Below are 121074 nucleotides of genomic sequence, written 5' to 3' on the forward strand. Positions count from 1 at the left end.
TTCCAGATTTTGCTCTTACCTTAAGATAAGAATAATATCTTCTAGCATGAAAATATTTACTCACATGATACCTTCAACTTTTCTTTCTCCTAAGTTATCCGAGTTTGATACTTTTAGTGTCAAGATTCATGAAATTTCTAAAATTATAATGTTTAAGTCTTGTTGAGTTGAAAAGCACTACATATAAGCCAAAAAAACTATTGAAAAGATCTGGTGCGAAACTTTGAACTATTTTTAAAAATAGATTATCATTTATGGCATGAAATCCTAAAAATGTGTCCTAAACAATTATAAGTTTATAAGTTTTTAGATTATAATGAAGAAAGGAAAGTTATAATTGAAGGAAGAGAAAGGAGATAGAGATTAAAATGGCACACATGGTGGTGGTGATAACGAAAATGTGAGATAAGAGATTAGAATGGGGAAACAAAAACAGGTTCTACAGAATGATGCACACGTTCATTCATACTTCAAATCAGTTCTTGAAACCCAGCTAAGATAGTGTCTGTCAAGATTTTAGGTTGTCGGCCAATCTGTCTCACATGCAACAATGCAAGATCTACGATACTCATCACACTACACTTACAAAACCTATCATACAGTTTTTTTTTTTTTCTTTTAACCATCTTCAAGCAACCTAAAATACCTTTCGCTGCTCTTAAAGTAACATCTATATCAACTCTAGAGAATAAATGTATCCTTTAACTCTTTTATGCTTTGTTAGAAAGGGAGGAGGTGGAAAGAGAAGGAAATGATGAAAAAGAAAGTGGAAAATGAAATTGTTTGAAGGTAAAAAAGGTAAGTTTGTGTTTGTTTCTAACTATTTAATGTAGCATATGATGATGAAAATGTAAATGAATGTTGTGTTTGTATCGATTTATTTACAAGAATTTGTAAAGATGAATTTGGAAAAATGAACTAGAAAAGTCAAAAGTTAAAAATTCAAGTCTCCCACGTTCATTATAAATGAAAAAGTGGAGCACTATATAATGATAAAAACCCATAAATCTATAATTTTAAGTTTTGGGTCGAAAGTGATATCAATTCTATGCAATTATTTTGTCTTTATATTTATTTATTTCTTTACTATTTCACAGTATTTTTTTTGCCTTGTTCATTATGTTTGTCGTACTTTTCAATTTAAAATAATTTAACAACGTCAAGTTATTACTTAATTTTATTTAAATTAATTTTCAAAATCTTATTTCATCTTAATTTTTAAAAATCGTATTTTAATTTAATATAATTTTATCAATATTGATTTTTTCAGTTTAAACAATAAGTTACTTTATTATAACATAATTTATACTATTTACATGTTAAATTAATTTATATATAAGAGTAAAATGTTAATATTACCTTTTTTATTAATTAAATTATTATTTTTAATCTATCAAATCCATTATATAACTCATTGATTTTGATAAAAAAAAATCATTTTTCTTGAAATCTCAGCATCTTTCCTTTAGTCCAAATAAATCTACTTTTGCTTAAAAAATTAAACAATTTTCAACGAATAAAAAAAAGGCAATATTTATAGTAATTAATACTTTATAAATAAAATATTATTTTTTGAATATTTATGGTACTAAATACTCCAATAGATTATAATTGGTCAGACAAGGCTAATTAATGAAAACAACAATTGATTGATAATTAGGAGACAAAGGCACGATAATGACTAACGAGACAAATTAAATGACCAGTTTTTAAGAGAAAGAATCCCTAAATTTGTCCAAAGTTAGCTCAAAACTTATTTTTGAAAATTTAATTTATGATAAATTTTTAATAATTAATTATAATTTTAACGTCTCTTAAGGATTTTAGTAATGTTTTCTTAATGAGTTGAAAGAAAGGAAAGTAGGGGGGATTTTTTTTTAACTTACTTATTTAATTCAAAGTTTGAAAGGGATAGAAGAGAGAGTGATACTTGTTTTAAAGCCCCTCCCACTTATATTTCTGTCTCCCTTCTAACAATTTTTTAATTTTTAAAATATATGAATTAAACTATTTTAAAATTATTTGAACTTTTATTCATTTTCACTAATATTATAAATTTTCTTTCGCATATCTACGAACATTTGTTTTAATATGGATCTTTATATATTGATATCTTCTAAAAGAATGTGTATCTCTTAATTTTTTTCTTTCTACAATCAAATATTCTTCTGTCTTCTCTTTAATGTTCATTCTTTACTTAAAACACTTTGTAACTGATTTTAATCGGTGAAATCTGACACAATAACTAAATTAAACCCTTGACTTTATATTAAAAAAATAACATCTACCAAAAAAATGTTATTCCTTATTTTATAAGTTGAATTTATAAGTTAAATCCATGTGAGACTCACTGATTCTTTAGAGCTTTGGGATGCAACATTGCTTGAATTCTTATGTAGTTATATATACTACAACACCACAATGAAATTTCGTCAAGAGTTTCATGGAATTACGTCTAGCTCATACCACATCCATATTTCTCACACCAAATCCACATGTCATCTCAAAGCATCATAATTCCATGTCAATACTCAATCAACCACTCAATTCATGATTTATTTCATACCAAGCACATCAATATCACATAAAACATACATAGTCACAAGTCCATACTTTTAAGAATAATTAAATCAATCCACATGTAAAATCACAAAGATAAAACAAATCTGCCTCATTCTCGCTCAAATTAGAAGCCATAGCTCAAGCGACAGAGTGTTCTCGTTTAAACTAGGCATTCTCGCTTGAGCGAGAGCTCAAATAGTGAGCACTGCAGGTTCTGCAAGTTCTCGCTTGAGTGAGATTACTCCTCACTCAAAACAAAAGCTCACCGCCTGAGCGATAACTCGAGTATAAACTATAAGTGAGTTTTTGCTACTCTCGCATAGGCGCGAGAGTTACTCGCTTAGGCGACAATAGCAGGTTTCCCCACTGTTCACACATGCAAGCCAGATCCAAACAATACCATGTTAAATTATATATTAATTTAATATTTGGTTCATGTAATTTAAAGAATAACTTTAATGTAAAGATTCTAATGTGATGATTATTAGAATATAAGTTATTAAAGTTATGGGGATTATTTTAGACTTATTAAATTAATTCCCTCACTTCTCACTTCATAGGGGTATTATAGTATTTTATTAAAGTTTTAAAATACTAGAAGAAAAGAATGATAGTTGCTCCTGAAAAGCGGTAGAGTTTTGACGTTTCAAGAGAATGTAAAGAAATGTGACTTTGACAGGAGAAGACTCTGTACTTGGTAATTCTATATCATCAACAAGCCATTAAAGAGAAGTAAGAGAAGGGAAAACATTGATTAAGAGAACTTTGCAATGGATCTAGGTAAGTTCTTAAGCTCTTCTAATAATATAATTGTGAGAATCATAATTCCTAAACGTTCCTCTTCTATAATAGAGTAGTTTCTTATATTGATTAGAAAATGGAAACTACATAGATTATATATTTTTACATACCAAGCAACATCCAGTTTATTTTCCATACAAACACATACCTCAAACATACATCTCAATCATGAAAGGGAACCAAAACACACAATATACTTTAAAAACATGAACAAATCTAGCTTCCCTTACCTCGAAACTGAAAACTGACTCAAGGAACCGTTAGTGGAGGAGCACCAGGACCTAAAGCAGTTTAAGGAGTTGAAAACAGACACAGGAAGACGAAAAAAAAAATGAGACCTTGACAATGGTCACGTTAAACTAGAGTTTAGGAACATAAACAAACATAAAAAGATAAAGATTTAGTTTAACTTACATGAAGGAAAAACATTCTGCTAGTTCGAAAGAGGAAGAAGCGTATGTCCCAATAGAGATTTTTGTTTGAGTAGGGAGAGAAAGGAAATGAACTGCTTTGAAAAAGTGAGACAAGAAAGGAAGTAAGTGGTTGGAAGGGGGTTTAGGAGGTAACAAGTGGGTGACCCTGGAAGAAGGCTAGGTCCATAACGTTTAACACAGAAAGTGGATCTTAAATTTAGAGATAATATATCTTGGTAATTAATCTAACAATAATATTGTAATTTTTGTCAAAATAAAATTGTAATTAAACTATTTTGGCTACATGTAATATTCATTTATATTGTATACTTTTACAATGAAACCACACATGGCATATATACACTGATAGATACAGTGTCATTCTGAGGTTATTTATTCAACAACTACTACCAGATATAAAAGGGTCGGTGTTCACTTCAGTCATATGATAGTAAGATAAGATAATATATGATACCACAAAAATAAACAAAAACGTGAACATGAAACTTTATCTCACTTGGTAATAATCTTTCATTGATCATATATCTAGTTGCTCCATGCATCAAATTAATTTTATCCACACATATTCTAATTAGCAATTACTAACCTGTGTATTTGGTGTAAATGCCCACTGCAATAAATACTTTTCAATTGTTTGTTTGTGCTATTCTGGTTGCCCTTTATTACTCTAGTTGAATTTGCATTAATTAATTATGTTCTTTTGGTGACAACTAAATACTAGTAACTATATTGCGACATATCCACTGATTTGCTTCTATGTTTAAAATCTACTTTTTAAATATGATACTAGATTTATATATTAAAGTTATTTTAGCAAAATTTATTCTTAATTAATCTTGTCTTATCACTTGTTATCAGACTATTATCAAATTATTTATTAATATTTAATTTTATATTCAATATATATATTTCTTAATGTGAAGGAGATGTATTAAAATTTCACATCGACTAAAAATAAAATGATTTCGTATTTATAAATGTAAATTTCAACTCATGGAATTGAACTGATCTCTCTTAACACAAAATTTGTCTTTAATTTGACAATGCTTATCCTACAATTTTGGGTAACATGGGGTTCTCTTGTGGGACCAGAGTTTATGTGAGGTTTTTTTTTGTTTCTTTTTCTAGTTTTTACCCTTGTTTGTGTTCTGTCTCCTGGTAATGTAAAGGAATATTCTTGAAGAAGCTTCCATTAGATAATGTTTTGGTTTTTACAGAATGCAAATTAACCCCTCTTGGCCTCTAATAATCCAAGTCAAGGCATCTTTTGTAAGCAATAATTAAAAGTAAAAGGTTTAAACATTGATGATGGCTTGGCGTATGTCATTTGCAAAGTTTGCTTTGATCTCCATGGTCCTTTTAATAGTCACCGTTCCCTTTTTAGCCTTTCACACGCATCTCATCCCCACCTTTGGTTATTGGCATTATTGCTATTGTTACCTTTATCATAGTTGTTCTTTTATCATTCAAATATTTTAAATAAAGATTGTTATTCTGGTAGCCACACTCATAAATCACACTGCACCTGGAATCTTCAATCTTATCTTCCAACTATTCCATCTGTTGTGTAACTTTTTTTTTAATCATTTTTATGTTAAAATTTAATATGCTCTAAACTGTTACTTTTACTCTGAGACAAAGTCTTATGATTGTTATCTTATCTTCTGTTCCAGTCAAATTACTCAACTATGTTTCCTTCATGTGGAATTTCTCAGTCAAGTTTAATTTTGCCTTAGCTTAGGGGATTCCGTGAACATTATGTAACCACTGAGAACAGTGAATAAACTGAATCAACTGTTTAAATAAATGCTAAAAAAAAAGTTTTGCATTGCTATAATTCTTTTACTATTCTCAAACATGATTGAAAGGTGTTTGTAGAAAGGAAAACTTCTGTTATTCTTTTGTATTCTTTTTTCTTTGGAGTCAAAGTGGATGGGAACGGTAAGTGAATTTAGTGAGGGAAACCAACTTGGAAGTTAGCGTCTTAGTCTTACAGCTGCTGATACCTTCCCTCATAATGTGACTTTCCCATGTTAGGTGCCTTCTAGATATTCTTGGAAGTACAAAAGAGCCTCACTCAATTCACGTTCTAGGCTTTTATGTGTTGCATTTTGTTAAATGCTGAGCCTTCAAGAGGGTTCCATCGAATCTAGGGCAGTGTTTTACATGAGTTTCCAGATCTGAGTCTTTTCTCTTTAGTCTTTACAATGGTGTGTGCTAGAAAATATTGATGAGGTTGGTGTCTTGAGTCCTTGCTCTGAGTGTATCTACACACACACACACACACATACTAGCATACTTGTGGTGTTCAGTGTGTGAAGTGTGAATCTGTGTCCAATTCACCATTGTGTGAAAATGGCTCCGAGGCTGGATTTTTCCAATTGGTGGACGAAGGATACACAGAAGGGAACACCGGTAGTGGTGAAAATGGAGAACCCCGCTTTCTCTGTTGTGGAGATCAATGGTGCAGATGCTGCATTCAGGCCAGTTGAGAAAAGCCGTGGCAAGAATGCTAAGCAAGTCACATGGGTCTTGCTTCTCAGGGCTCACCGTGCTGTTGGCTGTGTCACATGGTTTGCCACCGTGCTTTGGGCGTTGCTGGGGGCCATTAAGAAGAGGTTGATTCATGGACAGGGTGTGGCTATGGAGAGTGAGAGTGACAAGTTGGAAAAAGGCAAGTTGCTGTTTCGAGTCATTAGAGTGTTCCTAGTGACATCCTTGGCAGTTCTGGCCTTTGAGGTTGTTGCTTACCTTCAAGGTTGGCATTTTGGGAACCCCACTTTGCACATTCCTCGTACTTCTGATTTCGAAGGATTGCTCCACTTGGCTTATGTTGCTTGGTTGACGTTTCGTGCTGAGTACATTGCTCCTCCTATACAGGCACTTTCCAAATTTTGTGTTGTTTTGTTTCTTATACAGTCTGTGGACCGCATGGTCCTTTGCCTGGGGTGCTTTTGGATCAAATACAGGAAGGTCAAGCCAAAGATTAATGGGGATCCGTTCAAGAGTGATGATGTTGAAGGATCTGCAAGCAATTATCCCATGGTTCTGGTTCAAATTCCAATGTGCAATGAGAGGGAGGTAGGAATTGCAACAAATTTCGGCATTCCCTTTGTGCCAACTCAAGTTATTTTTTCAGTAATAAGCTTGCACCGAATTCAATATATTCGTTTCAGCTTGTATTTATCTAAGCGAAGAATAGATTTCGCAAATGTCATAATAAAATAGAACCTAGTAATAGAATGTTCGGATTACCTTTTTTTGCAATGCTTATGAATTGTATGAATGCACCTTAAAAAAAGAAAGGAAAGTAGGAGGGAAGTAAATTTATAATCTGGGATCCAGACATCTTGTTCCATCTAGGTTGATACTTAACATTGTAATCATTATTTTTGGTTTCTGAAATAGACACCACCTTAGTAATTAAGAAGGGAGAAGCAGTTTTCTCATGATGTTGTGTTGTGTTTAGTAATTTTTTAACTCCCATAATGAATGGCAACGTATAAGTACACTTGATAGACAGATAATTTTCTTACTTTGCATGTACTGATTTGATGCAGGTGTATGATCAATCCATTTCTGCAGTCTGTGGCATTGATTGGCCAAGGGATCGTTTACTGATTCAAGTACTTGACGATTCTGATGATGAGAGCATACAGTGGTTAATCAAGGAAGAGGTTTCTAAATGGAGCCAGAAGGGGATCAATATAATCTATAGGCATCGCTTAATAAGGACTGGATACAAAGCTGGAAATCTTAACTCTGCAATGAGCTGTGACTATGTGAAAGACTACGAGTTTGTTGCTATTTTTGATGCAGACTTTCAACCAAATCCTGATTTTCTTAAGCGAACTGTGCCACATTTCAAGGTTGAGTGAAGAACTTCTAACATATTCAGAAAAATTATTGGGAAGCATGTTTAACGTATTTTTATATCTTGCAAATGCTTTTTTATTACAGGACAATCCCGAACTAGGTTTGGTCCAAGCTAGATGGTCTTTTGTGAACAAGGATGAGAATTTATTGACGCGCCTCCAAAACATAAACTTATGCTTTCATTTTGAGGTAGAACAGCAGGTGAATGGGGTATTTCTCAGTTTTTTTGGTTTCAATGGAACTGCTGGTGTTTGGAGAATCAAGGCACTAGAAGAGTCCGGGGGCTGGCTAGAGAGGACAACTGTAGAAGATATGGACATTGCTGTCCGAGCTCATCTCAATGGTTGGAAATTTATCTTCCTAAATGATGTAAAGGTGATCATAGATGACAACCTTTTCCATCCATATCTCCTTTCTTTTGGAAGTGGATAACGCACTTGTAGAGTAGTATTCTTGTATATGCATGATATGATTAGTTATGTCACCTTTCTGAATTGTAAGTAACTTGAATGTTCACCAGAAGTTCCTGGAGTACTATAGTGAATTTCTTAAATCTGTAAATTTTCAGGTATCATGTGAAGTTCCAGAGTCATATGAAGCTTACAGGAAGCAGCAACACCGCTGGCATTCAGGTCCTATGCAACTTTTTAGGTTGTGTCTTCCGGCAATTTTGAAATCTAAGGTATATCTGATACTCATGTTGAAGTAATAATTAGAGTAGTGATGAAGAAAAGCATATTCTGATAACTTAGAACTCTGGCTTATAATATGCACTGCCTAAAAAACTTAAAAATGCTCTATAACTGCAGGTGTCTGCATGGAAGAAAGCAAACTTAATCCTGCTATTTTTTCTGTTGAGGAAACTGATCCTTCCCTTTTACTCCTTCACCTTATTTTGCATAATTCTTCCTCTAACCATGTTTGTACCAGAGGCAGAGCTTCCTTTGTGGGTGATCTGCTATGTGCCTGTGTTTATGTCACTTCTTAACATTCTTCCTGCTCCAAAATCTTTTCCTTTCATTGTTCCCTACCTCCTTTTCGAAAACACCATGTCCGTCACCAAATTCAATGCAATGGTATCTGGGCTCTTCCAATTAGGAAGCTCTTACGAATGGGTTGTGACAAAGAAAGCTGGCAGGTCCTCAGAGTCCGATTTACTAGCGGCTGCAGAAAGGGAAGCCAAGTCAATAGAACAACAAAAGATTCATAGAGGAGCTTCCGACAGTGACCTTATGGAGTCACAAAAGCTTTTGGAGCACAAAGAAGCAGCTCCAACAACTGTTAAGAAAACTAATAAGATATATAAGAAAGAGCTGACTTTGGCATTCCTCCTTCTCACAGCTTCTATCAGGAGTCTGTTATCTGCACAAGGAGTTCACTTCTACTTCCTGCTTTTCCAAGGGGTGACCTTCCTCCTTGTGGGGCTTGATTTGATTGGAGAGCAGATGAGCTAGTTTTCATTCGAAACAGCATAAACGATGAATGAAAAACACCTTTTACTGGTTTATCAGCCAAGTTGCAGTCCAGCAAAAAAAATGAACAAAGAAGTATAGTTAAATCCTTTCTTTCGTTTCTTTCCAAAAATTCACAGTACAGGTGTACGTATATCGAAGGCATAATTGATTGCAAGTACCAAAGCAAGGTTCCTCAGTTATCCAACTCTATATCCATTTTGCATTCACACGATTCATCACAAGTATTCCTTATATGGCACTACTCACATTGTACTCTTACAGGTATTGAATTCTTGTTTACTGGTATAGGAAGTGTATAAAATCTTCAGTTTTCTTCATTGTGTTATTGGGAATGGGAGTTCTCATTCCAAATGTCTGGATGTAGTGCATCTAGCTTGACATATGTCGAATCATAGGTGCCTTCATGGTAAATAGAGTGTGTAAAACAGGACATCTTTCTGTACATTCATTGTTATCTAATTTAAACAATATATTTTATTCTTCCAACTCTTCCCTCCTCCCTATGCTCTCTGTTCCTTGGCAATTTTCTTGTGTTATAATTGCATGGCTATAATCGAGTAAATGAAATTGTGTCGGCAGGCAAATAGTGGAAACAAAGCTTAAGTGGTTTAATCATTTTCTGCTGTGGTCCCTCCAATAGATTCGTGTTCTTAAAACTGATTTCTAAAATGTGAGATTAACATCACTGGGCCAAAATGTTGATGGCACTGAATCTGTTGACACCACAGCCTATCCACCTGCCATTAGCAAGCAAGTACAAAATAGGCCCATTTCTTTGGATGGATATGTCGGTCATAATATTCAACACCCCATATAATTTTTTGTCTTGCCTATCTCAACTGTGAAATTCTTTTAATCTGAATATAACATGAAGAAACTTAATGACACAATACTTTAAGCCTTCACAGTAGTAAAAAGACATTGTATGTTTAAATTACAATGACCAGAACAAGTAAAAAAATATACAAGCAAGAACAATGGTGCAGTGCAATACAAGTGATATGTCAGGTAACTGTAATATACAAGATAAAAATCGTTTTTTGTGAACATGTACCAAACTTCAAACACACAAGAGCATCTTCTTGCTAGAAGTTGATGCGTATGGACATCAACTATGTTGACTGCGTTAGGATCACTCATCATAAAGCAAGTTCGACATCAAAAGTTCAGGCTAATAGAAAACCTGAAAGCTTCTCCATCAACAAACAAATAATGCACACGTATTGTAGGTTTGGACCCGAATCATTTGTGTGAGAAACAGTGACTTCAACTCTTGAAGATGGTCATGGAACTGTAGATTGCAGTGCTGATCTAATCATCATCAGGCTCTACTGAAAAGTCTGGTTCTTCAGGCTTTTGCAACTTGGGCAGCTCTACATCCTTCATCTTCTGAACTCCTCTCCTTGTGTTTGCAGCAAACCTTGAAGCCAGAATAGTGACACCTAGGTTTTGTTTTACTTGTGCAGTGTTTGAAGTCACTGCACTGTGCTCTTCTTCATTATGTTGATCGTGATTGAAGGACTCGCATTCCCTCAAGCTAAGGCTCTTCGCAAACATTCTCTTCTTGAACCGGCGCCAAGCAGCCTGAATGAAGCATGTTGCCCATGTCCTCCAATGGTGAGAGTAGAAACGGAAAGTGTGCTGTAACTTCTTGCTGTGGAGACGTCTGAACTGATTGGCCACGAATTTAAGATCTTCCGCTCTTAGTGCAAATGCTTCAACTTCTACAAGGGCTTTAACAGTTCTTGTAGAAGAAGGCAAGTTGAGAGTGGATTTTGGAAGCAACGCCCAAGCAAGTAGCTCTTCTCCACAGAAATCACCAGGCCTCAAGGTAATGGAGTTGAAGAAACCAGTTCTGCCTCCATTTGTGGTTGAACTTTCAAGTCTTCCTCTGATGATAAAGAGCATCTCTGTAACCGGATCTCCTTCTCTGACTATGTACGTGCCTTGAGTACTCAAGGATGATACCAATCTCTCGCATATTGCATCAAGTAGCTGAGCATCCATTTGTGAGAAAAAAGGAACCTGAAATTGGTGAAAAAGAAGCCATTACATTACGTATATATATACATAGCATGATTTTACGTGAGTCCTTATGCATGGACGAGTTAAACTATTGAACATTTCTACATGCTGAAAGAAAACTTACACGTCGAACAAGGTCCAAGCAAAGGTGGCGTTGGATATCTCTACGTAGGTCAATAGGGAGGCCACGTAGGATTGTTTCTTCATCAACCCCGCGAGTTGCAAGCCACTTGTATTGAACAAATCTTCGGACACGCTCTCTCAGATTTTGTGGGAGCTGACGGTGGCTCATCCACTCTTCAGTGTCACGTCGCTTGAGCCTCCATTCTTCAAGCCTCACAGTAATAGATTGCAAATAGGTCTGCACTGAATTCAGCATTCTTTGGTGTTCATATAAATTTAGGATGCTTAGGCTATAGGAAACAGTTTTCTTTAATCTAACTTGTTTGATGATGATATTAACTCTTTCTGAAATGAGAATGAAAAAGATGACAAACCATTGCAAACTGTTTCAGAGTTTTTGTTGAAGACAAAAAGAATTCATATGTAATGGTTTAAGTAAAAGGGTAAAAAGTGTGCTGGGTGGTACTTAATTTTGAAAGTAGAGCTTCATGGATCTGAAGATTCTAATTACCTGCATGTTACCAATTAAGTGGGCAAACAAAACCAGACCCAGAATAGCCATGAGTATTGCAAATGCAGTTTCCCCAATGAATGTGCTTGTGGTCAAACCCTGGCCATAGGAGCTGAAAAAACAGAAAGGAAGAGATTAATCATATGTGAACAGTGAAGACAGACATGTGATGTGCAGTTTAATTTATGTCAAATATTGATCTATAGCTTGGAACCAAACCTTAAGTTCTGCAAGCCCCACCAGAGACAATAGAGATACTTCTCTATAAACACGGAGGAGATAACATTATTTTCCACTGCACTTGCAAAAATTCCATAGTTGAAATTGGTGGTATTTTCAGGATTGCAGTTACCAAACACAGAAGTACTGTTTACCCACTTCATGCGATCATCCTGGTTTAAAGTACTGCAATCTAAGTACTTAAGAGCACATTTTACAGGGAGGCTTTCATTTCTGCATTCAGATTTCCAGCAAGTAGCATGCCTTTCAATTGATAACAGATACCATGATGCCCCCAACACCTACAAAAAGGGAGTTATAATTAGTTTTTTGGTAACAATTAACTTGTAGTAATTATGAAAGACAATTTGTGATTGAAGAAAACATAACATACATGACTAGCAAGCATGTAAAGTAAAAGATTGTAAGCAGCCCCAGCCCATGCTGTCTTTGTAACTACACCAGTGGCTTTAATAATCTGAGAACTCAATGGGAAAATCAAATATAATCTGGGGACATATTGAAGCAGAACAATGAGTACAAGTGCATTGTTGGTGTGATCAGCATGGGAGCTTCTGATTGCTGGCATGATAAACCAAATCACAATCTACCAACAAAGAAAAGACATGCCATTTAACATCACTTCCAGGGACAAATATACAAATCCAGAGAAACAAAACAATACCAAAGGAGAACGAAGAAAAAGGTTGAATTCAGGTTAATACAAAAACTTACTTGATGTCTATTCGATGTGGGACTATTCACTAACTATTTCTGCTGTTTTATGCATTAAACACAACATGAGAGTACTAAAGCAGAAGCATATGTGATACCTGGGGAAGAGGTAGTGTAGCAACCAGATCTAGGAAGAACTCTGATCTCAAATATCGCCTTGCAATAAGCCTAGGATCCATAACAAGCTCACCCCTTCCAAACACCCTAGAACTCGGTGATACATAGGCTGTTCTGAACTTGATGGCCATGTTGAGCAGATAGAAAACATCAGCAAATGTTCGGAAACATGTCACAACAATTCCTATATTCAAATCAGTAGCCATACACGAAGATTTCCCATCATTTGCCACTGAGGGAAGGTAGAAAAATAGTGGATCAACAAACAGTGCCAGAATGCAGGAAAACAGGAATGCCCGGTTCCACTCCAAAATTACATCACTCCCTGGATCAAGAATTTTCTTCTTCCATGGCTCATGGTTTTCTGGGAAAACCTTGAACTTTGCAAGCGAGGGAATTTTGATGCTCATTCTGTTCTTGTCACCAATACTCATTTTGCATTCTGGATAGACTGTGAATGCCTTCTCATGGTGTTTGTGAGAGTCTAGCTTTTCCCAAGGAAGTTCAAGACTCTGTTTACCATCATCACTGGAGAACCTGTGAGTTTTCAAAACCACTAATCAAAGTTGTAACAAAGGATATGAACTGAATGAAAAAGAATAATAGAAAAGGACCACGGTTTTGAACTCACCTCACTAGCTTCTCATATCTCTGCTCCATTGTTATGCTTATGATTAAATTTTACAGTCAAAAGCACACAGAGATACTGTTTCTACTGAGGAATTCATTGCTTTGAATTGCAAGTTGCAACATGGCAATGAAGAAAAACACACTGCATGCTTCTTCTCTGATCAATGAAACAAGTCTCGTTCTTCATATGCAAATGCAACCAAAATAAGATTTTGAAGAAAAAAGACAAGTTGGGTAAAGGAGGGGATCAATGACAAGCTCTGATTCAATCCAAAGCTTAAAGATACGGTTTTGGATTTGGACAAAAAGGGTTTGACTTGAATGCTTCCGTGGACAACGGAAGAGTAACCACCAAAACGGCCTGCCATTAACACAGCTCACAATGGACAAGCGTAAACGTGGGAAGTGGGAACCATGACAAAACTATATATATACATATACCAAATATACACCAACTTGCATTTTCACGTTTTAATATTGATATTGTGAACTGATTTATGTGTTTAATATAATTTTTAAGAGATGAACATGTTTTTTTATGAAGTTTAATGGTTCTTTTCTGAGTAAAGAAGAAATAGGAAGAAGCAGGCCAAAATAATGTATATGAACTTGTGGCCTGCACTCATGAGGTGGACGTTGACGTTTTATAAGAAGCAACCATTAAATAGTTGACAAAATTAGCATATATAATTAACAAATATAACATTTTTTAAAGATTGATGTGATTCAGATATAACTAACATATGTAGTAAAATAATCAAATATTGATGAGAAGGTTATGAATATTAAAGATTTTTCATTAGCTTTAGCTAAACCTCAATCAACGGCACCAGTGTGATGAGCACAAATATAATATCAAAGCTTGATTAACACTATAGAATGAATCCTGCAGAAACTTGTTATAGAAACAGAGGAAAACCCAACGAGTTGACTCCAAGTCTTTGATTTGTAGTTTCTGTTTTTTGGGAGTTCTTATTTCAATTTTGCACCTCTTAACATGTGCAGTGATTGGTGTGGTGATGTAGAAAGTTCTTCACTTTTTGGATCTATAGAGTCAAGCCATCATTATCTAAATGGAAAGAGAAAATATCTTTTGTTGATGCGTTTTATCCTCAACACTTTTATCAGTAATTGTGGATCTTATTGGAGAAGTGTTTAATTGTGACAAAATGAATGTAGATGTCATGTTACACATTGATAATGGGAGCTGATGCATATTCACAAGCAGATGTATTGAATTGTCAGAAATACAGATATAAAGAAATGAAAAACAATGTAAACTACAAAACTGGTAATTTAAAAAAAAAAATCTATTTTTTTTAAATTTAATATAAAACAATTTAAAACAAATAGAAAATACTCTCAATTCATCAATAATAACTAGTACACTTACATGTGAAACATTATTAACATCAATAATAATCAGTGGCACAAGTCAATGCAGGAATGGAGGAAAAGGAGAATATGGCAGCTTATGTAGGCTTATGAAATCCTTAGAGAAAGAACACTAAAACAGAAAGGTGAGAAAAATCTCTTCAACAAATAAACTCTATGTTTTTCCTCTTCTATTAAGATACTTTTGCACAGATATGCAATACATTCTTTCTATCTTTTTCTCTCTATGGTTCTTCCTTTTTCACAAGTTCAGTTCAGTTAAACTGTGGTCTAGGTTAGATTGAGATATTGAAGAAAGTTAAAGGAAAGGCAGAAAAATTATTTTAAAGATGAAGTATTCCAGTATACAAATGACCAAGTTGAAGCAGTGTGTTTATGACAGAGTGTTTTTCTAAGAAAGCCCAAATCAGAAACGTTTGAAGTTGAACTTAAATTTTATGCTATAAAATGGAACAAAATGCTATGTTGAAATCACGGAGCTGTGTGATAAGTACATAGCGAACTATTCTTTCGCCTTTTACTAAAGAATACCGTGTACTTGTCACAATAAGCGGCATACGCCAATTTTTGGGAGAGGGACCTCACTAGAGGGCCCTGCTATTTAGTGAATAATTTTATTGTTATTGTTTAAAGGTTTTTGTTTGTCTCCTTAGTTTCATAATGTTAATAAATGACTCATCTAAATCATTGTTTGTTTATTGTTAGCAGTAATAATTTATAAAATTTCAAATTGTTTTAAGGTTTTTGTTTGTCTTCTTAGTTTCATAATGTTAATAAATGACTGATCTAAATCATTGTTTGTTTATTGTTAACAGTAATAATTTATAAAATTTCAACAAAATTTGAATAACAGAAAACTGTGCAATATGGCCCATACCAGTTAGAGGCATCAAATGGGAACCATAAATGCAAACCCTAAACAGTAATAAGGCACAAACTAGTTATCTGAATTAATGAGTGATTAAAGGAAAACTTTTATTTATGTTATGGACAAAAATATCACATAATTTTTATTTTTTGGTGTATCTCTCTGGTAACTCCTGAGTCCAGGTAATGCAAATTATAATAAAAGATATTGCAAAAAGATGCAGGAGCAAATCTCCTTGTGTGTGAAGTTCAGTTAAACTCCGGTCTAGGTTCTTCTATCTCTACTTTGAGATTTTGAGATATTAAAGAAATTAAAAGCGAAGACAGTGAAATTACTTTAAAGATGAAGTATTCCTGTGTATACAAATCACGAAATTGAAGAATTGTGGTTATGACTAAGTGTTGCCTAGCAAAGCCCACATCACAGAATTTTGAAGTTGAACTTAACTTTTATGCTATAAATTGGAGCTACATTCTTCTGACTAGGTACGGAGCCGTGTGTTAAGTACATAGCGAACTAATTTCTCTGTATCAAATGCATCAGAGTCATTCCACGAAGTTAATATAAATTCATTAACAATAGTGTACTTACTTCCATCATACATCATATATATGAAACGAAATGGTTATACTTCAGAGAAAAAACATGCATTATGTGTATTGTAGATAAACAGGTTGAGAAATGTTCAAAAAATTTCAGGTTCTTTCTTTTTTTATTTGTAAATATTAAATTTTAGAAAAGGAAGGCAAAATTATCAAGGAATTTTTAACCTTCTTCTTATGACTTCCAAAAAAGAGAAAGGAATTTATTTCCAATATCTCTCCCAATAATACCTGAACACAGGTTACAAACATGGATTCGATTAACGGCTTTTGTAGCCTTTCACACCACGAGAGGGGAGGGTGGAGTACCAGTTATTGGGATGAATGTAGAACAGCAAAAAGAGACTCTGAAAACAAAAGGAAAATGACATTTTAAATGACTTTGGGTTGAAGAGAAGAAACCTAAAATAAAAGATAATCAGACAAAGAAGTAGAGAGAAGAAAGCAGGAACAATTGCTGAAAGAGTGAGTCTGGACTTAGACACATGACAGATACTGTTGTGGTGTTCGCTACTTGTTGAAAGCCCACACCGTTCAATACCGAAAACGAAAATCAATTATATGTTATATAAATAGAAAAAGCTTGGAATGTCGAGGGCATGGAGCCGTGTGATAAATTGCCTTTTACTAAAGAATACTGCTAGTCTAAAGTTTTGAAGTATTCCTGTTTACAAATTGTTTTAAGGAAAATTAATTTTGACAAACAAAATTTTAACAAGGTTTCTAATTTTTTATTTTTAAATTAAAATAAAATAATAAAATAATATTTTTTTACCTAAATAGGAAAGTATGTCAAAACTTTGTCAAAAATATTTGTTAACATATCATAGCCCTTGTTTTAATGTAGTTGGTTATACTGTTATACTGTTTCATGTATCTTTGGTATTTGTGTATATGAAGATCATGATTTATATGAAATAATAATAGTAACTTGTATTTTTATCTGTTTTAAAATGATTTAGTTCAAGTTATGAATTCAAATTTAATTTTAAACAAAATAGTTAATATATAAAAATATATATAATGAACTTTTTAGTAAAAGAAATACAAAAATAAAAATATGAAGAGTAGAAATTATATAAAACTAGACAGCAGAAAAATGTAAATAGAATATTTTATAAAAATACAAAGTTAAACAAAAGATAAAAATATAAAGGTTAAACAATTCAAAAGTTAAACAAAAGATAAAAATATAAATGTTAAACAATACAAAAGTGTAAATAGAAAATCTAGATAGAATATATCTAATGAAAATATAAAGGTTAAATAATAAACCTAAAAATATAAAAGGTTATGTTTAGTGGAATTGTCATATTTTAACCGTAAATCTAAACGAAGAATATATGTTATAAAAATATAAAGGTTAAATAATAAATCTAAAACTACAAAAGGTTATGTTTAGTGAAATTGTCATATTTTAACTTCATTTTTTATTTCAAATTCTTATTATCAGCGTCGAGGTATAGTTAATGATAGTTAATTTTATTATATTTATGTTAAAATATAACATAATTAGTTTATTAATTAGAATAATATAAATTCATATAATATTTATTTAAAGACAAAAATATTTTTTTTTGTCTTTTATGCTTAAATGTTTCTTTAAAGAAAATGTTCATCATGCAAAATTTGTGAAGATCCAAGTATAAATATAATATTTCTCTTAAAAGTTTAGATTCATTCATCAGTTATTAAACTAATTTTTTTATATTACTTGTGTTTATAATCAATTATTTTAGATATTAAAATAATGTTCATTTGTTTATTTAATACATGAGATTTTGTTAAATTAATAGAAATATTGTAACAGATTCTTAAGAAGTTAGAGAGAAAAAATTTAATTAAATTATAAATTAAATTTTAGATATTTAACACTTTATTAATGATAGTTGATATAACCAGTTATTTACTTTTGTTATTCTCGTTTGTTGTTCTTTATGTTAATTTAAGATTTTTTTACGTGTAATTATTTTTTAATATTTTAACAACATAAAAATAGAAGAGAAACGATTGAAAAGGAAGTAAATGGTTATCACAACATTAAAATTATGTAAATATTTAATTTCTTTTACACCAAATAAATTATCAATTAATCTTTGTATAATATTTATCGACATTTTTTATTCTTTAAATAAAGTAGAACTGTATTAATAATTATTTGAGATCAAAATTTAAAATTCATTTAATGTGTCACACTAATCTATGGACGTTTGTAAAATTCAATATTTATTAATTATTTTTAATCAATATTCTTATTTCAAGGGTTAGATAGACACTTTTAAATATACATATTATGTGTTGGAGAAGGTTTCAAAATATTTAATGTTTCAAAAGTATTTAATCATTTAATCTATAACTTTATTTATAAAAGTACTAATAATGTTTCTAAAATCAACGGGGAATGGCCCACTACCTATTCACATTTAAAAATTTTCAAAATTTCATATGCATTTAGTTCTTACAGTGCAAAATATTAAAATCACCCTGATATCCAACACCTTTTACATTATTCTTTAACACTTTGAATTAAAAAAAATAAACTAACATAACAAAAACATTCCACGAATTAAAATATAGTGTAAAATAATGAAAACTACCATATTAAATTAAAATATAATAGAAAATATAAAAAAAACACTTAAATATAAAAATTGTTTGTCGTTGTAACATCCCGATTTCAGCAGCTTAAAACTAATAAAAATAGGAAGTTTCATCATAGTTCCAAAACAGATAATCCAGTGTACACAATATTTAATACAGTCTTACAAAAGGTATGATTATAAAAATATATCACTTATACACTTAAACTAAACTAATAAACTATGTACTACTGACCACTGCTAAAGCTCCCACTGAAAACCTCCTCTTCAACACTAACACGATGGTTCTTCATCCTCTAGAAGTGTCTTTGACACTGCAACCACATCTGCTCCCACCGAATAGGTGATCATCGCAAAAGAAAACATACAACACAAGACAGGAACACAAAAAGCAAGGGTAAGCTAATCTGATTAAGGAATCATGCAGTTCAATTATAAACAGAAACCATGCAATCTTTCTCATTATCACCAAAATCATATAGACCACCACAACATATATACATGACTCTAGACTCAATATCCGGATTATGTAAGCGACATCGGATCTCTTGGTGGCTTGCACCTGTGACGGTTTCCAAACTCTGCAGAGTCTGGACACATGGAGTATTCACCTGACCGTTCCCAGGTGGGTAAGTCCCCTCCACGTCTAGACTAGATCAAGTCCAACGACGAGGACCTCCTGGTACTCCTCACGACATAATCCATTCTGCTCTATTTGAGCTTGAATGATTATTGGAGTTTCAGGATACCAACCATTATAGATTCCTTACATCCTTACACACACTACAATTCCACTTGGATTTCCCTTGAAATTCTATTTCAACCTCATCTTCTCATAATTTGTATTCATCCAATTAATCATACAATACATCAATGGTAGACATGTCAAAGTATATGGTTGGCCTACCACGAGCCGGATTGAAAATGAGTGAACCCAATCCGACTCACTTTATGGTGAACTAAAAATTTTGTAACTCAGTTCAACCCACCACGAATTGATGGATTAAGTGGGTTGACTCCTCAATCTACATAAAAAGAATTATTTATTTATTTATTAATATTCAAATAAGATGTGTTTCGGTAACAGAAAAGAATTTAAGCAAAGAAGAAAAAAGAAAAATCAGATCTTACCAATTTCAAACAGTATTTTATAATAAAAAGCTTTAGGTTCATCACTGGAGAAAGCATTGCAGAAAAAAAAAATGACATTTTAAATGACTTTGGGTTGAAAGAGGAAAAACCTAAAATAAAAGATACTCTGGACTTAGCCGCATGACAGGTACTGTTTGTGTTTGTGGTGTTCGCTACTTGTTGAAAGCCCACACAGCTCAATACAGAAATTGGAAATCAATTATATGTTATAAAATGAAAAAGCTTGGAATGTCAGAAGCACGGAGCCGTGTGATAAATACAAAGCGAACTATTCTTTCGTCTTTTACTAAAGAATACCGTGTATTTGTCACATTAAGCGGCATACGCTTATTTTTGTAAAGGGATCTTTATTAGATCCTGCAATTATAGTCTAAGGTTAGATGTTATTTTGTATTGGGAAGCCCAATGTCTATATTCGTATATTTGTGATTATAAATTTAAGATACATAAATTTTAATTTTATTAAATATTAATGATAATTTTTTTATTTTTCCTTTTCTATTTTTTTATTAAACATTTATTTTTCTATTTTTCTTTTTTACTTTAATATTTTCTTTATGATTTATTGAAAAATAATTTTATAATAACAAAAAGATAGATCTTTAATATAAATAATATAAATATAATTTTAAAATATATAAAAATATATAAAAATATATAAAAAAATAAAAAACAAAAATTCTGGTTACGATTTTTAGAAATCTGTGTTATTGAGAAACCGGTGTTATAAAATTGGAATATGGAATTTCATTTTTGGAGGTGCAGGCTTCGAAGATTTTAATTTATAACTTACTTTTATTTTTTGAAGGATATAATAGTCTTTACGGTTAAACTTGAAGGTGTAGGAAGAAAAATCATGGATGCAGGAAGAAAAACTCTTCAGTTCAATATGTAAGCCCAGTATTTTATCTCTGTACCTTTTGTGCTTAAACAAGCCCAATTAAAGTTCTTCATATTTGTGTGGGGTGTCTTTCTTCATGTTATACTTACCCCTTTGTTTGGATAAAAAATTGGTATCTGCAGTTGTCTTACTTTAGTGACTTTAATGTTAGACTTAGATCCATTTTTTCTTACTAATGAAACAATATTTGGATTACCATATATATAAAATGTTAAAACATTATTATCAAAATGATCTATATTTTAGTAAAAATAATTAAATATAATATATTTCATCCAATAATCTATCTTTTACCAAATAAAAGTTTCCATGTGAAACAATTAGGGGTTAAATTATGATGTGTGTTTAAATTCATGGAAACAAAATCTGTGTATTGAAAATTTTGTGCAAAATATTGTTGGTAGATTATGTGAATGAGAAAAGAAGTGGGTGAGAGTGATGTCTCATTTGGTACAACTAGTGCTATATTCATGATTGTAAGTGTGGTTGAATTGTGGTCCTTCTTCCCTTTTCTATTATCGTTCCTCTTCAAATTGGTTAAGTCTCAGCGGTTGAGGCATGAAACAAGTTGTGCATAAATGGACCATTCAAATTTACTCAGTTTAAAGACACTTTTTTTTTTATATAAATAAAATATAATTCTTTATTCTTTATTAAGTGGTTTAATACTCACATTCTTTGAATTACTTTCTTCTTATTAACTTTTTTTTTTTTTAACTTTTAGCTGTCTGAAATCTGAGACCAAATGAACCATTACTATATGAGCAAAAAATTGGAGAAGGAGCAAACGACAAATTTTTGAGTCGTTTTACGAAACAAAACAATTGACTTCAAAAAACATGGACATGTGTGCGTGGATCCGAGTAGATCTCACGTCAGACACATGTGTTTCTATTCTCAGATATAATTTTTTATTATCAGAAAGTACTAATATATTAAATAATAAATTATATTAGATTATAGTCTGATTTTTAAAAACACAATAATAATATTAATATACCAGCTATTTTTTTTGTATTTATAAGTTAAAAAGATAATTAAAATAAGTATGAGAAGGTGAATATTTACATCTGAGGTAAGCTAAAATTTCTTCATAGAATTAATTCTTAAAAAACACATTACAAAATTAAAAAATAAATGCATATTTTAATTATATTTTTCTTTAACTTTTATTGACTTTGAATTTTAAATAACTTGACACTATTGCACTGAAACTGTAACTGATATTTAAAATAAAGATTTCAATAATAATAAAAGTTTATAAACAAAAGTTGAATAATATAATTTTATTAACACACATAAGAAAACAAATTTAAGTTTAATTCATTCTTATAAATTTTAAAATAAAGATTATTAAAAAATAAATTTGATTTTGCTTTATTTTCACACAAAAATTGATTTATAATATAAAAATTATCCCACTATAAATTAACTTATCGCTATTGGATATAGATTCTCCGTCGACAAATTCACATAAAAGTCATTACATTAAAATTTTGGTCTTATTTTAGTGTTTTTTTTTCTTTGACAAAATTTTATATAAAATAAAACAAATATATCTTTGATCTTAGTATTTATTTGACTAATCTATCGAGTCATTATCAAATCAATTGGGACGGTGCAAATATCGTAACTATAATTTTGTTTCTAAATTAATACATGTATATTAATATTAATATTGATCTCACACTAGTATGTGATAAGTTATAATAAATATTTAATGCACAAACTTATATTAATCATATTTAAATGGTTATATATATATATATATATATATATATATATATATATATATATATATATATATATATATATTTCGGTCTCGAATTTTAGGAGGATGAAAATTAAGAATAAATTATTTTTTTGACTCTTACACGGGTAGATATGTGTTTTTCTTTTTTGAAGTTTAGTAGTTCTTAGTTTTAAAAACAGTTTTCTATTTTTTCCTCTTTTCTTCTTTATATAGGTCTCCTACTTACCTGATTTGTAAAATGATGTGTTAGTGTGACAAAATATCAACAACCGATTTTTATTTTTTCGCTCGATATTAAATTCATTCCTTTTAGGAACGAACTACCCACGTCATTATCCAATTGACATATTTTTAATGAATCCTAATGAGCTCCACTAATAAATTACGTCATGGGCCTGACTCTTCAATGATGATGGGCCTATTTGTATTGGGTCCACATGAGGTCGGAATCCGATCACTAGCATTCCATCTACGTTCCATACAAAGTCAGAATCTGAGCACGGTCCAAATCTTGCTCATCACCTCGGCCTATGACTGAAACTCGTCGTTTTATGATAAATATTTATTGAGTCGGAATTAAAATGAGTATGTTGAAGTCGATCATTCTCTAGACGATAATATATATATATATATATATATATATATATATATATATATATATATATATATATATATATATATATATATATATATATATATGCATTTCAAATTAAGAATTTTTTTTATGTAAATATCACTATTGTTTAACTTAAAAAAAAGGTTATATATGTTTTTGGTCCCTCAAGTTTCAATGAAATTTGGAATTAGTCTCTCTTCGAAACTTTATATTAATTTAGTCATTCATCTTTAAAAATGCATGAATTTAGTCCCTTTTAACCATGTTTTGTTAAGTTTATCTAACGTTTCAAGTGAATTTCATGATATTATTTGAATTGTTTATACCGTTTAACACATTTTTGCTTAATTGTTAACTCAAATATTATCATAAAATATGTTTAAAATGTCAAATAAACTTAATAAAAATTAGTAAGAAGGACTAAATTAATGCATTTCTAAATATAAATGACTAAATTGGTATAAAGTTTCGAAAAGGGACTAATTCCAAAATTCACTGAAACTTGAGGGAGCAAAAACATATTTAACCCAAAATGAAATTTAAAGGCATGGAGGTTTTCTTTTTCATTATGGCAAATAAAAACACATTTTTTAGCCATAAATTAATAATAGCTATGTTAAAAAATATTTTGTAAGTTAAAAATGGTCAAGAAGTTTTGAAGATTCTTAAATTTAACGGTATAAAATATTTTGCCACGGTTTAAAAAATTCAAAAAAATGCAAAACTATAAAGTTATAATGGGGTGAAAAAGAACATTATGTTGAATATTTATTGAATAAAAAGACTACTGAACGCAAATCTAATATTAAATATGAATGGAATGATACTAAATATAATAAATATTATTATTGTGTGATAAATACATACGTCAAGTAAATACGCATATGTAATATTAACTAATAGTGTAATTTTAAGTACATGTTAAATTTAATATATAAATAATAATATTATTTAATATTTATATGAATATTGTACTAATAAGGTTTGTTTTTATTGTATTTAAAAGGTTAAAATATCTTTTTGGTCCCAATTTTTGTCAAATTTTTTCAAATAAGTCCTAATTTTGGTTTTGTGTTCAAATAGGTCCCAATTTTCGTCAAGTTTGTTCAATTGGGTCTTTTTTCGCTAATACCGTTTAAATCATTAACGGTTATGAACAGTGACTGCCACGTGTCACTTCGTGGTTTTTTTGACATGTGGCACGTGACAGTCACTATTCATGATCTCTAATGATTTAAACGGTGTTAGCAAAAAAGGACTCAATTGAACAAAATTGAGGAAAATTGAGATCTATTTGAACACAAAACCAAAATTAGAACTTATTTGAAAAAACTTATGAAAATTGGGACCAAAAACGTATTTTAACCTATTTAAAAAGTATATATAATGTATTATTTAATATTTATATAAAATCTACATTAATAAAGTGTAACTATATTAATTATATATTATGTTTAATGAATATAATAAATAATATTAGTTAATGATTATATCAATATTACGCTCATAGCATTTATTAAATACAACATTAAATATTTTCATGTTGTAAATTAGATTTATTATTCTCAAAATAACGTATAATGCGAAAGACCCACGATTAAGGGTAGACAAAAAATTCAATTTTTATGATCCAATCCATTTTTTTTATGATCTAATCCATTCTATTAAAAATTCAATCCATTTAAAATCCATTTTATTGAATCTGGATATCAATCTAATCTACAGTTTATATATTTTATGGATTGAATATCCATTCTCGAAATCTAAATTTTCAAAATGGATAATCCAAAATATTCAATCCAAATTTTCACTTTATATTTTTAGTTAAGTTAGGCTAAAGGTTGAGACGGACTAGTCCAAATTTAGTCGTATTTGATTGAGTTGGCGTGACCCTGTACAAAATTTGGCCGAATTAGGCCAAATTTTGTCAAGTCGGTCTCGATCGAGATTTCACCCAATTGGTCCTGGACAAAATTTGGAAGTATTCGGCCAAATTTATCAAATTCTTTGGTGTCAGCCCTATGAACATAAATTTGGATCCACATCCATTATTTGGATCCAAAATGGATGTGGATTAGATTTTCAATAGGGCTGACACCATAGAATTTGGCAGATTTTTTGTCGAGGCCATCAAGGCCAAATTTTAGCATGGGATGAACTTGGATGACTTTCAAACAAATTTCAGTCGGAAATTTCAATCGAGGACGACTTGACCAAATTTGGGCTAAGGTCGACTCGACAAAATTCGGCCAAATTTTGATCGAGACCAAATTCGGCCAAATTCTGTCAAGTCGATCCCGATCAAAATTTGGCCCAGCTAGTCTTGGACAAAATTTGGAAGTATTCGGTTGAGTTCACCCCTACCCAAATTTGACTGCATTGGGCTAAGTTGACCTAGAAAAAAATTGACCGTATTCGGCTGAGAAAAACGCAACCAAAATTTGCTTGTATTTTAGCCTAGTTGGCTCCAGTCAAAATTCGGTCGAATTCAAATGAGTTGGCCCCGATTGAGATTTGGCCGAGTTGGCCCTGGCCCAAATTGGTCGTATTCGGCTGAGACGGCATAGGATGAAATTTGGCCGTATTCAAATGAGTCAGTCATGATCGAAATTTGGCCGTATTCAACTGAGTCGGCCACGGCCAAAATTCGGCCGAATTCAGTCGACTCGGCTCTGGTCAAAATTCGGTTGTGTTGGCCTCGACCAAAATTTGATCGAGTTGGTCGTGGCCTGAATTTGGTCGTATTCGACAGAGTCGATCGTGACCGAAATTTGGTCATATTTAGGCGAGTCGGTCCTGGCCTAAATTTGGCCAAATTCAATCGAGTTGGTCATGACCAAAATTTGGTCAAGTCGGCACTTGCCCAAATTTAGCCGTATTCGGTCGAGTAAGTCCTGAACGAAATTTGACTATATTCAACTTAGTCGGCTGTGATAAAAAATTGGCCATGTTCAGTCAAGTCGGTCCCGGCTGACGAATTTAATGGAGTCAACCCTGACCGAAATTTGATTGATCAGGCCCTGGCCCAAATGTGACCATATTTGGTCAAGTCAGCTCTGGCCAAAATTTGGTCGTATTAGGCAAAATCGGCCCTGACTGAAATTCAGTCGAATCCAATCAAGTCGATCTCGACTGAAATTTTGTCAAGTCGACCTTGGTCCAAATTTGGTCACGTCGTCCCCGACCGAAATTCGTTTGAAAATCATCCAAGTTCATCCCATGCTGAAATTTAGCCTCGTTGGCCTCGACAAAAAATCTGTAAAATTCTATGGTGTCAACCCTATGGACACAAGTTTTAAAAAATTTAATTTGAATTTATTTTGTGAAAAATGGATTTTGGATTTTGAATTTAATCCAAATATTTAGATCTTGATTTAAACTTGATCTAAATATTTAGATCTGGATTTTTAAAAAATTCAATCTATTTTTTTTGAAAAAATGAATTTGGATAAAAAATCTAATCTAATTATTTGGATCCAAAATGAATGTGGATTGGATCATTAAAAATTCAATCCATAATCACCCTAACCACGATGGCTATCTAACAACTAAGACAACGAAAAAATATTGTTATTACATACCTTAATCTCTCTCTTGTTTTTACATTTAACATATTTATACTATCTTCATCCAGAAAATCAGATTACTCATACCACATTTATTTGAAAAAATAAAAATAAATATAATATATGATGAATATTTTTCTATTATACTAATTATGAAATTTGTATTAATTATGTGCAACGACGAGATGTTGAATTAATGGTCAGTTGATTTTTTTTAAATAATGATATATATATATATATATATATATATATATATATTAATAATTAAATAATATTATCTCCTCTTAACAATTTTAAATAATATAATTAATTAAATAAAACAAAAAAATTATTAAATGTATATTTAATGTGTCATTCCTTAAGTTATTGTAATCTAATTATGTAAAATTATCACCCTCTCTTCTTATACTCCTATTTCATTTATTTTTAATAAATACTTAAGGTCCACTCACTTTTTTCATTTGACATTTTTTTATCACATTACTAATTACATTCGTCTTTTTTATGTTTATTAAATCAATGTTTGTGATTCTTCTTTTATTTTTACTTCTAGGAAACAAAAAAGGATATTGTACTCATCCAAATAAAAACATAAGCCATTGCATGGCAGAAAAGTGTTAATAATCATGATACATTTCTTTGGATGCATAGATGAAATTAAAAAGTAGACGGTGACAAAAAGAAGAAAAAACAAAAACAAATTGACAATACGCAATAGAATGATAAAAATAATATATGTACGAACAAAAAAAGTGAGAGCAAATTCTGACAAAATTAAGAAAGAAACAAGTCTAATGAGTAGAAACACTGTAAGGCTTTGTTTGATTAAGGTGGAAATAGATAAAAACAAATAATGGTTTTGTTCCTTGATTTAATAAATTAAGCTATTTTCACTTTCATCAATTTTAAGTGTGTACGAGATTGAGCTTTTTTGTGTTATTTCTCTGTGATTTTAAAATATATTTTTTAACAAAGTTTTGTCGACGAATCTTTTAATAATGGACACCCTCAAAAGAGAGGAAAATAGGTGGCAGGGGAAAACAGAAGAATCTACCCTCTATATATTAAGGTATCCACACTCAGTAGCTTCGCATTTTGCAGTGAGTGGGAAGAGAGAGAGGGAGTATCAGACATGGAAGATTCCCAGTTTGACGTCATAATTGTCGGAGCTGGCGTCATGGGCAGCGCCACCGCCTACTACGCCGCCAAACGCGGTCTCAGGACCCTTCTCCTCGAACAATTCGACTTCCTCCACCACTGCGGTTCCTCCCATGGCGAATCCCGCACAATCCGCGTCACCTACATCCAAAAACACTACTACCCTTTCGTCATCGAGTCTTACAAACTCTGGCAAGAGCTCGAGGCCCAAGTGGGCTACCAGGTCTACTTCAAAGCCCAACACTTCGACATGGCCCACTCTCACGACCCCACAATCCGCTCCGTCGTCGACTACTGCCAGGCCCACGCCATCCCCTTCCAACTCCTCCGCCGCCGCCAGGTCGCGGAGAAATTCGCCGGCCGCATCGACATCCCGGAGGATTGGGTGGGCGTCTCCAACGAGTATGGCGGCGTCATCAAGCCGACCAAAGCCGTCGCCATGTTCCAGACACTCGCCTACAAAAACGGCGCCGTCTTGGTGGACAAAGCCAAGGTGGTGGACATCAAGAAAAACAAAGAGGGAGAGGGCGTGGAAGTTTTCACCGCAAGCGGCAAGAGATTCCGCGGTAAAAAGTGCGTGGTGACTGTGGGCGCGTGGGCGCAGAGGTTAGTTAAAACGGTTAGCGGGGTCGAACTCCCGATAGTGCCCGTGGAGACGAACGTTTGTTACTGGAGAATAAAGGAGGGGCAGGAAGGGAAATTCGCGTTAGGAACCGGGTTCCCTACGTTTGCGTCGTTTGGGGACACTTACATTTACGGAACACCAACGTTGGAGTTTCCGGGGTTGATTAAGGTGGGGGTGCACGGAGGGAACCCGTGCGACCCCGACAAGAGGCCGTGGGGCCCGGCGGTGATGATGGAGAAGTTGAAAAAGTGGGTGGAAGAAAGGTTTTCGGGCATGGTTGATTCCAGTGAGCCTGTGATAAAACAGTCTTGCATGTACTCCATGACACCGGACGAGGATTTCGTCATTGATTTCTTGGGCGGTGAGTTCGGAAAGGACGTGGTAATCGGAGGCGGGTTTTCGGGTCACGGCTTCAAGATGGCTCCGGTTATTGGGAGGATCTTGACGGAGCTTGCGGCGGACGGGGAAGCCAAAGGGTTTGATCTGAAACATTTTAGGATCGGAAGGTTTAGGATAACCTCCAAGATTTAGTATCTTCATTTATTTATCTGTCACATCACATCACATATCGTTTTTATCAACTTGCATTTATTTGTTTGTTTCCTTCAATGTTTATGTCGTGTGAGTCCAGGTTTGGTGATGTTTTACTACATCAAATTACATTAAACCTGCTCCGTTGTATTTAAATAAAAATTTAGTGAAAGTGCAAGCTACAAAATGAAACTCACAGATCGCGTAACAGCATTTATGGTGAATAGAATAAAATAAACATGTCCGTATTATAATACTCTACGGCTTGTACTATAAATGTGTTTTCATAACGTGAGAAATATTACAAAAGGTTCATTAATTATATTAACGATGCCATTATAGTAGGAAGGACTACAGAAAAGAAAATACAGCAACGGGGAATCTTGTGTGGCTAAAGGTATGCAGAGAAAATAATTTTTGCAGGAAAAAATTGATTTTATTTTTGTAATTTTTGAACATGACTATTTAGTGTGAGAAATGCGTGCAGAGGTGTACTGTGGAAAATATACTAAAATCCAAACACGAGACAGGCTGTCTATCACATGAAAGCGCTCCAATCACAGTAAGCCATGTTTTTTTAATTACATATATATATCAGTCACATCGGTTTCAAGCAATAATTTGTAATGCGGATTTGTGAAACACATGTTTATTTACATTTTTATAACTTGATTAGTATTTTTCAAACACTAGACCTTCAAGTACACACACACACCTATCGATGCATCTTCATCGGTTATGTTAAACTTACAGTAGTTAATAGGTTTTCTATCTTTAAGAAGCATGTGTTTTGAAGTAAATATATATCAAGGGGGTGTATTCAATTGAAATTTCAAAAAACTTTTTTTTGACGTAAAAGGTCTTCCAGATTTTAAAAAATATGGTAAGACAAATGTTTGTGGTTATGATTTTGTAATTTAGGTTTTCATTGATCTATGAAATATAAAATAATAAGATTTGACAATAGTTTAGGTAGTTGCAAAAATTTTAAAGATTCTTGCACTTCAAAAGTAAAATAATAAAGATGTGACGTCCCATTTTAATAGATTACTCTACCAAATAAAGCATCACAAAATTTTGATAACGAGAACTAATCAGATCAACATGAGACGTACGAAAAGTAACTATTACAGTCATCCATAGGAGTACTTAGAGGAAAACCTGGACATACAACCATGCCATAAGAAAACACAAATCTAAAAGTTTAACAGTCTTGCAAAAGGGTTGCCCTCAAGGCAACTAATACAAAAAGGCCTCATGGCCACGAACTACTCCTAAGACATCCAAGCAAGGAAATCTAGGCCGCACCGCTGCGTCTCCCGGATCCATCTCGAACCTCCCTCTCATCTACTCCCACCAGAAGGTGATCATCGCAAAAGAGAAAACATAACAGAAACAACACAAAATGCAAGGGTAAGCTAGTGCAATTTAATCTTATCATGGTATAAAAGAACCAGTGCGTAAACATTCCCAGACATACAACACAGAGGCACATAATTCATGCTATGACAAGCAAGCAAAACACTATGACTCGATTATCCGGATACATATATTAAGATCGGATTCACTGGACGCTTGCACTTGTGGTGGCCTCTACTGCTCTGCAGAGCCATTGCCAATGGGTTTCACCCTACCACGCACAAGGTTAACCTTCAAGCATCTAAGGCCATTATCCTGCCAAAGACTAAGGTCTCCCGCCACTCTCACCACTTGGGTCAGATTGCTCTACCTGAGACTCACTGACCCTTTAGAGTTTCGGGATGCGATCCTTACTTGAATCCATATCTTAATATATACACTACACGCCACCATGAGGTCTCCCCACGAGACTCGTGGAATTACGCCTATCACACCAAATTCATATTTCATACCATGTCCACCACCTTTGGCTTGAAACATCCAATTCTCATGCAAATTCTCAACCAACCAACCAAACAAAATCCATGTGTTATTCATGCCAACATACAAATTTTTAGTTCATAAGATTCAAACAACCACATAAACATATTCACATGCTTTAGGTTTTTAAAGGAAGGGGTAAATAAATAAATCACAAAACTCATCCATCAAACAGAGAGAGAAAACAGAATTGGAACCACCCGTTGTAGCAGCCTCGCTCAAGCTAGGAGTAGTCGCCCAGGCGAGAGGAGCTGTCTCGCTCAGGCGACTGGCTCTCGCTTAGGCGAGCCTACAACATTGGGTCCTGGAAGGTTTCACGATTTCTCGCTCAGGCGATGCTGTCTCGCCTGAGCGAGCTGGCTTGTCGCCCAAAAATGCAGCCCCTCGCCTGGGCGAGTGCTCGAGGCAGAACCAGGGTGAGCATTCTGATACTCTCGCCTAGGCGAGACGAGCTCGCTTGGGCGAGAATAGCAGAGTTCACCACTGTCAACCCACATGCAATGGCGGAAACAGCTCAGATCCACTCCCAAATTCACATGCAACTCCATTTCATTCAACAAAAGCACACCACACACGCATAAAAACATACAACGACCAAAAACAGCCAATAGTGATTTAAAACCAATGAATCTAGCTTCCCTTACCTTCGTTTGAGCTCCAAAAACAACCAGACCCTAACTAGGTAGCACAACAGCTCTAAGAACTATGACAGTGAGCTGAAACTGGAAAAAGAAGACAACACGAAGTTAAGAGTCTTAACCCTAACTTGACCCACGCGTTTTAAACAGAGTAAAGAGGAGAAGGAACGAACCCTGAGCTCTAAAGGTCAGCTTACCTGGAAAAAGGGGAGAGTTTTGCTAGCTCAAAGACGTGAGGATGGAGAGCCCTAGCAGAGAACTTGGCTTGAGGTGAAGAGAGGGAACAGAAGCTGGTTTCTGAAAAATGAAACAGAAAGGAAGGGGTTAGGGTAGGGGTCCTACTGAAGGGCTGGCCTTGGACCTCCGAAAAGGCCCGGCCCAAAACTTTATAGCACTGAAAAGGGGCTTACAAAAGATATTGTCCGCTTGAATGTATTAGAACATGTATCCATCAAGATAAGATAATTGTTGTCGATTAACATATATTCAAGATATTGTATGTTTTCAGATATTTATTTTCTTATGATTTTATCATAAGACACATCAGATGTTGGAAAGATAAAAAGACATTTAAATCACCTTAGAGTTTGATTAATTCTAAACGATGAGAGAGTATCGGCGTGATAAGAACATTTTGTTTATTATGAAATTTATTTTTATCTATTATTTTATTCTACAAACTTGCATGAGTTAAAATTACATTTTAGTGATATGCTTAGCAAAGTTACTTTGATATAAAAATAAATCGAAGCAAATGAAATACGATTTCTTCATGCTTTTTATGTTTATCTTTCTTAATATTTTTATTTGACCTAAGTGAAATTAATCGAATATGGATTATCTTACATCTTATATTGGTGTGAGGGAAATTGAGAAATGTTATGATATTGATAATTAATAATTGGAGCAGTATTAGTAAGATACATACATTAAATAAAATTTAAAGTGGTTAGAAATCTAGTATTAATTAAAAATAAAATCTATTTAATAATCTTTATCTTAAAAATTAATTTTATGAAGAAGAACTAAACTTAAACTCGTTTGTTATTAAATCAATATTTAGTTTTAGACCCTAGATATACATGAGTACATCTACTTCTAGTTGACATATTTACATGTGCATCTACTTCTTGGGCTTGTACCTAAGTTGGTATCAAATACTTCAAATTTATGGGCTTTATTTTTTCTGTGTCGTTTAAGGTTGTGCTTCTTCATTTTCAGAGGCCCATATTTTCTCTCTTTTTCCCTTATTTTTATCACTGTGGCCTGTTATGTTTAGGCTTTGATACATTGTTCGAACGGGTCTTTCATGTTTTTCAAATTTTGCAAGATTTGATATAGTTTGCAGAGCTACTAACATTTTGAACTCATAATTTTACCGTATCTATACAAATAGAATTGAAGTTAAAGATTTGATTATATATATATATATATATATATATATATATATATATATATATATATATATATATATATATATTTAAGTTATTTAATAGAACTTCAACTAATAAGAGAAATGGAAAAATAATAACCTAATATATAATAAAAATCGTTGAAAATCCTAAATATGATGGTTTCTTAAGGGATACAATATTAACAAGATTCATCAGAAAAATACAACACCAACAAACATCAGTTTAACTCATAAATTTTAAGATAGCGAGTATCATACTTGAATTTCCAATAAAATTAGTATTGAAATATTTTCAATTAATTTTGTTGAACAATTTGAAGCTTCAAGATATGATGATAAACAAATAATTTAAGCACTATTAACCAAGTTCCATTTGTTTAACCTAAAAGTTGTATTTTTGACGCAAGAGCTCACCAAATTGATTTTAAAAGAATGGATATGGGAATCTTTATTATGGAGTTACAACTTGCAAATTGCAGAAAGTCCAATAATTATTTCCTTAGTGCACAACAGATCGTGTTGGTTGTTATTTAAGAATGATTTAGGTCAAAATCTGAATAAGATATAGTTTTATGTTGACGGTGGACAAAACACTTGCACAATGGGATGCTCCATTGATTAGTAAAATATATGAACAACAACTATGAGTTAGACTTTGTGCTTCAGATTCTGATAAGGATTTTAATAATGTTTAAAACATCATAGGATAACTAAAATATGGCATTAAAAATAAGGGGTCCTATCCAACACTACATAGAATTATGATAATTGTTTTATTAGCAAGATTATATGGAACAAGGAATCAAATCCTCCAACATATCCTTCTAGAATGTATTTTATAGCGTCGTGAATTGATTGAATAACCTATCAAAACCCTATCTCATTGTATAAAAATAAATTATCATATTTTTAACAGTTTTTTCAGCGTATAAAATATCTGTTTACTTTGATAATTAGAATTATAAGAAAGAAAACATTTTCTTTTTGTCGACGAATCTCCGATTAACGCGTGGTGTATTTGATACCGATTAATCGCAGTGAAGTATTTAAATTTAAAATAAGTGGCACCGTTAAAATAAAATACTAAAATGCACTTTGTGAGATACAGATCATAAGGGCTTTTGTGAAAGAGATTTCTTCTATCTATAAGATGCCAATCTCACACTCCACTATTACAAAATTTATGCTTAAAGTTTGTACTAATATATTTTTTCATTTTTTAAGATTTTACTATTTATATACTAGTATATATTCTTATATCAGAATAAAAGAACTCATCAACAATGTCATAAATATTATAAAAGCTAAAATATTGTCAATATAAAATGTTAGAACCACCCCGATACATTGTACGTTTATCACATTATGTTTTCTAAAAGACTCATATATATGTTTCACCAAGCACAAACATATATGGTATATAACTAAACCTAGAAAAAACTCAAATGAAAAAATAATAAAGGTTTATCCACAATTTATAAACTGTTTTATTTTTTTTATTCATTTAAAGTTTATTTTTAAATAAAACTTAGAGGACAAAAAATTCTATCGAACTAAGTATGGCAAAATAGACCGGGTCTAACAGCCAGCCCGTCAAGCCATATTAAAAAGGATAGATTAGGTTGAAGATTTCAACTCGTGAGTCCATTCTAATCCATCCTGCCAATTTGACAGGACAAAATACGATTCGGCCTATCTCGACCCATTGGTCCATTTTAAAAAAATACAATAAAATAAAAATAATTAAAAAGATTAACTTTTTATGTTATATTTTTTAAATATGTTAATATATAATAATATTGTAATTTAAATCATTAATACCTACAAGTTAAGTCTCAATTATTAGCTAAAATAGAGTATTTTAATATGTAAGTATAATGATTATTTTATTTTATCTAAGTAAAAATATTAATTAATCAATTAAAAGTATAAAAAATATTTTATTTCATTAAATATAATTTTAATATTAATTTATATGTATATATAAAGAAATTTAAAAAATTAAAAAGTTTAAAAAACTTGAAAAAATTTGAAAACAAATTAAAAAAGTATATATAATTGACTGGTCAACCCGATCAGTCCGTTAGTCCGTCTCATACATGACGAGTTATGATTATTGATCCATTTCTGTTTATGGGTTAGTCCAAACCTTTATATTTTGGACAAGCTAAGGACAGACCGGGTCAAATAGGTAAGATCTATTTTGCACCCTTATATTAAACCCATACATTTGATTTGTTATTTAAAATGAGAGGATCATAGTTTAAATAATAATAAATAATAAACTACGGTTTTAGTTATTTTCTGCGTACAGGCTTTTTTTTCTCATTGAGGGATCATCAAGAGTATATTTGTTTTAAACTACAGTGACTATTTGTTGTAACAACAAGTAAGCAAAAGACATAAAATAATGAATAGATTAATTGCCAAAAACTAGACAAAAATAATTTATAAATAAATCATAACCAAAAATGTATGTCAATTTTGTATTAATAATTATTTTCGTAGATAAAAAATAAAAAAATATTAAAGTAATAAATAAAATAAAAGTAATTAATTTAAATTTTAAAGAATTTAAAGCAATTTATTTCAATTTACTAATATTTAAAATATATTTTATATTTACTATATTGTATACCGTTTTTTTAGTTTAATTTAAAATTATTTTAGCCAAAATTTCTACTTTTTAAAATTTTATTTTATTAATTATTTCCTAAATTATTAATATTTTTTTTACTTTATCTCATCTATTAAACCACCTATTATCATTTTATTATTTCTCTTTTGTTATCTAAACAATTTTTTCTCTCTCTTTTTCTTCTTTCCTTCTTTCTCACTCCTTCTCCGATTTAACGCCTGTATCTATCAAAAAGTCTTGTACTCTCATTAGAAAAAGAAAAACTATAATTAAGATGGAAGAATAACATGCAGCCATGCATTATAATTTAAAATTATACGTTCTTTTTTGGTTGGCTTTTCTTTATTGGTTTTCATCTAAAGCCTCTATTAAGAAATTATTAGGTAATGGAAAATTTCTTTTTTGTACGATTTCATATTATTTCATAAACCAGTTATTCATTTTTATTTTTTTTTACTATTTGTACAACTTGTTAAAGCCGTTCAACCTAGATATTCTAGTTCTATAATTTCAGATTATTCTTATTCTGATTTTCAATATGCGAACAAAAGATTAGTCTTTCACCCAAATTTTTAATTCAAAACATTCTTATCCTGTCGTATTACAATTTTCTTACTTTTTTTTTTCTTTCTTTCAACCACGTGGATCAAGGAATAAAGGGTGACCATTTTTTCAACTTTTTTTTTCTGCTGTGTTAAATTAATACATTACAGTGGTTGTGTACAAGTTCTATTCAACCTCTATCACCCATTCATATTATATATACATTAACGCTTAATCAGTCAGAAAGAATCTACATTATGTATTTAAAAATATTCATTTAAGTAATATATTATATATTATTAATTACAGTAAATATTTTTAATACAAATGGGTTTACGATCTAGTTTAACAACAAGTAAACACATAAGTAACCTTTGCGAAAGAATCTATAAGTTGACATTTACCTATTTGGTGGATTGAATATTCTAAGATTTCTCGTTTTCATAAATAAAAAAAAATTATAAATATATTTAAAAAAAAAAGATTTATATTTTGTGACATAAGGTTGTCCCCATTATATCTTGCTGTGTCCCCCCACTCTTTCCTCTTCCTCTTCTCAACAAAACAAAACTAAACCTTCCTCTCTTCTTCCTTCCATTTCCATGGCGTTCTGAGTGAGACCCAGAGAGAAGAGAAAAGCGAAAATGGCGATGGAGTTGATGAGCTTGCCGAAAATGGAGGAACAGAAGGCAATTCAAGAAGCAGCCATGGAGGGTCTCAAGGGAATGGAAAACTTCATTCATCTTCTCTCCAACCAACCCTCTCATCTCAACACTCACCTCACCCAAGCAACCGTTTCAAACTTCAAAAAGCTCATCTCTTTGCTCAACCGAACCGGCCACGCCCGTTTCCGTCGCGCGCCTCTCCCTTCAAATAACCAACCCACTCCACCGGCTAACCCGGTCACCGTCCACCAACCTCCCACCACCTTCGCCCCCACCCACTCGCACACTCTCACTCTCGATTTCACCAAACCTAACATCTTCGCCGCCACCAACAATAAGTCCTTGGATCTCGAATTCTCCAAAGAAACCTTCAGCGTCTCCTCCAACTCCTCCTCCTTCATCTCCTCCGCCATCACCGCCGACGGCAGCGTCTCCAACGGCAACCAAGCCTCCTCTCTCTTCCTCACCTCGCCTCCGCCGCCTTCTTCCTCCGGGAAACCGCCTCTCGTCAAGAAGCGGTGCCACGACCACTCCGACGACGTCTCCGGCTCCACCAAGTGCCACTGCATTAAGAGAAGGTACACCCTCGTCGCACCTCAGCGTTTGACTCGGGGCATGACTCGGCCCGAGTCTACGTTCTAGAGTCAACGATTTCGGTAGTAGTGCAGTTAAAGGCATTCAATGGAAAGAGTCACAAGCCACGCGTGACACTGACACCAAAGTGTTTTTTTTTTCTCTGACTTTTTTGTCCTGTGCCGCGTTTGTCAATCCACGTTTCTTTCAGAAATTATGTCTCACAATAAAAACAACAAAATAGAATTTACCAAACACGACTCTAGTATCTCTACCTTCATTATTATTGTTAGCTTTGAATGTTGACCTAAGCGTCTTATTGTTTTCTATTTTTAATTTTTATTAAATTATTTTTTTCTTTCAGGAAGAATCGGGTGAAGAAGACGGTGAGAGTGCCGGCGATAAGTACGAAAATCGCCGATATTCCGTCGGACGAGTTCTCGTGGAGGAAGTACGGGCAGAAGCCGATCAAGGGATCACCGTATCCGAGGTGAGTGATGATGAGTGATTTTGCGTTGACTTTAGTCAACACTTTGTTAACTGACGTTGATTTGTTATGTTTTTGTCAGGGGTTATTACAAGTGCAGTACGGTGAGAGGATGTCCGGCGAGGAAACACGTGGAACGTGCTTCGGACGATCCGACGATGTTGGTTGTGACGTACGAGGGGGAGCACCGTCACTCCATTCAGACAGCGTTGCAGGAGAACATTTCCGGCGCCGTGGGTTTGGTTTTTCAGTCAACATAGTAGGGTGGTGGAATTAAAAGTTTCTTTTTTTAGTTGAATAGGAATTGAATTAGGTGGTGGGTGGAATGTAAATGTAAATCTGTCATCCTTCAAAATATTAATATTTTCCTCTGCTATATTTATTAATTTCGCATCTATCTTTTAAAAACGAGAGTTTGGTTCATTTAATATTCTTAATTATTTCAGTATTGTAAGTAATTAAAATACTTGGGTAACAATTTTTATATTAAAACGGTGAAAGGAACTGATTGTGTTCTCTTGATCGACACTTACAGTCATGGCAAACCTAAATATTTGAGTAATTAATTTGAAATTGAAATGTCAAATAATATTCCATGTTTCTTTTTCTTTATACTGGTCCAATTCTTCATTTGATAATTTATTACTCTTTGGGTTTGTTTTCCATCCAACTTGATTTAACATTCACGGAATAATCTCTTACAAAAACATTTATTCAATAATTATTTATCTATCACTTACAACAACATTTATTAATTCGGTTTATAAAAATAAAATAAACTTACATTTGCCTAAAAGTGATTGTTATATCGTTAGTCTCGTTAAGAATCGGATTTTAAGTATATTCATGTCTTTTTTTAGTCGTTATAAGGTTTCTAATATACTTCTTTGATGTTGAACTATCATGTGTAGAACAAAACATTAATGAAGAGTTTCATAGTAATCTAATAGGGATGAAATGATATATATCCAATAAAAACGAAATTTATAATTCTAAGTGATAGTTTTTATATTTATTAAGAAATGAACTTCAAATCTAATTCAGTTTTATAAAATTAACTTATAAAATATTCACATGCTCTAAATTAACCTTATATTTATTCAACTTGAAATTTTGAACGATATTTTTTCTCCCTCACACTAACAATATTCGTGAAGGTTACACTTGTGAAATCTCCGGTGATAATTTCCTCTCATTTGTTTTTTCTCCGATGAACGAACGTGAAGAAAATTTTTCTCCTTTTGGTTCACGCAATTGAATCTGTGGTAAACTGAAGTTGATGTCGTTGACACGAAGAGTTGAATTATTGATTATCCTCATCGAATTTCCCAGATGGAAGATGATAATAGAAACAAAGCGTGTAATGTGAATGTTGAAACCCTATAAACACTGTATATAGATTAAGCAAATAAAGAAAAGACAGGTATGAGTCCATTTTCAAAAGTGGTTGACAAAGGTTGCTAGCACGAAATTCCACGAGCACTACTAAGAAAAAAGATGACTTAAACGTGGCCTCAACGTTGTAAAATTCCACCCCATATTCTTGACCTAATTAAACATAAACAAGCGTGTCAAAATTCCAAAATGGATTTTAGTTTTTCTGAGTCAATCTATGGCTATTATGTTTCCACCATATTCATATTCCGGAACCAACCATACATTCATAATATCTTCACTATTTATTCAATTATCGTCTTCTCACCATTATTCTTAAACATGTCCACGGTTAGTATGTAAAAAAAAATGTTATTTTCATAGATTAAAATTGATTTTGTTGATATTTGTTTGTTTATCACTCAAAATACTCCATTAGATTGTTTTTGTAAAGTTTTCCTATTCGAGCTATAATTGATTATCCTTAAATAGTTTATTAGACCGATTCGTATAATAGGTTTTCTGCAAAAAAACTTTGAAGCTAATAATTTTTTTTTTTTTCCAAACATTCATTTAGTTTCCAAGAATTCTACAGGAACCCAAAAACTAATTTTATTTATAGATTTTTTAAGAGAGTTTATACTTAAAATTATCGGGTAATATTGTGTAAACTTAGGTTTGATATATTCATGTAATATATTTTTACATGGTGGGGTTGTTTTATTGATTAGTTTTTAATAAATTTGTACATCTTGTGTAATAGTATTTCACTGCATGTAGGTTGCGGTTGTAATTAGATTTAAAAATAATAATAATAATAATAATAATAATAATAATAATAATAATAATAATAATAATAATAATGAAACGACTTAATTAAAATTAGGGCAATTTTAACTATATGTAGTTCCAGATAAACATGAACCAGTATAAAGGTTTTTATATCTTTATTTGTTAGAATTTCTTTATTTTGAGTTCTTTATACGTTTTTTTATGTGCTCGTAATATCATTTAATATATTCTTATATGTATATATCTTCAATCAATTATTACTAGAAATTTGTTCCAGTTTCTTTACTCAATAATATTTTTAAAACATCACTTTACTCATTTTTCTTAGTGTATAACCTGTTTTTTTTTTTTACAAATTTATCCGCAAATATGAATTAATTCAGAGAAATTTACTTTCTAAAATCAATTTATTAACTAATCTATACAAATCACGTCATATAACTTATCTAAAATCTGATCTTGACAAGTTGAATTTTATTTGAAAAAATATATATTTTATCCTTTTCTCGTAAAAGTAGAAAATTTCATTTAAATACATCATCTTGCAAAAAAATATTTACTTTAAAACAAAATTTTAAAAATGTATTCACTTTCCCCTCCCCTTGTGGTCGATTAACTTTCTGAATTCTGATGTGAACCTCTAACATGGGTTTAGGCCTTAGATATAGTTCAAGGCCTTTTCTTCCTGCACGCCCATAATTTTTAACTGCACACCTCAATACTGGGCCCGTTTACCCTAACAAAATCAATAATATCCCATAAATTTTGGGGTGTTTCTTCTTGCCTATTATGCAACTTTTGGGCACTTCTCATTTGTTTTAGAATGAGCTTTTTCTTGCAATATATTATTTCATTTTAAAAAGTCTATTTTAAAATAAATTTCGGAATGGCCTTTTTTTGTAATGTATTAAACAAACAATTAACTGGGTATATGTATTTAAATGGGCATGCAAATTTCATTTTTAGGCATATTGAATACTGGGTCTTTCAATACAAAACCAAACTCTTTTTTTTTTTTTTTTTTTTTTTATCTTGCTTTGTATTCAAACTGAGTATATCAATTGCATGAGGCAAGGTAATAAGGAGTGAATAGATGAAACCCTAAGATTGAATTAATAAAGTGACTTTTGAGTCAACAATATGAAACCTAAACAATGGCTCTCCTAATGCAAAACATTATCCTAAGCTAAAGTTTGTGCTACACTTCCCCTTCAGCTCAATGCTTTGTCCTCATCATGCTTGTGCTACTCCAACTCACTACTTTTTTTTTTTCTTCTTTTGGGTAGTGGAGGTCCTACCATTGGCCCTAGCTCAACAAAGGAACACCATATCTCATTAGGGAGACTTCATTGTGATGTGTTGGACAATTTTTGGTAGGTAATTATAAAATAGTAATAATAATAAATACAATAATAATTTTTTTAACTAAAATAGTTTTTTAATTTATTAAATTTATCATATCACTCGTTAACTTTCACATCCTCTCAAATCCATTTAAATAAACTAAATTACACAATTTTTCCTGTGGTGCAAACAACTTCACATTCATCTCTAAAACCTACTCAAATTCACTTAAATCCACTCGTTCAAATCCATCCCTGTTTAAACAAAGCCTTAAGACTCTTGGATTTTTGTTAGGATTAGAAAATTTCGGTACTAATTAGTCGTAGAATTTCTTGTAAGAAAGTGAAAGATACTGTATTTTAATATACAATCACAAAATAATGTCTACGTGAGTCTTCTTTATATACTATTTTTTAGATTCATTCTTATTTAATATGACATCAAACTCACACTTAAAATCTTAATACTGAGATATTAAAATCTTTAAGTCACTTTCTCGTAATAATGTTATGAAAATACTTGATATTGTGCTCCTAGACCCTAGTTCATGTTATTGACAATTATTATTTTTTATTTCCTTTTATTTTATCAATAATTTTGGCAATTAATTTCTCTTTCTACCTTTTTTTTTTCATGGCCTTTATGCACCTAGTGGATGTTGAAGCTCGTATATGTGTGATGAATAAAGTTTGTTTGAAGGTTATTGATCATGTAAGTTTGTGAGAAAATTAGGTGTAGGCCTCCATTTGAATGATTGTTTTTCCTAGTCCAACCAAACCCTCTTATGTAACATTTCCATCCTTCATTTGGGTGCTACCATGTTGCATTTCGACGTTGATGGCCACTTTCTAAAATAAAGAGAGACAAAAACAAAGTAATATGATTTATCACTGTCTTCTCTGTCATAAAACATGTTACATTAGTATTTTCCATAAATTTCTTCCATTTTTATACATAATTTTTTGTTATTTATGTTTCCTATTTTGTCTTTTCTTTCAATTGGAAAAAAAGTCATACAAAATAATGCATTCTCCAATTATATTTTTAGTAATTAAATGATAATTCATAATTAAAAATAAACTTTAAACTTAATTCAAATTTATAACATTGATTGTATGATAAGGTTTGCATAGGTACTTATAAACACATCTTTTATATTTTGATTATGTGATTATATATTGATGGATGACTAGATAACGGATGATATAATAGACCTGCTTGATATTATATCAAGAAGTTCAATTTAAGTCTAATTTAATACAACAAAATTAATTTGTAGATGAAATTCAAATTCACCTACATATTATAAAGTAATTTGGTCAGTTGATATGTGAGATCTGTATTTATTAATGTTAGAATTTGTTAAAAAACTCAAGTATGAATCTAAGTTTCACATTAAATAAAAATGAAAAAAGTTGAACGTCATACAAAAATAATAAACATATTATTTAATTGGTCTTATATATGTCCTTTTAATTCTCTCTCAAAAAACTAATTAGAGTTGAAGATTTTTACCAATAAAGAACCGCTATGATGAGTAATAAACAATTGTGAATTATTTTTACTAATTAGAGTTGAACGTGATACAAAGGTAATAAACCCATGACTTGAAGAATATTTTTTGTGGATTATTTTTCAGAATAAAAATTGTAATAAACATTACAAATAATTATAGAAAAATTTACATCTATTTTTTATTTTTTTTAATATTGGAAGAACCACTTATATTTTTCTTAAACTTCATACTCTTTGGCCAATGGCTTGAGTGACAGGTTCTTGCAAAAGTTTCATTTTAAAGTTAATATGTAGGGTATTTGGGTTAAAATAAACTATGGTAAGTGTTCTTGGTTTATGCCAAAGATACATTATTTACAAGTTTTTTTTTTTTTTTTTGTCTTACTTGATTGTTAACCTTGTTGGGTTTCTAGATTAGAAAGTTGCTTATCTCTTTACGATGAAAAAATATAATTATTTTTATTGACTAAGTATCAACATTTTATGATATTTTTTTATTGCATGCACTTTTAACTTTGTAAACTCAATTGGCTAATAAAATAACGAGATTTGATAACAACAAAGAGACAAATATAAATGTATTAATAAACAATAAAATATAAAAATAGGAAGTTCCAAGTCCTTATCCTTTCTAGTTTCCTTACTTTGATTATAGGATTGAGAATCCTAGATTTAATTTTAAAAATATTTTAATAACATTGTATAACATCTTTTAATTTTCAACATAAAAAAAATTATAAATTAGTTTGAACCTTGTGATTTGGGTTTATCTCATTATTTGAGTGGATTCCAAAAACCCTTTATTAAGATTTTAGCAAACCCTTATCAATTTGCATGTATTAATATCGTATTGAAAGAGATAAGGTATTCAACCCATTCTTGCAATAGTTTTGATCTCGTTGCAGTGTTTGTTTCTAACTTTTTTTTATTATAAAATTCCCTTTCCACCAAAATGAAACTCAGATATTTTCTTCAGACTTTGCAGCATTCTCTTTAATTAAATCAAAGACCTAACTATGTTTATCTCATTCTCTGTTTCTCCGCCACACCACACTCATTCCCATAAAAAAAAAAAAAAATCATTGAATATTGGCATAGTTGGCAAGTAGTAGGGACATCAACAACTGCAAAATTCATATTAAAGACATGCACGTAGCTTCTTATTAGGTGTGTGTTAACGCAGTTTACTTGGGTTAACAGGTTACTCAAGCACGGTTAGAGATAATAATAAATTAATTCGATCTAACTTATTTTTTCTGTGAGTCAGAAAATTTATAATCCATCACAGATAGATAGATTAGAGGATTAATTGACTTAAGAATATTTTGTTTTTCAAAATTATTTTACATATCTATTGCGGGACAATCTAAATGGATTGATTGGTTCAAATTTTTATAGAAGTACGATCGAAATAAATTTACCAAATTCCTTATTTTTGATAGGTATAATTACTGATTTGGTCTCTTAATTTTTTTGTTTAGTTCAATTTAGTCTCCACATTTTTTGTTGGTTCAATTTAATACCCTCAATTATTTAAAATACTTCAATTTATTCATTTTTTTTAAGTTAGAGTTTACACAGTATTCGTACAAGACACGTTTTAAGCCGCGAAATTTTTAAATTTTTCTTTTAATTTTTTTAATTTTTAAATTTTTTTAAAATTATAATTTGTCACGTGTTGTGTCATGTGGCAACTTACAGTCATGAAACATGGCAGTGGTAAAATTTGTTTTCAATTTAGTCTTCTATTAAAATTTTTGGTTCAATTTAGTACCCCGATTATTTAAAAAGATAAAATTTTGTTCTTTTCAAGTTGAGATCAAGTTAGTAAATAAGTTTAATTATAACTTTTATATATATATATATATATATATTAAAATAATTATTTTTAATTTATACATCAAATCACTACAGCTAAATATTCAAATTATTTTCTTTTTTTCAAGTGTCAACAAATTCAAGTGTAAAAAATTATAAAGGTAAAAATATAAAGGGTTAAATATGTTTTTGGTCCCTCAAGTTTTAGCGAAATTTGGAATTAGTCCCTCATCAAAACTTTTGACCAATTTAGTCTTTCATCTTTCAAAATGCGTGAATTTAGTCCTTTTAACCAAATTTTGTTAAGTTTATCTGACGTTTCAAGCGCATTTCATGATAGTATTTAAGTTAATATTGAAGCAAAAATGTGTTAAACAGTGTAAATAATTTAAATACTATCATGAAATACGCTTGAAACGTCAGATAAACTTAACAAAATTTGGTTAAAAGGACTAAATTCACGCATTTTGAAAGATGAAGGACTAAATTGGTCAAAAGTTTTGATGAGGGACTAAATCCAAATTTCGCTGAAACTTGAGGGACCAAAAACATATTTAACCCAAATATAAAAAATAAAATGATTTGAGTATTTAGGTATAGTGATTTAATGTATATATTAAAAAATTACTGTAACATGTATATATATATATATATATATATATATATATATATATATATATATATATATATATATATATATATATATATATATATATAAGTTGTAATTAAGCTTATTTATTAATTTGGTCTCAAATTAGAAAGAACAAAATTGGATCGTTTAAAAAAATATGGGTATTAAATTGAACAAAAAATTTAAAATAGAGGACTAAATTGAAAACAAGTTTTACCACTAGCACATGTCATAACTGTAAACATTGCCACGTAGCACGACAATAATCTAACATGTAGCAGATTATAATTTTTTTAAAAAAAAATTATAAAAAAATTAAAAATTTTCACTTTTGACATGTGTCTTGTACAAACACGGGATTAACTCCAATTTAACGGGAAGAAGATAACTAAATTGAACAATTTTAAATAATTTGGGTACTAAATTGAACTAACAAAAAGTATTGAGACCAAATTGAACTAAACCAAAACATTAGGAGACCTAATTAGTAATTATATATTTTTTATACAAGTTCAATTAAAATGTTCACCTATTTTAACAAACTGTTATACGGATAGAAATCAAAAATTAAAATAATATTATTAAATAATGTTTTAGTATTTAAAAACATTAAATTGTTAATCTACATAATTGGATTACCGACTAATTCAACCAACTCAAATTTGTTTAACTCACTAATTAAGTAAATCACGTTATATTTAAAAAAATTAAAATTCTTTGATTCAATCTGAATCAACCCGATAACGAACCAACAAGATAATTTATGGATTAAAATCATATGTTACTTTTTTGTCATCATCATCGCACTTCAATGATAATATGGATCACATCCACATTTTAATAAGTTTATTATCTTGAAACTGGTTAATTAATATTACTAGAATAAATCCTTAGTTTATGTGGTCAAATTCGTACTAAATGCGTGTTAGACTTTAAGCCCAACTTGAATGTGATATCATCTAAATAACTCTTTAACTTACAGTTTTAATCTACCCATCGTTAATTTGCAAATCATCACATCATGTGTCCACCAACCTACTCTTTCAACATCACCTTTTTCAATCATTTAAGTTTTTTTTTTCCCCGGTATATACTATGAAAAAAAATTCGTAATTAAAATAATCATATATTTTTTATCTACACTGTTTATACTATTATATAATGAGAATTTCTTTTGATTACTCATATTTATTTTCTTTTTTTTTTAATTTTTTTAATTTTTTTAATTTTTAAATTAAAGTAATTATTTATTTAATTTTACTCTTGACCATCTTTTAAAATTAATATTTTCTATTTTAATTTGTTTTAAATTAAAATAATTATCTATAATGTAAAACATTTATATTATGACCAATTTTATAAATGTGTTTAATTTACGGATTTATCATTTTTATGTGAATGGTAATTAAGAATTCAAACAATTTTTTTTTCCATAAAAGTTGCTTTAAATCATGTGAATTTAAATCTTGAATATGATGATGAAGTAAAGAAAACAAGAAAACAAACAAACTAAAAAGGTAAAAGGTATGCAAAAAAATAAAGGGTTAATTATGTTTTTAGTCCCTCAACTATTATCATTTTTTGGAAATGGTCCCTCCCGCAAACGTTAAACCATTTTGGTCCTCATGAATTTGAAACTACTGATTTTAGTCCCTAATTTGTGAACGGCGTTAAGTCTGTGAGTGCGTGGCAAACGGCGTTCCAAGTAGACTCCTCATGTTGCAACACGTGGTTGTTCAGATTGAGACACGTGTTGACACGTGTTAAATGGCATTTTTTTCTGTTAAAAATTAATTAAATTAATATTATATAACATATTAGATGCAAGATTTTAACATGTGCGTTATGTCTTCCATCAGCACTAAAAAGTTAGGTCATGAGTGTTAAGTGAATTCGGTGGAAGTTCATCTTTTTGTCGCGGTGAAAGTTGAAAACGAAAGGTGTGCGAGTAATTGTGGAGGGTGTGTGAGTAATAGTGGAGGGTGTGTGCGTGGTGCGTCATTGAGTTTGTCGGTGACGTTGTTCGACCATCATCAGCTGGAAATAGAGGTAAGTGTTTTTGCTTTCGTTTCTTATTCTTCATTTAGGGTTTTGGTGGTTTTGATTTGGGGGAAAATTTTTTGGGTGTTTCCATTTTCGTGCGGGTCTGTCATTGTAGTTTCTGGTTTTCATTCTGATGGGTTTAGGGTTCTGTATTTGGTTGTTGCACAGATGGGTTTTTCAGTCGTCTTCCATCACATGGGGAAGTTTGAAGGATTCAGGGGAAGGATGTTGCGTTACGAAGGTGGAGAGGAACATGTAGTGCGTGGACTGGATCCAGACATGTGGTCCTACTTCGAAGCGTTGGGTATTCTGAAGAAGGATTTTAAGTACGATGGAGAACTTTATATGTGGTGGAAGCCTAAGAAAGGGAGAATGGATAGAGATCTAAGGCCATTATGTGAAGATAGGCATGCTTTGGAGTTGGCCGAATACGCAGAGAAGAGAAACGAGGAGGTTGAGATCTATGTGGATCATGTGGTAAGTTCTGCTCAAGTTATTGAACTTGTTGAAGGAGTGAATGGTGATGGGGTAAATGAAGAACCTTCAAATGTTGTTGTTAATGGAGTTGGGGTAAAGGAATCAGAAGGAACTGTTGTTGTTAATGGTGGGTGGGTAAATGATGAAGAGGAAAATGTTGCTGTCAATGTGGATATGGAAACTGAAGAACAGGCAAAGGGTGATGCTGCGAATGTGGATATGGAAAATGAAGAAGAGGCAAAGGGTGATGTTGACGCTGTGAATGCAGGTGGGGTAAATGAAACAGGGGGGATGGTGATGGTTTTGAAGAGGTGGAAAATACAGCAGACATGGGTAATGCTGATCCTGAATCTGGTGATGAATCTGGTGTTCTTTCAGGGGATGAGGAACGTCATGAATTGGACGAGAGTGAGGATGAGAGACACAGAGATGATGATGATTGTTTTGGGATGCAAAGTACTCCACGGAGGAATTTTACTCAGGTTTTGGACAGGTGGAAAAAATTCAAACAAGACTGGAAAAATAAAAAGAAGCCAAGGAAGGAAACAATTGGTACTGCTGAGGCAAATCAAAGTGAAGGTGTAGGTACTTCTACCACACAACAAAGTGTTGATAATCATGAAATAGATGCCAATTACAGCACTGATGAGTTAGATAGTGATGTGGATATTGGTGATGGAGAGGGTGGGAGGAAATACCCATTATTTAGGGGCGAAGAGATGTGCAAGGAATTCAAATTCAGACTTGGGATGGAGTTTTGTTCCTTGAAACAGTTCAAGCAAGCTCTGATGGAGCATTCTGTGTTGAATGGCAGAGAGGTTAAATTTATCAAGAATGATGATGTTCGAGTAAGGGCAATTTGCAAGAGGAAGTGTGGATTTCTTATTTTATGCAGCAAGGTTGGAGGAAGTCAGACTTTTCGGGTGAAGACCTTGTTTGAAAACCATAACTGTGGCAGAGTTTTTGTTAACAAGAATGCAAACAAGGAATGGGTTTCCAAAATTGTAGTTGACAAGTTTAGGAATGTTGGGAGAATGACAGCCAATGAAATCATAGATGATGTTCGAAGATCATACAGCGTTGGTATAACCCCTTGGAGGGCTTGTAGAGCAAAAGAGATTGCAATGGACATTCTTGAAGGAGATGGGCAAAAGCAATACAGTTTGCTTTATGATTATGCTGCAGAATTGATGAGAGTGTCCATTGAAACAACTGTGAAGATTAAAATTAATCAACCTCAGCCCACATTGCAGCCACGGTTTGGGTCATTCTATTTGTGTTTGGATGGGTGCAAGAAAGGGTTCGTCAATGGTTGTAGACCATTTATAGGTGTAGATGGATGTCACCTTAAGACTAGCTATGGAGGCCAATTATTAGTTGCTGTGGCAAGGGATCCAAATGACCAGTATTTTCCACTGGCATTTGGTGTTGTGGAGAATGAGTGCAAGGAGACTTGGAGGTGGTTCCTAACATTATTGTTGGAGGACATTGGAGATATCCAGACCAATCGATGGGTTTTTATTTCAGATCAGCAAAAGGTAAAACAAAATCCGTGTACTTAATTGTGAACAATTAAACAATATTTGTTATTGAGTTATTTTATATGTACATTTTACAGGGCCTGATGCAAGTATTTGATGAGCTATTGCATGGAGTGGAACACCGTTTCTGTCTAAGGCATTTGTACAGCAACTACAAGAAGAGATTTGGTGGTGGTATAATCATTAGGAATCTCATGATGGCAGCTGCTAAAGCCACATACTATCAAGGTTGGGAGGCTAATATGGAAGAGCTAAAGAAGGTCAATCAAGAAGCTGCTGAATGGTTATATGCAATTCCACGTAAGTGTTGGTGTAAGCATGCATTTAGTGCATATTCTAGGTGTGATGTCCTCATGAACAATTTGTCATAGTCATTTAATAGCACTATATTACTAGCTAGGGATAAACCAATTATAACAATGATGGAGTGGATTAGGACTTACTTGATGAGTAGGTTTGCACATTTGAGAGAAAAATTAAATGCATATACGGGTGTTGTCATGCCTAAACCAAACAAAAGGCTAGATAGGGAAATAGAGAAAAGTGGAAATTGGTTTGCTGTTTGGACTGGAGATGGTAAGTTTGAAGTGACACAAGGATTCACAATGGAGAAATTCATCGTTGATCTCACAAACCACACTTGCACATGTTATTTTTGGGACTTAGTTGGCATACCATGTAGACATGCCGTGGCTGCAATCAATTATAGAGTAGAACAGCCCTCTGATTTCGTCCATGCATATTACAAAAGGGAGGCTTACCAAGCTTGTTATGGATCTCAAATTTCACCCATTAATGGCCAAAAACTATGGCCTAAAACTGATGCACCACAAATCCTACCCCCAATATTTAAGACTCCTCCTGGAAGGCCACGAAAATTAAGAAGGAGAGAACCTGATGAGGATGTCAGTCACTCTAGGTTGGGGAAGAAGCATCTTAGAATGAAGTGTAGTAACTGCGGCCAATTTGATCACAACATCAGAAGCTGCAAGCAGGGAAAAACCAACAAGGTGAATACTGTTTATTATAATGAAATCATGTCATATATTTACAAACTCGGAGCTAATTACTGATGTTATTGGCAGGGAAAACAGAAGAAGAAGAAGAAGCCTGCAACAGCTGCCACTGCAACTACCACTGCAACTACCACTGCAACTGCCACTGCAAATTCATCCAGGAGAAAGACGAGCTTAAGATCTGTTACCATCACAAGAAGGACAGCTAATAGGAAGGGAGGAAGGTCATCCAAGGCCCCTAGCGGCGCACCTAATTTAGGTTCACAAGCAAGTTCAAGCAACCCACCAACTGGACAACCCATGTGAACAATATTGGGAGTGGTGTTATATAGTGGTGGTCACATGGACATTTTGATTTAAAAGTATTTTTTGTTGTTAGCTGTGATGAACTTTCCAGCTGTTGTTGTTTTAGCTTTAGGAGACCGAAACAGATCACTTGGACCACTTGCACCACTGTTTTGAATATTGTATAAGATGCTACTTATTTTGATGTGTTGTTATATATCACAGTTGGCCCACTGTTTTGGGTCCTTATGCTTTATTACATTTGTTGATGATTGATTACAACTTCCTTCATCATGCGTGATTAAAATTGTCATGGCCAGGTTGATGTTTGATATGTATAGAATTTTGATTGATTCCATAAAAAAATTTCATGAACAGGTTATAAATTTTCATGGGCAGGATATTAATTTTGATTATTCGTTCACCAATTCAGTCCAAATGAACGAAATTCATTACTACCAATTCACAATGGCATTAACTATTTATTGGTGGTACCAGTGAATAAACTTACATTTCATTAACAAACTTAAATTCAAAATTCAAGATTCTGCACTTCATAACACGAACTTAAATTCAACATTCTGCAATTCATAACAGTTAACAAATCACCAACTGCTTAACAACTTAATCCTTACAATTTGACTTCAACAGAAATAAAACACAAAGTATGACAGTAAAAGCCCAAGACAAAATAAAAAAAAAGCTTTATTTCTCCCAATTTTCTCTCTGCCAATAACTTCTTCTTTAGTTTCGCATTCTTTTGCACCAACTGTAGTATCATTGTGTCACTGTAACTTAAATTTTCATTCTCTCCTTCTTCAATCTCACGCTTCCCTTCCAATTCAGCTTCCATCGCATCAGCCCATCGAAAGTAGTTACAATTTGATTCACTCTACAATACAAAGTATCAAATTTGTTCATGATTGCCACAACCCCACAAAAAAATTAACGAATCTGAAAACCAAAAAAAAAAGACGTACTGCCCAATTTCGACACCGGAAGAAAAATCTGCCATTATTCTTTGCAGTAGTTGCTTTAAGAAGCAGTAATTGGTCGCCACAACCACAAACTTTTCTTCCAAACTGAGAAGATCCGACATGCGCAGAAGCGGAAGATGACGACGGAACACTCTTCGACCCACCACTCCTCTTCATTTATAAACCCTAAAACAGAAAAAAAATCCCAAATTTGGCGTGGTGGACACAAAAATCCCAAATACTCAAATCAACCTACCTTATGTTGATTTTAATTTTGTTCCTTCACATTAGAACCTCAGGATCTCTCTTCCACAATCTTTCTCTTCAATGCTTGGACAGACCTTCCCTCTCCACCCTCAAAAATGAAACGCACATGTTAAAATCTTGCATCTAATATGTTATATAATATTAATTTAATTAATTTTTAACAGAAAAAAAATGCCATTTAACACGTGTCAACACGTGTCTCAATCTGAACAACCACGTGTTGCAACATGAGGAGTCTACTTGGAACGTCGTTTGCCACGCACTCACAGACTTAACGCCGTTCACAAATTAGGGACTAAAATCAGTAGTTTCAAATTCATGAGGACCAAAATGGTTTAACGTTTGCGGGAGGGACCATTTCCAAAAAATGATAATAGTTGAGGGACTAAAAACATAATTAATCCAAAAATAAAATACCAAAGATAAAATGACCGGTAAACAAAATCAACAAAACGGTAACCTAAAATATTACAACGATCATAACTGAAATTGTCATTATCTTATTTGTGGGTTCTCTGTTGTAAATATAAATTGTCTTCTTTTTTAAATATAAATAACCTATTTATATTTTCTTTGAACCAAAAGAAAAGAAAAGAAAATAACATAATTGAAATAATTGTCCAAAGAAAGAACACTCATTTAATATGCATTTTAGGCTAAGTTTGAAGCAATTGCTTTTACTTAACATTTCCAATGACCTTAGCGTAATATTCATCAAACAAAAGAACACTCATTTAATAACTTGAAATAATAATATTAATCTTATTTATTTTATTTTTTAATTCAAAATTATATATGTTATTATATTATTAAATAAAATTACAAAGTAATTATAATTGCACTGTTTTAAATCGTATTTGGAAAAGGAGTCCCAGGGTTTATGTGGCTGCATTGAGACTTTTAATATTATATTAATTGTAATTTGGTATTTTCTGCGCAACTTGTGGCCAAAACTTTATTTATTAAAAAAAGGTAGTATACTCGTTAAATAATTTTGGAGTATAGTAAAGCTTAACCTTCATCAATTATGTTGTTTGCCACACCTCCATGAAGAAAACGATCTTTAATTATAAAGATTTCAAAATTATATTAAAAAATACTTTTAAATAATCATTTTAACATTTAATTTAGGGTTAAGTATTTTGTAGTCACTGAACTTTGATATAATTCGGTTTGTTAATTTTTTTTTTACACTTCAAACATGTTTCTGAACTAACATTGTAAGCCCTTTTTTTTAGTGTTATAAAGTTTTGGGCCTGGCCTTTTCGGAGGCCCAAAGCCAGCCCTACAGTAGGACCCCTATACCCCATTTTCAGCTCATTTTGTGCCTTGCCTCCTTTACAGAAGCAGGTTCCCCTCCCTTAAACACTTTGTTCTTCAGCAAGGTTCTCTGCCAGGGCTCTCCATCCTCACGTCTCCGAGCTAGCAAAACTCCCTCTTTTTCCAGCTCACTGTCATAACTCCTAGAGCTGTAGTACTACATAGTTAGGGTCTGGTTGCTTTTGGTGCTCAAACAGAGGTAAGGGGAGCTAGATTTAACCGTTCATTTTGTTGTTGGGTGTCTTGTTGGTTTGTTCCATGTTTATGAGCTTGAGAAATATGTTTAATCGAATGAAACTGAGTTGCATGCGTGTTTGGATGTTGGTTTGAACTGTGGCTCTGTTGCATGTACGCGAACAGTGGCGAGAACTGTCATTCTCGCCCAGGCGAGAGTCTCAGAAACTCGCCCAGGTTTTTGCTAGAGCAACTCGCCCAGGCGGAGGGCTCTGGTCTTGAGCGACGCGTTGTCTCGCTCAGGCGAGAGTGACTCGCCCAAGCGAGTTTTCGAGGAAAATCTGGTTTGCTCTGCTCACAACCTCGTCCAGGCGAGGTGTTTCATTGTTGGGCGAAGGGCGATCTCGCCCAGGCGATCTCGCCCAGGCGAGCTGGTCTCGCCCAAGCGAGATGCTCGTAGAGTGCCACCGTTCCAGGCCTCGCCTAGGCGAGAAGGCCTAGCCTAAGCGAGACAGTTGTTGTAGCTTAGGCGAGGACTTCTAGCCTGGGCGAGAATCGTGCAGATTTATGTGTTTCATCTCCATTTACATTGTGTGTGGCTATTTATCTCGAACATGTACGATTATGGTGTAACTGTATGAGTTATATGCACTGGGATTGGTATGTTTGGTATGAGTAATGACATGGAATTCTTACGTTATGGTTGGGTGAAATGAGAATTGAATGTATGAGATGAAAGGGGTGGTTGGGATATGATAAACATGAAATTTGTATGTGATAGGCGTAATTCCATGAGTCTCGTGGGGAGATCTCATGGTGGTGTGTAGTGTATATATTAAGATATGGATTCAAGTAAGGATTGCATCCTGAAGCTCTAAAGGGTCAGTGAGTCTCAAGTAGAGCAAACTGACCCAAGTGGTGAGAGTAGCGGGAGGCCCTAGTCTCTGGCAGGATAATGGCCTTAGACGCTTAAAGGCTAACCTTGTGCGTGGTATGGTGAAACCCATTGGCAATGGCTCTGCAGAGCAGTAGAGGCCACCACGAGTGCAAGCGTCCAGTGAATCCGATCTTAGTATAGGTATCCGGATAATTGAGTCATAGTGTCTTGCTTGTTTGCCATAACATGACTTATGTGTCTCTGTGTTGTATGCCTGAGAATGTTTATGTACTCGTTCTTTTACACTATGATAAGTTTCAAATTACACTAGCTCACCCTTGCATTTTGTGTATGTTCCTGTTGTGTTTTCTCTTTTGCGATGATCACCATTGGTGGGAGCAGATGGGAATACTTCTGGAGGTAGGTCTGATGGTGGTAGCAGTGCAGCCTAGTGGGCCCGTTGATATGGCCTTCGAAGAAATTCTATGGCCCTAGTGCCTTGTAATTCCATGCTCTTAGAGCATTTCTTTTGCACAATTGTTAAACTTTAGATTTGGTTTTGATTATGGCATGGTTGTATGCCCAGGTTTCCCTCTAAGTACTCCTATGGATGACTGTTAAAGTACATTCCTTAATTTTGGTTTCTTTTGTCAGCTTTGCTCCTTAATATTATAACTATGCGATATTTTGTTTAGTAGATTAATCTATTTAAATGGGATGTCACAAACATTGAAATGGAAACATGTCAAATAATATAAATAATTTTATTGTTAGCATGAAAAGTGATTGACAAATAAAAAATATTTATCGTAATTGAATTTAAAAAACTATATTCATTTATTTTTTTAAATATGAGAACCAAAATATATTAAAATTTTGAATAGAAACTAACTTTAATTTTGCATCAAAATTCAAGAACTAAACACATATTTAACCCTTTCATTTATAACACATTTTAGCTATTTTTCTTGTGAATAAAATAAAAAATCTCTTTTCCAAAAAAATATTGAAAATAAAAATTTGACATATATTCTGGTCCTAAATTGATTAAGAAGATACTTTTAAGGTCAATCACACATGTTTTAGTACATGGAATTTATGTTACGATTTTAAAGATGTATCATAATATTGAATATATACTCATAAACAAGGTAAAAGACTATTAGAATAATAATAAAATATTTAATAGAATTTTTTTTTTTATATATGATGTCAATATTCTGAAATCTTAAGTTCATTGAGATAATATGATCAGCGTCGATCACTATATCTAAGGGGTGTGTTTTTGAGCTTGTTATTCCTATCACAATTTTATTTTTTAAAAATATCTCTTGAAGATTGAAAAAAGAAAATATATTTAAATTATTCTCTCCTTAAAAAAATTGTAAATATAAGACTACTAAATATACCAAAATAATATTAATATCGAATCGTCTTTTCTAAGGTTTGAAAAACTTTTTCAAGCGCAACAAGAATTAAGCAAATGTAAAAGGTAGTAAATTTTGAGCTTTGATGCATAAATAATGCATAGTTAGAGAAGTTTTGGGCCTTGATGCAAGTGCTAGGCATCTACCAGATTTTGAAGCAGAGTTTAGTGAAATAACAAAGTTGAATGCAGAAGTGTATCATATAAGGATATCAACATTTTAAAGGTGTCAGATGGATCATATATATAAACGAGGGAGGCCTTCGACTACTTTCAATTTTCATTAATAAAGTACTAGTGTAAACACAGGCGCTATCGCGCCTGCGTGTACGCATTTTTCGAATTATATTTATAATTGATGATATTGTAATGTTATTAAGTTAATGAACAAAATAAAAGTATATTTATAAAAATTAAAGTAAAATATATGGAGAAAATATGAAAAAAATAATTGTTGATGAATAGTATGAGAAAAAAGAAAAAGGAGATAAATAAATAGTTTTATAAAAACTTGTAAAATTAACCATTAATTTTTAAAAATTTAATAAATAATTAAATTGTAAAGGGTAAAATTGGAATTATGAAATGTGGACACAAAAGAGGGAATCCCCTTTATATATAGTTATAAATAACTTAAGATCATTATTATTAGTCTCAATTATAACTTGAAATAATTTATAATATAAACAATTTAATTTTAACTCCACATTTATTTAAATATTTTATTTTATAGAATTAAATTTATTTACAAAATATATTTATTTAAATAATAATAATATTATTATTATTATTATATAATACTAATTATTATAATAATTAAAATTAAAATTACACACACATACACACACGCACACACACACACACACACACATATATATATATATATATATATATATATATATATATATATATATATATATATATATATATACACACTAGTGTAAACACAGGCTCTATCGCGCCTGCGTGTACGCATTTTTCGAATTATATTTATAATTGATGATATTGTAATGTTATTAAGTTAATGAATAAAATAAAAGTATATTTATAAAAATTAAAGTGAAATGTATGGAAAAAATATGAAAAAAATAATTGTTGATGAATAGTATGAGAAAAAAGAAAAAGGAGATAAATAAATAGTTTTATAAAAACTTGTAAAATTAACCGTTAATTTTTAAAAATTTAATAAATAATTAAATTGTAAAGGGTAAAATTGGAATTATGAAATGTGGACACAAAAGAGGGAATCCCCTTTATATATAGTTATAGATTATATTTATTGAAAGAGTCAAATTATTTTAAAAGTAATATATATATTTTATTTATGTGAGATTTTTTTTTTTAAATTATCGTCCATGTAAGATAGAGAAAGGAGTCTTAAATGCATAACAAGTGTCAAACTTGATGCAAAATTATTTATAACATCAAAATAAAAAAAATTAATTAAAAATGTCTAAATATATAATATAATTAAAATTATTTAAATCTTTAAAATAAATATTTTTACTTTACTTTCTAACTTAACCTTCACCTTAGACATTAATTATTTTTTTCCTCTTTGTCTTTCTAAGTAAATACTTTAGACTCATGAAACATCTCACTAAATATTTATTTTTATGGACTAAAATGACGTTGAATTTATTTTTGTTAAACTTTATATATTGTGATCTATACTTATAGGCTAAAATAGAATAAATTGAATCAAAGTGGCTTGCAAAGGCAAGAATAAGCTCAAGCTCACATGAAATGACAACTTAAAAGGAATAAATTAATTTGGCAATTAGAAATTATGTATGGCAAACAATTATACAATATTGTCCGTTCTTTATTATTATTGTCGCAATCTCTCTATTAACTCTCCTACCAACTACAATATCAAAGTCTTTATTCTCATTTCATCCCTATCCTCCTACACCTACAGCATCTACATCTTATCCAAAATAGTTTCGAAAAATAGCAAATTTTGCATAATCATTATTGCCATTTATTGTAATGCAAAAGCTCTGAATAAACCCAAATTCAATTATTGAACTTATTCGCCAACACAGAAACTATAAAACTAATCTCACCTTGGAGTAAAACGTCAAAATATTTAAAGGGAATGCGGTTTCAGGTCTCAACATCCAAAATTATTTTACTTTATTTTCATCATCAATGTGTGTACACTACTGCAGCAAGGAAAATTAAAGTGAATTTTCGAAAGACGTGCCCTTTCTGCTAGAAACAAAAACATGGAGTGATGAAGAACCCTAATTCGATCGTTGTGGTGAGAATTGAGGAAAGGAAAATGATTCAGTTGAAATATCCGGAATCGAAATTCCCGAATAAGGAAGCATGCGCTTGGTCTGATATAATAAAAGGAAACACCGAGAGGATAAGCATCAGACACCCATGATGAACAACATTAAACACATAATATTCAAGGTAAACGGGCTTTTCTGGTCCCTGTTCTTGCCACGTCACACCCAACGTGTCAAATCCATCTTTCTCTCTCTCACCCATGCCACTTTCCCTTTTATTTTCTATTAATTTTATATATATCAATAATAATCCCTTCCTCATTCTCCATCATCCCCACTTAATTTCTTTTCGGCCTTATCTCTATCCTCTGCAACTTTCTCTCTCTCTCTCTCTCTCTCTCTCTCTCTCTCTGTCTTTCTCTCTGGTAGTGTGCAGATTGATGACAAGTAACCCCTTTACGTGGAAGCCTAAGAGGAGGAGAAGACGAAGAGGACAAGGGTGACTCAATCGCCGCTTCAGGGGCCTTCTTGTTTCGTTTTAGTTTAAGCTTTTTTCGGTACGAGAAGGTGAATACAAATGGAGGTTTTGGTGGGTCCCGCGTTCACCATCGACGTTCCGGCGGACGGGAACTCCGAAGATCGGATCTTTCTTAACGGGTCACCGGAAAATGACCGCTCGAACTTCCGGATCTCGGGGCCGCCCAAGTTCTTCGCCGGCGGCGAGTCGGAGAGTTCGTCGTCGATCGGAACCCCCGACGACAGTGACAACGAGGAGGAAGAAGTGCAGAGCAAGTTGAAGATACGAACTGGGTTGGGGTCTTTGGATGCCATGGAAGATTCTCTTCCCATCAAGTTAGTTCCTTTACTCTCTCTCTGTAAAGCCCTCTCGTTTGATTTGATCCTCGTAGACATCGAATGTTTTTTTTTTTTGTTTTTTTCCCTTGGATTCTTTGTCTCTAATTGAAATATTATATCTTTGGATTGTGGTAACTGATATGGGTGATGTTTTGTGATTTTTGATAAGCGATGCAGGAGGGGATTATCCAGTCATTTTGATGGAAAATCGAAATCGTTCTCAGATCTGTCGCAAGTGAGTACTCTGAAGGATTTGAAGGAGTTGCAGAAGCAAGAGAGTCCTTTCAACAAGAGAAGAAGGGTTCTGATTGCATCAAAGTGGTCCAGAAGATCATCTTTCTATTCCTGGTCCAACCCACAATCCATGCCTCTTTTGCCTGTGGATGAGGATCGTGATGACGACGATGATGACGAAGACGAAGAGGAAGAAGAAGAAAAAGCAAGAAAAGTTCCCTCCGCTTCTTCTTCTTCCTCTTCCTCCTTGGCCGAGGAAAAAAAACCTGAAGATCAAGTTCAGCTTCGACTCAACAGAGTACCAGAATCTTATGCTGCTCACATGAGGCTCAGACTCGGAAGCTTCAAAGCAAGGAGCTTTTCGCTTGCAGATCTGCAGGAGCACGATGACGAGGAAGAAGATGAAGATTAATTGACATTTAATTATAACATAGGCTGTTTTTTTTTCTTTTCTTCTTTTTGCTGTTTTGGTTTATTCTTTTGTTATTGTTGTTACTAAATAAAATTAAATAGTATGAAGTAAAAGTAACTATGTGAAAAACAAAAACTTGTCTTTTTACTTTATGTTGAAAGAAGATGAGTTTTGTTAAGGAATATACAGTGCATATCCTGTAGGTGTGTTGTAGGAAAGTAAGTAATGAAATGAAAGCTTTAGTTTTGTGTGATGAAGTTTAGAAATATGGATATTGGGAAGTATAAGGAAAAGATAAAGAAGCAAAATTGGTGAGTATTTGGAGCGTATCTTGAGCAAATCTTATCCTATCCTTTAAACTATGAATAATGAAAAAAAAAGAATGAGTTAATTAAAAAATGGTATTTATCTAGGGCTTGCAAGTTGTGCAGAGTTGTTGTCTGTTGTGGAATGGGAATCGAAATTGAAGTGTTTGATGTATAGGTAAGGTAGGGTAGGGTTTGTGATTTAGGTTTGTTGGTATGAGTAATATTTATGTATATCTTAACTTGACTTGATTGCTTATTGGCTAAGGGTAGAAGATGGGTAATGCTGACTTTTGAAGGAGAGGATCCATTGGAATATCTGCCTTGGGTGTGTGGATGGGGAAGTGTGGGTCCCTTCTATTCTTCTCTCAAATGATAATGGCAAACAACATAGGATTCCATGTCTTTTATTTCTTTTAAACAATTTTTGGTATCAAAACACGATTAATTCTTAAACTTACGTGTAATGGTTGGAGTTTTGACATAAGAAATGAGAAGAGTTGGTGTTTGAAGATTCCGATGTGGTTGAAGAGGTTGAGAAGATGTTGGTGGAAGGGTTGCATCTTCTTGGTCATCCTTGTTGATGCTGCAAGACTGGGTGGAATATGATTTCTCACTCCCAACAAACTCTTTTTTTTTTTCTTCTTCTTTTCTGTTGTTATTTCCCCATCTTTATCTCTAACGATTAGTCAATGATTTTGGTTCAAACATAATGTTTTCTTTAGCTTCTTAGGAAAAAAGGAAGAAAATTCATCTATAAAAATACATATTACATCATTTTACTAGACAACATAAGAAAATTAGGAGAGCTTAATGCTGGATATCTTTTATTATCTACTTTTTGTGTAAAAACAAAAAGAAGTTAAACAAAAAATCATAAATTTTTCATTTTAATATTTTAATATAAATTTAAAATTCGTCCATATTTAAATTTTGATATTTTTAGTTTTTAAACTTCAAATACAAAGGAATATAATTTTTTTAGAATTAAATTTGTTTTACTTATCAAAAACATAAATATTTATACGTTTAATTTTAGATGATATTTTTATTTTAATACGTTTAAATTATTTACACCATTTTACATAATATTTTTATTTTAATATTAATTGAAAACGTATTTAATATGTTAAGATGTTTTAATCTTAAAATATTATATTTTTTTAAAAACTTAAAAATTAAAATATATTAAAATAAGCTCATATTTTCTAACATTTGAACAAATAAATTTTAATTTAATGTTAACAATTTAGAACTAAAAGTATATTTAATCATATTTTTTATAAGTATATGTTATATTATTTTCTATGTTAAAAAACTCATTATATTGCCAGTGATTTCAAATAAACTATGTTCTGTCTTATTCTACTTAGGTTTTGATTTAAATTGATGTTAATATTTTAATGTGTTGGATTCAATATTTTTATTATCTTTTTTTCTTTTTTAATATTGTTTTTCAACTTAGGTCTTAAAAATTCTGTTTAAAGTGATGTTAATATTTTAATGAATCGGAATCGATATTTTATTGTTATTTTTCTTAATATTTTTTTTAAAATATCCATTAATATATTAATTTTCATATTTTGGAATCTATAATTTCTATGATGGGTTTTGATTAGGATAACTACCGGATATTTAAATTTTTTCGTAAAAGATAATTTTATTATATTCTTAGTTTTCTTCCTAATAAAATAAGAAAAGATACATTAACATCTTCCATCTTATCTTTATTCGCATCGCCCAATAGATAAGATATTTGTTTCTTCCATCTTTCTCTATTATATTTAATCTTCATTATGAATCCAAACACAACAACTCTAGTCTCTAGTAGAACCATAAAATATTAATGTTTTTTTTTTTCAGATGAAGTGAATGAGGATGAAGATGCCTATGCCAAGGCCCACTAAGGGGTTCAAAAACAAAAACAAAAACCTATCCTTCCAAATCAATGTTTTGAGACACTTAATTAAAGTACTCAATATCTGTTTTTATCTTTTCTTAAGAATTCACAATCTATTTAAAGACATCGAGATAAAGCCTAACACGACAACAACGTAATATTCATCAAACTATCCCAACAAGATCATAAGTTCCAAAAAAAAATAAAAAATCATTGAAAAAATTTAATCAATGTGGGTTTGGAAATTCTTCCTAATAGTCCCACTAAAATGTAAACACCAAGGATTGATGAGCAATTGCAAACTTTAATAACTATAACTAATCCATTTTGGATCAAATTGATTTGACTTGGACTTTTTCTTAAACAATTGTAACCTAAGCTAGATCTATCCTATAGTTTATACTCAACTTGTGTTTTTCTTATTTTGCATTGGGTTTCAAACAATTATCAATAGTCTTTAACAAAAAAAAAACTTAATTAATGAGATTAATCTTAAACAATGTATGGTTATGCTCTGCATTATTTCTTAGCACTCACACAATACGAGACAATGATTTTATATTGAAGAAACCCATTGGAACCATGTGAGAAATAGGTTCAAAGAGGATTGAATTCCAAGAGTGTAAGACACGGAAATTTTGTAATAGCTTCATTTATAACTTATTGGTTTGCTCATCAAATTAATTAGGTGGAAATAAAGTTGCAGGTTAGTTAGTTTTTGAGTCATGCTTTCTTGGAATACAAGGAATTCAAGATCTATAAATTCTATTACTTTTTTTTAATGAACGATTTCAAAGTAAATTAACTAAACTTTTGTATTATATGGAGACTTGTATACTAACCAGTGTCTTTTAAATAAGTGAAAGAAATAAGTTTTACTGTTAACATCATAAAAAAACACCAATGGAAAATTATACAAAAAATATTTTCAATAGAAGAACTTTGCCCTAATAAGTGTAAAATGTTTACTTTTTAGTCTGTATTAGTGATATTCTCCTGGGTTATTACTTTTCTAATTTCATTTTCACAATTTAAAATTTTGTTCTAAGATAAAAGAACCTTTATAAAAAAAAAAGAAAAATCTAAACTGTGATATTGTATTTTGTGACCCACTTTCAACGTGTTTGAAATTGTCGGAATGTCATCACATTAAGGGAAACTCCTCTAACCTTCTTTAAATGAGTTATCAATTTATAAAGATCTTAGTTTGGATCTGAGGAGGGAAGGATACAAATTTACTTTGTTTACATAAAAAATGCAAAAAAAAAAAGAATAATAAAAAAAATGTGTGACTTAGTTTGTATAAGAATGAATATTTAAATAAACATAAAGATATAATAAATGATTTAATATTTATATTTTTTTATATATCATAATGAAAGAAATAACTGATATAATAATATTAAAAGTTAATTTTTTTCAACCATATCAATTACATCTATTATAAAATTTTCACTCCACGATACCCACTTCTCCTTAATTTAAACATTCAAATTTTAGTTTGAGACAGTAGAGGAGAGGCAAGAGAAGAGAGAAAAGAAAATAAAACGAGAAATTTTTTATAAAATAAAAGAAAAAAATTATAATAAATATGATTGAATTTTTTGTTGCAGTTTTCAATAATATTATACTATTTTTTATTTTATATTGTAATAAATAAAAATAAAAATATTAATAAATACTAATATGTCTTTATTTATGCGCAAATGTTCGGTCTAATGAATTATTAAAATTATAAATTATTACATTTTTTTTCTGAGAGAGAAGGGAAATTTATCAAACCGTTATGCCACTTCTTGAGGTGTTACAATGCATTACGTGTCGGCTTGCACCGTTCCATTACGTCTCTTCACTCCCTCCGGATCCAACCTAGCTTTCTCAACTACCCGCGTTAGGGTTACGCGTTCTATCTTAACTCGGCCGAGTCAACTCAAATCAAACTCAATGAGTCAACCCGCTGCTGATCTCAATGCTGTTGCCGTTGCCACAACCAATGATGGGCCGCAGAACCTGGAAAGCGCGGATGTGGTGGTGCAGTACGTGGTGCTCCGGCGAGACCTGATTGACACTTGGCCACTTGGGAGTGTGATTACTCAAGGTTGTCATGCTTCTGTTTCGGCCGTTTGGTCCAACAAAGATGATCCTGACACGGTTGATTATTGCAGTCCTGACAAAATTGATTATATGCACAAAGTAAGGATTCTCTCTCAGTTGTTTTTCGTTGGTCTTATATTCTGATAAGTGAAAATCAAACTCTAGATTACAATGATCTTATTGTGTTGTCAATTTGGGCGTTCTAGTATGTGAATCTGTTTATTCTTTGAAATTTTTGTTGTTGAATTTTTGAATTGGGCAAACCTTGCTTAGTATGGTTCTTAAAGTTTGCGTTTTATGCAAAAATCTTCCTAGTAGTGATTAAAACCCTAATCTATTGTAATGGCAGTGGGTTAGAAGAGTAGTGAAAGAAAAACATTGAACTTCAACCTTGTAGCGGGGATTCCAGCTTATTTCTTGAACTCTTGATTAAGCTAGAGATATGGTTGATGTTGGCATTGGGAAAAGTTTTACATTGCTGGAATTTGAGGTGTTGAATGGAACCTTTCTTGAACTTATTTATAGGAACAGGTGAAATAGTGTTGTCTTAGATTCTTCAGAACATGTTTATTAGGATGCTTTCAATTCATCAAGACAAACTAGAGTCATATGATACTCTATTCATACTAGGTCTTATCAAGTATTTTTTTCCGTGTAAGAAAATTTCAACATGTTAATTAGCATTGTACTACCATGAATGTGAGTGGCCATCTTCCCTCCCTTCTACATGATAGATCCAGTAAACTAAAGATCAAAATCACTTGTGAAAGGCAAATGAGAAAAGAAAAGCTGTATTTTCATTGAATGAAGAAAGTAATAACCCTGAACTGTAGCAAAAAACAATTTATCTACATGTAAAAAAAGTTTTAATGGGAATTTTCCTACTGTCATCTATAAGATTGAGGGAAGTATGGATGGGAATAGAAAAGTCTCACATTTGGGTGAGATTGTTTCATGGGAATTATATTTCTAAACAAAATAGAAATTAACACAAAATGCATAAAAATCAAATCAACAAAATTATTCGTTGGCATATATATGATTTTGAAAGTCAAATGATTCTTTCTTTCTTGGTCTTGTAAAATAAACCACCAAATTTTGTTGCTATCGAAGAAAAAATCCTAATAGTTTTGAATGAATATCATAAGATTATTTTTAGTCTTTAAAAATCTTCATTGAGTACTACAATTTTTTTTTTTTTAAATAAAGTCTTTTAAAATATTTTGAAATCCCAAATGAATACTACATTGTTTTTGGAGATTAGCATGCCGTGTTCTCTTTACCTGCTCTGTTTAGCTAGTCAATGTTAGTTTGATAAATTCAGAAAATTCCCAGTGAATCAACGGCAAACTGCGTGTGTATTATGAGAAAAAAAAAATGTATACTGTTGAATTGTTCTTCATGATGGATGGAAATTTATTCACTTTTTTGTTGAATTTTTACCTATGATTTGCTGAGGTTTCCCAAATAACAGCCTTTGGGACAATAGTTCAATGTCTCTGTTTTATTTTTTATGTGAGCCCTAAAATATCAACCTTTAGATTTGCATGATTTTTATGCTGGATTGTACAATATCGAGATTGTCATCCGTTTTGTGAATCGAGATTTTGAATATATCATGCTGCAATACAGAATTCGAGCATTTTGAGGTGTGATAATAATATATTAAAGTTGAAAGTACAAATATGCTCTTGACATTGCTGAAGTTTGGTAATTGTCAATATAGGATTTCATAATTTGTTCATCATTTTTATGTTCACTTGGCCATTAATGTTTCCGGACAGCAACTGTGGAATACCTGTTATATTTTTGTGACAACAGTTTTAGTTCAATTTTATCCACTTAACTATTTTGTATATCCTCTGTTTACCTTGGTAAGAACTTTTTGAGAAGTTTATCGTTGTTATTTTCGTAGATTCCATCCAAACTGTTTATTGCATTATTTTTTGTTGACATGAATATCTTTAAGTGGATATGCATTAATTAATTAGATTGAGAAACTCCCATCATTTTAAAGGTAATTTTGAAAGAATGGTTCAAATTGTTGATGAGTTTACTACCACTAATTAAATAAGCCAAATTTCTTATTCTCGTGAGTTGTAAAGTTTTATATATAGTACTAGAGGCAGTAGCATGTATCATGCATGTAGTGTTTCTGTTGTGGGTAATGTGGATCTGATTCATTTTTGGATATAACTGAGCATCTGCTTTATGTGTTAAGTTGCTGCTGAACATCAATTGTAGGTTACACTCGAAGTAAAGGGAGAAACCCAGATAAAAAACTTGTCTGAGAAGCTTACATCCGGTGGGATCATTCACAAACTGTGGATTGAGCAACCTGAAAACATACCTACGTGCCTTGCCACAAAACCATACCCCAAGTCAATCGTATCTTCGTATTTTAAGAAGTTGAAACTCTGTAAGTGATTTCATGTTTCATGGTTCTTCTATTTTCCCTGTTGCTATAATTTGGTAGAAAATGTACTGAACTATGATTGGTAATCCGGGAATTTATTTATTCTTTGTCTTCTCCCCTTGAAAATAACTTTAGAGCAAGTGTAGTGAATGTTGTGTGCACTAGCGATTCAAGCCCGATTTCGATTTCTTTTAACTAATGGCCCGGGATGGGAATGTTGTGTTTTTGAATGAACCTTATCGTAAAAACTAAAAGAAGTTCAACATTTTTGTGGCAAGTTAAATGGGGTTGTGCTTGTTTGCATACTTTAAAAAGAGGGTATGGAGTTTCTTTTTTCTTGGGCTTAAGCCCCAGTGATCTCCGAGAGAGGTATCCAGTTTGCATGAGTAATAGAATACCTCTCATATCCCAAATCAATGTAACTACATTAACCGATGTCTCCCTTTTCAATTTTTTTTTTTACCAATATTTTAAAAATGAACATTGAAGCTCCTTGTTTCATTAACTTAACTGTCACTGAAACAGACTTAAACTGCTAATTATAAAGTTGTAAGATTATTAGCAAGGTTAAGTTATAGAAAATTTTAAATTCACATTAGATTGGCAAAATTATTTCTTTCTACTCTTATCTTAGTTTCGGATTTCAACCTTATCCGTATTCTGTGACAAATCAATACGTGATGTTGGGATTTGCAAAAACTGCAATTTCATTACAAATGTATTGGCATGTCTGTAAATGTGTAGAGCATGGCGTAAAAATTATTAAATCTGGTGCCTTGTATATGAATATGAAGCTAGTCCCTTGTTTTATCTTATAGCTGTGAAATCCATTGTTAGTATGTTTTGACTTGTACAAGTTCTTAGGAGTGTGACAAAAGGTTACTTACTCCCTAATTAAGTGTTTATAGTCTATCACCTCTGCTAAAAGAGATAGAGGATTATTTTTACATATAAAAAGCATTCAAATTGGATTGTCTTATTTCCTTAAAAAGTTTACCATACGGTTCTTGCATTTAGGGTTTATTTCCCATTATTACTTCTGCCCGAAACCAAATTTGATTGTTCCAGAGTTTCGGTTCACTACAATGTTTGAATGTAAAGAACTATCCCACAATTAATTAATGATCAAGAAAGTAGAAAATTGCAGAACTTGGAAGAACTGTGAGTGAAAGTAAAAGTCACCTACGAGAGTACAGAAAAACTTAGATTTCAGAGACCCTTAAGCCATCTCATCAGGTTCAAATATTCTACAGGAAAAATAATATACATGGATACAAAAAGATCACATATTATCTAGTGCCAAACCCTAAAGTAGATAGAAAATAAAATCCTTACAAATACATAATAAAATGGTCTATTATGTATATATATGTCTTATTGGAGGACGAGTGGTCTGGTGCAGATGGTGCAGTAATACCTGCGTTTGGTCTTACAGTATAAAGGCAGAAAACAGAAATTCCATTGGGTCTCCACGTCCATGGCTTGGATCATCCCTCCGCAGTAAGGACATGCACCAGGTGCTGGCTGCCTCGACAACACCTTCTCGTCCTCTCCACACACAAACACTAAACACATAATCTTCTTCTCTTAATCTTTTTCTTCCTTTGTATCGTCGTGCAGCTTCTTAATCTCTCCTACCTTGAAACCAACGCTGCAAGATATAATGATGTCTCCCAGGTAACCCTTCAGATTCTTCTCTCTAAACAAACGTGTTTTCCAGAATCCTCTTTTACTTTTCCTATCATGGTTTCCTTCTCCGCGTCCTGTTATGCCCACACTTTCCACTCGTCAACACGTGTCCCTCTCTCCTATTGTATCTCATTAATCATTCTTCCAAAATAACATGATTATTATAAATCCTCATAAAATAAAATATAAAAATTATTTAATTCTTATCGTATCTTATTATTTACACTTAAGCAGTCATTTAAGAAGTCGTACCATTACTACAATTTTTTATTGTAAAAATAAAGGGTGACGTTTATTTGCGCCGTCAAGTTGTTGGTAAAGCAGATTCTGAAGTGGTGCTAACTGCTCCATCAATAAATTCTGGGATTTGCATCGTAGGCATGTATATCATATAATTTATTTAATCAGATACGCAATTTCTTCTGAGATTTGTTTATAATTAGCGTACAGTACATCACTCGGTTGTTAAAGCTAAAATGATCCTATATTTAAAATTATGTTAAAAATGGATATCATAACTAATTATGTTAAATAGGTCATTACAAAGTTAACCCACCAAATTAGAAAAAATAATTGAAAGTTAGCTTTTTTTGGTATCGTAACATACTTGGGTGGAACTTGACAAAGACATTCGATTGATTTTGGGTTGTAATGGGCCAAAAACAAAAAGAAATCCACTATATTTTATTCACCTGTTCTTGAATTGTTTTATTTACAAAAATGAGTATTAGATCCTGTTTTTCGTGTTCACATCAAATTTGTACCTATCCCCGATTGAGATATCCGGATTAATACGAAACCTATCAATTTCTTGCTTGATGAGTACTTTTTTTTTTTATCTTGTAAGTTAAAATATTATAAAAATTTATCGTGGATGTCATTTATTTATTTTTTATAAAATTCAATAAACTAAGTTATCTATCTCTAAAATTAGTGTGAAAAACTTTTACTCTATTTATACAATTTAATCTTATATTATGTTTTACTCATTTTCAGTATCTTGGATAATTCAATTGTGTGCAAATGCACAGATTTGTATGTATATTTATTAAAAGTGATTTAAATTTTAAGGAAATATAATAAATATTTTTAAATTTATATATTTCATTAAACTTACTGTGTAATTATTTATCTTAAATTTCTTGAATATTTTTTAAAATCATCATAAAATAATTACCACAGTTTATACATTTAAAAAATGGTTTAGATAGTGTTAATGGAATGTTAACTCAATATTTTACACTCTTACTTGATAACAGATATCTTAAGACATACTTTGTCTATTTTACGTCATCTTTCTTAATTTTAATACAATTAGTCAAAAGTTTTCTTTCTTTTATTAAGTTTAATGTCACAATAAATAGATAATTAATATTTAATAAGTTTGCATAATAAATTTAAATACTCAAGTCCCATCGATCCAATCTAAATCGGTCAATTTCTTATGAGAATGATTTCGGTTAGATTTGACAACAAGATTATGTGAACCTAATTCAATTATTAGATTGAATAATGAGATTAGTTAAACACTCTTATCATTTTCCATCCCATTCATCTTCTTAAAAAAGGAAAAAGAAATCAGCTGCATTCCTTTTGTTCTCACAAAGAAGAAAAAATGAAAAACCTAATAAAGTAGAAGTTGCATATCTCCTCTGAAGGCCACAATCCGATCCTGTGGCGGAGAAAATAATATTCTTCCACTTGCTTGTTCCTTTTTTTCTTAACTGAAAATATATTTATTGAAGTGACAACTATGATAAAGCAAAATAAATGTATACTTTTTAATATAATATTATTGGATTTATTATAAATAATTAGAGTAGCTGAGAACATGGTGACCACGATGAAACTCGAAGCTATGATTCATTCCCCCATCAACGAAGATGCAGGCACAGACATCTTGAATCCATGGATGAGTAAAACAAAACCATCTTCACTTTCCCTAATACAACAAAATTAGATTAGAAAGAAAAACACGATAAACAAACGTTATACCCTGTTCAAGCATACAGCACTTGACAACTACAAGGTGAGAATTCGCGAAAAGCACGCGGAGCCTCCACCACTTGCCACGTCACAGACACGTCAGCAGAACAACCTTTGACATCTTGCACCGTCTCCACAATTCCTATTGCCACGTTCAACCCACGAGATGCCACGTAGATTCTGTCATCCAACCCCGTGGCACAAAAGGGTCTCTTCATAACTTCTCTCGGAAATCTCCCACCTCCCACAGGATACCACGTGTCATGCTCCTCATCGTATACCTTCACCGGCGAATCTCCATACTCGGCGATCATAAAAACTCTTTCACCCACAGCCACACCCACCCCACTCCACCCCTCTCTCATTCCAACTCTCATCTCCTGCCACGTGTCCCTCTCCACCTCATACACCCAACCCCTCGGCCGGAACATGAACGGCCACCACCACCCCTCCGTCACATACACTCTACCCGCCGCCGCCACAACCTCATACCTCTCCAGCTCCCCTCCCAACTCACTCCCCTCCTGCCATGTGTCGCTCTCAGGATCGTACACACCCGTTCCACCTCTCCCCACCGCGACTATCCTCCCCTCCACTCCCACCGCCGCCACGAGTTCCCTCCTCCCAGGACCCCCAGTCACCGACCACTGGTTCGTGGCGGCGCGATATGCCAGCGTCTCCCTTCCGTTGACGACGAAGAGCTCCCCCTGGCGAGGCAGGGCCGCGCATGCGAGTGGCGCCGGGCAGGCGTCGTCCTCCTCCGGCGAGGGCATTTGTGGGAGAAGGAACCAGCGGGCGGAGGAAGGATCAAGTGCCTGCCACTGAAGCTTTCCGGTTTGGGAATGGAAGGCGAGAACGAAGAGGTTTGGGTGGGAAAGAGTTTTCTTTGAGAAGATAAAGGAGGGATGGGTTATTGCTCTGTTCCAGGTGGAAGAAACAGAACGTGAGAGAGCCTGGTAGGGGTAGGGAACGTGAAGGAGACAGAGCTCTGCAATTTCGTTTGGCAGACCTGGGATAAGGTCTTTGTGTTCCTTTTCTCCTTCGAAGTAAACCATGATGTTTTTGTGTGCAAGAGAGAGTGAAGGAGATGAAATGAAGAGAAGAGAGGAGAGAAGAGAAGATAAAGAAAAGTGTGAATGATTGAGTTGGGGTTGATGGGTGATGGATGATGGCAACTGCAGTGGAAGTGGGGTCATGGGGTTTGTGGGCGCATATGGATCATCACTCCTAACATTATATAACATTTTCATGCTTTTTCTTTTTTCATTCAAGTTCACTTTTTTTTTTACTTACATGCAGTTTAATTAATATAAACTAAAAATTGAAAATTATAAAATGGAAAGTAATTAATTTATGTTATAGAAATAATATTTCTTTTAAAAGTTGCATTTGGTTTTTCAAATTAAATATATGTACTTTTATTAAAGCAACTGGTTGATCTAAATTATATCTTTATTAGAGTATTTATTTCAAGAAAATTCTGAAATAGCAATAAGTTAACTTTAAAATTTAATTTCGCTGTACCTTGCTACATAACCGTTGCAACGTGGCATGGTTTTTTCATGCGGTGGCATAAATTTTTTTATGCGGTAAATAACAAAACATCGGGATGTAAACCAAAACATCGGGATGTATCTCTGCACTCTTTTCCTTACAGTCGCAAGGGGACAAAGTATGGTCCATTTTATCGTAATGATAAACGATCTCAAATAAATATAACACACGTATCGATCAAAAGAAATATGTAATACAAATACTACATTTTATATTTTTTTTAAATATGTATTTAGTCTTTTAAATTTTACTAAAATTTAGAATTAGTTTTTCTTTCAAATTTTTTATCAATTTAATCCTTCAGTTTTTAAAATATATAAATCTAGTTCTTTTAATCAAATTTTATTAAGTTTATCTGTTATTTCAAGTGAATTTCATAATAATATTTGAATTATTTATACCGTTTGACACATTTTTATTTCAATATTAAATAAAAAATTATCATAAAATACGTTTAAAATGTCAAATAAACTTAATAATACTTGATAAAAAAGATTAAATCTACATATTTCTAAAGATAAATGACTAAATTAGTATAAAATTTCGAAGAGAGATAATTTTAAAATTTATTAAAACTTAAAGAATCAAAACATATTTCACACTTTTCTTACATTAATTTTATTTTATGATGTCAATTTGTTATATTTTTTAATCATATAAATATATGTGTGTGGACTTAAATTGAAAGACAGTGGTAAAAGGGTAAATTTGTAATTATAATATATTTCTTTTGGTTTCGGCCCATGGGTAAATGACATATACATATTGTATAATAACACATATATCTTTTGCCACGTAATTTTAATATAACACAACTTATAAACTTGCATTTAACAGGATAAGTTCTTCCTATTGTTCTTATGTAATAATCATAATAAAAAATCATATATTACTTTTCTATCTTCACTCTTAAAATTAAAATTATGTGAATTTTATTTTTTATTTTGATTAAAATATGTTAAAAGTTTTAATATTGTTTAAGACTTGAAATAGATCGATCATTTATAAATATTCTTTTGTTTTACTTAGATAATATTGGTAGTATTGATGTATTTTTCGAATAAATTTTATCAATGATATCTGAATTAAATTAATAAAAGTTTAACCCATATAGATTTTAATTAATATCTCTTTCAACCTAAAATTTTAAGATAATAGATTTATAGATTTTTCACTAATGTACTCGTTGGGATTCACTAAGAAGATACAATAACACACATGAAACTTGAACCCAATCATAAATAATTTCCATCACTCTCAACTAAAATCTTAAAGCATAGAGTTTATAGGTCATTCACTGTTACATTCTCTTAGGAGATTCACTAGAAAATACAATAACATTAATAAAATATGAATTCAACGCACATTACTTCTAATTTAAAACCTTACTCTCGTTCTTAAATTCCTAATAAGTATTAATAATTTCAATGGTGATACTTTGACACCACAAAAAGTTGAAATACACTCATTTAATAATCTAAAATAATATTATTTTAATAATATTTATATATTTTTAATTTAAAATTATGATACATATTTTTATATTAAAAAAATATATCAAATATATGTATTTTTAACCAAAGTGTTAGAATAACTTTTTTCTAATTGTCTATCATTATTTATTTCACTAGTAACCTTTTGGTTTAGTGTTATTTATTTCATTAATAATATCATCTTATGTAATACTATTACTAAGTTTTACCGCTATATACTGTTATACACATTCAACATATCTTAAAAAAACTCTTAATTGGTTACCTTCACTCCGATAACCACTCAAGCAGCTTAGGATGCAACGCCATTGTTCGAAATTATTGCCTCTCACATGTAGAAACAATTTGACGTCAAATTCATCGGTGTTTTTTTTAATAAAACAATCTTAAGAGAATAATTTATTTATTTATAAATTTTAAAATATTTTTACGGATGTTTGGATGAAAAAGTTAAAAAAGAAAATTGAAATTGAGATATTTTAAAAAAGTAATTTAAATAATTAAAATAGTAAAATTTAAAATTTATTCAGAAAAAAAATTTAGAAATTTTTAAGATATGAAATTGTTCATTGTTCAAAATAAAAAAAGTCACAAGTTCAAAAAGGTCGAGTCAAATTATGCAGAAGGTGAGTTGGTTTCGATCAAAAGTTAAGCCGAGTCTGATTAATGATCTAGTGAAATTGTACGAGAAAAACACCAGAGAAAAACGTCCCTATGCGATTCTGCATTCACAATCCAACTGCTTAAAATGCTTTATTTTGTTTTTGGTGTCTATTTTATTAACATTTTAATATATGAATCCGAAAGTTAAGGGTGTGATTTATGTTATGCAGTTGTACTTGAGGACGCGGAGAATGCGGACGCCAAAGGAAGCTTCTTTTATTTTTGTTGTCTGTCATCGTTTTTAACTTCTGATGTTTGTTTCATGTATGTGACATGGGATTCTTCATACTCATTTGGTTCTTTTATTAGAATTGTCTTTTTTAAATAAATTTTATATATGATATATATCTTAATATACTTTTGATTTATATCATAAAATTGTTAATAATAATGAATAAGATTATATTGGGAATAATAAATTATACCAATTATGGTAGTGAAGAATAAACTTTAAGTTTAATTTAATTTTGGAGTCAAATATGTTTGTGAGTTTTTAAATTTCAGTGAAAATTGAAATTAGATTTTTATTGAAACTTTGTCTCAATTTAGTCTTAAACTTTATAATTGCATGAATTTAATCATTTTAACTAATTTTTGTTAAGTTTATGCAACGTTTCAAACGTGTTTCGTGATTGTTTCTTAACTAACGTTAAGCGAAAATATATTAAATTGTGTAAAAACTGAAATGATATCACGAAATTCGTTTCAAATGATAAGTAAACTTTAAAAAAGAAATTGGTTAAAAGGACTAAATTCACCTAAAATTGAGACACTAAATTGGATCAAAATTTGAAGACCGATTCGAATTTTCAACTAAAATTTACTTACCAAAATAGTATATAATATGTCTAATAAATCATAAATTTTGTTATGATAATTTTTAAATTATTATTATCTTAAGAGGTCAATAAATCAATCGATTTATAAAATAAATTATGTATTATTTTATGGATGGATGTAAATTTTTTAATAATTATCATTGTTTCAGAAAATAAGTTATAGTCTAGAAAATAGATCCCCTAATTTAGGCCCCACTTATTTTTTACTAGAACCCTAACCCTTAAATGCAGCCTGCAGGTTGGGATGTTTGGACTTGAACATGTATAGTTGAGTGAATACGAAAATGCAGGAAATTCTTTCTTCTAAAAACATTAATCATATCGTATTTATGGGTCCCTCAACCTATGCTAAGAACAGCGTCTACATCCCTAATTTATGTGTTCCAACAATTTTTTTCAACAACCTCTACACAAACACACGACTGAGGAATTCACCCACCCAAATGCCAATTTCTAAACTCTAAATCATCTCTTTCAACTCACCCATCACCTGCAACAACTTTTATATAAACAAACAACTTCTACTACCCAAAAAAAAAAATTATTTGCATATTACACGCCCATCAGTAATAGTAAAAATATGTCTTTAATCGAGATTTTCTGAAAATAAAAAATTAATAAGTAAAAATCATAATTGAATTATTCCTTTTTCGTTTTTTTTTTCTTTCTCTTTTCCTTCTTGTAATGCCTCTATTGTCATTATTAGAGCTGTCAAAATGGGTTAGAATTTGAATTTGTGAGTCAACCCGATTCATCACATGTTCGGACCAGGTTGAGTTAAATATTTTTTATAAATTTCAATACGGATTGATTTTTTACCTGGTTCACCTAGAACCCGATTTACCCGGGTTGAATATGTGGTGAGCCGGGTTGGCTCACCAACTCACAAATAAAGGGTTACACGTATTTTTTGTTAAGTTGGATTTTGTATTTGAATTATGTTAAGTGATTTTTTTAGTCAACACATAAATGATTTGTATTTTGGTGATTTTTGTTTGTATTTAAATTATATTAAAATTTATTTAGATTTTAATTACAACTATAATCTAGTTTTGACTCATAAAAAAATAAAAAAATAAATTGTATTCTTTTAATTAAGTAAACCTCTAAGCCAATCCATTTAACTCATCAACCCGCAATGGACAAAATTGAATTTAAATTTTTTTGATTTGTTAATAAATAAAACAAATTAAATTGACTCACTCGTAATGAATCAGGTCAAAACAAATTATCTATTTTAACAAATCTAGTCATCATCATTATCGTTGCATTCTCTCTCACGATCGTTATCTGTTACTCGTCCTTCTCATCTTTCTCATTATTTACTTTTTTCTTTTCCGCTTCTTTCTTCAACTCCTGTTGTACTTCCGTTGTCACCATTATCCGCTAGCTCCAATTTTTCTCTTCCTCTTTTTCCTTTTCTTGTCACTGATCTCTCATTAATATATAAAAATATCATCACATTTGACAAAGAAATTATCACTTAATTTATAAATAGATTTACCGACAAAAGAGTTTGTTGGTAATTAAGAGTTACATGTTACCAAAATAAATATATTTGACATTTGTTGGTAGTAGAAATTACCAGTTATCAACATAAATATCTTCAATACAAAAATTTGTTTGCGATATGAAATACAAATTACAACACAAATATCGGTCGATAACAAAAATTCTAAATTGTGGAATTATCTTATCAACAAATTTTAATAATCATTATTAATAAAAATATTTGTCAATAACTTAAATTTTAAAACTTTTATTTAAAATCTGTCAATTAATTTAAAATTTTCATATTTATTTTTGTCAATAATAACAACGAAAATTCTTGCGGGTGATAATATTTTCGTTAAAACTGAATATTACACCGATAGATATATGTTTACAGCATTAATGATTATCAAAGTTCAATGAATCTCAACCCGTAACTTCAAAAGTAAACTTATACAGAAGAGATGCAGTGAGTGACAGAGGAAGAGGACAAAATCGTTTCTCCTGCATCACATCACATACCACTCTTTGGTCCACCAAGTCAAACAGGACAAATTAACTTGTCTTATCACATAATCTTTAATTAGCAACCATATATAGCATATAATTAAATTTAATAACTGTTTTCCAAATTAAAAAATAATAATAACAAGTACATATCACCATTGATTGAACTGCAAACAACCATATACTCCTCTAGAATCTCATAGTCAAAGGTTATATATATATAAATTGTTTTCAATGTTTTAAAAAAAAATATACTGTGATTTTATTTTTTTATTCTAATTTTTTATTTTTTGACATAGCTTAATAATGGACATCGATTCTTTTAACAAAAAGACAGTGATACATTAATTAATGTTCAACACTAAATCACGTTGACATGACTTAATATTGGATATCAATTCTTTAAAAAAATAAGACAGTGATACATTAATCAATGTCCAACCTAAATCACAATGACATGACTTAATATTGAACATCAATTCTTTAAAAAAAAGACAGTGATACATTAATCAATATCTAACACTAAATCACGTTGACATAACTTAATATTGGACATCAATTCTTTGAAAAGAGAAGACAGTGATACATAATCAATGTTCAACACTAAATCACGTTGACATGAGTTAATACTGGACATCAATTCTTTTAAAAGAAGAGACAATAATACATTAATCGATATCCAACATTAAATCACGTCAAAAGATAAAAAAACGAAAATAAAAAAATAAAAAGAGTAATATTATTTTTCAGAATGAAAATATCTAAAGACAATTTATACAGCTTCAGTATCAAAAGTAATGTTTCAACAGAAAAATTGATTGAATCAATTTCTCTAAACGATTGTGAAAAGAGCAAGCATGGTCCGTGACGATTTTCTTGAGTTCCTACTTGGTACTGGTCCCATAGCCATGCTTTCTCAGCATTGGAAAAAAAAAATGTTATAAGAAGACAAAAAACTGAGGATGTTACTGTATACAGAGAGTTACAACTCAATTTTAATTTCCTTAACTTTATGTTTGTCTTTGATGATATTTAAGTGCAATAAGGTTTTTTTAATGATGCTTTAGTTTGTGGTGGACCCAGTTACACAATGATGGCGTTTATCCCTTGACCCTGAAGCATCCAATATCCATGTTGATTGGAAAAAGCACGAGTTGTACTTAGAGCCATTGGAATCATTTTTTAAGATTTACTTAACATCATTGGAAAAAGGTTACATCAAACCGAATCTTTTGACCTTTCTTCATGCTTTTGGAGGAAATTTTTTCGATTTCTCATGCTCTTGGTGCACTCACCACCAAACCTGAGTTTAGTAGAGAAACAAAGAAATCAAACATAAACAAAAAATAAATATATAAACACATGTAAAAGTGAAAATTACTATTTATAACTTTTGAATGTTCTTTGGACATTTCACAAAATGCAATGAGCTTTATTCTTAGCGAGCAAGACATGACTAATGATTGAAAGAGATAATAGTGAAAAACAGAAATACCAGTAGACGGAACATTATGTTATTTGAATGAATTATTTTAACAAAAATTGAAATTCTATATATTTAGAAGAGTTATTTAGTTATTTAAAATTTATGAATTGAAATTTATGTAATAATTGAAAAGTTTTACATTTGTATTTTCACTTTTACATTTGTTGTTGTTTTTGTGTATGTTTCTTAGCTCGGTTGAGATTGAGATTAAGATATAAAACGATTTGGATTTAGATGTCGTTGTTGAAAATTACAATAAAAAAGTATTACTTTTAGATGTCATTGGTGGAAATCATAATAAAAAATAATACTTTCAATAAAGTTATTATCACTATACACATAGAGATATACACCAAGATACATAAACAAACATACACACGAACAAATAAAGAGACATAAACAATGACCCACCCAAACAACTAATCATGTAATTTTTTTTCTTCAAAAACTGCAAACATTTATACAATATTTTTAACACAAATTACAAACTATTTTGTGTAATTTTTATGATAAAAATCATAAATTTTCTCATAATTTTGTGAAAAAAATTACAAAATCTCCAATGGTATATAACTATTCCCAAATCCTCCGTTCACTCAAGAACATTATTAAATTATGATGACAACTTTCGAATCAACTTTCATTTATATAGTACTTTTATATTATTTTCTCCTCAATATAACCAAGTTTTAACATGATTTCTTATTCTGCATGCTTCGAAATAAACATTAATAAATTTGTGTGTACCGTTGTAATCAATAAAAATTTGCATGTACTTGTTAAGGGCCATAATTCTTTCTCATTGTCCACAATCATCACCTACATCAAACTCTTTATTAACAAGTATTATATCATTATTATTGGCAACTTAGGGATACTCAAGATTGTATCCATCGTCAACACTAACCTAAATTATAATAAATTATAATATTGAAGATCACGTAATTGGAGAATAATCTCTTATATCAAAAGCATACTCACAAAAAAAATAGAAACACGATATCTGTAAGTCTATATATAAAAAAAAAATATTACTCAATATCCAGTATTCCTAACCAAAACTACAAATATTCTCATGCAGTTTTCTGACAAAAAGTGTACAACATTTCATATAACTTTTTTTTGACAATAATTATGAATTTTTTTTTATACAATTTTTCGGATAGAAATTATAAATCTTCTTAAACAATTTTTTCAGACAAAATGTCCAAATCACCCTGCAGACAATTCTCAAATCAATTATTTATTTGTATAATATTTCCTAGTGCTCCCTTTTTCATATTTCATGGGAGACTTTAGTGATCTCACTTGACAACCAATAGTCATGTACTCATCAATTATCAGAATATTATTAACTCGACACTACTTTTTTAAACGACTTGACAATGATTTTTTTTTTTGAAGTTATAATTAATCGTGATTTTTTTTTTTCAAAATGATAATATTTTTTAGCTTAAAGTTATATTATTATTTTTCTAATGTTTATGAAAAGAATTTGTTTGAATCTTGACTATTAATATTTTTAAGAAAGGAAAAAGAAAGTTCCAACAGACAAAATATATCATTAATCAAAACACTAATTCATTGAGTTTTGGCCCGCACGCAACCATAACAGCAATGTTTGAAGTCTCAACAAAAAAATGCTTTCAAATTACTTTTTTTTTTCACTTTCCAGATATGAAAAGCACCACACCACAATAACAAAATGCGAAACTAAATTCGTCAACGCACGAGAGAAAATGGTACAGAACTAAGAATTATGTAACTCGTGGTGTAAATGTTAAAAAAGAAGAAGTAATAATAATATTAATAAAAGAGAAAATGATGAGGGTAAAATGGGTTATGTTTACATAACATAATGGAGCATTGAATGAGTTGACACAATGTAAACCTAATTTGTGTCGTACAAACATTGTCAAAAACACTTAAATGCATCGTGGCCCATGCCCTACTCTCACATAATAATGCCTTATCATGTGTCGGATCAAATACTAGCCCAACATCTACAATTTCAAACACTGTTTGCCTCTTTCCAAACACAACCACGCACCGATTCGTATTAGTCTTTTCTGGTTTCAATAACAAGTTTTTATTTAATAATAATAAGGTATTATGGTTAGAAATATAAAATAAAAGTCTAAGTTCCACATCGATTAAAAATAGAAAGTAAAGTATTATATAAAAATAAATATCCATAGATCTATTGTCTTAAAATTTTGGGTTGAGAATTAGGTTAATGTCTTATGTAGTTAGGTCTAAGTTTCATTCATGTTGTATCTCTTCGGTAACACACATTCCTTAAAAACCTAATAATTATTACAAAAATATTAAAAGGTCTAATTTGAATTTGAATTATTTTTACGATTTGATAAAAAAAATAGGGTTGAGTTAAAAGAATTATATCTATTTATTTTTTAAAATTTAGAAACTAAAATATATCAAAATTTATAACAAAGTTTCATACAAAGATAAATTTTAATTTCACGTTAAAATTGAGAGTTTTAATTCAACAAAAGATTAGAGTCTATAACCTTTGGAAATAATAAAAATTAAATTTTGACAACTTTATATTATAATTTGAGATGACATTTATTAAGTAATTTTAAAATTTAAAAAAATTAAAAAAAGTTAGAAATCATTTATAATATATTAACTCAAATATAAGAGAAATTTTTCAAAATTTAATTTAAACGATATAAAGAAAGTTGTCTCGTGTTGATCCCTTGTTGTAACACAATTTAGTTTCATCCCTGGTTGATAACTTGCTCCCTATCCTTAACAAGTTCAGAAAACACACCACAACCAACCTCCAACATTTTTCTGTCTTGTCTCTTCGCCTTTTTGAATCTCTCAGTAGTCACTTTCCAACCCAACCAAGCGTACTAGAAAACATGTCCAAAATCTCATGAATCTAACCTAAGAACAGGACCCACCAAAAACACAACCAACTTCTCCAAGAAACATTTTTCTTCCACTGTACTCATTTCATAAGAGATTAATATACGCTATCAATTCATTCATTCATTCTGTGAATACTTTTATTTCTCTTTCTTCCTCCCAATCCTTCTCCATTGAAAAAACACAAATCTCATGTATCCGCTAAAAATGGAATCTTTTCAAAATCAGACAACTCTGAATGGACTCAAATCTAAACTTCAAAATTTTTTCAAAATCCAATTTTCATAAAATAAGAGACAAGAGGGGTGTGGCCCAAACCCAAGAAACATTTTTTTTTTCTCAAATCGAATCTTAAAGTTGACAATTTTACATACCAGGAAAATACACGAATGACTTCCTAGAAAAATGAATCTGACTGGTGCCAACATCATAGTAATTCACGAATTTCAAGTTTGAGAAGAAACATTCGTTATTGCTACACAATTTCCTGAAACCCGCTGCGCAATTAACAGAAATCTTCCATTTATATCAATCATTTCAGCATGAAGCTACACGGCAACGTAATTTCTGTAAGAAACTTCTTTGTTTCTTATCCTATAAAAGCACAAACTAGCACTCGCGTATGATCATCTGTTATAGTAGCTTCTACGTGAGCAAATGAAGAGACAGAAATCTACACCACTCATTAGACAAATACACAGGTCTATAAAGAAACTGAAGACTCTGATGCACTCTTGGCGAGTGCATTCCACTGTATCCTCAAGTTTAAAACAAAGATGGTGCAGTTTGTTCCACAAACGAATGAACCAGCAAAGGTTCCTTGTGGATGAAGAAATCACTGAGGATTATATGCTTCGATGTAGAACAACAATGGCGTGTGCTTCAGAAGATGATATTGATAAAAGGGCTGAGATTTTTATCGCAAAATTCCGGCGACAACTAAGCTTGGAGAGTATAGCTTATTCTGAAACAAAGTATATTATATAAGAGATAGTTTTTATGTGACTAACTATAATAAAGTGATTCAATGGTTATTTTTTCAAGTTTTTTTTTTTTTTTTATGTGTGAAATTTGTGTGTTGGGGTTTTTATTAAATAAGTCGACATTGTTTGAAGTACATGTTGTATTGTATTACGTGTTTTTTTTTTTCCTTTTCTGGTCGATTATGGACTTGTAGGAACTGTCTTGAAGACTTCTTAATTTGGATTTCTTCTTGCTAAAGAAACACTGAAAGTGTTTCTTAAATATGTTGTACACAGCTGAAAATTCCACCCTTTCTCTTTCATTCATTTGCTTCAATCAGTGATAGAACACTTACAGAAGACTCTGGTATTCAAGTGAGTAATATGAAGATATAAGTAAGAAATAGGTAAAAATTTGTATATAAATATACCAAATGCAAATATAGAAAAATGAATAACTCAAATGAACACGTGAATGTTGAAAAAACTAATATCTTATAATATTTTAAAGTGTAAATTTACAAGTACACAATAATTAAAATAACAAGTATGAATTTAAATTATGTAATTATATATACATAAGTAAATTAGTGGAATACATTTGTGAAACTCAATTAGCTGAGAAAATCCAACAAATGTTTAACATGTTTTTCCCATCTTTGTGTAAGAAAGGTACAAACATTAAAATGTGTTTAATTTAAGTATTGTTCTTCTTTTTTCTACTTCATTCTCCTATCTCGTATATATTTTACACATGGTTTTGTTCATTTTTGATGGTCGATGACATTTTGAAATGCACCTGCCAATGCTTTTACACTATTCCTCCTTGCTTTCAATTTTCTCTCTTTCTCCTCAATGGAATCATTGGATACAGAAGTTTCAGTTTCTTTGCCCTTTTCCACAACATCACTTGTTTCTTCTCTTTCTTCTTTAACTTCATTCTCTGCAACCTTTTCTTCTTGAGCTTCATTTTCTACACCTTCATTCTCTACTTTACTTTCTCTTTCTTCTTCCATTGAATCTTTAACATCTGCATCACTTCTTCCTTCTTCAACCTCCTTTCTCTCTTTTACTACCTCCACTTCATTGTTGCTCTCACTCTCACAAACTTCTTCTACAACTCCACTTTCTGTTTTTTCCTCCTCTTCTTTAACCTCAACTTCTTTAATTGCTGAATCATGAATCTCTGGAATGTTGCATTCAGTTTGATTTGTATCATCATTTTCTTTCTGTTTCTCTTCTTCCAAAACACTAGGAACGTCCCTCTCATTATCCTCTTCAACATGAGGTTTACCTGTCTCCTCAAGCTTCTGTTTACACTCTTCATGATCATCATGATTATGCTCATTCTCTTCAGGATCATGCTCACGCTCTTCAGAATCATGCTCGTGTTTATGATCATGGTTTTCAGAATTATCTTCATGTTTCTGCTCTCCATGGTCATCCCCTTTCTGCTCATCTTCATGATCTTGCTCACATTCTTCATTACCATGTTTCTCGTGATGAAGCTCACGCTCACGCTCATGCCCATGTTCATTTTCATTTTCATTTTCATGTTCAGAGTCAACTACTTGATGTGTCAGTTTTTCTGTATTATTCACTTTTCCCACTTCTTCAACCACTTCACTTGCACACTCTTTACCTTCTTCTGGTTGAGCACTTTTGCTACTCTTTGAAATGTTATTTGACTCATGTTTAGGGTTTGAAGCAGAAGCATTAGTGTTACTACTCTTCTTAACAACTTTCCCACTTGATGATTGCGTTCTTCCTGGTGGGGTCTTTGTAACTCTATCAGAAGCAGGTTTCGAAGTAATTTTATTGGGAAGACTTGAAGCTCGAAGAGGAACATTTCTTTCTCGTGGACCATTCCTTTCTCGCGGACCAGGGGACACAAGAGCTTTGTGTTGCCTTGAAGGAGAAGGTGAATGAGTTTGTCTGTGAACTCTCGAAGATGATGATGGTTCAAGAGATCTTCTTCTGTTTAGAGTGGGTTTTGATGGAGGATCATTCTTAGGGAGCTTGAAAGAAGAGTGGGAATCAAGACGTTTTGAACTTATAGTGGGTTTTAGATAATTAGGGATTTGTTTCTCCGATGTGGGATTTGAAGTGCCCTTGTTCGTTGAGGATGATCTTGTTACGGTCTTCCTGGTGCTTGTGGTTGAAGAATTTGAAGATGGAACCTTCTTCTCCTTCCCCACCACACTCGTGTCTTTTGTTTTTGTTGCCATATATAATTACCAAGCTCACCTATAAATATGTTAAAAAAAAAAACATACATATCTTAATATGTTGTATTATAAATTATATTTTTTTTCAATATCCTAAATGATGATTAAGATTTGATAAAATAGTTTTCTTATACAAAATATTGTTTTTAAAATTATTTGAGATATATTATTCATAAAACCCTTTTTTTAAAACTCTTTCATAAAGTTATCAACCATCTTACCTTACACTCTCTTTTATTTTTTTGTTTCTTGTATAAAAGACTTAGTAATTATTATTTCTGTTTGCTTTATTGTTGTGCAAATCTAATTCTATCGTATTTCTCAATATGGGGCCTTTTTTCTGCATCATAATTATGACTAAGAAATTTTGAGTGTTTATAATATATATGTATACGAGGATTAAATCAATTTTCAGCAAAAAAAAATTAAAAAAATTACACAAACCTAAAATGATGTGTACAATTGGTTTTTTCTTCTTCTTCTTAGAACATACAAATAAAAAATGAAACGAGTTCAACTCAATCACATATGATACAACATAGACATGATCACAATTAATTAAAAAAAAGTATCTACAATAAATGATAAAAAAAAAACTCAGAAAAATAACATGAAAAGTCTACTCCAACTTTATCCAAAAAAAAATCTATACAAACTCCTGAAAATAAGAAAGTTTGTCATAATTGAACATCTAAGCTCATTATTACATATTCCTTCTTTGCATCGAAATCCTCCACATTAATGTATTATCGTCCCAATATTTGTTTTTAATCACTAACAAATTCATTGCAAATGAAAAGAAAAGATGAAGAGATATCCTTAATTAATTATGATCAATTAATCATGATGTGTGGAATGTGAACAGTTTTAAAAATAATAAATATGTTCCTTGAAAATGCAAAGAGAAGAAAAACAAGTAATGGGCATGTGGCACAATGATTACCTTACACTTCTTTTTTGGTGGCAGGAGAAGCAAACAATATTCAAAATCTCGATGCAAATTGAAGCTAAAAAGAGTAAATTTACAACAACCAAAGTCAGGTTCAGAAAACGTACCTTCATAAAAGAAAGTTCATGGAAGAGTGAATTTGTGGGCACACACAGAAAATTGCTTTGGAAGATGAGAATATATGAAGAAAGAGGCAAAACGAAAGAAAGAAAAAATGGTTGGATGATAAAAATCAGAAAAAAATGGGATTTTGATATCTAATAATATCATAAATAAGCGTAAATTTTGCACACACTTTAAGGTTGTAAAGGTGTTTGTGAAGTTAACCTAGGTTTTTTCAACAATGAATTGACTTATTTTATCAGACAAAACCGAAATAACTGGGTTCGAGAGTTGACCTTTTCCATTATAATCCAAAACAAATAAAACAAAAATGTTTTCAACCGCCATTTTTCTTCAAATTTAAGCTCGGAGTATATGCATTGTATTTGATATTTATTTCACATATATTTAATAACTATCTTGCAGCATAGTTCATCGCAAGTTTAAATATGAAAAAATAAATCTTGATAATTATCCCCAGATATAATGTAAACATTATCCCCAGATAATTTCAATTGCCTTAAAAAAAATACGTAAAGAAAATAGAAAGTTGGACGTGGACTAATGCAACTATATCTTAAAGATCATGTTTTTACGTAACGGATAAGAGCTTTTTTGGATTCGCTTTCTCAATTAATGAAAAATGCTAATTGAAGTTTAGTTGAGAAAAACAGCTTCTTTGTAAGTAATGTAATAAACGTATTTGTAAAGATGGAAGAACAGAATTTTAATTATCCTATAATTTTTTTTTTCTTTTGCATATTGTCGTTAATTTGGAATATATATAAACCACTTAAGTGAATTATAATAATTATTATTATTTAGTTTTCCCTTATTGGGCCTGGCCCAAGTAGAGATGACGTGGTATGGGCGGTTAAAGCCGGAGAATTGTGGTGGCATTGCATTTGGCAGTATGTATAACCCTTTTTAATTTTTTTTATCCGTTCAATTTTTTATTTTTTATTTTTTTTTTTGTCGTTAATGAACACTGTGATGTGAGAATTGAGAAAGGTCACTGTCTACTTATATATTTGCATTCACATTTATTAGAAAATAGTGATACGCAACTGAGGATTAAAATTTATAGTTAGAGAGAGACATGTGGTTTGCTCCATTTTTATTGTCATTGGGTTAGAAAATAGCATGGCCTCGCAATTTTAAAAAACCGCCAAATACGTTTTTTTCCTTTTTATTTTAGTATTGGTTGGTTCATAGGTTGTCTGTGACATGGAACTCCATTTGGCACTTCATGTTGTAGCTAAAAATGTGGAAAAATCTTGATTATACATTAATGGGTAGGAAGAATCGGAGGAACCCACCAACACAGCACCTTGAAAGGTGTTGCCTTTGATGAAGAAATAGTTTTGTTGGTGAAGATGTGAGGTTTTTCTGAAGGAAGAAAATACCGTACCAAATTATAAACAAATTTATATAGGATTTCATTTCGATAGGAAAGAAATTGAGGTCTAAAATAATTTAAATACTATTTTTTTTATTATTTGAAATATTTTTTAAGAATAAAATCATAATAATATAGTAATTGTTTTAAAGTAAATAATAACTTAACGGTATATTTTTATTTATATATTAGTTATCTTATGATAAATTGTAGGATTAAGTATGTTTTTAGTCCCTGAATTTTGATTCAAAATTGAAATTTGTCTATGTCCGAAACTTTGATACATTTTGATTCTTAAACTTTACAAATAAATGAATATAGTCATTTTAATCCAATTACAATAACTTCTTTTAAGGTGTCGAATGCATTTTCTAGAAAATATTAAACCGGAAATGTGTTAAACGGTGTAAACAGCTCCAATATTAACATGATTGAGTTAAAATAATTAGTTTAAAAAAACTATTTTTATTTATTTTTTAAGTTTAGAGACCAAAATATATTAAAATTTTAGACAAAAATAACTTTCAATTTTGAATCAAAATTCAGGGACTAAAAAGCATATTTACCCTAAATTTTAACATACCTTAAATTTCTAAACAGAAGAGAAGTTTTGGGTTGGGAAGGGTTGAGGGTGTCTCAGCAGACCAATAACTCCAATAAGTATGTGGTGGCTAAGGGTAAGCATAGTGGAGGAAGACAATTTGTCCATTATTATAAATGGAGTGAGTGAGTGAGTGGTCCAAATTGGGCAGTGCCTACCCCACTGGTATGTAGCCAGATAGATGAGGTTAAGTTTATGTATGTATTTGGTGCCAAACAAAAAACGAAAAAAAGTTACATCAGCAGAGGAAATGAGAGTGGTGGAGGCACGCGCCATTCCCTCTCCGTCTCACACTTGGCTTACATGCACCCAGTCAAATACCGTCATCTGTTTTTTCTTTCATCCGATAACTTTTCTTTCTCTTTTTTTTATCTTAATATATAATATAATTTATTATTTAATATATATATATATATGTGTATTTATGTATATTGGAATTATGGGTGGCGTTTGGAAATATGTATATCTGAAAAACGGGGTAGGTAGACGTAGTTGACCAGGTGAGTGATTAATAATAATAATTAGGTTGCAATATGATAAGTGAGAGTGCTTAGAGCATGGTCCCATTTGGTATTTGTAGTGGTTAAGTGGGGATATAACTTGAAAACTTTTACAAAACAATTTATGGACATTTAATTAATGTACTTTTCAATGCCTGTTACAATTTTTGTTGACTTCAACTACTATTATGTTTTGGGTATAGGAACCTAGAGCCTACTAAAGAACTCCTCTGATCTTACTCCTCTTCTTAGTATTGCGATAACTTCTTCTCCAAGAAATTCACTCCTTTGCTCGATCGGCTGGGCTGACGATCGGGGTACCTGTCTAAAAAGCTTCGATGCTTAAGTCAGTAAGGAACCGATCGGAGTATCAGTGTATCTGCTGTAATAAATGCGAATTAAAGATCCCCACCAACCTACCTTTGGGCCCTATTTATAGTTTTCGGTGTGGGCCTGATTAGGGTTTCTTAATCGCGGCCCAATGATCCTCTAATCTAGATTACTGACTCGCTTAACGTTAATTAATCCGATTGACTGGTTGTTTGGCTGTGCGACCGATGGCTGCCTGACTGGACTAGTTATATCCTGTTTTGAACAAGTGAATAATTCGTGTATGGCTGATCGATCGATGGATGCATATAAAGAACTACGTGAATCTAAAGAGTCTTATCGACCGATCGACCTGATGGTTGGTCCACTGACTGTCCTTTATTAGGTTAAGGTGTTGTTCGTGTGGGGCCGATCCACCGATGTTCCATTGCGGACCAGAATGTCACTCGTTTGACTGTTACCGATGGACCGATGGTCCTATATAGTTCATTCGTCAGGCCGTTCAATCGATGGTTGCTCACGATGCGATGTGATTTATTCGTAGAACCGATGGACCGATGATCCTATATAGTTCATTCATCAGACCGTTCGACCGATGGTTTCTGGTGATGCGATGTGATTTATTTGCAGAACCGATGGACCGATGGTCCTATGTAGTTCATTCGTCAGACCGTTCGACCGATGGTTTCTGGTGATGCGATATGATTTATTTGCAGAACCGATGGACCGATGGTCCTATGTAGTTCATTCATCAGATCGTTCGACCGATGGTTACGTTTTATATACGAGCTTTCCCGGCCTCATCCGATGGGCCTGAAGACTGACCCTGACCGATAGACCGATGAGACATACAATACATATTCCTTTGAGACAAATCCAATCAGTAATAAAGTGCATCAAGCACCGTTGGATTAAGAGTCTCACTTATAGATGATCATTTCATTTTTGTTGCAAACATATAAAATAAAATGTTTCAAATAGGTTAAAAATTAGAATTTGCAAAACTAAGAGGGAAAAAATTATTGGTCTACATGTCAGACGTTTCTACACGTTCAACGTAAAAATAAATTATTATGTTGGACGATACTAAGGTTGATGCAAAAAATCTGTGAAAAGAAAATATATTGAAATAAATATTTATAAGCTTAATTGAGTTTAGCATAGTGCATGAATGATTTTGGTAGAGTGAAATAATGATTAGATAATAAAAAGGGAAAACTTAAAAAAGAAAAGTTAAACCACACGAAGAAAATTAAATAGTAGATTTTTAAAGATAGGAAAATTTTAATATAACGACCAAATTTTAACAACTTTTTGTTACAATGACAAAAAACCTTGTTCTGATATTTAAAAAATGTTTACATCAAACATCGATGTAAAGCATATATATCACATTTCATAAAACATTATAGAATCCAACGTAAATGAACAATTTTTCGTGAAACATAAAGATAACCGACATAAATCGTTTTAAATTGCGACTACGATATATTTTTTTTACGTGAACTTCTCGTTGACAAACGTAAAACAGATGACATAATACTAAGTTTAATATTAGTGACATATAACACACTAATATAAAAATTTGTAGGTTTAAGATGATAAAATTGTATACAAATTTCTAAAATAAATATAACTATAACATGTAATTATAAGGAACAAAACAATATAACTAAAATAGCCTTTTTAATTAATCAAGTTTAATTAAAGGTTCGACAAATAACATAAATAAACTATTGATTTAATTAACAAATAATAATTAAACTATTTTTTTTATTATAGAACTGATTTATTATAAAAAAAATCAATTATAAGCACTGATTTAATTAAACTATTTTATCATATAATTATAAGGACTAATTTATTTATAAAAAATTCAAAGGCTAGTTTTTTTTTCTCGTTGATATGTTAAATCAGATTTTCAATTTTTTAAAGATTAAATTTACCCAATTTCATTTTACTTGCCTAATCCGCCACCATTATGCATCCACACACATGTATTTTAAATGAGAACATTTTGTATACTTTCTTTTTTACAAGTTACGTATTTTTCTAAATCAAGCATTTTGAACCCAGAAAAAATTTCGTGTTTTGTTATCAAATTTATTAACATTCTTAGAGATACATACATGAGATATTATTTATTTTTAAATTTTAATACCTGTCACGTGTTTCAATAAGCTAATAAAATAATATTTATAAATTAATTTTAATTTGAACTCCATCTAAAGACATTTGGTATCTTATTTTTATATTTCTATTCATCTTAAATATTATCATTTTAAACTTTGTTCAGAAATAGTTTAAAAATTATTTCATTATTTACCAATTAAGTATTTGTAAATAAGAATGGTAATGCGGGTTGGTTCCTCTTGGATTTGGTCTCAAGAAAAAGTTAGGTCAATTTATCTCGTATCAAAAATATGAGTTAATTTTTTTGATATATTCGCATAATTTTTGGTGAACAGATTTACGAACTGGACCACGATTCATATAATAAATTATTTATTTTGTAATTTCTTTTTTACAAAACATTAGATACAAGATTTTAATAATTATATTTTTATTTAATTGAATTAGTATAAATAATAAATGTTTTAAATTTATTTTTTAAATACGTAATAATTATAATTTCTAATTTTAAAATATTTTTTTATTAAAAATATAATTGACTTTAAATTTGATTGTAATGAGAAAATAAATATAAATGAAAAATTACTTTAAGATAGAGAATAAACAAAAACAATTGCTTAAAATAAACATATGACGCGTAATATTAATTCTACTAAATTTAAGTCGATGTCAACTATCCTATTTGCAAATATTTGCATTTAATTCAATTATTTTTAATTAATTTAAATATAGTATAATATGTTAATGTGACATTTGCATCATATGATTTTAAAAAAGTAATACAACTTAAAATTTTAAGTTATATTTAATTTATAAATGAAAAATATAATTATTTATTTATTTATTTTTAAATGCGGTAATCTTATTTTTTTACCTTTTTAAATTTCTTTCTGATTTTTTAGAGTTAATTCACATAATTTTATCCATTAAAAAGTGATATACTGATAATTGATAATATACATTTTTTATTGAAATAAATAGTTTTTAAATTTATTCTTTTTTATCGAGAGTACACTAAACATCTCTGAGCACGAGAGATACTATTTAAATAAAAAATTTATTGAAAATATAAAAGAAAACCAACAGTATAGAAGATTGGGTAATTTTATATTATTTTTTCAGAATAAAAGATAATCTCTAGTACTATATGAGAAATTCACCAAAAGAAAAAAGGTTAAAGATTTTTTTCACTTGCTCTTTCTGGAATGTGCCACAGAGAGAAAGAAGAAAGATGTTTTGTTTGATTTAATTAAATTAAATTTATTTATCCAAGTCTATTATTACTCATTAACTGGTGATATTATTTCCTTTATAAAAATTATTATGACAGTATTCTTTATTTTCCAAAAGAGGTACGAAATATTCACATTTATATTATTTTTTAATGTATAAAATTATATGTTTTGTATCAATAATTTTGACTTACTTCGAATATTTAAAAGAAAGATTTTATCATTCAAAATAATTATTTTCCACTTAAATGTATGCTTGTCATCCTCATAATATACCTTTCATATAAAAACATGATCACTTGACATTATTATTTATGAAATTTTTTTCTAATAAAAAGCATGTTTAAAAATCATTGAAATAAAAATATATAATTATATCTGTCATGTGTAAATTAACTTTCCATTCCTTTCTTGCGCCCACAAAATGAACCTCACATTGGTTACTCCCACAGAGGTTCTTTGAGTGTGACACAACATTCAATCCACGCCCTCCATTTTTCACGCTCCAAATCAACGCTCCAGATCTCTTCCTCTCGCTCTTCAACTAGGACGGCGCCACAACGACCCTTTTCGGTTTTTTCCCCTCTCAGGTTCCGCTCCCTAACCATAAAATAATATAAATAAATAAATAAATAAATAAACTTATTATTAAAACAGCTTCATTGGATTAGAATACTGAACATTGCTTCTCTCTTTCTCTCTGTATCAAACCTCTTCTCTTTCTCTCTTTTCTATTCTCCCTTCTCTGTTCCTTCCACCTTTCAAACCGCAACAAAACGAGGTAGTGACAGAATTCAAAGTTTTTGCCTCTGCTCAAGCAATTCTGGTTTATTTATTGTTTTTCAATCAATCTTAATTGAAAAAATGGATGATTCAAATTTGTTTGTGTGTATCAGTTTTATGGCGTTGGTCCATGGCCATGTGTATATTTTTGTTTATAGATATTAATAATAAACGATATTTGGTTTATGAATGAATTTTAATTTTGGTGGTGAAAATTTGGAATTAATGAATGGTGATGTTTGGTGGTGTGGGGGAATAGGTGGAGGTGGGATTTTTATTATAGTATTTAGGTGAAATGATTGGGTTTGGGTTTTTTGGATTGGGATTGGGATTGGGATTGGAGTGAGTATGGTCAATGGTGTGGTTAGTGTTGAGCTTCTTTTCAGCGCTGAAATAGCGGAGACGGAGTCTTTGTGATTGTGTGGAGAATATTTGATGCAAACCTTCGTCCTTTCAAAACGAAGCGTCCTTCCACTTTTTGAGGAATCAGCCCTTCACGCCCCCCGTTTACTCTTTTTCTTCTTCTTCGTTTTCTTCGTTTCTCGTTCGTTCTTTCACTCTTAAAATCATGTTCGTTTTTGAGTTTTCTGGTTATTTAGAATAGGATGTTTTTGAGGATTTGGGGTTATGTGATTCCTCGTAAAAAATGTTGCTTTGCTTTTTGACCGGTCATGGTTCGTGACGGCTGGGGTGCGTCGTCATCTCATCGTGTATTGGTTTGCTATTTTCTGTTTCACTTCGTTTTTGAATTGGTCTGGATGAAGGTTACTGCTTCAGGTTTTTTGTAATGTTCAGAAGTTAGAGGAGAATCATCACGCTTAGATGATAGGTTCGGACCCTGTTGGTTCACGGGAAAGTTAGAAAAAAAAAACTCTGTTGGAGTTGGAGAGCCTTTATTTTAATGTATTTCTTGGAACTCTAACCATATGCGATTAGATTTTATATGTTTATCCTGTTAAACTTATTTTCTGCATATTTGTTTTATCCCTGTTAGCATTTCGTATTTTTTTTATAAATGCAATACTTTTCGATATTACCTGTTATTTCTTAACTTTTTGACATGTTATTCAATTCACTTGCTTCGGTACAGTTCAAATTCCCTGAGCATGTATTTGATTGAACATGCATGATTTAATAAATTGATTCTGCTGAGTCTACGATAATATTCTGAGAAATAAAGGATGAATTTGGCGTGAGAATAGCTTTAGTATTGTAACAATGTTTCACATTGATTGAATTTTCTAGTCAGAGCTTTCTGAGTGGTCACTGAGATTGGCTGCTTTTAGCTCCTTAACACACCACGATCATGTTGACAATCATTGTCTTATGAGACCCCTGTTTTATCTTATAAATTGCTGAAAATATTTATTTTTCTCCCTTTCACTTAAATGGTATGGTATATAAGACTAGTTTGTAACGGTTTTGTAGATATTAGTTAGGAAATTGGCCTATTCCTTGATGGTATCTGAACCCAAATTTATAGACCAAGGGTGTATGTAGTCTCTTGCCCAGTCTATATGTTGTTGCTTGAATTGAGTTCGGCACATAAGTGATTGCTATCAACATACTTGAAAAATTATAGTCTTATACAATATAGATTAAGGTTTTGACAATCGTGTAGCTTGTTGGAACTTTTTATGATCTAATACACTACGATAACTTGTTGCAGATTTGAAGGGAGTATGCCATTGATGGATGAATATTCTGGTAAAAGAGCCATTGATGGGATGGTAGTCCCTAGAAAGGGGGCGGGCCATGTGTTTAGAGACACTGCTAATGCTAAAGATCGAAATGGTCAGGTGTGCAGCCGCCTTACTTGCAGTAGCAGAGTCAACACTTCTAAAGGTGCTCAAATTGGTTCTTCTGAAAAAGGAAAATCCTTGAAACCTTCTATTCAATCTTCTTCTGCTGGAAAGGAAGCAGTTGGAAGCTCCTCTAGAACTTTTCCCAAGACTAGTAGCCCTGGAAAACCGCTTATAAAACCCCGGAAAAAACCATCATCTCAGTTAGAGACAGATTCATCTGAAACTAGTAGTGTATTGGATGAGTCAGAGGTTTCAAAAGTCGCCCCTTCCCCTGAAAAAAGTCAGAGAGGTCTTCAAGCTGAAATGGAAAAGACAGTGTCTGGTAGTGTCATGATGGAAGTAGGAAGCTCAAGTGTGGTATCCAATTCAAGATCTCGGAGGAATTTTCATCCAAAGTCTGGAATTAGTGGTCAGGAAATTAAAACCACTGGTCCAGTGATGCGTGCAGGTAGCAGTAGGTATGGATTGAGGAATCTCAAATGCAACTCTATTTCTGATGTCCTCCCTGCCGGCTGTTCACCTTCAGATTCAACCCTTAACAGAAGGAAGGAGATGATAAAAAAGAGGAATTGTGAAGGGGAAGGTAGTTCGTCTGCTAGAGGGAAGAAAATGAGCGGGTCTTCATTAGAAGGACGGAATTCTGGTTCCAGAAATGGCATATCCATTTCTGATTCAAGAATATCTAGGAATACTCCTCCTCACAGGGACAGGTCAGACAGCAACATGGCACCAGTTAGAACTCGAAAATCAATTAGTGGTCATGCCAGGGGAAGGCTTTCCAGCCAAGCAAATGCCAATCCCGTGTCACCCAATCACTCCCCTGTCATGGTACCTTCTTTGCCTCATTCTGGTGGTCGTAATGCTTCTGGTGTATCACATCGTACTTCTGTAGATAGTTCCTTAAGTTGTCCTAGCTCTCACAGTAGACCAGGTACTGGCAGTGAGGAGTTATATGGTGTTATGCCTGGCTCTCCTTCAGAATATGGGCTCACTCATTCTATAATGAATCTGGATAGCTTTCGACGGCGTTACAACGTGGATAGTATTGCTGAGGTAATTTTCACTACTAACATGAATATTACATTTTATTTTATCATGAGCTTTGGTTTAAGTTTATAAAATTAATTCTTCATAATTTATTTAGGTATTGTTGGCACTTGAGAGGATTGAACAAGATGTTGAGCTAACACATGAGGTAAATCCTGACTAAAAAAATCATTTGACAAAATGTACCAGTTATTTGATTCATTCATTTGGCGTCTTTGCAGCAAATTCGTTTACTGGAATCCAACTTGTTCCTTACTGGGCTTAACTTCTACGATCCGCATAGAGACATGCGATTGGACATCGATAACATGTCATATGAGGTTCGTTAATGTCATAAGTTGCTACAATACGGCTTGCTATATTTGTTAGCTTGTTTCCTCTTTTTTCTGATGATATCTACTGTGGCTTGATAGTTCTGTGATTACTACAGATTTGAATGAAAATATGCTTCAAAATACATGTTATTTAAGCAACATAGAGTATTATAACGTATCTTAAATGCTGTTCATTGGTAGTACGTTACTTCAACTTGTGAGGGAGTGATTTGAATTTAACTGAATTGCCGGAGATGGCTTTGAGAAGGGATTTTCTCTTTGTTATTGCATGCGGATTTTGTCTATATTTTATTTTCTAATCATTCTCACCTCCCAAAATTCTCTGGAAATGACAGCAACTTCTGGCTCTGGAAGAGAGGATGGGTTCTGTGAGCACAGCTCTAACAGAGGAAGCGCTGTCAGAATGTCTAAAGAAAAGTTTCTTCCAGTCTTCACCCTCTGGAAATGCAGTCAACAGTTGCAAGGAAGCCAAGGATGACACCAAATGCAGCATCTGCCAGGTACTTTTCACTAGTTAAATGGAGTCTTTTTGCACCTTTCATGGCAGAGAGTGTGCCATTAAGCATCATCATGACTCTAAGCTTTTCTCCATGATGGATTTATGATCTACCTGCATCTCCTGCGGGATTTCATTGACAATATCATAAAATTGATATTTGATTCCAGCAGAGCTAAATTAAATGTTGGTTGGCAAAAGGGTCTGCCACATTCTGTCCAATTGAAACTAGTATTTTTCTTTTGGTGTAAGGTTTATATAATCATTTAATACACACGTGTCCATTCATTGCAAAAAGGAATTCTGGACCAGCCGTAGCCTCTGAAACTGATATGCACTTAATTGACTTGATTTGTAGGAGGAATATGTGGTTGCGGATGAATTGGGGAGTTTGCATTGCGAGCACATGTATCATGTGGTTTGCATACAGCAATGGCTTCGGCTGAAGAACTGGTGCCCTATTTGCAAAGCATCTGTGGTACCTTCAAATTCATCCCCATCTCAATGATTCAATCAATTGCAATGTTAGGCCAGACGAGGGAGACTTATTTCTTTGTACCCCCTCCTTCTGTTCATTTTTTTCTTCATCACTTCTGTACAAAATGCAGTTGGTATTTTACTTATTTTTATTGCTCTTTTGTACATAGCCAATATTTTCATCCCTCTAATACAATAATCCAAGCCAATGGCTTGATAGACTGAAACTTCTATGTTAAGCTGCTGGTGCAATATCTTCTCTTACGTTGTTTTTTTTTTTTTCCAGTTCATTTAAGAAGCACTAAAGAATTTAAAGGAAAAGTAAAGTGTAGGCAAAAAAGCTGTTCTCTTTCTTTCATTATAATTCAACGTGTATTGCAAGTAAGGAGTTTTGCAACTTTTCAAAACCTGATGTTTAGGAATAGAGGAACTAAGCTTTATAGGTATCTTCAGTTTTCACCTAATAAAAGAAGTTTTTGGGATCTTCTCAACTGAATTTAAAAAATAATAATACTAATAATAATTGCTTGAGACAAGGGATTACTAATTTACTAAACAGGTAGAAGAAATAGTTTTTTTTTTTCTCATTGAAAGTGTGAAAGATTGATAAAAGAATTAACAAATATAATGTTTTTATTAGAATTAGAAACTCTAATGAAAGATAGGGTTTCTCAAATGGGTAGGTTCATTACTTAGTTGGATTAAAAATAGTGAGTAAAAGGTTCAACCCATGGATGTCTGATTAAGCGGGTTGACACGTTAATTCATATAAAAATAAAAAGTAGTTTTTTAATCATTCTCGAATATTAAAATTTGTAGGATGGAAATAATGTTGACATTTTTTGGACATTAAAATTTGTATGATTTCAAAATTATAATGAAATTATGATTTTACGGTTCAAAGATTAAAAATAGATTTTTTTCTAAAAATAAATAGGTTGCAAGTTAAGTAAATCAAATCCAATTTGCGGATTAAGTAAGTACAATCCATTTTTGTTTATGATAAAAAAAAATTTAATTTCTATATCTAATTCAGCTCGAATATGTGACGAGTCGAATTAGTTTAATAATTTTTATCTACTTTTACTCCATTTTTTCATGTCTAAAAGGATGTAGCTTTATATTAGTTCAACAATTTTTATCTATTTTTACTCTATTTTTTCATGTCTAAAAGGTGTAGCTTTATATTTTTTTAATGATACTTCATTTTTAATTTTTTTAATCATGGTCTTTGACAATACGATAATAACAATATTTTATATTTATGTAATAAATAAGTTCAATATGAAAGCTCAGTGTAAACCCAACCATAAGTCTTATTAGGAATTGATATCTAAGATTTATATTTAGAACCATAAAAAGTCTTATTGGGAATTGATATCTAAGATTCATGTTTACAATGTTTGATGATGTCTATGTCCGACTATAAAGAATTTTTCATTTTCAACCATTCACTCATTCACTATGTGAACAAAAAAAAAAATCTGAAGCAGTCAGGGAGAGAGATTTGTACGGAAAGATGAATATCTTTTTCGCTTTTGTATCTTCCAAATGAAAGTTGATGAAAAGGACAAGTCGGTGGGATAGAATGAGAAATGAAAGAAAGTGTACAGATTTTATTGATACGTACCCATGAAATGATGTAAAAATGTGCAGAAAAATAACAAAACCCAGCATTTTTAATTTACATTCTAAACAATAAAGATGAATGCGATTATATGATTAATCAGAATTTTAAGCTTTCATAACATTTTGTTACTTCTTCCTTTACTCTTATTCCTGTAAAACTAAACTACCAATATTATCGGTCATTTTTTTTCTTTTACAATCTGCTTGTATCTCTTTTTTTTATTCTTTTATATATTATCAAGTGGAACTTAAATCTCTTTATATATTTCAATTTTGCTTATTTATTTACAGTATCCTTTCTCTTTCTTTATAAATTTCATACTTTTAAAGAATTTTATTTTTATTTAACTATTGTTCATGTAAAGTCGTGTATTTATGTCAATTTTTAGTTTCTATGCATTCTTTTGAATGTTATGTTAGCTCGTTGTTTGCCTTCTAGTCTTCTTGGTTGGGTATCAGTATAAGGCATTTTGATGCTCAAATTAGAACAATAAATGTCCATGAAAATCTCACTTACATTACTTCGGAGTTGGCTATTTATACCCTTTTTCCTTTGTTTGGGTTTAATTGAAGCCAATCACCTTTAATTGGTTTGATTAGTGGGTTAATCAGGTTTAGTTACTTAATGTGGTCAAAATTGCTTCTGGTTCTTAGTGAGAGGTCCTCAGGTCTAAGTGTTTCCTTGGACCAAGTGGTCTCTGGATCAGGACGTGTTCCCATGCATACTAGACCAAAAGATGCATAGTGTAAATTATCATTTTCTAGGTTCTAAATTTAGATAACATTTGTTACTTTTGTGTCATTTATATTTTTACCTTTTATTCCCGTTTATTCTCTCTATATTTATTATTTATTGGAAATTTTATTATGTTTCTTGATTTTTAAAAGAAAGACTTAAATAACATTTAAAAGGAAAATAAGAGAGTATTAAGCACTTCCAATTACTAGATAACCAATCTATTCAAACAAGTTTGTCTAGTATTTAATGACACAACTTTTGCATGTGATAAGTAATCCATAAAACCTCAAATTATATATATATATATATATATATATATATATATATATATATATATATATATATTTACAAATTTTAACATTCTTAATATTTACTCTTAAAACTTCATAAATTTATATTAAACTTTCAATATCAAAATGCAAACTTAAGCGAATGTTTACTATAATTAATATATTTTCTTTACACTAATGTCTAACATGTTTTATACACTCTTTTAAGGTTTGATGTCATCTTAAGTATCTCAAATCAGATATATTCATAATGCATCACACCCACTCATAAGAAGTCATATATCATTGATATAACATATTATATATATATATATATATATATATATATATATATATATATAAAAGTCAATTCATCATGGATCATATACCCATAAGGGACTATCCATATGGTAATAATAAAAATATCATACATTAATCATATATCTCAAAATATATAAATTAACTATAGCATTTTGTATATTATTATCATCATCAATAATTATAATTGAACTCAAGTATACAAATTCTTACATGCATATATCGTTTGAACAAGCTTCTCTTGCTTAAACAACTTCATCCTCCATAATCGGGATAGGTCATTCTTAGTTGAGCGAGATAAGTCCAGAAAAAAGAACTAATCTTTATCACATCAGTTGCATTGAAATGAATGGAGAATAATGAATGTAATTATTCAACATCGCTTAGATATCATTTCAGTGGTGATCGCTTCAAACATCAGTTATGTTTGCCAAAATCAACAAAAATGGAATGACAAAATAAATGAGGAAATTAATACAATACAGATGCCCAAGAACCAGACATTAAATCAGTTGCATTGAAATGCGCAGTCTCAAATTCAACATATAACAGAGTATGTGACCACAGACAACTGTTTTTTGTATGAATACTTAATATTTGAATTAGCGTAGCAAGAAACACGCAAGAATGAAAACATTTCATATTAGTAACCATGGCCTACCGCTACTGGTTACACTCAGTCAATATAATTTAGGAGAACATGAAATGCATTGCATGTTTTCGTTCATCTTGATTTTACGTTTTATCAAGACATAGCTTAAATTTTTACTCAACTGACTATGGACTATTCAAACTTCAATAATTTAATGACAATATAAAAGTAAATATCAGTCAGAAGTAGAAGAAAACTCTTCAAAATTAAGCATGTAAAGAAATTTATGCATAGATGGTTTGGATCTTAAGAGTATGCTTGTTCCACTTTATACAGAGAGTGCATCTCACCTTATTCAGTGATCAATATAAATATTCATAACAGTCAACAAGTACAAAATACACAGCAGAATAGCACACTAAGGTCTTCGAGAAAACAGAGTACCCTGTTATCCACTTCATTCAAATTGAGACTTTTGGAAACCATTGTCTCAACTCAACTTTGATAAATTAGTACATGGCCAATCATGCCTCGTTCGAACAGAAAGTTTAAAAGTACTAACTGAGCTGACACTCAACAGAAACAACAGATTAGGTGAAAGTAGCTATGCAGATGTTTAAAGTTCAGTCATATATATGTTGTACGCAAATTTTCCCAAACCTAGGCTCTCTCCCTTTGGTTGTGAGGATGGGAGAGGAAGAATGAAGATAGAATTAAAATAGGGTGTTTGGTAAAAGATAAAGAGGAGAAAAATAATTTAACAAAATAGTAAGACTCACTAATCTGTTAATACTCTTCTCTAATCTCTTCAACCAAACATATCTAGTTTCCACTTTATTTCCTTGTCTATGTTCACTCTAACTATTTATTTCCATCTTACATGTTTCTCTCATCTCTACCAAACATCTTCTTAGAGTAGGTTTGGTAGCGAGGATGGGTGAAGACAGAATTAAAATAGTGTGTTTGGAGAGAGACACAGAGGAGATAAATAATTTTTAAGATAGGACTCAATGTACTATTTCTCACCTATTTCTACTTATTTCTCTCCTCATTTCTTTATTTTTCTTCAAAGAAACACCTTTAAATTTCCCTTTATTTCCCCATCTATTTCCACTCCACCAACTTATTTCCATCCAACCTATTTTTCTCTTTACTAAACAAAACAATGTAATATAGTCTCTACAATGCTGCACTGAGGGCTTCGACAAATCTTCTACCAGTTACCTGAATCTTACCTTGCACCTGTAGAAGATTGAAAAGATGGCAGACACAACAACCAATCAGATCACACATGGTTGCTCAAAGTTATAAGAAATAGTGCAAATAAAACCCTGCAACTATATTCTAAACACAAATCTTCCCGTATTTTTTTGGTCCAGAAAATTTTTTTACGTTGTATCAGTGATAGTCACAACCTAGAAGAAAGAAAAGGATAATTGTTCCTAAATATTCAAGCAGTAATAATGAACAAGGAAACTTCAATGATCCTTTAGCACTGAAATCAAATCAGTTTCAATAATTTAGCCTTATAAGGATTGCATATTGCACCATACCATCCAGCAGTCCTCCTTTGTTATTTACTACGGATATGGATTACTGTCACTGGCATTAACACTTAGCTCGGTGTCCACAGATATAAATTATGGTAATAAGGAGACAAAAAAAAAAATCCAATCAAAATAAGTAATTACTCTCCCATGTACCATCAAACAATAGTGTGTTCAACGCATGATCAAAAGGAACTTCAGCTAAAAATGAACCATAAAACAATCAGTACCTTGTGACAAATTCAAGGTGATTTTCTGCATTTCCTCCAAGTGTGATTCCAACAGGAGAAAAAAATACTTCCAAAAGCACATGTCGAGAAATTTGAGTGAACAATAGCATATAAACAGTTAAAAATGATTAAATGTTGAATGAATTTGAAAATTCAACCACCATTGCATTGGCATGTTGCAGCTCAAACATGTTGAAAATTTTATTTTCCACTGAGCTGTGAATGTTCACTGATTTTATAAATTCATGAAATTATCTTTCATATATCGTGTAAATTGCATCGTTATCTAGTTGTAACAAATAGTAGAAAATCCAGATATGGCAAGATCATGATTATAAAGTCTCTTTTTTTCTTTGTCCCTCCACAGCATTCATAATCATAACCGACAAGCAACAAACCATTTGCAAGTAACCTCCTTCAATATGTCTGAATTTGCACAACTAACTTACAGGCACACCAGATTCTCTGCAAAACTTTTGCTTAACATGCCACCACTTTTCAATAACACGACTGTCAGTATAATAAAATATGATATCATATACACAAACATATATAGGAATTGAAATCTTCCAATTATATAAGAGAATTGAATGTAGACATCTATTATTTTCTTCAGCTTTTCCTGTAGAACTTTCATGCACCATACGCCTACCCTGCTTTTAGTTCCAAAAGTTCTTAGATTACAATCAAATCACATATGCCACTAAGACCAACAAATGTAAAAGCAACTTTTATCGATCAAAGTTTAACAACTTCATCAAAGTGGTTAAAATGGTCAACTAATAAAAGGAGAAAGATGACTACATTCATTCAGACTAAAACCAGAGATAGTGAAATATCAATCGAACAGGATACCTGATAGGGCATTCATGAAAAGAAAAAACATTGTACATTACACTGATGAAAAGATGTGTCAAATTTATAAATCTCACATTTTATTGAAAATAACAATTACAGTCACCAAATTAATTTGCACGAAAAACATAGGGTAAGTTACAGATCTACACAAGACTATAAAACAAAAACACTACTTTGGGTTTGATGAATTGGGACATAGGGACTTCAACCATAAAACTAAAATGACCAGGAAATTTTCAATAGATGTTAATGTGTTATTGATATTGAATTTCAATCAATCCTCAGATTTTAAAAATACATACAGAGCGACCCTGCAGCTCTTATACAAGTCATACTTCCTTGAACCCAGCTACACAACAGTATCCCTGCAAAACTTCCTTAGTTCTTTCTTTTCTCATTGGCTGTAACGCAAACAAAAGCCTCGACATCTCTAGCAATGGCAAATACAGCCAATATAAATGCTAAAAACATACAACAGAGCAACCAATCTTGGGTTTGATTTGATGGTACCCTTGGTTGCAGTTAAATAAATCTTTGACCTATTCGAGCCCTACAAATAGCAGAGAATCCAGAGATAAGATACTTTGAAGATCAAAATCAATATTTCATCTTGAAAGGGCTAGAAGAATCTATTTGTCACCATCCGGCTCATACCAACACAGAACAGGACCACTGATCAACCATTGCTGAGCCATCAGAACTAGAAGACATTTTCACGAAGGTTTTATTCTTCAAACGATTGCATGGATATTTTTTCCAACCACAGTGGCCAATCTTCTCCGAGTTGCTGTGGATTTAGTTCCATGGCAACTTTAAAATCATGCAAAGAAACTAAGCATGCTGGTTTATGTTCTGACACAGCTTCTGCTGCACCATCACACTGCACGTGTAAATGATTGTTTGGCCACATGCCATTGATGACCTTACCCTGCATCTGCTGTTTGGGGGCAGGGGTCTTCCTAGGCTCATTTGTAGACCTAGCTCTAACTAAATCGACACAAGACCTGATCAACCGTTTCAAGTAGACATCCAACATATTATTCAACATGTTTGCACATTCCATAGAAATGGCTCCAAGACCTTGTACTGCAGCAATCTGATCCATGCGCCTCCTGAGTGTTTCTGTATCAGACAACCTGCCACTGTCACAACAACTATCAAAATAGCCAGCACTACTCACTGGCAATGCTTTGCGGGCTCCTCCTACACTTGCTGAGCAGTAAGGAATCCCAAGTGGTGCTATCAAGGGACTTTTAGAAAGACCCAAGCGATTTAACTGATCAACTTCTTCCCCATCTTCAACAATTGACATTTCAGCTGGCCCTTTCCCATGTATTCTTGGCTTTTCTACAGGTCGCCGATCAGCATCTCCTCTTTCATACTCTGGTAGCTCAGCAACAGCTTGAAGATGCTGCATTGGTCTCTGATAATCGCAAGGAGTAAGAATTCCATTCTCCATATCAACCTTACTACCACAATCATCTGTACCCATGGATTGATGAGAAACAGAATCAACCTTCCCATTTGGTCCAAGAGGGCTTGGTCTATCTCTCAGCTTCCGCTCACGTATGCCAGGCCTAACCTTAGGGGATACCGGCAAAATCCCATTTGACCAAACGGGAGCTTTTTGATTCTGATTGTGGAAGCTGCCAACACTCTGTTCGTGCCCATCTTCTCTACCAGGAGATATGTCTGAAGCATGTTCTCCAAACTTCTGGGGACCTGACGGATGAATTGACGGTGGGATCTTGGCTTGGCAGGCATTCTTCAATATTGACTTTATAAAATGGTTGTGCAGTGGAAGATTTTCCCTCCCAAGCACTCGGAAACAAAACTTGTCAAACTCAGTCTTGCTCAGTTTCTGACTCAAAAACCTGTTCAAGCAATAAAAGTACCGCTTTGACTTATCCGCTCCAAGCTTCTTTACAATCTGTGCTTTCAATTCACCCAAATCAATTCTTGAGCTCTGCTGGGGTTGCATTTCTCACCAACAGATTCACAAAAACACCCAACAAATAATAATAATAAAAAAAAAAAAACCTGCAGAAGCCTCAATTTGAACCAAATTGCAGCTCTTTTCGTTTCCAAATAACACTAAACTTCCCCTCCCCCATATCAAGCTTATTCTAATTCCCAAATCAGATAATTACAATTCGTACATATATCAACACCAGATGTGTGAGTGATACTAATGGCAGAGTAACCCACAGTAAAACTTGCAATTCTGCACAAAAATAGGGTTACCCTTACGCCCCGAAAAAACCCAAATTCAGCAAACGAACAGAACATGCAATGCAAAGCCAAATCCCATCTTCCTCCAACCCAAACCCTAGAGATCAAACAGCAACAAAACTCCCCGACTCCGAGCACGAAAACCCGCAAATCAAACTCAAATCCATTGAATTTAATGGCATATCAAAACCCTAAGTTTGAATCACCAAACCCGGGTCCAAAACACCATTGTCGTGTCGAACAACGCGAAGCGAACATTACACCACTGCACCAATTTAAACCCCCATTGTTTCGCCGAATTCTGTGCCTTCGAACTTCGAATTTCGAAATTCGAAGTAGATGGGAAGAGATCAAAACTGAGGTGCCCCCAAAAAAAATAGGAAGCGAAACCAAAGAAACGAAAAAATTCAAATTGCAATGGAAGGAAGCACAATGAAGAAGAAGAAGAAGAAGAAATACTTAGTGTTTTAGGGAAAAACAAAGTAGTTATACATTGATTGAACTCTGACCTTCGCAAAGTTCACGAATTGCTCACAAATCTCGAACCTCACTCACTGGGTTTCAATCTTCCAAGCTTTGCCTTTGCCTCTCTCTCTTCCTTTTTTTTTTCTTTTTTTTTCTCCAATTTATTTATCTTTTATTTCTAATTGTTGGTGATTTTATATTGAGTTTTGTTTTTCTCTTTCTAACTCGATCTGCTAATACTATGTTTCTTCTCTTCTCTCTCTTTCGCACTGGTCATTCTTAAAACTGGGTCTTTTCCTCTTTATTTTAAAAATATATATGTTGTATTTATTTATATTTTGTTAATTAAAACTATATTTTTATACCTGCATAATAACATGGTCTAAAATTATTATTTGTTATTCTAGTTCCTTTTCTTTATATGGTTATTTATTAAGGGGAGTGTGTGTTTATAATTTTGTTTACATTGCATCGAATAAGCTGATAAAAAAAAAACATTGCATCAAATAAATTACTGTTTTATATGATTAATTATTACGATAAGAATTAAATATCTTTAGCAGATAGAGCTAAGTTAAAACAAGAGTAAGTGGAAGTGAGCCAAAGAAAAAAATGAATTATAAGAATAATAAATAAAATGCATTTTCAAATAAATAAATAGTTTTGAATGGAAGAATGTATTTAAAAAAATAACTAATTTTGTATTTTGATAGAAAATTTTACAATTTTTTATTTTGAAAACATTTAAATACATTATATTTGAATTGATTTTTTTTAATGTTTTGTTTGAATATAACGATTTAAATCTAGTGAATTGTTTTATTTAAATAAAGTATTTCAACTATTATCAAATTTAAAAAATTACTTAAATATTAAATAATTGTTAAAAAATAAAAAATATAATATTAATATCTTTTATAGTTAATCTTTATTTATATGTTTTTTTATCAAAGTTTCTCAAAAAAATTTCATAATGTATTTATAAACTTTTTGATAAACGAAATTGTTTTCAAATTATAAAATGTTAGATTTGATCAAATTCAAGAAAGATAGCATCAAGTTAAATTGATACAAACTTAAACTGAATTAGTTTGAGTCAAAATCAAATCAAACTGAGTTAATTTAAGTCCAACTTAAACCAAGTAGGCTCTCGAGGACCACTAAAGCCAAGGTCTATTATGTACATAAGTTGAGGTATTAAAAGTATAATTAACCTTAAGTTTTATATTACATAGGAAATCAAATATTTATCTTTCTTATATTACACCAAAGTCCTCTCAAATTACTAACTTATGTTGTACCTTTAAAGTACGTACCAGTTTCATCCTCATACTTTATAAAACAATTTAAAACATCTTTGATAACAAACAACGTTAAAGTGTTTCCATCTCTATCATTGCAACTATCTCTCTACAACATAATAATAATAAACAACGCCATTTTAAGTTTTCAATCAGGAATATTGGCCTGAGAGAATTGTTAGTCGTGTGTGAGGGATACAAAGGCACTTACTCCAACCATTGAATCATCAACCTCACCATCTTATGGAGCCAAGTTTGGAAGTAGAAGGAAGATCTTGAGGTCCTTTATTGTATCCATCACTAGGCTCATTATGTAACCTCAACAACCTTACCAACGTAACTATTCTCAGGGTTGTCCTCATAACCACCACCTTTAGGTCCACCACTGACAAGTTTATCACCTATACTTCCCCAACACCAAACTTATCACCATTAATTCCACCTTTATATCAAACTTTAGGCTTGCCACCATCAAGGTCATCACCTTCATGATTGCCTCCAAAATCATTGGGTCTACCACCTTTTGATTCATATATATCAAGTTGATCATGCTTGTTGTCAGCTCTATAGCCATTGGCTTCGGTGTCAGGTTTGTCACCTTCGCTATATAAAGAGTTGTAAAATAGAGAAAAAGACACTCAATCCAACAATGTTTGATTACTTGTAAGAAAAAATATCCAATTATACATCACACAGACGTTTGATTTGTCACGTTGAAAAGAGTTCAACGTCATTTGTCACCAATGATGTTTTTTTATTAAGTGTAATGACAAAATTAATACATACCTTAAAGTAGGAATGAAAAAATTAGTCAATAGTTTGGGAACGATACACATGTTTAACCCAAATAATAAAATGTGTACCCTATAAACTATTTTTATTCAAAAATTGAGGTTTATGCTTCTTGAAAGTCAATAAACCACTTGAATAAAACCAGAGATATAATGTAACAAATCAAATTATTCATATAATATTGTTTTGTTATCTAATTAGCGAAGTGCTTCAATAATTGAAAGCATGTACACATATTACTAATAACAATAAGATGAGTTTTAAAATAAATGTATGTCTTATACGTACGTGTGTATACTCAATTAAAAAACTAGACATTATTTATATTTATACTCAATCAATTGTTACTTTTACAACTTTTTAATTTTCACCTTGAGCTTATTAACTTTTGGAAAATATTCCAATAATGTATATGTGTAGTCATAGTTCTCATTCTTTCATAAATGATTTTTTTTATACAAAATGAATTGGGAAAGAAATGGATTCTATTCACTTTATACTCACTTAATTAGTATATTTGTTGTAAGGAGTTTGGTGGGAAAACACAAGCAACACTCTAATATTGTGTGTTTTCTCCATGATATAGACATTGCCGCACATGTTGTGATTGTAATTAAGAAGGAGAATGAGTACTCGTATTTTGTGCCAATTAGTGTAATGCGATATTTGAAGAGAAGGAAAGCTTGTGATTTGGAGCTTCATTGACAATGGAAGACAAAAGACTACTTAACGGGAAAGAAACCAAATGTATGTACTTTTAGTGTCCGGTTCAACTTTCCAACATAACTTTAGTGACAAAAGTTCTTGCTTGTTGAACTCACTATTATTCTTTTGCTTAATATATTTTTTTAATTTGCTACAAATAAATTTAATAAATGTAAAGAAAATGATTTGTTGTAATGTGATACTTTTATGAAAAACTTTTGCATCCATGTTGTTTGACATATCTAATGTGTTCTACGATATTTTAATACATGGTTCTAACCAAACATAATAGTACTACTATTATTTACAAAATGTCATAACTATAATGAATTATTATTAGTTGACTTTATACTATTAATGTTATTGATATCTATTAATAGAGTTAGATGTGTTTTCGCTTCCTTCATTTTTAGTGAAAATTAGAATTAGTATCTTTTCAAAATTTTGAGTCAATTTAGCTTCCAAATTTTAGAAATATGTGAATTTAATTATTTTAACAATTTTTTGTTAAATTTATTTAACATTTCAAATGTATTTCATGTCATTTTACTTACGAAGACCAATGATCATAAGTCCATGAACATATAGATATATTCACAATAATATTTTTTAATTCTTCACTAAATTGAGTGGGAGTATCAATAATCTCATTAGTTAAAAAAATGCTAAAAGTAATTTTTTTATTATGTTCTTTAAAATGATAATGGTTTTTAAAATGATGTTTCATGTTCTTCATGATTTTTCTTATCAGCAAATAAAACTATAAATACGAGATTAAGTTTTTCTCATAAAAATTTAATATTCTATTTTTTTTTTCTACACAATGTGCTTTTATATTTCTTATATTGATATATATTTTCTTTGAATAAATATAAGCATTGAACATCGATGAAAATATGTGTTTTGTTCTCAATGTAATAACTCATACAATTATTAAAAATAATAATTTTTCCTCTATAGTACAAGTAGTTTTCATCCACACAACTTCTAGTACAACAAGTATAAGTAAAAGGCTTTCGAAAAACTATCATGGCCACCAAGAGGTACTTATTCAACCCATTTGCCACCCTTAAATTAAGAAACAACATTTTAAGAGAATTAAAATTTCTTATCACCTCTCAAATTACATAAAAACAACGCAACTCTTGATTTTTTGGAGGCACTAAGTTTAAAAAGTTCCAGAATATCTTATTATCATCTTATCAAGTTTATAATTTAAAAAATTATTAATTTGATTTTGGTCAAAGTGAATTATTATAACACTATCTTTCTAAATAATCTTGTTCAGAAAAATCTGAGTAAAAGTATCTTTTTTATAGATTAATAAGAAAGTTATAGACAAACTTAACTCATTACCGTCTGATATAATTTAAAATTATCTTATTTATTGTCAAAGATGATATATATAGAAGCAAGTAGCAGCAATTTTTTTTTTCACGAGCAATTAATTTACGGGAGTTTTTATTTTCTGACATTTTCATATTTTTCTTCCATCTTTTGTCAATGCGAAAATTTTCACCATGCCTATAAAATGATTTTGGATTATATGATTTGAATTTTTTAATATTAAAAAAGTTTTCAAATGGCATAATCTGAAAATGATTTTTTATATAATTTTTTAATTATACAATTTAAAAATTATTTTTTATTTTCAAATTATTCAATTTAAAGTTTTTATTTTTAATTTTTGGATGTATAATTGGAAAGTCATTTTATATATAAGAAATAATTTAAGTTATACATTTCATAAGAAACTTTTTTATAAAATATTTTAAATTATATAATCAAATAATATATTTTAAACCGTTTAATCTGAAAAATCATTTTTTTTTTTATTTTGAATTGCATAACAAACAACCTTTTTAATGTTTTTCTTTTTTAAATTTCACAAAACTTTCTTCCTTTACATTCATAACACAATTGATAGATAACACATAGATAATGATGGAAGTAGAGCTGTCAAAACGGATAATCCGGCCCGATCCACCAAGGGTTGATGATTTAGTGAGTCAATCCAACCCGACTCACTTTTAGTGAGTCAAAAAAATTCGAACTCGGTCCAGCTCACCACGGGTTAGCGGGTTAAACGGGTTGGCTCACGAATTCACTTAATTAAAAAAAATACAATTTTTTATTTATTTTTCAGTCAAAACTAAATTATAATTCTAATTAAAATCTAAATAAATTTTAATACAATCCAAATACAAACCAAAATCAACAAAAAATACATATTATTTATGTGTTGGCTAAAAAAAATCTAACATGACCTAAATGTAAAGCCCAACTTAATAAAAATACTCATGTAACCCTTTTATCTACGAGTTAAAATTTGTAAAAAAATTTCAACCCAACCCGAATCCATGGTGAGTCAGGTTGGCTCGCAGATTCCAACCCATTTTGACAATGTCAGTGACACCAAGATAAAGAAACAATTTATTCTTTTAATTATAGAAATTCACATGAAAACTAGGAGGTACAGAAAGAAATGGCCCTAGCTTCTTTGTTTATGGGCTACATTTAGCATGACCCACTTGCTAGTAGGCCGAGCCCACCGAAGAAACTCATATCGGTATTTTATTTTTTTGTTTTTGGGTCGGCACTCACACTTATAGTGTGCCTGGTACCAGTTCGCACAGTGAAAGAAGGCATCGTTTGTGATTGAAATGGAGAGCGATGTGGAAGAATCTCTGCGGAAGAGGCCCAGAAAATATCCTTTCTCCGCCGATTCATCTTCTCGCAAGGTCTCTCTCTTTCTCTCTAGTTACGAAACTGTGTTCCAACTTCCAGGTATTGCTTGCGCATACCTGCAAACTGTAATATAACCGAGTGACTATAAAACCTAGTTTAGTGTTTTTTTTATCTGAATTTCACTATTAATCCCAATTGTACATAGGACTATACCTCATTGTAGAACGTTCTGGAACGATATGCTTGTTTGGTTCATCTTACTTCGTATAGGCTATCTTGATAGGTGCATGATTTCCTTCCCTAACGAAATCGTGAGGTTATTGATATAAAGTGGTTTTCTGACGTATTAAAATGATTTAATTTTACAAGGGTAAAGTTTCGGGTTAACGATCATTGAGAATTTACCCGGGGTGGGTTGTTCAAGTGTAATTACTGACTAGTTACTTGTAAATTGTAATTGTGACATTGTTTTACGCGGTTTGATGCTATTGAGTTGATTTTTTTTTTGCTGGTTCATGATTACTTGTAAATTGTAATCGTGACCTTGTTTTACACTGTTTGATGCTAGAGTTGATTTTTTTTTTTTTTGCTGGTTCATGATTGATAATTTATTTTTTCTTTTCTTTATGAACTAATTATTATTGAATAATGCCGCAGTTTGAACAATATCCTGGACGGCCGTTTGCAATAATTGGGGAAGTGGTAATGATTCTCACTTTCATGAGATTAAGTTTTAATTTGGATGAACATTTGAAGAAGTATTTTGTTAATTTTCTTTTTGGATTTCTTTCCACTGGCATCTTTTTTTATACTATCTGATTGTTGACTTCTTGAGCATGGATAAGGGAAAGAACACACAGATGCAAGGCCAAAATGATTCTTTCCCTTTCGTTTTTCTTTTTTAGAGTGAAAATGCCAAATGGATATGGTAGGTCTAGAAGTTTCATCCCTCTAGTAAATGACTGGCCACTGGTGGGATTGGTTTTCTAATAGTTTTGGTGATCTCTGACCTGTAGCTAATCACATTAGCTAATAGTGCACTATTGTGGTGCTACAGTGGAGTAATGAAGGAGAGGCTGAGAGCAGCCTTGTGATGCCATGGGATTTAAATAATGAATTGGTTTTTAGTAGTGGTGAAGGCTTTAGCAATAGTTTTTTTTTTTTTGCAACATAGCAGTTGTACCACATTATAGGTTTCTATATCCTATTTTTACCCCTGTAAATAATATTGTATGTGAGTGTTAATATTGTGATTTCTCCCCCTTATTCTTATGCATTTTTGCTTTAGAAATGTAACCGAACTTGAATCCCTTCTTCATTAGCCATTCCCAAAAAAATTACTTTTTTGTCCACTTGCACTTTACAGGACATTTTTTTGTTCTTTTCTTTCTTATTCCTTCAGACTTCTTATTCACATTATGCTAATTTGTCCACTTGCACTTTACAGGACGTGTTTTTGTTCTTTTCTTTCTTATTCCTTCAGACTTCTTAGTTCATATTATGCTAATTTGTTATTTTTTCTTTATATTCATTTTAAAATTAATCATTTTTTTTTTACTTATTACTCTTAGAATTTGGGCTTAAGGCCTAACTCAACGCCTAATTGGTCTGTAGGATCGCCCAAGCTTTGTAAGGACTATATTAGCCATATTTCTAGTTGGTGTGAGATCTCAACCCCATCACACCCACCCAAGACTAAACATCCAGAGTGTCGCAAATATTGGTGATCCAATAATGGATCTTGTTATTTACAGTCTAGCATACTCTGATGGTAGGTTTGTAACGTGAGGACTGTCTAAGCCTTAAAAGGATTACTATGGCCATTTTTTGGTTGATTGATGATCTCAATTCCAACCTTCATGCCAAGACTATACATCTGGAACATGGACAAATGTGACCCAATAATAACAACGTTTAACGAAGACGAAGAATTGACATTTAGGGTTCACACATACAATGGTAGCCTAATAACCAATCTATATGGGATGGACTTCTATACTATTTTATGATTTGGTCTTAACTGAATCCACAAAACCATGTCTTTAAGGGGAGCATTATTCAATCCTTATCAGGAATACATTAACTATATTTCTAATTGATGAGAAATTTCAACAACTACTATGCTCTTAATATATGTGAGTAAACTATTATTTAGCGTGAATTTCTTCATTTTTGGTCTGAATATTTATATTTAGTATAATTTTATTGTTCTATAATTATAATACTTAAAATAGTGTTCATCCTACTTGTTTGTTGCTATCCACCAACACTGGGATCTAGTTGGTACGGGACTGCAATTCAGGTTTGATAACTATGAAGCTAAGATGATTGAACTTGAGGGTAAATGATTATTTGATAGAGCAAATCAAGTTAAACAAAATAACTGAGAGTTCATCCCCTCCTTGAAATAAGGCATGAAAGTTATTGGAAAGAGTTAAATGAGGGTGTGATTACACTGCTGCAATATCAGTTGTCACGACAGCAACTCTAAATTGTGATGCAATAAGTCATCATTGCTATACAGTGCCACTCTGCACTGCTTTGCTGCGACAGCAGCTGTTATGAGTGCTATTGGTTTCCTTGATTTGGAATAGTAATACTCGTTAGTTGCTACTATTGCCATCGCTTCCCTTGGAGAATAGATGTTCCTATTCTCTACTTGCACATAATTCTTTCAAAATCTGAATTGCACAATCTCTTGGTAAGAGTATTTGCAAGTTGACTTAGTGGAGGTACATATATACGGAATACAAATCAAACCTCAAGCTTTTCCTTGATAAAATGCCTATTGACGTCAATTTTTTTCATTTGATCATGCAAAGCAGTATGAACTATGTTGGTTGCTGTTCTATCTTTAGGGTAGAGCTTCTCTGTTTCTATGCATTGCTAGTACTTTTTCTTTGCTGAAACTAAAGCTGAATTATCCTTTTTGTCAGAATTTTATGCAAGATGATGATAATCGATTGGAGATTACCCGAACTAGATGTAAGTCTATTATCTCACTGGCTTTATTTCTATTTTCTACATTACATATCAGTTATTCTATTCTTTCAATGACAGTTGGAAGTTTGCTTAAAAGACATGGAGATTTGACAGAACGTCTTGCCAGGTAAATCACTGTTGAAGATGCTGATTGCTTTTTTCTGTAGTACAATTTTTCATTGGAAAGTCATCAATGTGCAGATACTTGAACTGCAAATTAATGTGCATAGTATTATCTTGCTGATGCTTAACTTGTATACTGTGCCATTTTTTACTTTATTGGTTACTTGTATACCAGTGGGTGGGATAGAATTAGAAATATACTTGGTGTATTCAATGAGGAAACCATTGAAGTTCTTGGTCTTTTTACGTGAACATGCATAAATTAAGTTTGTGGTTGATAAGAGGGAAATTGGGAAGAATTTAGATAACTAGGGTGGATATTCAAAATTCTGTCAAACCATTTTATTAATTGTCCTAGTATTTTTAAATTTTTTGGCATTTATATATGTATAATGCAATGACTTTTTATATCTCAAACCTATAATCTGTAGTGGTCGTCTCACTGTCTTTTATTAAAGTTTTTTGGGCTGATTGATAAATGCTATATGGGTTTGATAACCGTGACTGATGCAAAGTCAGACCTTATGTTGCAATGAGATGTTGACATCAAAGCATGTGTGAACATTCCAGATTATTAGTAAGAAGGACTCTTCTATTTTTCATTTTTCTTTATAGATGTTTTATGTGTAATGTCTAACATGCTTTGAAAATGCTGTTCATGCAATCAAGGTGCATTTTGGCCACTAGAAGATGTTTAGGTCTCTTCCTCAGTGAATGTCTTGATGCATTCTATGATACTTTTAATACTGTTGTTTCATGGCATCCATTAGTTGTTGTATGCTGTGGTAACATAATCTTTTTAATATTGGGTTCACAGGGATTCGGACAAGATAATATTTGAACGTCTACAGAAAGAGTTTGAAGCTGCACGAGCTTCTCAAACTGAAGGTAGCTTTGACTTTGTTCTTTGGAGATTCTTTAATAAATTAGCTGTAGATAGTATATGGATCTGCCTGGTCTCAATTTTTTTTGTCATTTATTTCCTTTGTTGCACTCTAGTGTAGCTGTTATGATATTTGACCTTTTTGTCAATGGTTCCTTTTTTTCATTTTCAATTTACTGTTTTTTGTTCATTTATTATAAACATTCCAAATTTTTTGCTTTTTCATATGATGCATCCATTCAATATTTTCAAATCCCTATGGTTAAAAAGTAATATTTTTTATCATGGTAAGATTGATAATGAAGATATATATATATATATATATATATATATATATATATATATATATATATATATATATATGAGAAGCAAAGGCTAATCATATGCAAGATTTTCCCGTGAAATTTTAATTTTGTTTCTGTCAGAATAATTTAATATTATCTTCTGCGCAAAAAAGCTGTTTTCTGATGTATCCATCTGTAAACTGGTATCCTAAGAGTTTCTTTTTCTATTTCCTAGGACTTAATTAGTGCAAATGTTGACATTAATTTAGCCACTCAGTTATAGAAAGGGTATCGTTTGGCCCTCCACATAAATTTGATATTAATTAAGTCCATCTGTTATGGAAAGTAGCACCAATCTAACCCCTTAATCAGATTGTGATTTGTTGCTTCAATTTAGTCTTTAAACCAGAAGCTCCATCAACAGTTATCTCACAGTCTGCACACAAAAGGTCGACTTTAATATTGGTTTTCTTGATTGAGGAGCTAAGTTAATGTCAACTTTCTTTGGAGGATCAGATTGATATTTTTCCGTTATCATATATGGAAATGTAGTTGTTTATATTATCTTATGTGTATGACAAGCCTGTGTGCCAGAGGAGACAGCACTGACTGGATTGGGTTGAAACAGGGTAACCTTTAAAACATTGAATATAAATTGCAATAAGATTTTTCTGTGCCTTTGGCTCAACCCTGCATAAACATTAGTTGATCTTGGTGTTTACCTATCTATTGTTTGAAATATTACTGTTAAAATATCAAAATATTCACTATATATTTTATACCAGTAAGAATTGAATTGGATCCTAATGAAATAAAAGATCTTATACCTTGAATAAGAAAAGGGAACTGATCAGAATAAACGTTCTATAACTTAAAGCATTTTAAATAGGGAAGATTATTAAGACGTTAATCTTGGTTCAGTTGGCAATATATACTCTTTGACATCTGAAATACTGACCAACGTCTTTTGTTCATTCATTTCTATATAGATGTCCAGAAAATTCTTTGTTAACACCATTTTTTCTTGTAGAGATATGTTTAGATGGGGATGCGTGGAATGATGGTCTACTAGCTACAATAAGAGAGCGGGTATTAATTATTGTTTGCTACCTTCTTTATTTCACTTTTTTCTTATATTTGACCTTGGTGGTCTCTGTAATTATGAATTCTTTTCAGTTTCACTTTCGTTGTTTGCGCACTATCAGGTGCATATGGAGTCAGACAGAAAGGCAATGCATGGGGATGCTGACATATTGTCATGTCCTCATGAAAAAATTACATATAAAATTGGAAACAAGGTAATATTACATGGCTACATCTGCCTTTCATTGCAAATGATTTGTTTTTCAGTAAAAGATGTTATACTTGTAAAAGTTTTAGCATTGACTTCAAAGATTCTATACATTACCCCAAGAAGGGGAAAAAAGGCACAAGTGGCAAAGTAACAGATTAAAAGTTCGGGGTCAATTATATTTCAATTGTCTAAGGGAGAGAACCAGAAAACTGAAGTGCTTAAGAGGAATCGGGGGTGTGTTTTATGCTATGTTTAGAAACTACTAGTTTTTATTTCTGCAATCATGTAGTGAGGGTGGACAGAGCAGATCGCTTTCATTTTTATGCGTCTCTCTATTAACTTGTTATTGGATTGGAAGTTATTTATGGCTCCTCCTTGGTACTGTGCTCATGGGTTTTCAAGTTAGTCGCCTTTATGATGTGCAGTGTCTGACTTCCTTGCTACATTCTGTTTTTTCGTGTTTCTTGTCATATCTTGGCGTTCCTTGTGATATTAATATCTTAATTGTTGGTCTGTCTGAGTGTTTGAGATTGCGTATAGATTAGTTGGTATTCTGTCTTAACATTCGAATCAGATCATCATCTTTTAAATATTGGAATTTGGTTGTGTATTTGTTAGCAGGTAATTTGCTGTTTGGAAGGAGCAAGAATTGGTGTACAGTATGAAACATCGTATGCTGGTAATTGGCGATCAAATTTCTCTTGAATAACTTTTCTCAAGCACTACCATATTATTTGGCTCACAAGATTACATAAATAACAAGATAGAGGCTGGACCTTTTATATTTGCCCTTTCCTCCCGTTTTGTCTTTTTCTTTGCCATTAGGTGATGATAAGTGATATAGCTTGTTCATTTATTGCCAGGTGAACCTTGTGAATTTTACCATTGTGTGCTGGAGAGTAAGTCATTTCTTGAAAAAATGACTGTCCTTGAACACACCGTTCCATTTTTCCTGCCAATACGTGAAATAGAAAATGATCTCCTTTCATCCAATGCAATGGTAAAGGCATTTATATATATTGCCTTTACACTGTATTTCAATTTTCATTTTCTAATAACCATTGTTTTATTGATTTGCTTTCAGAAATTCATAGATCATGTTGGAGATCTATTGCAGGCTTTTGTGGATAGACGGGAACAGGTAGATTGTTCATGTATGTAATCATTATGAGAGTCTGATTCGTTTATTTTTGGAATACCAATATTTTGTCTTCACTATCCACATGAATTTGTTTTTATTTATGTGCAAAGGTTTACAGTTCAAATTGTCCGAATCGCATGAAGTTGGAAATGTACAAAATTTCCAGTGTCTTTTGTCCCTTGTGTGTGAGGACTATGATTGAATAATGTCTGCATTAGTGTTAAACGTTGGGTTAGCATAAAACTTTGACATCTGTCCCAGAATGTTTGAAGAATTTAATTAGAATGCTTTACTCAGTCATTCATTAGTGGTTTGTCATGTACAGTGACATTGTTGGTGACTTTTGTAATAATTAATTTAAAAGTCATATTTAGGCTATTTTTAATTGGCTGACAATGTACAAAATCTCTACATTGATAGTACATGAAAACAAATTGTGTTCTAAATAGAAGGCTTAATTTTATTTTCTCTATTAGTTTTATTTACTATTTCTACTATTAAGATTAAAACATGAATATTTACTAAGTATGCGCGAAAAGAAAAAATCTATCAATCATTATTTGAAATTTGAGAAATCTTTGCAATGATAAAGAACCTCTGCTTGTGATTTTTTCTATGTCTAAGTTATTCTGATACAAAAAACACGCATCTTTGTTTGTCTCTTGTGAATATCATGCAGGTCAGACTTATAAAGGAACTTTATGGAAATCAAATTAGAGAGCTGTATCATAGCCTTCCCTACCATATGATCGAACTTGTATTGGATGATTCTGATTGGTCAGTATCTTGTATTAATATTGTTTGTTTGGAACCATTTTTCTTCAAAGTTTTGGTAGCACTTAAAATTTTTCTTCCCTTCCAATTCAATCAATTGTAAATCTGGAGGTTATTATGCTTGAATAATGTAGTAAAATGTCAGTTGAGGTAAATTTGATGAAGCAAGTGATACTGGGGTAGTGATGTGCTTTTATTTTGTTTCCTGGACATTCTAAGGTGTGATGTGACGCTAAAAGTAAAATGTTACTAGTTTCTTTGTTAATATATATTATTCTTGGTTTATATATATATATATATATATATATATATATATATATATATATATATATATATATCTGTCTCCGTCTATATTTTCCTTCTATCAACTTTCTTATGCCAAAAATTTTGGTCATGTAACTGGGGTGATGGGAGAAATGGATCTTATGAAAGGAACATTTGTAGTTTTTACAATTTTGATTTGTTGGCACCTTAGTTAAGACAGTTCATTTGTTTTATTTAAAAATTATTAACATTTCTTTCTATGTCAGGTTTATGATTAAAATTTCCTGCAATGAAATTGGATATACATTCGAAGAGAAAAGCTAACAAAAGGTTAAAAGATATTCTGTGCTCAATCAATTTTCTTTTTTGTTTCAGCAAGGTGACAGTCAGCCTTCGATATGCTGATCTAATTTCGGTGCTCCCAACTCGAATATCAGTTCTAGCCTGGCCAATGTTCAATAAAAATACTACAGCAACTTTGAACAGGAAGGAAGATGGACTTTCTGGAAGTCATTCTACTCCAATTCGGTTAACCTACGCAGAAGATGCCTTACGAACCATGAGTTTACCAGAAGGTGCATTAACTTTATTTCTTTTCTTAAATCAGCTTTCTGTTCCGTATGAGCACATGATAATAAGTTAAAAATAAATTCTTTTATGTTGAAAACTTTATTTCATGATTTTGTACCATGTAGTTGTTGGACACACAATAGGCAGTTAATTTGTTAGAACATATTTATTTTTGGCTTTTTTTCATCAGTTGTTCATGTCCTTGTCGGATGTGTGCAGCTAGGTGAAGCTATCACACGAATGAGTTCGAGTTCTCAAATTTTTTCATTGCAAGTGCTTTTATTTTTATGGGAGCTTCCCCCAAGTTTATTTTACAAGCCTGCTTCCGTGTTCTTATAATTGTGATGAGTATTTCTTCACTGCTCTCTACTGACAGTCCTCTCTATACTGACCTTTTTATACATTGCTTCCATTCCAGCATACGCAGAGATTGTATTAAACTTACCACAAGCGCTTCAGCAGACGTATCATCAAAAGGCTCCCGCATAGTCTAGATTCATCTGTAAAAATTCTTGGTAGAGATGTTAAATATTAGAAAAAGTAACTTCAAAATTGTTACCTCACAGGATGGTTCATTTTTCTGTACTGTTGTCAGTTAGCATTTGTATCTTGGCCCCTTGTGGCCTTGTTATTCCTTCAATGCCTACTCTGATGTCCTGTATAATTACTACGACAGAGCTAGGTTCATCTTTTCAAACTGTTGTCATTTATTTTTTCTTGTTTATCATAATTCAATATATGTAAAAGTTGGTTTCATACAAGTTCCATCTTTTTTACATGCCAAACACCATTTGCTAATCGTTTAAAATTGGAATTAGAATAAATTCTTCATTATGAAATAAGTAGCAGAATGCAATACTGCTACACTCGGGGTTTGGACGGTTGTGTTGTTGGCACTGCATGTTGTAATGCCAAAACTTGATTTTGATATTTAATTTCTAATTGGTTGCTATTTTCCAGTTGGTGTTAGGCACTCAAAGTTGATGCATTTTATTTGGACAGATTTATTAGTTTTTGTGAGGATTTTTGCCTTCAAAAATAGAAACTCTGTCGACAGCTAATAAAGGAAAACTGGCAGGCACCATATTCGGAATGCATCATTGTACATAGAATGTAGATGGTGCTGTTCGAATAGACTTGCGGTTTCGAAAATCTTTAAAGTGGGATACACATCGAATTTTTGAAATTATCACTTTATTCCTTGGAATCTCTATCTCCAGGTCGCGCAACAAAAAAACGATAAGTATTGTGGGCAAACTTATCTCCAAACCGACAAGCTTTAGTGCTGTATGACGACCACCAAAATTCTTTTCAAGAACGAGGAAGAAAAGAAAAATTCAGAAATTGCTACAGGAATATTATTAGCTACATTTACCATTTTTATAAACAGCCATGGAAGAATGGATCATAGCCATGGAAGAATGGATCATGCCGCTAGAGGGTTTATTCCCATGTTTTAACAATTCTCTCCCCTTAAATAAATGAGGCTATCTTTTTTTCTTTTTTTTTAAAAAAAAAAAAAATCTTTAGTTTTTAAAATCAATTGAACAAGCTTATCAAACAGTAGGTGAAGGATGGTGCAAGCCACATATAGAGTGTGAAACCGAGGGAGAAGTTAAACAAGGCGAAAACAAAACGATAACAAAACTTTTATCTTTTGTTTCTGTTTTTTTGTTTTTGAAGATTATTTTTAAAATTAATAGATTTTAAATGAGAAATTCATTGCTAAGTAGCGTGAAAATGTCTTAAGAAAGAATTTTTGAAACTAAAAGGAGAGAAGAGAATCAACCATGACAGATATTGGTGGTAGTGACTAGTTTCTATTTTTTGCAGAATTTCAAACAAAGTTTAGGGCATCTCCACCTAAAACATTATAAGAATGTTATTCCTTGCATTCATTCACATGGCTTCAGACAGAAGGAATAACTTAGCCCATAAAAAAGA

The 121074-nt window shown here is 31.7% G+C and overlaps 13 protein-coding genes and 2 non-coding genes across 22 annotated transcripts; 9 read left to right on the forward strand and 6 right to left on the reverse strand.

Annotated features, from left to right (window-relative positions):
* The first annotated feature begins 5660 nt into the window (after positions 1-5660).
* On the forward strand, positions 5661-9634 carry LOC114163999 (probable xyloglucan glycosyltransferase 5). Its single transcript, XM_028048448.1, has 5 exons — positions 5661-6878; positions 7358-7666; positions 7758-8048; positions 8242-8355; positions 8483-9634. Exons 1-5 carry the CDS (start codon positions 6153-6155, stop codon positions 9125-9127), a joined length of 2085 nt encoding a protein of 694 aa, XP_027904249.1. The 5' UTR covers positions 5661-6152; the 3' UTR covers positions 9128-9634.
* A 518-nt stretch (positions 9635-10152) lies between these two features.
* Positions 10153-14103, reverse strand: LOC114196271 (probable cyclic nucleotide-gated ion channel 14). 2 transcript variants are annotated; one of them, XM_028086865.1, is made up of 7 exons: positions 13510-14103; positions 12860-13415; positions 12421-12633; positions 12027-12328; positions 11808-11919; positions 11298-11534; positions 10153-11173 (listed from the first exon to the last, which is right to left on the reverse strand). In XM_028086865.1, exons 1-7 carry the CDS (start codon positions 13536-13538, stop codon positions 10460-10462), a joined length of 2163 nt encoding a protein of 720 aa, XP_027942666.1. In that variant the 5' UTR covers positions 13539-14103; the 3' UTR covers positions 10153-10459. The 2 variants fall into 2 exon arrangements, with proteins under 2 accessions (XP_027942666.1, XP_027942667.1); XM_028086866.1 differs by having other exon boundaries at positions 12860-13434; positions 13510-14101.
* A 1277-nt stretch (positions 14104-15380) lies between these two features.
* On the forward strand, positions 15381-15498 carry LOC114164903. The gene has a single exon (XR_003599638.1). It is a non-coding gene; the product is annotated as a U5 spliceosomal RNA (small nuclear RNA).
* A 4870-nt stretch (positions 15499-20368) lies between these two features.
* Positions 20369-20484, forward strand: LOC114164904. Its single transcript, XR_003599639.1, has one exon. It is a non-coding gene; the product is annotated as a U5 spliceosomal RNA (small nuclear RNA).
* Positions 20485-27994: 7510 nt separating this feature from the next.
* Positions 27995-29471, forward strand: LOC114164664 (probable sarcosine oxidase). The gene has a single exon (XM_028049401.1). The coding sequence runs from the start codon at positions 28094-28096 to the stop codon at positions 29273-29275; it is 1182 nt and encodes a 393-aa protein (XP_027905202.1). The 5' UTR covers positions 27995-28093; the 3' UTR covers positions 29276-29471.
* Positions 29472-36918: 7447 nt separating this feature from the next.
* Positions 36919-38540, forward strand: LOC114196171 (probable WRKY transcription factor 17). Its single transcript, XM_028086724.1, has 3 exons — positions 36919-37650; positions 38010-38135; positions 38215-38540. The coding sequence occupies exons 1-3, from the start codon at positions 37052-37054 to the stop codon at positions 38390-38392; spliced, it is 903 nt and encodes a 300-aa protein (XP_027942525.1). The 5' UTR covers positions 36919-37051; the 3' UTR covers positions 38393-38540.
* Positions 38541-51599: 13059 nt separating this feature from the next.
* On the reverse strand, positions 51600-52143 carry LOC114163709. The gene is made up of 2 exons (XM_028048004.1): positions 51949-52143; positions 51600-51860 (listed from the first exon to the last, which is right to left on the reverse strand). The coding sequence occupies exons 1-2, from the start codon at positions 52120-52122 to the stop codon at positions 51600-51602; spliced, it is 435 nt and encodes a 144-aa protein (XP_027903805.1). The 5' UTR covers positions 52123-52143.
* A 6418-nt stretch (positions 52144-58561) lies between these two features.
* Positions 58562-60007, forward strand: LOC114164090 (nucleolin-like). Its single transcript, XM_028048601.1, has 2 exons — positions 58562-59101; positions 59282-60007. Exons 1-2 carry the CDS (start codon positions 58827-58829, stop codon positions 59748-59750), a joined length of 744 nt encoding a protein of 247 aa, XP_027904402.1. The 5' UTR covers positions 58562-58826; the 3' UTR covers positions 59751-60007.
* A 3725-nt stretch (positions 60008-63732) lies between these two features.
* Positions 63733-66629, forward strand: LOC114196051 (putative peptidyl-tRNA hydrolase PTRHD1). Its single transcript, XM_028086548.1, has 2 exons — positions 63733-64148; positions 66294-66629. Exons 1-2 carry the CDS (start codon positions 63765-63767, stop codon positions 66474-66476), a joined length of 567 nt encoding a protein of 188 aa, XP_027942349.1. The 5' UTR covers positions 63733-63764; the 3' UTR covers positions 66477-66629.
* Positions 66630-67559: 930 nt separating this feature from the next.
* Positions 67560-68277, reverse strand: LOC114196052. Its single transcript, XM_028086549.1, has one exon. The coding sequence runs from the start codon at positions 68038-68040 to the stop codon at positions 67840-67842; it is 201 nt and encodes a 66-aa protein (XP_027942350.1). The 5' UTR covers positions 68041-68277; the 3' UTR covers positions 67560-67839.
* A 1650-nt stretch (positions 68278-69927) lies between these two features.
* On the reverse strand, positions 69928-71371 carry LOC114164794 (F-box protein AFR). Its single transcript, XM_028049559.1, has one exon. It carries the CDS (start codon positions 71334-71336, stop codon positions 70155-70157), a length of 1182 nt encoding a protein of 393 aa, XP_027905360.1. The 5' UTR covers positions 71337-71371; the 3' UTR covers positions 69928-70154.
* Positions 71372-82631: 11260 nt separating this feature from the next.
* On the reverse strand, positions 82632-85354 carry LOC114164871 (myb-like protein X). Its single transcript, XM_028049644.1, has 2 exons — positions 85318-85354; positions 82632-84280 (listed from the first exon to the last, which is right to left on the reverse strand). The coding sequence occupies exon 2, from the start codon at positions 84259-84261 to the stop codon at positions 82798-82800; it is 1464 nt and encodes a 487-aa protein (XP_027905445.1). The 5' UTR covers positions 84262-84280; positions 85318-85354; the 3' UTR covers positions 82632-82797.
* Positions 85355-92106: 6752 nt separating this feature from the next.
* Positions 92107-96689, forward strand: LOC114164094 (E3 ubiquitin-protein ligase MBR2-like). Its single transcript, XM_028048608.1, has 6 exons — positions 92107-92288; positions 93960-95148; positions 95240-95290; positions 95364-95462; positions 95813-95977; positions 96332-96689. The coding sequence occupies exons 2-6, from the start codon at positions 93973-93975 to the stop codon at positions 96479-96481; spliced, it is 1641 nt and encodes a 546-aa protein (XP_027904409.1). The 5' UTR covers positions 92107-92288; positions 93960-93972; the 3' UTR covers positions 96482-96689.
* A 6156-nt stretch (positions 96690-102845) lies between these two features.
* On the reverse strand, positions 102846-105568 carry LOC114163959. 2 transcript variants are annotated; one of them, XM_028048362.1, is made up of 2 exons: positions 105374-105568; positions 102846-105220 (listed from the first exon to the last, which is right to left on the reverse strand). In XM_028048362.1, exon 2 carries the CDS (start codon positions 104611-104613, stop codon positions 103357-103359), a length of 1257 nt encoding a protein of 418 aa, XP_027904163.1. In that variant the 5' UTR covers positions 104614-105220; positions 105374-105568; the 3' UTR covers positions 102846-103356. The 2 variants fall into 2 exon arrangements, with proteins under 2 accessions (XP_027904163.1, XP_027904164.1); XM_028048363.1 differs by having other exon boundaries at positions 105357-105568.
* Positions 105569-110687: 5119 nt separating this feature from the next.
* Positions 110688-119886, forward strand: LOC114164489. 6 transcript variants are annotated; one of them, XM_028049185.1, is made up of 13 exons: positions 110688-110868; positions 111473-111517; positions 113752-113800; positions 113876-113924; positions 114738-114808; positions 116118-116176; positions 116293-116385; positions 117000-117060; positions 117245-117381; positions 117466-117522; positions 118202-118299; positions 118936-119135; positions 119549-119886. In XM_028049185.1, the coding sequence occupies exons 1-13, from the start codon at positions 110791-110793 to the stop codon at positions 119617-119619; spliced, it is 1068 nt and encodes a 355-aa protein (XP_027904986.1). In that variant the 5' UTR covers positions 110688-110790; the 3' UTR covers positions 119620-119886. The 6 variants fall into 6 exon arrangements, with proteins under 6 accessions (XP_027904986.1, XP_027904987.1, XP_027904988.1 ...); XM_028049186.1 differs by having other exon boundaries at positions 117003-117060; XM_028049187.1 differs by lacking the exon at positions 119549-119886 and adding an exon at positions 119350-119526 and having other exon boundaries at positions 110732-110914.
* The last annotated feature ends 1188 nt before the right edge of the window (positions 119887-121074 follow it).

The sequence above is a fragment of the Vigna unguiculata genome, chromosome 9, assembly GCF_004118075.2.
Source record: "Vigna unguiculata cultivar IT97K-499-35 chromosome 9, ASM411807v1, whole genome shotgun sequence".
NCBI lineage: Eukaryota > Viridiplantae > Streptophyta > Magnoliopsida > Fabales > Fabaceae > Vigna > Vigna unguiculata.

What these genes read in the sequence shown, in the direction of transcription:
- LOC114163999 (XM_028048448.1), top strand. Translation starts at nt 6,153, where the DNA reads ATGGCTCCGAGGCTGGATTTTTCCAATTGGTGGACGAAGGATACACAG. An exon ending in GAACTGTGCCACATTTCAAG is followed by an intron (nt 7,667 to 7,757) that starts GTTGAGTGAAGA and finishes TTTTTATTACAG; the next exon opens with GACAATCCCGAACTAGGTTT. An exon ending in TCTTCCTAAATGATGTAAAG is followed by an intron (nt 8,049 to 8,241) that starts GTGATCATAGAT and finishes GTAAATTTTCAG; the next exon opens with GTATCATGTGAAGTTCCAGA.
- LOC114196271 (XM_028086865.1), bottom strand. Translation starts at nt 13,538, where the DNA reads ATGGAGCAGAGATATGAGAAGCTAGTGAG. An exon ending in TTTACATGCTTGCTAGTCAT is followed by an intron (nt 12,329 to 12,420) that starts GTATGTTATGTT and finishes CCCTTTTTGTAG; the next exon opens with GTGTTGGGGGCATCATGGTA. An exon ending in ACTTAATTGGTAACATGCAG is followed by an intron (nt 11,535 to 11,807) that starts GTAATTAGAATC and finishes AATTCAGTGCAG; the next exon opens with ACCTATTTGCAATCTATTAC.
- LOC114164664 (XM_028049401.1), top strand. Translation starts at nt 28,094, where the DNA reads ATGGAAGATTCCCAGTTTGACGTCATAATTGTCGGAGCTGGCGTCATG.
- LOC114196171 (XM_028086724.1), top strand. Translation starts at nt 37,052, where the DNA reads ATGGCGATGGAGTTGATGAGCTTGCCGAAAATGGAGGAACAGAAGGCA. An exon ending in TGCCACTGCATTAAGAGAAG is followed by an intron (nt 37,651 to 38,009) that starts GTACACCCTCGT and finishes TTTTTCTTTCAG; the next exon opens with GAAGAATCGGGTGAAGAAGA. An exon ending in AAGGGATCACCGTATCCGAG is followed by an intron (nt 38,136 to 38,214) that starts GTGAGTGATGAT and finishes TGTTTTTGTCAG; the next exon opens with GGGTTATTACAAGTGCAGTA.
- LOC114163709 (XM_028048004.1), bottom strand. Translation starts at nt 52,122, where the DNA reads ATGAAGAGGAGTGGTGGGTCGAAGAGTGTTCCGTCGTCATCTTCCGCT. An exon ending in TCCGGTGTCGAAATTGGGCA is followed by an intron (nt 51,861 to 51,948) that starts GTACGTCTTTTT and finishes TTTGTATTGTAG; the next exon opens with AGTGAATCAAATTGTAACTA.
- LOC114164090 (XM_028048601.1), top strand. Translation starts at nt 58,827, where the DNA reads ATGGAGGTTTTGGTGGGTCCCGCGTTCACCATCGACGTTCCGGCGGAC. An exon ending in GAAGATTCTCTTCCCATCAA is followed by an intron (nt 59,102 to 59,281) that starts GTTAGTTCCTTT and finishes TAAGCGATGCAG; the next exon opens with GAGGGGATTATCCAGTCATT.
- LOC114196051 (XM_028086548.1), top strand. Translation starts at nt 63,765, where the DNA reads ATGCATTACGTGTCGGCTTGCACCGTTCCATTACGTCTCTTCACTCCC. An exon ending in AAATTGATTATATGCACAAA is followed by an intron (nt 64,149 to 66,293) that starts GTAAGGATTCTC and finishes CATCAATTGTAG; the next exon opens with GTTACACTCGAAGTAAAGGG.
- LOC114196052 (XM_028086549.1), bottom strand. Translation starts at nt 68,040, where the DNA reads ATGTGTTTAGTGTTTGTGTGTGGAGAGGACGAGAAGGTGTTGTCGAGG.
- LOC114164794 (XM_028049559.1), bottom strand. Translation starts at nt 71,336, where the DNA reads ATGACCCCACTTCCACTGCAGTTGCCATCATCCATCACCCATCAACCC.
- LOC114164871 (XM_028049644.1), bottom strand. Translation starts at nt 84,261, where the DNA reads ATGGCAACAAAAACAAAAGACACGAGTGTGGTGGGGAAGGAGAAGAAG.
- LOC114164094 (XM_028048608.1), top strand. Translation starts at nt 93,973, where the DNA reads ATGCCATTGATGGATGAATATTCTGGTAAAAGAGCCATTGATGGGATG. An exon ending in TCGATAACATGTCATATGAG is followed by an intron (nt 95,463 to 95,812) that starts GTTCGTTAATGT and finishes TGGAAATGACAG; the next exon opens with CAACTTCTGGCTCTGGAAGA. An exon ending in CCAAATGCAGCATCTGCCAG is followed by an intron (nt 95,978 to 96,331) that starts GTACTTTTCACT and finishes CTTGATTTGTAG; the next exon opens with GAGGAATATGTGGTTGCGGA.
- LOC114163959 (XM_028048362.1), bottom strand. Translation starts at nt 104,613, where the DNA reads ATGCAACCCCAGCAGAGCTCAAGAATTGATTTGGGTGAATTGAAAGCA.
- LOC114164489 (XM_028049183.1), top strand. Translation starts at nt 110,801, where the DNA reads ATGTGGAAGAATCTCTGCGGAAGAGGCCCAGAAAATATCCTTTCTCCG. An exon ending in ACGAGCTTCTCAAACTGAAG is followed by an intron (nt 114,809 to 116,117) that starts GTAGCTTTGACT and finishes TTTTTCTTGTAG; the next exon opens with AGATATGTTTAGATGGGGAT. An exon ending in GTATTGGATGATTCTGATTG is followed by an intron (nt 118,300 to 118,935) that starts GTCAGTATCTTG and finishes TTTTTGTTTCAG; the next exon opens with CAAGGTGACAGTCAGCCTTC.